Source organism: Xenopus laevis, chromosome 6L, assembly GCF_017654675.1.
Source record: "Xenopus laevis strain J_2021 chromosome 6L, Xenopus_laevis_v10.1, whole genome shotgun sequence".
NCBI lineage: Eukaryota > Metazoa > Chordata > Amphibia > Anura > Pipidae > Xenopus > Xenopus laevis.
The window spans coordinates 154,412,838-154,557,016 of record NC_054381.1 but is presented as its reverse complement, the minus strand read 5'-3'; the positions used below and the strand labels follow the sequence as shown (position 1 = coordinate 154,557,016).

General features: G+C 39.0%; 3 protein-coding genes across 7 annotated transcripts in view; 1 reads left to right on the top strand and 2 right to left on the bottom strand.

Annotated features, from left to right (window-relative positions):
* Positions 1 to 3,681, top strand: part of LOC108719420 — a 4,489-nt gene extending 808 nt beyond the window's left edge. The window contains exon 2 of the mRNA XM_018268271.2: positions 1,257 to 3,681. Coding sequence (XP_018123760.1) covers positions 1,272 to 3,491 — 2,220 coding nt within the window. The 5' untranslated portion in view covers positions 1,257 to 1,271 and the 3' untranslated portion in view covers positions 3,492 to 3,681. The remainder of the gene's footprint in view (positions 1 to 1,256) is intronic.
* Positions 3,682 to 62,065: 58,384 nt separating this feature from the next.
* phf20l1.L (PHD finger protein 20 like 1 L homeolog) lies at positions 62,066 to 107,184 on the bottom strand. 3 transcript variants are annotated; one of them, XM_018268268.2, is made up of 21 exons: positions 106,929 to 107,184; positions 106,217 to 106,324; positions 95,313 to 95,484; positions 93,899 to 93,983; positions 93,031 to 93,119; positions 92,704 to 92,935; positions 89,420 to 89,545; positions 87,938 to 88,020; positions 86,274 to 86,466; positions 84,533 to 84,700; positions 83,189 to 83,374; positions 81,423 to 81,623; positions 78,356 to 78,406; positions 77,769 to 77,870; positions 74,844 to 75,008; positions 74,380 to 74,561; positions 73,818 to 73,917; positions 71,429 to 71,624; positions 68,833 to 69,175; positions 66,641 to 66,797; positions 62,066 to 65,328 (listed from the first exon to the last, which is right to left on the bottom strand). In XM_018268268.2, exons 2-21 carry the CDS (start codon positions 106,297 to 106,299, stop codon positions 65,186 to 65,188), a joined length of 3,057 nt encoding a protein of 1,018 aa, XP_018123757.1. In that variant the 5' UTR covers positions 106,300 to 106,324; positions 106,929 to 107,184; the 3' UTR covers positions 62,066 to 65,185. The 3 variants fall into 3 exon arrangements, with proteins under 3 accessions (XP_018123757.1, XP_018123758.1, XP_018123759.1); XM_018268269.2 differs by having other exon boundaries at positions 92,728 to 92,935; positions 106,929 to 107,182; XM_018268270.2 differs by lacking the exon at positions 78,356 to 78,406.
* An 8,762-nt stretch (positions 107,185 to 115,946) lies between these two features.
* tmem71.L (transmembrane protein 71 L homeolog) lies at positions 115,947 to 143,975 on the bottom strand. Of its 3 annotated transcripts, none has more exons than XM_041566650.1 (10): positions 143,531 to 143,975; positions 137,654 to 137,716; positions 133,662 to 133,725; positions 130,691 to 130,894; positions 127,650 to 127,792; positions 127,413 to 127,553; positions 124,258 to 124,336; positions 122,821 to 122,882; positions 120,380 to 120,435; positions 115,947 to 116,247 (listed from the first exon to the last, which is right to left on the bottom strand). In XM_041566650.1, the coding sequence occupies exons 2-10, from the start codon at positions 137,697 to 137,699 to the stop codon at positions 116,239 to 116,241; spliced, it is 804 nt and encodes a 267-aa protein (XP_041422584.1). In that variant the 5' UTR covers positions 137,700 to 137,716; positions 143,531 to 143,975; the 3' UTR covers positions 115,947 to 116,238. The 3 variants fall into 3 exon arrangements, with proteins under 3 accessions (XP_041422584.1, XP_018123756.1, XP_041422583.1); XM_018268267.2 differs by having other exon boundaries at positions 127,380 to 127,553; positions 143,531 to 143,973; XM_041566649.1 differs by lacking the exon at positions 143,531 to 143,975 and adding an exon at positions 139,478 to 139,637 and having other exon boundaries at positions 127,380 to 127,553.
* Between the last annotated feature and the right edge of the window lie 204 nt (positions 143,976 to 144,179).

Below are 144,179 nucleotides of genomic sequence, written 5' to 3'. Positions count from 1 at the left end.
GTGTTCTGAATGTGTTTACTAAGGCTATTCAGTCATGTTGATGTAAATAAACAAAAGATACAGTGAACTCGCAGCTTATTTACCCACTATCCAAATTGCGTTGTATATTTTTTAATTTAAAGTAGTGCTTCACCTTTACCTTAACTTTTATTCTAATTCTAAGCAAATATTTAAAGGAAAACTATACCTCCAGAATAGTTTATATCAAATTAAGTGGCATATTAAAGAATCTTACCAAACTGGTATATATATTTAAGTAAATATTGCCCTTTTACATCTCTTGCCTTGAACCACCATTTTGTTATGGTCTGTGTGTTGCCTCAGAGATCACCTGACCAGAAAGGTGGTCGTAGACGCAAAGATCCTATCATACGAATCGATTTTTCATCCGGCGGAGATCGGTCATTTGGTCGATCGAACAGGTTTGATTTTGTCCCGACCGATCCCGGGAGAGCCCATTGCGCTCTCTTTGCAATCTGATCGTTCGGCCATAGGGCCGAACTTTCAGATTACCCCCGATATAGCCATGCCTGTTAGATTTCGCCAAACGAGCGGATCTTTTCGTCTATGGCCACCTTTACTGTAACAGGAAGAAGTGAGGAAGCAAAAAACAGAATTCTGTCTGTTAATTGGCTCATGTGACCTGACAAGTATAGTTTGTTTGGTTTGTTTGTGTGCACTGTGAATTATACGATCCCAGGGGGCGGCCCTTATTTTTTAAAATGACAGTTTTCTATTTATGATTACCCAATGGCACATACTACTAAATAAGTATATTATTATGAAAATGGTTTATTTACATGAAGCAGGGTTTTACATATGAGATGTTTAATGCAATATATTTTTATACAGCTCTACATTGTTTGTGCGGTATAATTTTCCTTTAATTGGTCTTTATTTATTTATTTTTTATAATTATTTGGCTTTTTCTGACTCTTTTCAGCTTTAAAATGGGGGCCACTGACCCCATCAAAAATAAATACTAAGTAAGGCTACATATATATGTATTCATGTGTATTTTTTTTTTTACTCCTTTTTTTTCCGGTCTCCTATTCATATTTCAGCCCCTTATTCGAATCAGTGCATGGTTGCTAGGGTAATTTTGACCAAAGCAACCAGATTGCTGAAAATACAAACTGCAGATTAAAAAAGCTAAAAAACAACCAGAATTTTTAAATGTTTGTTTTTATGAATTTACATGGCTAAATACATTTAAGAAATTAATAATAATTAAATTTTTTTATTATTTTTTCAAGCTAACAAGCATAATCATGCCAAAGTGCATACTAAATGGATGTCCTTACAGGACTGGACAAAAATTGAAATTTCCGGATATTGTACTCCATCCATTTCCCAAAAGTATGGAAATGATTCGAAATTGGCTATTACAAACAGGGCAACACGCAGAGGATGTTGAATCACTTAGCCAAAGAATATATCAAGGCTTGAAAACCTCAAATTTTCGCATGTGTTCAAAACATTTCACACAAGATTGTTACATGCAAGTAGGATCACGGAAATGCTTAAAACCTAATGCTGTGCCTACAGTTTTTGAAAGTTACAATGTTCCAGTGACCACATTTCTTACAGTTACTCCCTCTGCAACACTAATTCCTTCATCAAAAAGAAAAAGAGTAGAAGATGAACAGGCATCTACATCATCTGCTATTGTTAGAATTGTTTCACGCCTTGCTACTGTCGGAAGTCAGACAGCACACGTTAATATGGTCAATGTTTCATGCATGACATGTAGAAACAGTAGAAATTGTTCAACCCAAACTAAAAAAATTCTCAGTAAGGAAACAAGCACTCAAACAGATGATGAATACGTCGCAGAAGAAGTGGCACAAGTTAGAAAAGACCATTTGTATCCCGTATCGTTTTGCACTCCCTCAAGAAGTAAAACATTTAGAAATCTCAACAAATCTTTTACTCAATCATCTCCAGCAGTTATAGAACCGAAGTATCCAAGTTTTGATGTCCAAGAACTGTCATCTTCTGGGGAAAACACTAGTGACAGTGACACCTATCAAAATCACGAGGAAAACATATCTGCATCAACATTTAAAAAATCACCCAAAAAATTTATTATTTACGAAGAGAAACTTGATGCTTTATTAAATATCGTGCGTTGTCAACACAACATTGAGCCGCCATGTCAAGCTCCCATAGATGACATAAGAAAAATTGTGGATGGGAGCATGGTGTCTGTTAAACTGTGTTGCTTAGCTGGTCATGAATCTCTTGTATGGAACTCGCAACCAACCTTTGGAAACACTTCCATTGGAAATCTTGAAATAGCGGGTTCAGTCATTCTCTGTGGAGCAACATATCAAAAAATGTGTGATATATTCAAGCTACTAAACATTCCCTTTATTTCACACAGTATCTTTTATAAATATCAAAAGAATTACGTGTTTCCTGCCATTGATTACCAATGGAAAAAAGAAAAGGAAGACTTGAGGAAAACGTTGTTTTTGAAACCTATGGTATTGGCTGGTGATGGGCAATTTGATAGCCCGGGTCATTCAGCTAAAATCTGTACATACACCATGATGGACATCATTTCCAAAAAGATTGTTCACTTTGACATCCAACAACTTGGCTTTGGAAACACTTCATCGGGAATGGAGGCTGAAGCTTTAGAAAAAAGCCTCACTACTCTAATTGAAAAAGAAAAAGTTGAAGTAGTAATAGTAGCTACTGATGGACAACCAAAAATTAAGTCTTTGATGAAAACCAAATTCAACAAGATTGACCATCAATTCGATGTGTGGCATTTGTGCAAACGACTGCAGGAAAAACTTTTGGAGGCAAGTAAAAAGAGAAAATGCAAAGACATATTGAATTGGATTAGTGCCATTACTAATCACCTCTGGTGGAGTTCACAAACCTGCAATCAAAATGTGAAAATTTTGCTAGACAAATGGAAATCTGTCCTGTTCCATATTGCCAACAGACATAGTTTCGGTTCACTAAAATATTACAAAAATTGTCAGCACCGAAGGTTATCACCACAGGGAAAAAAGGATGCTCGTTGGATTGTTGCAAATCACCCAGCACATTCAGTTCTGGCAGAAATAATACACGATAAGAGATTTTTAGTGGATCTTCAACATGCTGAGAAATTTTGTCAGACAGTAGATTTGGAGAATTTCCGCAGCAAAGTGTTGCGCTTTAAACCAAAAAGATTGTCATTCAGAATGGACTCTATGATAGCTCAGACAATCCTTGCTGTGTTATCACACAATCGAACTGTACAAAGAAAACAGGCCTTAGTGTTTGGAGAAAAACATCGAAAAATTGTCTTTCCGAATCGGAAGAAACAGTGGGTGGCTGAAGTTGTCGATGATCATCTATTTGAAATTCTACATGACAGTGTTAAAATGTTAACTGGACAGTTACATCATGATTATACTGGACAGTTACATCATGATTGGTCTTCTACTTCAAATGAGATGCCCAATAACAGCTACTGTGAAAGAGCCTAGTAGTATTGCGACATTTGTCACGCTTTTTAAAAAAATAATTGGCAGTGAACGTTTACAATTCTTTCTGAACTAAAAAAAAATACAAGTATGGGACCAGTTATCTAAAATGCTTGGGACCTGGGGCATTCTGGATAATGGATCTTTCTGTAATTTGGATCTTCATTCCTTAAGTCTACTAAAAAATCTTGTAAATATTAGGCTTGTTTTGCTTCCAATAAGGATTAATTATATCTTAGTTGGGATCAAGCACAAGGAGTTGGGATCAAGCACAAGGTACTGTTATATTATTGCAGAGAAAAAGGAAATAATTTTTAAAAATTTGGATTATTTAGATAAAATAGAGTCTATGGCCATTCCGTAATTCAAGCATTCTGGATAACGGTTTCCAGAAAAATGGATCCCATACCTGTACTATTTAAAATGTATAGTACATTTTTAATAATGTAAAAATAAGTTTAAAATGTTCATGTGTTCATTATAAGGTGTCATTTGACTTGCTAATACAATACTGAAAAAAAATGTTAACATTTTGCTACAGATTTTTCTTTTAAATAAATATTTTGTTGATAAAAATATTAGTGTCTTTACTAAAGTGTTCACTATTCTATAAGGCCAATTTACATATATGAGTTTATATTGAATACATCTATATAGGGCTCTAATGATCTAAGAAGATACAGTGAGTTGGTGATGAGGGTAATTCATCGATATTGCTAATGAGACATATAAATAAATAAACTGACAAAAAAAACATTGTTTTATCATTTTCAACTTGTTTTATATTTATCTTAAAAAAGACATTATGAATTTAGCACATTAAAAAATTGTTAACGGCAGATTGGGGGAGATTATTTGCCCAGTGACAAAGAGCGATTCATTTTCCAAAGTTGCCTGAAGTTGCTTTGTAAGGAAACTTCAGGCTACTTCAGAAAACAAATCGCTCCGAGTACCTTCCCGCAGTGATTTAGATTCTAGCCGGTGGGAGGCAGTTCGGGGAGATTAGTAGCCACAAAGAAGAGGCGACTAGTGCCCAGCGGGCAGGACATTTTTATGATTTTTTGTTCTATATGCTGAAACAGTCACCCCTGTGTGTAAACAAACTTCCTTAAAAAGAAGAGTCTGCTGTGGATCCCGCAAGATTACACAGGGTAATGAATTATGATTAAGACCCAACTAGATACTAATAGCCAGCTAATGCACTCGGGTACACAAGAGTAATGATAATTTTTGATGATTACTTTTAATTTAGGGGCCCTTTTAGTATACCTCCTGGGCACCCCTGCAGCCGCATGGTCTGCTTCTTCTGTAGTTACTCCAATGATTACTAAACACATACCAACAGATGTAATAAAAGGCACAGCACAGCGTTTGCCCATGAATAGTTCTGTAACATTTAATTAATTTGCATATAGTAAATTACAAATATATATATATATATATATATATACAAATATATATAGTTTTTTTCTTGAACAGACGTGGTATAAGGTACATATCCATTACAGTCCTATAAGGTATATATCCATTACAGTCTTAACTTTCTAGATCTTAATATATACACCACACCAGAAGGTGGTGTAAGAAAAAAACTGACTGTAATGGATATATACCTTATACTAGCAGCCATCATAGAAAATTGGCTAAACAATATACCCAAATGTCAGTTTGGAAGGATTAAGAGAAATTGCTCAAATCTAAATGATTACCAGCTCAATTGTGAAATTATGTAAAGAAAAAGGATACAATAGATAATTATGTAAAGAAAAAGGATACAATAGATAATTACTACAGGATTCAAGAAACGAGGTAGACAAAATAGATAGGAAAGAGCTATTAGTAACTAAAGTGAAAAGAAAAGAATTACAATCTGTTCCTTTTATCACTAAATTCAGTAAAGGGGGTTATAAGTTAAATAACATATTAAAGAAACATTGGCATATACTAAAAATGGATAAGGAACTTCAGGGCTTAATAGGGGATCATCCTTCGATTATCTTTACTCGTCCTAATACATTTAGACAATCCTTAGCACCGAGCTAATAGAGAAAAATAAACCAAGTTGGTTAGGTAGTAGCAAAGGTTTTTTCAGGTGTACACAATGTATTGCTTGTAAAACAATAGAAAATTCTGACAAATATATAATTTTAAATCAAATCAAACGAATGAACAATTTAAGATTAACCAGCTAATAACATGCGAAACAGCAAATGTGATGTATTTGTTAGAATGCCTGTCTAAGAAACAATATGTTGGCAGAACAATCAGAAAACTAAAACTAAGATTAGAACATATTAGAAATATCAAAAAAGGTTTGAGAACACAGTGTCTCTGAACATTTCCTCCAATGTCATAATAGCGATCCCAGTGGATTAAAAATAATTGGAATTTTAAATAAAATAAGAAATTGGAGAGATGGTGATAATGTTCAGATCATTTCTCAAGAAGAAACTCGGATTATTACATTAAAAACATTACAACATTGTGGTTTGAATATTGATCTAGATATTAATTGTTTTATTTAGTGTTTTTTAAAAAAACCTAACAAGATCGCCAATTTATTCTACTTATGTATCCACATTAATGTATTGGTATGTATATACACTGATAATTAATCTATTTTCTACCAATATATCAAAGGAATTTTTTTCACCTCTTTTCTTCCTTTTTTTTTTCTTGTAACTTATAAAATTCATTTATATATTTTTTAAATTTTTCTATTGATGGAAAGCAAAGTACAATTTTATATTTAAAAGCATAATTAATTTATTTACATCAATCCATTTAAAATATTTATACAAATATTTCATTTATTAGTTTAAATTTTATCGAAATCTATTCATACAAGATCTAATAACATTACAAATTAATTGATTTACATGCACCTATAAGCCGAAGGTGAAATGATGAAGGGAAAAAGCAATATAGGCTCACTTCATCCTGCTGAAAAACTATTGCTTTGTGGGCTGGTGTTTGAATACATTTAACCCAAGAGTCTTTTATTGGAAACAATAATGAATTAATGATGCTAATTATAAATCTAACCAGACCGGAAATTACATTTTATTGCCTCTGATGAAGTGATTGTAATCATGAAACGCATTAGGCCGTGGATCGAGTTCTTAAATGTAAGTTTTACTATTGATTTTTATTGAATAAAAATTCCCACCATTGAGCTTTCGCTCTGTCTGTCCGACTGATTTCCCAGTCCATAACGCCAGCCTCCCCAGTACTAGCTCCGGCTGCAGAAGAGGGAGTGTGAGCAGGAGCCGGTAAGAAGCGAACGGGAAGGTGCCAGGACAGCGGAACAGGAGGAAGCCGACAGTGTTATACAAGCTAAACCCTATTGCGAGCAACTGGAATGCAGTGGGATCTGAGCAGACTTAACAACGCTCGAGTAAACTCCGGCGATCCTGTAAGTAGAGATCCATCAGGGGCCGGGTGTTAACTTTATATAGAAGTGCACATTTGTGTTTTTTTCTCACTTCTCCTATATCCTCGTCAGAGGGGAAGCACGAAGGGGGTTTCAGTGTGCCTAAAAGGACGGATTACAGCTTACCAATCTTTCTCAGCACGCACCTGTCCTCTATACTTCTTTCGCTGAGTCTTTCCCTACGGACATTCTAAGTTACAAGTGATTTATTCTGGAGGGAAGGTTTCTGCTGGTGGGACATTATTCAATGTAGGAAGCGCACACATAAATATATGGTTTATTCATTTTAATGTGGGATACAAAGCACCCAGATATTATGTGTTCAGATTTATTATTAGCTGTGCCTGTTTTAGTAAACTATTAGTAATATATAAACTATAGCTGGTACTTTATGGTTAAACAGCAATATAGAGTAGTAGTAGATACCATTACCAGTCGACCAGAGGTAATGTAAAAAAATCACAGACTTTTTAAGAAACTGGAAAAATGGGAGCCCCTTTTTTTCTATTCAAAATATAATGTAGGGCATGTGTGTAGCAGTATACAAAGCGAAACATGAATGTGAATTGGTCTCTAATGCAATTCAGCACATTTTGACACAAAGCTTGAAAGTAAGGGAAAATGTTTTATTAGTAGCCCCAAAGCTGAAAAAAGGTGACACAAACAAAACACCCATAGAAGATGGGTGTCATCAAATGCATTGTGCGTCAAAAAAAGATGTCGCGTGTCAAAACATAGATGCGCGTTTGCAGCAAAATTATTTTACGTGCAACAAAATCGTGGTGTGCGTCAAGAACGTTTCACAAATTTTTCAGAAGTGAAATGCCACAGATTCGCCCATCACTAAATGTGGCCACAGGACAATTTCTGATGACAGACTTTCCTAAAATACCATTCATAAATACCTTGCCAAAAATACACAAATCTTTGACAGAACCTCCTGGCCGACCTATCATCTTGGCAATATACAACCTGTAGCTAAGTATATAGACTACTATCTACAACCAATTGTACAAAACATGACCTCATGTTAAAGATACCAAAAACTTATTGACACTTGACAAACCTCAAAATTCCACAGGACTGTTTCCTGGTGACTATGGATGTGTCCAGTCTATACACGATCATCCCCCATGCTTTGGCGGTGGACGCATAAAAGAGGAACTAATGAGACAAGGGGTTACCAACGATAGAATTTCTGGTGGCATTGCTAGATTTGACCCAATCCTACAATTATTTTATGTTCAAAGATGGGTTTTACCTACAGATAGCCAGGACTGCAATGGGATCAAATGTCGCCCCTTCCTTCGCAAACATGTTCATGGAACAGCATGAGAAACAATGGCTTTTACCATTGGGGGGTGACAATACACACTTATATAAACGCTACATAGATGACCTATTACTTTTATGGAAGGGCACTGAGACCGAACTGCTGACTTTTAACCAGTTCCTAAAAAGACTAGATTCCCCTATAAAACTGACCATGACATATGATAAGCAGTGCATAGAAAATTTGGATGCGACTATTTACAAACAAGGACAGGGAGTGGGAACCACACTCTACAAGAAACCAACTGATAGGAACAGTCTGATACACATACATTCTCACCACCTTTCCCATATTTCCAGAGGGGTCCTGTACTCTCAATTCTTGAGAGTAATTAGGAACAATACAGAACAGGATACAGCGGAGTTATCCCAGTTGGCAGAACAGTTTGTCTCAAAGGGGTACTTTATGCGATTGAGTAATGAACAATTAGAGAGAGCCAAAAGATTCAGCCAGAACGATTTGTTACAACAACCTGAGTGGTCCATACGTCCTGAACCAGACTTAATCTTTACAACAGATTGGACTAATGGTTAGGGATGGGCGAATTTTTTCGCCTCGTTTCGGCGAAAAAATGACGCCCATAGACTTGTATGGAGACGTGCGTCAAAAAAAAAGAGACGCGCGACAAAATAATTTCGCCGCGCGACAAAATTTTTTTGACGCCCATAGACTTTAATGGGCGTCTGCGACATTTCGCCGGCGGCGAATTTTTGGCGAAGCGAAACGGGTCAAATTCGCCCATCCCTGCTAATGGTAGAGTGCGGATTCAAGAAGCGATAACCAACAGATGGGTAATCATCAATTCTGACCCCCAATTACCATTTGTAGACAAAAAGAGACCACTTATAGCATACTGAAGAGGGTGTAATCTGGGCAACCTTCTTATGATTAAAGATGTGTATGATGATCCCAAAAGAAGTACAACTTGGCTGGACAGGCCACTAAAGAAAGGTTGTTTCAAATCATGGGTTGCCTTACCTGCAGTGACTTGCAGCAGGGGAGTTTTTTTTTTTTACACGCCCGAGAACAGGCCACAAATACACAATTGACCATAGAGTGACCTGTACTACGGACCATGTAGTATATATGGCCTGGTGTCCATGCGGCCTATACTATGTAGGAAAATCCTGTACGACTTACAGGGAACACATGAACAATCATAGATGCACCATTAGGACTGCATTAACGACAGGGAAGGCTAACCAACCGGTGCCCAAACATTTGGTAAAACTTATACACACTTTACCACAATTTCAACATATGGTGATTGACCATGTACCAGATCCACGGAGAGGGGAAAACAGGGCCTTGATGTTATTAAAGAAAGAAACAGTGTGGATTTTTAAATAAGACACACTGACCCTCAGTGTTATGATCAGCATATGTGTTGGACTTGGTGTTTTTTCCCTCACTCTAACCCAGGGATCCCCAACGTTTTGAACCTGTGAGCAACATTCAGAAGTAAAAGGAGTTGGTGAGAAATGCTAGCATGAAAAATGTTCCTGGGGTGCCAAATAAGGGCAGTGATTGGCCATTTAGTGGCCTATGTGGTGGATTTTGCACCCAGGGTTGTGAACTGCTTTTTCGTGAGCCAGCATTACTGAGGACTATATTTGGTAAATATTGCTGGGGCACCCATGTTTTTTTGATAACTTTATTTTTCTTTATGCTGTGCTTGAGGCACGACTAGGTATGATGGGAACAACTGGGACAAATGTTATAGACATACCTTTGACCGGCGTACAACTTTCAGATGTGGGGGCAGCTAATATTCTGTTCACGGAGACTGCTGAAGATGTATCTCCTGTGGCCTTGTTGAATGATACCTATCATCAGTTGCTATGACAAAGAAAAATAGATTTATTTTAAACTGCACGGTATTTACCTGTCTGATTTTTATAAACGCCATCATATTCCACTTGGTTTCAGGGTAAGGAATATACCCACAATTGGATGCAATAATGTTGAATTTTGTAAAAAAAAATAAAAAAAAATTGTGTGAAATACTAAACAAGTGTTCTTTCGATCTAATGTTACTTGTGATTGATGAAGTGGGCAAAAATTTAAATGTGGTATGGACATACATAAGTTCAAACGCAATAAAGTACCAATGGTTAATGCAGATTATCAGAATAGATGTGAATATGGGTGGTTGATGGGAGGGGAACAAGGTAGACCCAGACCCAACCGGATGCGCAGACTACCATTTAGTCTCCATATTCTTCCTCTAGATAATGACAAGTTAATGAGGATGCATGCCTGGGGCCAGGGGGAAGGAATTTGCTGCATGCAAAGTGATCAGTAATGGCTGAAGTATCCTAACTAAGATGGTGGCATTTTCTTCAAATCGATGCAACTGAAGAAGTCCATTTTAAAAAAAATATACACAATTTTAAAAAATAAAGTTAGCAGCTGAGTAGGGCTATGTAAGGACTACACAATGTTTTTCATTCTCCTTGAAGATTAAGCAAAGTTGTTTCACCTACCAAAAATTAAACTGGGGGTAATGCAAAGGAATACGATTGGTAGGAGAAGACTTCGGATTAACATCTGCTCTTCAAAAACAAACGGAAACAAAAGGTGGTTTAATTTGGCTAGGTCAATTTATAGACCCCCCTAATACTGTATGTCAGGTCAATAATTTCAAGAACCAGGGGAGACCACACAAGAGATGGGGCAGTTGGAGGCACAAGAGGAATAGTCTGCTCCAGGAGAAGGTAATGGTGAATGAGTATGTATAACCTTAATCAAATTGAAAAGAAAGTTTTGTTTACATGACACAGTTATACCCACCACTAAATCGAAGCCACTCAATTTGATGGTGGATATACATTGGATGGTGGATATACATAGATTTTAACGGAACATGAAGTTGAAAGAACATTTTTAGGAATAAGAGTTTCCGGTGTTACACCAAAAAGCTAATTCAAACCCTAAAGTCAATTACGGCATTTACCCGACTCTTAATTGATGAATCAACAAAATCAGAATCTAAGACACAGGAATAACCTTTCACAGGAGGAAATGGCAACAATCCAACCAACGGATAAAGGAGGGGCTGTAGTACTTTTAAATAACTACGTCAATTAAGCAACACTATGGTGTAAGAGAAATTGAGTAAGAATTCAACACAATACTATAAACAAAAGGTTGACTGTACCTTAGAACAAGCGAAAACCAGTGGAATAATTTCTGAATCGACATTTGCATTCTAGTCAAAAAAATACCCAATATGTCCAATCCTATATACGCTACCGAGAATTCATAAAGATTTTGTCACAAGTATGGGCTCTATTGTTGCCCCAGCCTTTGCAAACCTGTTGATGGCAGCTTATGGCAGTTTATGCTAACAACACATATTTAAAGAGTTCGACAGTATGTTTTTAGGTTGTGGCGATATATTGATGACCTGTTTCTGTTATGGACTGGCACACAAGGTGAGTTCTATTATATGGTAGATAACCTCAATGCATTGCCTTCTACCATCAAGTTTACCGTTAATTGCAGTCCAACAAGTCTATCCTTTTTGGATGAAGAGAACACACTAACTAACAGAAATTGCAACCACAACAAACCATAAAAAAAAAAAAATACTCTTTTACAGTTCTGTTCATGTCATCCTCCACATTTGCCACAGTGTATACCATACTCGCAGATGATAAACTTTTATCCAGCAGGAATAGAGTGCTCCAAATGTTCCAGGATAAGGTGCTACAACACAACAGATTATGTGAACTTTTTTAGCTACATTTACTCCATGTTCCCGCAATTTAATGAACGTTATAGATAATCATCAGTCAATTCTCCAAAAGGATAAAACGCTACCTCCATGCTTTAAGGAACCACCAAGGATTGCATATAAGAGGGGTAGGAACCTGAGAGATCAACTAGTCAAAGCAATACTGATAAAACACAGGGTAACATGCATGTCTAAATTGGTCATTGATATCATTAAATGTCCTTGCGGGCTTGTCTATGTGGGAAAGTTGGTGACCACCTTTCGAGATATGATGGCAAACCATTGGTCAGCCATCCATGCAGTGTTGGCCACAGGAAAAGGTGACATGCCAGTGGCTAAACATTTTGTTGAACTGAAACACTCCCTTGCATGCTTAAGATGCATGGTCATCAATTTTGTACAAGTCCCCCCGAGGGGAAGTGATAGAGATATTACTAAAGTCAGAATTAAGGTAGATTCACTGCTTGGACACAACAAGCCCGAGGGGGCTGAATTAACTAATCTCCTATGCTCCTTTTTATAAAGGACTACTTTTTAAATATTGAGTTGGTATCTACTGGTCTTTGAGTATTTAATTGACTTCCATTCCCATAAAGAGCAGAGCTTTTTACTTATGGTCTTTCTGCTGCTTACTGCTCTGTAGTGCTGTCAAATTGAGCTCCTTATTTTACACCACTGCCCCCTCCCTCCCCTCATCCTCTATGCTGATAAACCTACTGAGGCAGTGATGCTCTGTTTGTAGTTTCTTCCTTTTATGTCTGTGCCCTGAATTCCTTCAGTGTGATAAAATTAACATGTTGGGGTCCTCCAGCTCCTGCTTCTAACAACTGCTAAAGATATTGCGAGGAGTAATCAGCAAGGCTTATTTTACAATTGATGATCACGTGACTAGATAAGAGCAGCACGTAGTGAGAGGGCAGGCTGCCTGCCCATGCCGAGTCAATCAAACTTGCAGCGCCTCTCCAGAGGAGAGTAGGGACAGCGTCATACGTAGCTTAAGGCTGGACATGGTGTTGGGCCAAAATGGATCGGGAAATTGAGGCATCCCAAATGTGATTATTCAAAAAATTAAAAAGCTGGACCTATATATAACTTGTTCTCAGGGGGGATTAACGCCTAGGCTATAGCCTAGGGGCCCATTAGTGGCAGGGGCCCATGAAAGTTTACTTAAATTTTTTTTTTTAATTTACCGTCCGTCCGGTCCAGTCTGGGGGGCCTATGCCGCTTGCTGCCTGGCCTCAGTGGCCTAGGGAGAGGACACACAGGCACTGAAGGCGGGCGCAGCAGGTGTGCGTGTGCCTGTGTGTGTCAGTTTGCGCGCAGATGCGCTGACGCTCTCCTCTGCTGCCCGGCTGAGTTGGAACTGGTGAGTGTGCACTGGCGCCAGCCGCGCCACCCAGTGACGCGCACACACACTGGTGGCAGTGACTGTTGTGTCTGTCAAACCAAATCTGAGAGTGGAAGCAACAGGATCAAATTCCTACAGCTCAGACCCTGCATGCTGGGGTAAAGTCGATGAACAATTGAGGGCATACTGGACCAAAATGGGCCCAGAGTTTTGTCAAAATAAAGATGCAGATTTTGCAGCATCAGAAAGATTTCAAAAACATCAAAAGAGGTATTTCTCTAAAACAGTTTTCAAACGAAAACTAGCAAATGGGGAATGTGTTTATAGAGATTGGCTGTTATATTTCCCTTCAACAGGTAACATTTACTGTTTTGCTTGTAAATTGTTTGGTGATAGAGAGCCATTCCTCTTTGACAACAGGTTACAGTGATTGGAAGAATGTATCTGTTCGCTTGGCTGAACATGAAGGTTCAGAGAACCACAGAAAGTCGTTACTTTCTTATGTTGCTCGATCTGCCAAGAGTGGCACTGGCAGTCAAATAGATTCAGAACTAAAAAAAAGTTTGAGAGTGAATATGAATATTGGACAAATGTTTTAAAAAGGGTGGTGGTCGTAGTTACATTTTTGGCAGAGCCAGGATTACCTTTTAGGGGACACAGTGAAATGTTTGGGCATCCTGATAACGGGAACTTTATGGGTGTCCTTGATTAATCAGCGAGTTTCATCCCTTCCTTAAGGGATAGAAAAATTTGGGAATGCTGGCAAGGGAAAGCCCTCATACCGTTCATCAACCACATGTTTAGAATTTATTGAACTGATGGGAGAACACGAAGTTGGCAATATTATCAATAAAATAAAAATTGCAAAGTACTTTTCAATTATTGTCAATTCAACCCTTCATGTGGCACATACAGACCAACTAACATTCATAGTAAGATATGTATCACTGGATGGATGCATTGAAGAACGTTTTCTTAAATTTCTTCCAGTTTTAAGTCACACAGAAGAGTCACTTTTCCATTCAGTACTTACAACGCTAGATGACATGGGAATTGATATTAGAAATTGCCGTGGTTATGACAACGCAGCCAATATGTCAGGTGCTTATAAAGGTCTGCAGGCATGTATCAAAGAGCATAATCCTTTAGTTGAATGGGTACCATGTGCTGCACATACCCTAAATTTAGTTGGGGCAAATTGTGTGAACTGTTGCTTCGAGACAGAGGAGTTTTTTTAATTTTGTTCAAACTCTTTTTAATTTTTCATCAAAGTCTTGAGCCCGTTGGCATATAATTACAGCAGGATTACAGCCAAATATCAACAACAGAATAGAGACATTAAAAACCCTTTGCGACACCAGATGGTCAGCACATGCACAAGCCACCAAAGCACTAACCATGAATTATACCAACATTCATGAATCATTGAACAACATAGCAGATGACCTTAACCAGAATCTACCAACTTGTGATGAGGCTAAGTCACTCTGTAAAAAAATAGAAAAACTGGAAAATGCATTTCCTTGTGTTATGTGGAACAACATATTGAGCTGATTTCACAAAACAAATACTGCTCTGCAGGCAGTTGACTTGGATTTATGCAATGCAACTGATTTGGTCAGGTCATTGAAGGGTTATGTGGCTGGTTTACGTGAAGAATTTTGACAACTTTGAGAAAGAAGCAAAAGAAATTTCTTCAGTTTCCCAACAGTATAAAGTAGATAATCAGATGAAGCAGCAGAGACAGAGTGCATACAGACAGGCCAAGAGAGGTTCAGAACAGGTGTTTTCTTAGCTGTAATTGATCGACTTGTTGCCGAAATGGACTGAAGGTACCAGTCCTACAGTGGTATACATCACACATTTGGATTCTTGAACAACGTTTCTTCTGATGATCTTCATATACTAACTACTAATCTTCAAAAAAAATATACAGATGATTTGGAAGATGATTTTGCCAATGAAATATGTCAAACAACAGCAGCAAGGGGCCTACTACAGTTAATAAGGCAGAAGAAATTGCTGTCTGTTTTTCCGAATGTTAATATTGCTCTTCGGCTCTTCATGACATTACCTGTAACAAATGCAAGTGGTGAACGCTCATTCTCAAAACTGTCACAAACAAGCTAAGGTCAACAATGGAACAGAGTAGGCTGAATCACCTTTCACTGACGTCAATTGAAAGTGATGTCCTACAGAAAATGAATTTCACAAGCCTGATCAAGGAGTTGGGAAAGCACGAAAAAAAAACATTCAATTGATAACTTGTTTTATATATTTTTTAAATTTACCTGTCTATCTATTCATTGTTATTGTGTGTTCAGCTCAGTTACAGTGCAGTAGACACAAACTATTAAAGTGCAAGCAATGGTTGCTTTTGATATACATTTATTCAACCAGGTCTCTACTGTACTCTTTCTTGTTTTATGATATGCCTAATGCCAAAGTGTAAGCTTACCATTTGGTTGTTTTTTTTTTTAGAAATTATTTTACTATTACTGATTACAATTTCCAAATTGCCTAGGAGTCATTGATTGCACTCCTGTTCCGCTCACACCAGCTCGCCATCAACAGGAGCAATTCCATAATCGTAAGGGCTCCCATTCCATCAATGTGCAGGTGGTGTGTGATCTCCTCATGCACATCATGAGTTCCCATTTCTAGAAAGCCATTTCAAATATTCCTTTAAAGATAATGCGCTATACATCTTGGGACTTGTAGTTTACTTCAATAACTGACTTTGGCAGGGATTATAATTAATGCCACCTGACTTTAGAGGTTTGATGTGTGTTAAGGGGAGACACAAGTTTGCACATGCATTTATCAATTAACTAATAAGGCAGGGAGGGGGCATGTCTCCCGCAAAACATGTTGATTAATTAAATGCCTTAAACACACTGGTTTGTGAATTAAAGTAAAACAACATTTGGTCTGAGTGCTGTTAGTATCACTCAGTGGACATAACTACAGCATTCTAATGGTCAACTGGAAGCAGCACTTAACAATAAAAGAGTACTACCTCCCAGAAGTCATATTCATGAATGCTGTCAAGTACTTTAGCATACAGGAAACCTTTACACCTAATTACTAAATGTGTTTCTTTTTCCAAGTTACTTTTTTATTGAATTTTAACTTTCCCACAAACAAACAAAAAAAAGAAATATATTGAAGTAACAAATTAAAATCAGTTTTCTTTGCTTAGTTCACATAGTGTATCAATGACAACTAAATATGTTTTTAATTCAACTTTCTAGGAGATGCCGAATATGGGGTTCTGCCTTGGTTGATGACCCTTGTGAGGTTTCGCAAACAGCTGCCCAACGTAGTACAATCAGCCCATCTGAAGTCGCAGAATATTATCGAGCGCCTCTTTGTGGTGTTCAAATTGTGCTTCTGATGCCTCTTAGTCACTGGGGTGCTCAGTTTTATTCCCCCAGGAAGGTTTCAGACATTGTCATTGTCAGTTGTCAGTGCCATGTTGCACAATGTGGCTGTGTAGCATGGGCTCTAAGCAGACATTAATCATGATCTGGAACCTGAGATTGAGGGGTATGTTGGGAAACGGAAGGAATAACCAACCACAGGGAAGAAGAGTGCTTGATAGGCTCATCAATGCATACTTTAGTTGTAAGTTTAACAAATCACATAGTTAATTTCTAGCATCAAGGGGTTCTGAGGCCCAAAAAGGCCACCTATTTTAAAAGACCCTTAACCCTTTTTCAAAATGTCACACATTTTAACATAACAATAAAAAGACAATATGTATTTATGACAAAAGTTTGGTTGTTTGCTGCAAACCACGTAAACATTTTCCAGATGTTTTTGGAAAGAGCGCCAATAGATGTCATAATGGTACCCCTCAGTGACGAGAATGACGCTTGGTAAAAACAATAGGACATGTTGTCAATCCCATTGCTGGGTAGCAGACAAAATAAGTCTTAAAGCAAGAGTAGGGCAAAGTTTGTGGCCAGGAGAAAATATGCAAAGAGGCCACTATGGGTTGGAATGTGACAGGGACACACAGACTGAAGCTAAAGAAGCTTTCTCTTGTCCCCCATGACAGGAACTTGTCCCCTTACAAGCCCTCTTTCCCTCTGCTGTTGATCAGCATCAGGGGGTGAAGGAGGAGCACCAGAAGGCCAGTGACCCTCAGCTGGACTGCCAACACTGCCGCCAGGTCTTGGAATCCACGATGGTCAAATTGATGTCACACCCTTACATTTGCCAACTTATATATGGACCATATTTTGTACATAGGGGCAGATTCAGTAAAGGGAGAATTGTCGCCAGCGACCGCTTCGCCATACCTTGCACAACTTCGCCAGGTACAAATGCGCTACAGGTATGCCAATTCACTACGGATCGCAAGTACACTTCCGCGAATGGTTGCTTGCACATGACACTAGTGTAATTACATATTTTTGGCTTGAAAACATGATCTTTAGAAGTTATATATTAAGCAGCTGGAGAGTTGCCTTTTTGGGATGCTGCTTAACTTGCTGGAAGACGTGTGCCTGTTCCACGGTTCTCCAAATGTCCAAGGAAGCAGGAGGACACAGATCCTGTTTTTCAAACTTCTGCTGCTGGACCTGTTGGTTGCACAGTTTACAAGATATTCTTATTTAAGTAGTAATGTACTAACAGTTTAAACAGTTTGCCCATCGTTCTCTTGAAATGTTAATGAGCTAAAACCCTGCAAAAAAGGGAAAACAATGAAATGAAAGGAACAACAAATACATAACTAAAATCTCTATATTATTTTCGCCAGAGGCAGCCTAAATCCAGCCAGGAGCCAGAAAGCCAGGCTAGACCAGAAGCCAGCCAGGAGGAACCAAGCCAAGAGCCCATTTTACTGAGGTGTGGAAAGAGCTCCAGCTACTGAAAAAAGTGTGGAGCTCTTGGAACAAAAACATAACTAAAATCTCTATATATTTTACTTAGAAAAACACACCACACACAGGGTCCGAAACAGCGCTAGCGATGGTCTGGTTCCCGAGCAAATTGGCGCTTGCACCAGTCAATGAATTGGTGATGTCAATACTTTATATAGTCCTGCCAATACTATATATAGTATCTACTATACAATTTACAGTAACCTATGACACTTAATTATAAAGGATGGCACCCAACTAATTACAGATTTAAAGAAAAAGGAAACATTGAACTACTAGTTTTTCCCCCCTACTTTTTATAAAAATGCTTTAATCATAATACAAAGCAATAAAATAATTTTTGAAAGGGTTTTTACAATAGAAAGAGTTCTGTGACATTTATTTTAGGGATCATGAATACGGAACCACACAGAGGGAGAACACAAAGCACAATGGTGGAAAGATAAATACAAAATGGAGCAGAATCAGTTTTTACCCCTTCAATTAAATTCACCAGTATTAAGAACACCCTCAAAGAAGATGAGCTAGATAACCTGCTGCATCTGGAGGGCACTCAAGAAGACCAAGAAGACGTTGGTTGGGGCGCCTCTTTTACGTGGCTGCCCATATGCAGGCTTGCCTCTGGAGTGATCCCCGGATCCGCTCCATCAGAGACCAGGATGATTACTGGGTGGCCACTTTGCTTGTTCCACAGTATAAGGGAAAGGTGGGGGAGTTCCTAGTATCCTATATATAAACTACAGATGGTACTTTTTGGTTATACAGTAATATAGAGTAGTAGTAGATACCATTACCAATTGAGCAGAGGTAATGAAAAAAAATCAAGTTTTTAAGAAACTGGCAAAATGGGAGCCTTTTTTATTTTGAAAAAACACTTGTAGCCTAGCAGATAGGAGGTTTTCTAACAATGTAGGGCATTTGTGTAGCAGTATACTGAAAGACACATGCATGTTAATTGGTCTCTCAATTGTCTCCAATTCAATGCAATGCAATGCAATGCAAAGCGAAACATGGAGTTGGAAGATTCACTTAACACAGTCAACAAAGCTTGAAAGTAAGGAAAAATGTTTTATTGGTAACCCCAAACCCCAGAAAATGTGCCAGATAAAAAACACCCATAGACTTAAAATTTAATTTCACTTAAAAGCAGTGTTGAAAAAATTATGTCGCACGTCAAAAACTTTTTGACGCACTACAAAATTGAAGTTCGTGTCAAACCAGTTTGGAAAATTTTTAGCCATTTTGTGAATTTCTCAAATTTTTCGCAAAGCAAAACGCCAAGAGATTCGACCATCACTAATGGTGAGTGCTGAAAATAGTGAACTGTATTTTAAAACCAGACACTTTTTTAAATTAAATTGTTTGGTAAAGTGTTACTGGAGTACCACTGGCATTTCAAAATAATCTGTGTTTATTTTAACTTCAATACTGATTATACAAATATAAGAAAGCTGTTTTTAGGTTTATGTTGTGCCAGTTACCTTTACTAGCTCATTATATTAAAGACTATGTAAATCCATTAATACAAGGGGAGAATATACATCTACTTTGGAAAAATTAGAAATGAGGTGGAATTGTTAATATACCATTTGCATTTTTTATATGAAGTTGTTTTTCCAAATCTGTTCCTGTAGTATTTTATTGTTTTGAAATTTGAAAATCTAATCTCAACTTTAAGGACTTGTCAAAATCCAAGCAAGTTTTTTTTAAAAAAAAAAAAAAAAAAAAAATGTTTTCCTCGGCAGGTTTGAGCTGGAGAGGCCCTTTAAAGACTAATGGTACCTGATGTTCTACTACAGCACTGGAGGCACCCACAGCATCCTCCTTAGGAGTAAGAGTGTCATTTTGTTTGGTGCCCGATTTGGACAACATATCGATTGGTGTGAATTTCAAATATTTAAAGGTGCCTCATCCATTTTCCCTTAAGTAAAGTAGGTCTATTCTAGATTCAAAATCTGATTCTTTATTCCTTGAACACTGCGGTATCGCTGTACTCTTACCCTGTTCCTACTGTCAAACATTTCGGTAACCTTGCCTGCCTGGAACCCTTGCCTTAGTCTTCTCACTTTGAGACCTGGTGGCATCAGAGTAGCGAATGGCTCCTCCTGACTTGAAAAGCGGCTGTTATAGAAAGAATCATGAGCCATGACAGGGACCTTGGCGTTTGTTCTGAGTTTTGGGATACCAAACCTGACCAAGACACTGTAAACTCGAACATTTAAGTTTTGAAAGCCTTGATTTGACCTTGACTCTCCATTGCTTCAGGAAATGGTTAAGGAGGTGCACCGAATGATGGGGAAACAATGTCTAATCAAAAATGCTTTGCAAATTTAGTTTTTAGAAAAGTGTTTGGAGACTAGAATTGCTTTTGCATATCTAGCTCCTGTGCTTGCCAAAAGAATAGCTGCTTGCCAAGAATGGGAACAGCGGGCAGCGAAGCAACAACAGCAGCATGCTCCTTTGGTCCCTGCTATTATTGTCACTTTAGGAAGGACATGCATTTTCTTGATGAGCTAAAGATGTACAGCCTAAGCTGTGCTGCTGCAATTCTCCAGTTCTATAGATCATTAGCCACGTTCTTTCTAGCAATGGTCACCTAAATCTACACCATCTTTAATATTTTTTTTTAACTTTAATGAAGGCTTTTAACTCACAGAGCATAATGTTTTCAGAAGATGTAGTACAAAATGATATTAATAAAATGCAAAATAATACCAATATTGTAGCCCATGTCTAGTCCTTGGGGGAAAAGGGAAAAGGGAAAAGTCGGGGAAGGAAGGAGTAAAAGGAAGAGGTTAAACTAGCATAGTTTCATTATATGTTTGACCAGGGTTACATACATTTAGTTCTATGTCTTTTTAAAGCTGAGGTCAAGGTTTAGACCTCTAGAATCAAGATCAAATATTTAGTCCGAGGAACAACGAGAAAAGTAGCAAAGGCAAAAACTAAGCCTAATATGAAGTAAAAACTGAAAAATGCCTGCTTCAGCTCTATGCCAGGTCTCAAGAGTTACCTGCAGTGGCATTTTACTTGCGTTACTTTTTTTTTTACAACAGCAAATAAGATTTTTTTAAGGATAGGAATAGAAAAGGTTACCCTAGGGGGAAACCTGTCTCAATATGTTCTTCAATCTAATAACACACCCCTTTGACCCTTAAAAATATAGTTCTAGAGTAATTTGGCTGCCACCAAGTACTTGCATGAGACTCTTGATGTTCTTGACATTGACAATCAGTACAAAAGAATAATACATTAAATATTAATGTAAACATGACTATTTGGAATGCCCAGAAATACGAGGCTTAATACATGAACAGATATATGTCGTGAACTGTGGAGTTGCTAGAGTACTTATTAAGAAACCACGCTTGATGCCTTTAAGGCTAAAGAAGCTTCGACCAAACGAGGAGGAAGAATTTAGAGCTGCCCAAATTTTTATTGGTGGGCTGATAATTTATGACTGCATAGTTGGCCACAGGGAGTCATTTGCATTTTTGCCCATGTTTGCTTCTCATTTTTGGTTGTAAGGCAGTGAGTGCCTAACCAATATGGTTATTTTGCTTCAGCCTTTGAAGTAGACATCTTGAAATCTAAAAAGCACAGGAGGAGGAATTTATGTGCTGCCAGCGATGGGCTTTTTGTTTTTTAGTGCTTTAAAAAAAAAATGCATTTAAGCACACACAGGCCATGAAGTTAAATCAAATGAATGACTGTCAAAACATTTTTGTACTACTTGACAATGCAGACTTGAAAAATGCATAAATGCTTTTTTTAATGAATGAATTAGATGCATATAGCATATACAAATATTAATTGATTGTGATGTTTGTATAAACACACAAATTTGTCCTAATATATATTTGGATCTGCTTACCCTTAAATGTTAACATTTCCTAGCTACTGCATGTGTCTTAGACGTGGTCAAGCATGCAGCATGGCTTAATTTAACATAAAAAAGTCATAGAAATATGTTGGGAGTAAATGTACTTAGATGTTTTAAGTGCTTCTCTAGACATTATTGAACAGGGTGCCAATAGATGTTATAATGGTGCCCATCGGTGACAAAAAAATACAGCAAATAGGACAGGACGGTTACTGGTCCACAGTAGTGCTCTAATACTTTTCTGCATGTGTTGATTCAGGGTTCTGACTAGCCAGTTGAGCATGGCTTTTTTTTTTTTTTTTTTAAATCAAAAAATATCAGAAATATGTTGGAGTAAATGTACTTAGATGTTTTAAGTGCTTCTCTAGATATTATTGAACAGGGTGCTAATGGATGGTATGATGACGCGCTTCAGTAACAAAAAATGCAGCATGTTGAAGTACTAAACAATCGAACATGTTGTTTGGTGCTCTGAGGTTACTGGTCCACAGTGATCCTTTAATACTCTTAAAACTGCATGTTTCCAGGTTCTGACTAGCCAGTTGAGTATGTATCAATGTGGTATAGAGCCATTGCATTTGTGCAAGGCACAGGGTCTCTGACACATTGCCAATTAATCTCAGCCCAATTGCTAGGTTATCTTGGCTTGTTCCTTGTGCTCAGGTATTCATTACATCTTCCGTCTCAAATCCAGTATTCTTCATGCCAGTGTGAGGTGCTTGTGAGCCCCTCTCTATGTTTGGTTCACTGAAAATTATCAAATCTAAAAATTGGTAGGAACAGGGCAATTAAGAATGGTTCAAATTTGAAACTTTAACAAATTCTTCATTTCTGCTCAAACACTTTGTGATCCTGATCATACTGTAACTTTTGCTCTTCCAGTTGTCTTTTTCTCCCAACAAATTGAATCAATCTGAGCTAAATTATTACGTCTGTTCACAAGCTTTTCACCAAACTGGAGGGGTGACCATGTGTTTTTGATGGTGCCAACCATCCAATTTTGCTTTAGAATTCAGCTCAGCTAAGAGACTCAGACCTACCTAACAGTCAAAGGGGTATTTTAGTTGAGATTTAATTTTCACATCATCATTCATTTTCACATCAGTCCAACAGTTCAAAAGCAGATCTCATTGAAATATGTTTTCTTTTAATACTGTTTCTACTTCATTCATCTGGTTTTGTGACTGATATAAATAAGATGAATTTAGAAGACACCACAGATTATCAGGAAGACACTGATTGGAGTTTTGGATATAAGAGGAACAATCCCTGGGAAACTGGTCCTAACAATAGAGTTAGAGCCAGCACCTCTGAAGCTTTTCATAAAGTATCAAGTGCTTTTTAGGAAAAGAGGCCAAAGAAGGAAGAAAAAGAAAACTGTGATAAAGAATCCAAGTGTATTTCAGACAAACTTGGTGGTAAATATAAGTAAGAGAGCCCTGAATGAGTGTGAGATGTTTGTTTAGCAAAGGTTTAGGGTTTGAACCAACTAATGATGGTGATTTAATGCTTAGAGGCAGATTTATTAAAGGTCGAGTGAGTTTTTTGGTTGGATTAGAGTTTTTGAAATTTGTTATATAGAATTCGACAGTGCAAGTTCAAATTTTTTAAACACGAAAATTTAGTTTTTTAAATTCGATCATCGGAATATTTTATTTTAATTTGACTTTTCGAATTTGAAAATCAAACAGTTCAAATGCATAATTTTTCACTTTTTATAATTCCAACATTTGATTTAGCTTATGGTTCAGTAAATGGTTAAAGGGTGCATGGAATGCTGGGAAACACTGGATTACCAATAAAAAAAAAACCCACCTGATTCTATTTTAGTTTGAAAGAGTGTTTTATTATGGAGCTCAAAACCTTATTTGCGCTAGCTACTGTTGGTGGCCAAGAAAGGCTGCAACAGGGAGAAGACCATTTCCTGGGCACTAGTAGCTTCCAGCTAGTATCTTCACACCTCATTGGCATGAGCCAGCCCACCTTCAGCAGAATACTAATTAATGCAAGTGCTGAGGACACTACTGCCGCATTTACGAAGGCTCATTTCCTTACCCTCAACCCAGGCAGACTGAATAAGATTGAAGGATTTTTTCCTAATTGGACAATTTACAAATTGCCTAGGAGTCATTGATTGCACTCATGTTTCGCTCACACCACCTCACCATCAACAGGAGCGCTACCATAATCGTAAGCTCTCCCATTCCCTCAGTGTGCAGGTGGTGTGCAATTCCCACATGCTTATCATGAGTGTGAGATATGGCTTTCCTGGCAGTGTCCACAATACCATTGTCCTGCATTAGTCAGCTCTCCATGACCTCTGCACCCAAGGCGAAATGCCTGAGTGCTGGCTTGTGGGTAAGTTACATGTTTATCTTTTCTACAAAGCCATTTCAAATATACCTTTAAATGGATATGCATGTATTTAGCCAAGATTTTTTGACTAGGTACAGTCTTGTTTTAATAAATACACTATGCATCTTGGGACTTGTAGCTCACTTCAATAAAGTGACTTTGGCATGGATTCTAATTAATAGCACCTGATTGACATAAACTAAATCTTGCCTTCATAGCTGGGATTTTCCATACCTTTTACCAGCTTAGTTGCCCTTCTCTGCACCCTCTCTAATTCAAAAATGTCCCATTTGAGCACTGGACACTAAAACTGTACGGTATATTCTAGATGGGACCTTACCAGAGCTCTATAGAGTGGAAGCATGAATCTCTGCCCCTTTTTTATGCAGACAGTATTTGTGACTAGGTTTCTAAAACAAATGTGCTATGCATCTTGGGACTTGCAGTTGAAGTGACTTTGGCAGGGATTCTAATTAATGCCACCTGATTGACTTTAGAGGTTTGATGTGTGTTAAGGGGAAACACTTACAAGTTTGCACATGCACATTAATCAATTAATAAATAAGGCAGGGAGGGGGCATGTCTCCCACAAAATATATAATAGATTAATTCAATGCCTAAGACTGGTTTGTAAATTAAAGGGCACGATGGAACATTTGGTCTGAATGCTGTTAGTATCACTCAGTGAACATAATTACAGCATTCTATTAGTCAACACAAGCACTTAACAATGAGTACTACCTTCCAAAAGTCATAGCAAGTTCTTTAGCATACAGACATTTACACCTAATTACTAAATTTGTTTTTATTTCAACTTTGTAGGAGATGCAGAATATGGGCTTCTGCCTTGGTTGATGACCCTTGTGAGGTTTGCCCATAGAGCTGCCCAATGTAGGTACAATCGTGCCCATCGGAAGACGCACAATATTATTGGGGGTGCTCTGCTTTATTCCACCAAGAAGGTTTCAGACATTGTCATTGTTGTGTTGCACAATGTGGCAGTGTAGCATGGGCTCCCAGCAGATATTGATGATCTGGAGAAGGAGGGGGAGGAGGAGGGATAACCAACCACAGGGAAGAACAGTACGTGAGAGGTTCATCGATGCACACTTTAGTTGTAAGTTTAAAAAAATGACAGTTAATTTCTAGCATCAAGGGTTTCTGAGGCCTAAAAAAAGGCCACATATTCCTAAGTCAAAATATTGTGTTTGTGAAGCTTCACAATCTTTTCACTTTTCAAAACATTCTGGGAATGTTGTCATTTAATTGCCCTTTAAAGCTATTACTCGCCAATTGTAATAATGTTTTGTAATAAATCTGAGGATATAAGTTAAACTGTAAGCAGAGAAATTGTTTGAAGGGATAATAACACATTGAACATATATTACACATATTAAATCAAAACCATTATCTCTGCTTGTGATTTCAGCTTTCTGACCTCCTATTATATTATGCTTCTCTAACACACAGAGCATACTTTATTTGGTAATGTTGGTGCTCATCCACAGAGGATACAGACATGGATATGAACATTGACTCATTGTTTGGCCAAGCCATTTCAGCTTTTACTAACTCCTACATTCAGGTATTTGCCACATACTTTGCTAATAAAAAAGATGTTGCAAAGATATTAAACTTTTATTTATAATACTCTGTAGCTTCTACGTGTGCAACGATCTTATGATACACTGAAATGGACTAACCACCTGGACAGAAATGGCAAAGAAAAATATTGCAAAGTGTTGAAGTCACAGCTGTTTGGATCAGTTTGAACCTGTGGGGAGTCTCAGTTTCAGAAAGGATTTTCTCAGTAAGGGCCAGTGTTTTGTTAACCAATTAAAAGCTTTCGTGTGGCTAATTAAAAAGTAATATTGGTTTTTATCTGTTTTTCTTATACAATCCAAAGGAATCCCTACTTCTCTTGTCGCAAATTGGAGCAGATTTAACTGCAAAAAAAAGGGGGTTTGTTACAAAGTAAATACCCTGAAAATGTATGTACTTGCTCTGCATGTTTCAAATGATATTACCCATATTTATTAAATTTTTGGAAAGTACCTTAGCAAAAAGTAGTGTGGGTTTACTGACAATGTTTTTCAAAATATCACACATTTTTATAACAACAAAAAGACAAGATGTATTTACGACAAAAGTTTGGCTGTTTGTTGCACACCACGTAAACATTTTCCAGATGTTATTTATTGGAAAGGACACCGGTGAGGGAAACAGTCTTATGCACTCATATTTTTAAGCAAGTACAGTACTACCAGTAACATTAAGGACATTAGCATATTTTAAAGATGTGTGCCCTCCCCATGCTAAAGTTTTTACTGAAATAATGGATCATCAATGCAACCAGTGGCAGAATCAGTAGGACATGCATCCTCTATAATTAAAGTCGTTGCAAACTAAAAACCGTTCACAAACAAGAGGGTAGATACAAGACACACAGATTCAATAGAAAAAATGATAACCACACAGCGGAAGAACACAAAGCACATCAAAAGGGAGCAGAATCAGTTTTTACCCCTTCAAATAAATTCACCCTCAAAGAAGACACAAAAATAATAACTGCAGAGGGAGTATGACTGTTTCTTGACAACTAAAACAAAGGTTTTGTCAAAAGGTAAAAGCAATACATTTGAAGATTTTACACATTTATTATATTGATATACTGATCATTTAAAAAAAAAAAGTTTTTTGCAGAGGGCAACTATATTGCAACAAAAAAATGTATACACCAGTAAGGTAGAATAATATATAGGTCTGAGGAATAAATTCAATTTTGTCCCATACAAAGAGACAGGTAATTATATACAGATTTATGAAAAGGTAATACAGAGACCATAGGGAACTCCAAAAAATATGGGAAAAGACTAGAAAAAGTGAAAAATTGGCAGTAGATGGTATGGACAAAAATTGTCAGGAACTTTTAGATGATTGGATACTTACAAAATTCTAACACTAAGGGGCAGATTTACTGAGGGTCGAATATCGAAATTAAAATACTTCGATATTCAACCATCGAATTGGTGTGCTATGATAATCGAATTGGTGTGCTATGATAGTCGAATAAGGCCGCTTTTGATCGAAGAAAAAAATCGTTTGATCGATTTGCTTGATGCTTAGGTTTGCAAGTAGCGAATAGTCAAACATGATCGAAGGTAGCCTTTGCCCCACTTCTATTCCAATCGATCAATTCGAATTTTTCATGCCCCACTTCCTTTATGCCATTTTTTTCAAACAGGAAGTCCTCTGGAGGCCATTTTAGGTGCATTTTCGGCCTTAATGCGTACTTGCTATTTGGATGAGCCAGGTGGAGGAGGCTGCCAAACTGCTGCTACCAAAATGAGGAGTGAGGAGGAGGAGGGAGAATGTTTCCAGCCCTGACGAGGTGCCCAGGGTGGCTACATCCCACACTACGGTGGATGTAAGTCACCACAGGAGGGGGAGAGGGGGACAGGGGCTGGAGTGTCAGAGGGAGGGGTTCCTGGGCTGAAGGAGAGGAGAGCCTGTCAGCTGGAGGGTCCCATAGAGGGGGAGAGGAGAGGTCTGGGAGTGGCAGGAGTAGGAGCTCCCCCAGCTCACGCCACGTGTCCCCTGCAACATCGGGGACACGTGGCAGGTCCCGCACCCCAGCCAGGGAAAGTAGGGCCTCCCCCAGGGCACGCCAAGTATCCCCCCCAACATCGGGGACACGTGGAAGGTCTCGCAACCCAGTCAGGGGAAGTATTGCCTCCCCCAGGGCACGCCACGTGTCCCCCGCAACATCGGGGACACGTGTAAGGTCCCGCATCCCAGCCAGGGGAAGTAGGGCCTCCCCCAGGGCACACCACGTGTCCCCCCCCCCCATCGGGGATACGTGGCAGGTCCAGCACCTCATCAAGGGCTGGAACTACAACTACCACTGCCAGTAGGAGGAGGAGGCAGGAGGAAGCCGCACCTGCTTCACAGAGGAGGCCAGAGGAGGAGGAGGATTGATGATGATGGAGATGAGGGCCCCAGTGGGCGAATGGCCCGAAGATTCACCAGTCAAGAGAATGCAGCACTGGTTGATGAAGTCATCGCGAGATGGGATGTGTTGTTTGGATGTCACTCCCAGCACATCAATGCTGCCAGACGAAAATTCGCTAGCGTAGTTGTGCTAGCGTCCAAAGAAATCTCATTAAAGGGTATATAAGGAGCAGCTGGAGAGTTTGCATTTTGGAATGCTGCTCAACTTGCTGGAAGACTTCTGCCTGTTACCAACTTTCAACTTTTTGTTGCAACATTGTTCCTGTTTAGGGATGGACGAATTTGACCCGTTTCATTTTGCCAAAAAAAAATTTTTGACGCACAATGCCATACAAGTCTACGGCCATTTTAGGAGCATAGGCGGACATTTGGCGCACTTTCATTTTGGATAGCAAAGAAGGAGGTGATTTTGGAAGCTGCCCAAAACTATAAAAAAAAATTAAAATGGCCCACAGGGGGAGAGAGGAGGAAGTTGGGAAGGAATGGGGGGGAGAAAGATAGTGGTGGGGGGTTCAGGACTTGTTTGAGGGGGGCCAAGAGGAAGGAGTGGAGGGAGCTGCCTCTGAACCAAGTCCTGAGTCCCAGGGACAGGGGTTAGATAGAGGGTCTAGCGTTAGGGAAGCCAGTGGGGGGGAAGTCTCTGGGACCTCAGCAAGGACAGGTGGAGGGTAAGGGCCACTAAGGAATTGGAGGAGGATTCCTCATTGCCCTTGCAGGAGGTCACCTGGCCTGGCAGTGGTTCCCAGGGCAGGGTGCTGTGTAGGTTAGGTAGAGGGGACCCCATTATTTAGGGGAAGGCCAGGCCAGGGGGAGAGCCCAGCAGACAGGGAAGGGAAGGCCAGGCAGGGAGGGAGTGGAGGAGAGGCCACCTAGGTCAAGGAGGAGGAGGAGGAGGCGGCGGCGTTACAGCACGATAAACGTACAAAAGAAAGTGCCTTTAGTTGTACCAGATACATGTTATTAAATTCCTGCTGAAGTCAGGATATAACAATTTTCCCTTAGGCAATCAATATATACAAAAGAGAGGACGATTATAGATAAACTGGACAATTATATATCATTGACAAAATACAGAGGATATAGTTTAATGTCAAGACAAGAAATTCTGAAAAGGTGGAGCAAATCCAGACTGAGCTAGAAGGTAGAACAAAATATGTATACTAAAGGATTATTTTAAATCATATAGAATGAGATTTAAGAGGATAGAATGCCTATTTCTAGCTTTTCCAATTGGCTGCAGGCCTTTCTTGCAAGAACGATGTGCAAAAAGAAGTCAGATATTAGCCCCCCAAATGCTTGGACATAGCCTTGGATTCATAAAGGAGCTATGGTAGAATGATGTGGTTCCTATATGATGAAAGATTCCATCACAAAATTTCAGTATAGAGGTATGTGCTAAGGACAAAAATAAGTAAACCAATGATAATCTATGCTGGCCCCAAGGTAGCACTCCTCCACAAAAACTTTTATATATATATTTAATTGTCAATTGGAGGGTAGGAGTCAAAGGAGGGTCTAATTGTAATGTTAGTTCTTGTTTCTCACTGATAACACACTTAAAAAATGGTGCCCAAAACATATTGTGTAAATAAACACACATTGCAGAGATATATGCTTGGGCTCTTCTATATTCTATGAATTTTCTAGATGTACTAAACTTCTGGAACGGAAAAGCTTGAAGGTTTGGTTGTGTGATATGGGCAAGCCCAAAAACTATTTGTTGGGCTTGTTAGTTGAGTAGTATACAAGTTGGTAGTTGCCAAGAGACAAGGGAGAGTTCAGGTCCCATTCATGAAATACCTATCCATAATTTAAAATTTGGGATTAGTCCTTAAAAACTAACAAATAGCTTCATATTACTCCAGCACTGTTTTTTCCACCAGGCTATAAACAACGGCATAGATAGGGAGCTTTGAACTTTGCCTCATGAGTTGTTTGGCAAGACCCTTGCTTTGCTCAAAGAACATTGCAGAGGAGCAAGAAAGAACTTTATCAGCAATTAGTGAATAAACCAGTGATTTTATTCTCAGAAGAGCACCTAATTTAAGACAAAAGTAAGATTATAGCTGCATACCCTCCCCCCAAAAAAATGTACATACGGAGCAACCGTAAAAGTCTTTTATGGATCAGGAATTCAAAATAGAAACATACATTAAGTGTACTACTGAAAATGTAATATATGTTATAGAATCCCTGTGCTGGCTACAATATGTGGGAAAGACAGATTGGTGCATTTGTAAAACACCTAAATATAGGGTTTAGAAACACAGTGTATTAAATATTAACACTTCAAAACCAGGCATAACAAAAGTCAGAAGAGTTTGAAGTTCTATGGCATATAGATTAACACTTTAAAGGAACAGTTCAGGGTAAAATTACATCAGGTAGAAGAAGTAAAAACTGTGCTGAATAAATACTTTTTTCAATATAGTTATTAAGCCAAATATGTATGATTAAAATGACAAAATGAATGGTGTTTGGTTATATGAAGGAACCCGGAGCTTCCTACTTTGAATGGCTCAATCTCGCTCTCAAGTCGGCGACTTGAGAGAAGTCTACATGGGACACAAAGCATCATTGTCGGTTTACCTTATAGCCAGCTGTGCGCGCTCCCATACAGAAACCATTTTAGGACATCATCAGAACAAATCACTCTCCGGTATGTGCTCTTCTAAGACAGTGGAATGCAGCCGTGCCTATTATTTTACTCACACATCCAAAAAGTTTATGGCTGAGGAAGAAGAGATGTGAACAATGTATGGAGGGGTAAAAAAGGAGGACCAGGAAAGGAGACACGAGGGATGAGATCTGAACAGCCCGGGCTGAGGTGTTAAATACAGCTTTTTTGGATGTGTGACTAAATTAATAGGTACGGCTGCATTCCGCTGCCTTAGGAGAGGGCATACTGGAGAGTGAAGGCTGAGCACAGAGAGCTGCTGAGGAGGGAGACCGAAAACTGAGACATGAGGGGGGGAGATCGGAACTTGATATGTCACCTGCAGCTTTTTCTGACGTGTGAGTGAAATAACAGACGAGTCTGCATTCCGCTTCCTTAGGAGAGCACACACAGGAAAGTGAGGTCTCCTGAAGATGCCCTAAAATGGTTCCTGTAAAGGCAGGACAGAGCTTTAACACAGTTAATATCATCGGCTTGCAGTAACTTTGGCCTTTCGGTTGTATAGTCACATAACAATAGCACTTCTACTCTGACAAATAGAATATAAAGATGCAGTAGCATTTCAACAATCTAAGTAAATTATTACAAAACCCTACGCAAAAAGCGCGAACCTGTGCTCGCTCCCTGGATTTCACATGAACGAGCTCCACACTCTCCTCTGATTGGTCAACCTTTCCTGAGCAATACATGCTCATTTTTAAAGCTGTTTTACATGGAAATCAGGTTAGTCAAACAATATAGTAAAGATTATGGATTTTTAAGGTTTTTTTTCCATTTTTTCCATCTTTCCCCTCAGTGGGTTACAAATATGAATTATGAGTGTATGCTAGAATCCCATGTGGTACTCAGAACTATTCCTTTAAATTGAAAGTTGGTGGATATACAGTATAAATTGAAGACAGGAGTAATATCTTTAGTAGTATTTCATAACCATTCTTATTAAACAAAACATGTTCTTGATACGTTCTTTTTAATATTTCCTTATGTAGGTGGTATATGAGTAGGTATATAGGAAAGATAGTGAAAGAAGAGCCATGAACTGAATAAATGAAAAAGGGCTCTTTGAGGACATTTTGAGTTAGCAAGTGGGACAATAACATTACACAATTTTGAATGAGATACTATTGCTCAGGAGGAAGCCTGTTATAGTCAAAACTATTCACTGGTGGTGAACAGACACGGGGACTCCAAGTGCAATATCTAATGTCCTTGGGGTTATAGATTGCACACATTATGATCATACCGACCTAGACAGATGAGGAACAATTTAGAAATAGAAAAAATACACATTCCTTAAATATTCAGGTGGTCTGTGACTCACAAATAAGAATCCAGGAGCATTTGAGAACTCAGCCTCCCCCTGCTGTTTAGCCTTTTGCAGAAGTAACTGCAAGCTTTTGTTTACTCTCACACCTCATACATCTCCAACTGAACAAGGGAAGGTTGGGGTGATAATGTCATTGCTCTCTGGGGAACCCCAAACTTGGGCATTTCCCCTGATGGATCAGCAAAGTCAGGCATTGTTGAGTGTGGATGAATTCTTCCAAGCCATGGCAGTTTTTTACGATGAGCCGCATAGAACGTCTATGGCGGAGGCCACTCTGTGTTCCTTAAGACAGTGCTTGCACTCCGAGGACTATACCATCGAATTTTGACAATGGGCGGACCGACACCGACTGGACCATCAGCTCTCAAGCATCAATACCGCCTGGGGTTGTCAAGTGGCCTGAAAGATGAATTGGCTTGTATTGGTATCCCGGACAGTCAGGAGAATTTCATTTTCCTCACAATTCAGTTGGACCAGAGGCTTAGAGAAAGAAGGGCAGAAAAGGCTGAACAGAATTCACCCTCTTGGATGCTACCTCCTCTGGTTCTTATGCCTCTTGAGCCTCATCATCAGTTCCTGAAACAATGCAAATTGGGGCCTTGAAATCCTCCGACTCCAGAATAACGCCAAAGACGCTGCAGACTCAACTTCTGCCTGCACTGTGGCCAAGATGGTCATCTTCTGCGGGATTGCCCATCTACCCCCTCGAGTAAAGACTTTCAGAAAAGGAAATCTGGCCCTTATTGTTCCCCAACTCCTTTGTTTACAATCTCTTTTTCTCTAGTGGGAAGACAAGGTAGTGGACCTGTAAGCAATCCTTGACTCTGGGGCAAGCGGCTGTATTCTGCACAGTGAGTGAGGTAGCCAAGATGTTCCTTATTACCCTCCAACCTAAGAAGAATCCAATATCCTTACGGGTAGCTGATGGTTCACTAATTACCTCTGGTCCAGTGGTCCCAGAAACTTCCCTCCTTCCCTCCCTTAATAAAAAGCATGTTGAAATTGTAAACTTTGACATGGTTTCTTCACCCTTATGTATCATCCTAGGATTATCATGGTTACAGAAACATAATCCGTCAATCAACTGGTCCATTGGCAAAGTAACCTTCCTCTCTCCTTTTTGTTGTTCTAAATGCAACCCGGCTAGTCACACGTCTTTAATAAAATTATGTTCTATTTTTCCTCTTCTGAAGAACTTGATCTTCCTAAAACATATTGGGAATTTGCATATTTCTGACAAAAAAAAGAGTTTATATCTTATAGTCTTATTTACCCTTTATCTGAACTCCTAGAACTACGTGATTACTTGGATGAAAACTTGGCTAAGGACTTCCCCTGCTGGGGCAGGTATATTCTTTGTAGAGAAAAAGGATCATTCGTTAAGTCTGTGCATAGACTCTATCGGGAGTTAAATAAAATAACAGTAAAAAATTGTTATCCTCTTATCCTTATTCTGGAGTTATTTCAACAACTAAGGGAAGAAAAATATTTTCTAAACTTGATCTTGAGGGCGCTTATAATCTAGTTAGAATACGTGGAGACGAGTTTCTCCACAGTCTCTGTAATGCACCTGCTAAGTTTCAACACTGTCAACTGTCATCCGGGACTTTCTAGACATATTTGTTATTACATATCTAGATGACATACTTATTTTTTCAAATTCTCTTTAACAGACTACATATAAAAAAAAAGTCCTTGCTCGCCTCCGTACACATCAACTTTATGCTAAAATTGAGTAGTCTGTCTTCAAACAAGTTTCTGTTGAATTTTTATGGTTCTTCATCTCTCAAATGGACTCAAGAAAGATCTCTACAATCCTCGACTGGCCAATTCTCACCTCTAAGAAAGCGGTTCAGCTTTTCATAGGGTTTTCACATTTTTAGCGAAAATTCATTAAAATATTTTCTCAAAACTACAAATACCGCTCAGGTGGAAATCCGCTTCCCCCACAACCCCTAAAGACTGGCTTCTTAAGGTTGACAAATTAGCTAGATTTGAGAAACTTTCTTTATTTACTGCCCAGAAAAAAAACTAATTTTAGAGACGGATGGCTGAGATGATTCCTCTTCAGAGACACAGAAGACTATGAGCGGATATTAGGTTCATAAAATAATAAGTATACGTGTAGATGGCATGAGGTGGAGAACTGAGCTCTACACAGATTTATCTGATATAGCTGTTTTAATGTAAAATAAGATTGTTAGTTTGCAATACACCCCACCCTCCTTTTCTTTTTTCTGTACCGCCACTTATTTTCTATGTTGTTTGGAAATTTTCAATAAAAACTATAATACAAAAAAAAAATTAGCACTGGAGAAATGGAGATATCTTCTGGAAGTATCTAAATATCCAATTCTCATTCTTACAGACCATCAAAACTTAGAATACTTATGTTCAGCAAAAAGAATAAGGTCAAGACAGGCTAGATGGGCATTTACATTTTCGGTGCATGTAAATGGTTTCTCCCTTGTGTGAATTCTCTGATGCTTTTTAAGGAATGCCTTTAGCCTGAAACTTTTCTCACATTCTGTGCAGAAGAATGGTTTCTCCCCAGTGTGAATTCTCTGGTGCTCTTTAAGAAATGCCTTTACTCTGAATCGTTTCTCACATTCTGTGCAGGTGAAGGGTTTCTCCCGTGTGAATTCTCTGGTGCCTTTTAAGAGTTGATTTTTCAGAGAAACGTCTTCCACATTCGGTGCAGGTAAAGGGTTTCTCCCCAGTGTGAATACTCTGATGCTTTTTAAGAACTGCCTTTAGCATGAAACTTTTTTCACATTCTGTGCAGGCGAAGGGTTTCTCCCCAGTGTGAATTCTCTGGTGCCTTTTAAGGTTTGATGTTTCAGAGAAACGTCTTCCACATTCGGTGCAGGTGAATGGTTTCACCCCAGTGTGAATACTCTGGTGCTTTTGAAGGGATGCCTTTAGCCTGAAACTTTTTTCACATTCTGTGCAGGCGAATGGTTTCTCCCCAGTGTGAATTCTCTGGTGCCTTTGAAGGGTTATTTTTTCAGAGAAACTTTTACCACATTCGTTGCAGGTGAAGGGTTTCCCCCCAGTGTGAATTCTCTGGTTGTCTTTAAGGACTGCCTTTTAGCTAAAAATTTTCTCCCGTTCTGTACAAGTGAAAAGTTTTACCCCAGTGTGAACTCTCTGGTGCCTTCTAAGGGTTGACTATTTAGAGAAACTTCTTCCACATTCGGTGCAGATAAATGGTTTATCCCCAGTATGGACATTCTGGTGAATAATAAGTGTGATTTTTTTTTTTTTTTTTGGAAGAATACTTTTCCACATTCAGAGCATTCATATTTTCTCACTGAGGAAAGATCCTTCTGGATGCTCATTACACTAATTCTTTTTCTACAGTAAAAATCAGTGAACCATTGGCTTCTGTGGCGTTTGTACCTCTTCTTTTTTTTAAGTCAGTCTTGTTCCAGGCCTGCTGCTGCCTAAAGTAACTGCTCCTCTTTCCCTCAGTTTAAGTCCCAGTACAACTGCCTTAAATTCTTTGTTTTAAACCACTGAAGGAAGTTGTTCCTAACACTGGGTATAGGAGAACCCCATCCTTAAAAACACACACTATGGTAAATTTAACCAAGACCAATGCACCTGTCTGTATGAACATACAAATTCCTTGAGGATAGTGCCCAAGCCAGAATCTATCTCAGTGGTGCAACGCGGCAGTTCTTCTCACTGAGCCCCATGCTGCCCTAGATGACAAATTTATAATACATCAGGGTAAGAATAATTTTTAACAAGCGAAAGCTTAGAATTAGACAGCACAAGTGAATTTGTAACTGCTTACTGGCTGCCTAAATTTTTTATCCCAGTTGCTACACATCATTAACCTTAGTAGATAATGCTGAAAAACAGATACAACCTTTGACCAAAGAGTAAGCTGCCTAATTGATCCCACCCAAGAACTCAACAAATTCTATCTCCAAATTGCCATCTTCTAGTAGAGAAACCTTTTCACACCTTAAGAGGGAAACTTTACACTACACCACATTACACTAAAATGGCCATAGAGGGTTAGGAGAAATGTCAAACTGGAGTGGAATATGGTCCTGAGTGTTCATTACATTTAATAACTGAAAAGAAACATGTACCAAACTTTAAAAAGATATACTGACTTTCAAGGAAACTCGTTCAGACATAAATTAATACCAGATCTTAAGAAATTAAAAGTTTAAGGAAATGAGTTGTCAGCTGAATCCAAATAAAATAGATTATGACCATGAGTTTATAATTGGTCAAAGTTTAATAAAATATCTAGATAAGTATGATAAAAGAAGGGATTTATATTCCCAGTCTATATAAGATCCATGTAAACGAATATAAGTTAATTTTCAATAACTTATTTTGAAAACAATTCACAGTGGTAAAGAAACAGACTCCTGTGGCTGCTGTAGCTCCTCAGGACAAGAGAGAGAGATACAAGGGCCTTTAAAGTATTTCCTGATATGGCAAGTAGTTTTTTTGTTTGTTTTTTTAAACACCATTCGACAAATATTTCCAAATTCCAAATGGAGGAAGACATTTTTATAGCAGGAATGAGGATATCAACCACAACCACCTTACATCCTGAGAAAAGGAGATATTGAATTTTTCTAGAAGAACTCTGATGGACATGGAACAACAGATTTTTTTTTTTTTTTTTTTAAAAAGTGTAATTTTGCCCAACCAGACATTTCAATGTATTTATTATGTATAATTAGTTTTGTACAAAATGAACGTGGAACCAGTGTTTTTGTACAGTCAAGATTTTCCAATTTTGCAAAGATTACTGCAATGTTAGAATTATACCTACAGAGAGAATAGGCACTGAGTTATACAAAGTGGGAGACAATTTCTCTGATTCTGAAACTCAAGAATTTAGGGAATGTGATTTCTACTCTTTACCTTAGAGACCAAGTTATCAACGTATTCCAAAGTCTAAATATACACATGGTAAAAATCTAACTGCATCCCAAAAGCAAAAATACTCTAAAACGTGATAACATAGTTACTGTAAAAGCGCAGTCACAAAGGAGGGCAAACAGTTATACTCACTAATCAAGATTACCTGAATGAGGCACTGCAACAATACTTCCAACCACCTCTATACAAAAGTTCTAATAAGAATTAAATCATGACAATGTAGTTCAATAACATATTTTACATAAAAAAATAGCTGTGGATAAAATCAGTTAACACCAATTTTTCACTGCCTACCTAAAATTCATAAAACTAGAGAACCTCTAGGTAGAACAATCATAGCAGGACTTGGATCTTCAGGTTAACATTTATACAATTTGTTGACCTTTGCCTCCAACCAACTGTCCTGAAATTACTGAGCTATTATGAAATACAAGCCCTAAAATAAAAACCTGAATTAAACTTACAATTGGGGTTCTAAAGATGTAGTCTTGCTATATTTATGTATTCCATTATTACACAAGTCTTTCCACTATCAATACTTTACTACATTAGTTAATTAATTTCTTAAAATCAATTGAGTACTTGCTGACTTTTTTGCATTATATTCAGTGTTGTGGAAAAGCAATGGGTACAAAATTTGCACCATCCCTTAACTTTTTTTTAAGTTTGTGGTGGCACGAAATGTATATCTTTAATATAGAAAACATATTTATTCAATATTATGGTTATATAGAGGATTGATATATATTGACAGATAAAACTGGCCAGGGACCTCAATGCAATTCATTGAATTTGTCTCACCATATTTATGTATTCCAAGTCTTTCCACTATCAAACACCAAATGCATGAAATAAAGCACTTATACAATCAAATAAGTTTACTCAAATAAATTGAGTACTTGTTGACTTTCATTCATATTCAACAATATTATATTGTGTTGCAGAACAACTATGGGTCCAAAAAGTGCACCATTGTCGTAACTAACTCAAGTTCAATAGACTGTTAAAAAGAGGATATGAGTAATTTAATCTAGGGCTTTGCACAAAGTGAGGTCAGCTTTTAACAAGTTGAATGATAAATCACATGGAGATTCTAACACCTCCCCATAGGGAGGCAAAAACGTATTGAAAAAATAATGATCTTAGACTCTGGTGTGTCTTGTTTTCACATGTAGCCCTCAACTAAAAGCCAATATCAACATTACCAGAAATTATTAATATACTAGAAACAATCCTATAATAAAAAATATCCTAGATAATAATCACCCGCTTTGTATCCAAACATACAAAAAGAAGAAATTTAGTGCACCATGTTCAATTGAGAATATTCTTGTTAAAAAAAAAAAGTGGCTCAAGCTGTTGTGTAACCATTCCCTATGTTCAATATAATTTTATGTTCATCATTGTATTCACCAGTGTTTGCAGAGTGTTTTTTTTTTTTGAGTCCCATCACCACATCTTTCCATCTGTTAACAGAGCCACTTTCTTAACCAACAGCGTTTAACCACTTATATAATTAAACATTATTTTGGGATTAGCAATGATTCCTAGTCTTCAAATTTGTAGTATTTATACATATTAAAAGGTGTGAGTACAGTTTCCTTAGTTCTAAGCTAAACTATACATTGGGATTAATTAAAAACAGTAACGTTTTAATACAATTTAAAACAATGTTTCTGTTTAAGCTAAGTTTCTGCACTAAAATGACACCCATAGATTCCAATGGGCAAAAAATGGGTCTCCCATAAACCAATGCATTTCGACAAATTTTCGGCAAAGTAAAAGGGGTCAGATTCACCGATCAATACACCTAATATAACACTGAATGTGTTGAAGTAATGATCTTTGGGTTTAATATTTGCTGTTTTGCAACCCTCTTTATAGATCTACTGTATGCATGTTTTCCATATGTTCACTTCATCCAGGTTTGTAATATACATTTGTAATTTACTAATTTCTGGTTCCGCAATAATGCATAAAAACTGTTGCACAGCCCAAACAGCTAAAACCGAACGTGAAAAACATGAACCACTACACAAAACCATTTTTCAGTCAACCCTAACAGGAATTGTCAATTCTCCCTTAGAATTCATTAAGACTTTTTATTTAGGGGTCAGCAGTACAGTTCAGTAAAATGTATACTGTGTTTATACACAACCCACTGCAAGACTCCAAACTGTCACAGGGGTAGGTAACACTTGTGTCTCTGCAAGTGTCTGTTCCGGTAAGTACTCAACCACCATGCTGGGATTTTTGCTTTATTTCTGTGGATTTGAAGTGTTCTTTGATATATTTTTTAATAAGAGATTGGAGATTATATTCATGTATTTATATATATTTAAATATATATATAATATATAGTAATAGAATGCTGATGCACACCAGGATTTTTCTTTGAAAATGTACTTTCTTTATTTAATCGACGTTTATATAGAGACTCACCCATCTGTGACCCATCACCAGACCACACCCATTTTCCAATTACATGTATCAACCCATGTGTACCCTCGTTATTCAGTTAACGTATTATATTCCTTTTGTGGGCGTGACCTGTGAATTAAACATACATTGTTACATTGTTTTAATTCACAGGTCACGCCCACAAAAGGAATATAATACGTTAACTGAATAACGAGGGTACACATGGGTTGATACATGTAATTGGAAAATGGGGTGTGGGGTCTGGTGATGGGTCACAGATGGGTGAGTCTCTATATAATGTGTTCACTTGTACTGAAATGTGTCTTGATAAAGGTCCCAGACGTGGACGAAACGTCGATTAAATAAAGAAAGTAAATTTTCAAAGAAAATCCCTGGTTGTGCATCAGCATCTATTACTATATAAGCCGTTCTGTCTTGCACCCAGGTGAAAGCTTTTTTGAAGTGTGTGCTCAAGCCTTCATATATATATATATATATATATATATATATATATATATATATATATCAAAAACAGGGGGGGTTGTGGGAGCACTCTAAAGGCTTAAAGTATATATAAGTATAATAAATGCTATTGCATATGTACCCAAAACAGGGGTTATTTTGTTACAAAGTTATGATCATTAAATTGATAAGCCACCATACCACGTCAAGGTAAACCCGAATGGCGGTCCCTAACTTGTTTTATATTTTATGTGCATTTTAGCATTACCTGTAATCAATGTCCGTTGAACGCTGTTTTTTCACTAAGGGCTAAATCCTCCCCAGCCAGCAATCAGGCTTTTAAAGGAGAGATATTCCCAAAACAAACGCCCAATTTTAAAGCATAGGATCACCACTTAGTTTAAAGGGGGGGTATGGGGTGCTACAACCACTGAAGCTATGCCACAGCTCCTGGCTAAATATACAATATCAAAACAGGCGGGTTGTGGGAGCACTCTAAAGGCTTTAAAGTATATATAAGTATAATAAATGCTATTGCATATGTACCCAAAACAGGGGTTATTTTGTTACAAAGTTATGATCATAAAATTGATAAGCCACCATACCACGTCAAGGTAAACCCGAATGGCGGTCACCTAACTTGTTTTATATTTTATGTGCATTTTAGCATTACCTGTAATCAATGTCCGTTGAACGCTGTTTTTTTCACTAAGGGCTAAATCCTCCCCAGCCAGCAATCAGGCTTTTAAAGGCAGAGATATTCCCAAAACAAACGCCCAATTTTAAAAGCATAGGATCACCACTAGTTTAAAGGGGGGGTATGGGGTGCTACAACCACTGAAGCTATGCCACAGCTCCTGGCTAAGTATACAATATCAAAACAGGGGGGTTGTGGGAGCACTCTAAAGGCTTTAAAGTATATATAAGTATAATAAATGCTATTGCATATGTACCCAAAACAGGGGTTATTTTGTTACAAAGTATATATATATATTCAATATTACACTTACACTATACATTTTTTTTCCTCAATATATGGTTCACACACTAACAAGATGTATAGGATCTACTGAAGAGAACCAGAGATTTTTATCTAGATTTGTGTTGCTTCATCCACCTAACCGTTACAAAGACTGGGCAAGAGAATTTTAAAAAAAAATGGATTATTTTTAACTTTATAAGACTTCAACATCATTGTCAAGTATTGCAATCACACAGTAAAAGGCATCCAATTTACCCATGAAAGAATACCATTGAATTGCCATTTTTAGATGTGATGTTCAAAGTTCAGGAAGGCAGGATTGAGACAGATTTTTTCGAAAACCAATCACTCGCAACACGTTATTGCATGCTGAAAGTGGTCACCCCGCATCTTGTTTAAAAGGAATCCCAGTGGGCCTATTTATACGTTTAAGGCGAGTGTGCTCATCCTGGGATACGTTTCAAGAACAGGCTAAGACACTGGGATCATTTCATAGAAAGGGGCTATAAATTGGAGGATGTCAAACAGGCTTACGATAAAGTAGACCGTAAGAGTTTGCAATGTGGGCACAAATGTAAAGCTAAACATACAAGTGCTCAACCTACTATACGGTTTTGTACGACCTACAGCCGAGATGCAAATTCCATTAAAAATAGTGTGTGTAAACACTGGGGGGTACTTCTTCAGGACCAAGCTTAGCCAAAATTTTGGATAAAACACCCTCATTTGTTTTTAGAAGGGGTAAAAACATAGCGGCCCATATTTCAAAAAGTCTTTTCACATCAAATGTTAGAGAGACTGAACACCCGTGGCTTAAATTCAAAGGCATGTACAAATGTGGCAGAACGAGATGCAAAACCTGCTTTAATATTAAACCATCTAAAATGTTCCAAAGTTCAGTTACAGGAAGGTCTTATGTGAATAATCAATATCTTAATTGCACCTCCAAAGGGATTATCTATTTGACAACATGTGAATGTAAGGCCCAGTATGTTGGTCAGACTATCCGTATGGCTAGTACACGCTTTTTGGAACACATGTCCGCTGTGGAGAGGAAGGATTTCAAGTCAGCAGTGGCAAAGCACATTGTGGAAAAGCATTAAGGTAATGCAGCTGTTAATTTTCAAGTTATAGATAAACCAAGAAGAGATATCAGAGTGGGCAATTATGAACAAAAACTCTGTAGGTTGGAGGTTTTCTAGATATATCAATTAAAAACTATTGAAAATGTTGGGGTCTTAAATAGAGAATATGAGCTTTCAAGTTTCTATGATTAATGTGTTCCATTTTTACATATGAAATTATTTATGATAGTATGAAATTGAATTCAATACATTTTGGGCTTATGATGTGGGATATTTTAATATGATGGATTTGAATTATTGTACTTTCTATTTGATATGCTTAATTAATTTTTCATATATTCATTGCCCATCTATGAGTTTCCTCATAATGATTATTTATTCTTTGTAAGTACCCGATGTTTTTTATGCCTTAAAAAAAACTATATAGAATGGAGCCTGAGTATACTTTTAGTTATTTTAATTGAATGCTTTTAGGGTTAAATGGTTTTAACAGGTGCAGGAGGTTTTTCACTATTTGAGGGGTGGAGTTGAGATGCTGGAGCCTATGCTTTTGAGGAAGTGGAATGAGGCCACGAAACGCGGCAAGCATGGGGGTTTTTGATTCACTGGTTGCGTGTAATTCAAATATTTTATGAAATTCACTTTCAATAAACTTCAAATTTTAAGACCCGTTATTGCCTGGTGCTCTGTGGAAAAGCACACTACTTGATACATAATTTCAGCTTGGTTTCCGGAGACGATTCTATGTGTCAGCACAGGGAGTCCAGTCGTGCACTGGCGTGGAGTAGGTGAGTGATCTCCTTTTTGTGCTTTTCGTAACTTTAAAAGACAGCCAGCCTTTTAATACTTTGAACATATATCAAACAGTTTCACATTATTTGAGACTGTGTTTGAAATAGTACAGAAAAAGTTGTACTCATGTTTTCATATAGGGACTTCTCATAGCATGTGGAAATTGCACCACTCACTTAAAATATGTAGGAAAACGGAAAGCTGTTCATTTAACTAACTGCTAAGAGTTAACATGTTTCTCCCATGTTTACCCGTGTGAATTAACTACTACACTCCAAAAACATACAGGCAGGTTAATTTGATTCTTCTAAAACAGGTTAGAGCATGCAAATCTGATGTAACAAAACGCTATCTCAATTGAGCGTGCAACTTGATGTTTTTCCAAACTAAATTTTCCCTCATGTGCTTTTTGTCCTGACTTAACATTTCAAAAATTTCAAGGTGAAATATAGCCAAGCCTATTTGAAATTACTTCTTCTAACGAAAACCCCAATTCTCTTATTATTAAAGATTCTAAAACAAAAGAGGCCTTTTTCAATAAAGTTGGTTTCTATACCTTTTCCATCACAAGGATTTCCAGCAGAGAAACTGCATGAGGTTTTTCCTTATACACTAAGGGGGCCATTTATCAAAGGTCGCATTTTAGTTATGTGAGCTTTTTAAAATTTTGAATGAATTCAACTCAAATTTTTTCTAGTTTAGAAAAAAACTTAAATGAAAAAATTTGAATCAGCAAGTCCAGGATTAACAACCCAAAAATTCTTACGTTTTCTGTGTGTCTGGAGATACAAAACCCATAAGGCGATGCCATAAATAACAGATAAAGATTACATTCTGAGATGGCAGTGGATGTGATTTACTTAGACTTTGCTAAAGCATTTGATACAGTGCCACACAAAAGGTTACTGGTTAAATTAAGGAATGTTGGCCTGGAACATAGTATTTGTACCTGGATAGAGAACTGGCTAAAAGATAGACTACAAAGAGTGGTGGTAAATGGAAACATTTCTAATTGGACCAGTGTTGTTAGTGGAGTACCGCAGGGCTCTGTACTAGGTCCCTTGCTTTTCAACTTGTTTATTAATCACCTGGAGGCGGGCCATTGAAAGTTACTGTTTCTATTTTTGCAGAATGAGACTAAATTGTGCAGAACTATAGGTTCCATGCAGGATGCTGCCACTTTGCAGAGTGATTTGACTAAACTGGAAAACTGGGCAGCAAACTGGAAAATGAGGTTCAATGTTATAATGCAGGTTATGCACTTTGGCAAAAATAATATAAATGCAAATTATACAATAAATGGCAGTGTGTTGGGAGTTTCCTTAAATGAGAAGGATCTTGGGGTCTTTGTAGATAACACGTTGTCTAATTCTAGGCAGTGTCATTCTGTGGCTACTAAAGCAAATAAAGTTCTGTCTTGCATAAAAAGGGCATTAACTCAAAGGATGAAAACATAATTATGCCTCTTTATAGGTCCCTGGTGAGGCCTCATCTGGAGTATGGGGGGCAGTTTTGGACTCCAGTCCTTAAGAGGGATATAAATGAGCTGGAGAGAGTGCAGAGACTAAGTGCAACTAAATTGGTTAGAGGGACGGAAGACTTAAATTATGAGGGTAGACTGTCAAGGTTGGGGTTGTTTTCTCTGGAAAAAAGGGCGCTTGTGAGGGGACATGATTAGATCCTTACAAGCGCTAACATTAGAGCGAACTAGTGTTAGGACAATGCAGAGGGTATTTTCCTTCTTTACCTTTATAAAGTGGTGATCACCCTTCTACCAGAGGCCTTTCAACCGACATATATCATAGATAAATAAAAAACAACTGAACAGCAGACGTCAGGCGTTCGTTCACCAGTCAGGAACCAAGTGAGTGTTTGTCGCACACTTGGCCAACTGTGCCGACCTGACTGGGGAGGCTCCTGGTTGTGGAGGTCGTTGGGGGGCGTGCGTGGCGTGGGCGCGCGGGGCGCGGGCGGGGGCGGGTGATGTTGTAACCCGTTAATTGAGTATAAGAATGGGCTTGGCATGATTTTTTGGGAACAGACATATATATGCAAACGCAAATGACCTCTGTAAGATGAGTAATGCTTCTATTTAGTTATTGTAGTATTGGGGTATATAGAATTTAAGTGTAAAAGGTAGGGAGTGGGCATGTTGGTATGGATTGCTGGAGTTCTTCTTTGGAGGAGTTCGAACTTGAAATGGACTTTGTCTTTTTTCCACCCAAATATCTTACTAATTTGGATCCTCATTGTGGGGTAACAGTAACATTACTTGTTATTGCTGTTTTGGAGGATGTTTGTGTCCTTGTAGCTGCCCTTGCGTTATCCATTATACTCTAATTACTCGGTCAGAGACCGCGCATTATCTCATCGCAGTGTTAAGATGTTTCAGTTCGTTGCGGATAGAGGCATACTCGAAAATAAGTATTAATCATGTCCTACTCCTTTAATGATATACTTCCTCGAGTAAAGAATCCTGGGACCTGTTTTTGCCTTTCGTTCTCATAATATTTGACTCTCTCTTTACCAGCAGTCCTGCGATAATGTTAGGTTTTGAGATGGGTTGATATATTGTCGGAATACGGCACTACTTCTCCTCATGCAGGGTCTGGAAGTGGATTCTCTAGGTGGAGTAATGTTAAATTTTGAAAGATCTCACATACAATCCACCTTCACTTGTTCATTTTGCCTCTTTTCTTAGAAAACACAGGACTCCAAATGGATAGTTATTTTTTTTTTAAGCCCCCCCAAGACAAGAAATTAAAATTTTTGACCTCGCTGATAATAAATTTCACACTGCTACAATAAAAAATCAACTCGACCTTCAATGACCTATTGCCGCAATCGTTAGTGATCAAATTCACCAGTTACCAATCCATCGTATGAACCGGTGCTGGTGCCTAATAAAGGCAGTTTTTCTCATGCTCCTTACTATTGCCTTAGTTTATCTAACTGTGGTAGACAACAAATAGGGATGCAAGAAATTCTCACTATTTCACGCGATGTGGTCGACCCACAAGACCGGAATCCTTTGCGAAAGATTCTCCAAATCCCACCCTAATTTGCATATGCTAATTGACGGGTGGGAGGGGAAAACATTTTTTACTTCCGTTTTGTCCCTTTTGACAAAAAGTCACTCAGGATTCTCGCTCCGACGATAAAGAATGTTGGTCTCCGAGTTTCTGGGGTCACGCCAAGCGATTCCCGGTCTTCCAGAACCAAAGACGCTCAAAAACGTCCAGAATTGAGATGCTGAAAAATGGTCCTTGGAAGCCGACATCCTCATAGAACGAAAATCCTGGATTCGGTGGTCTCACTCCCTAAACAAAACCTCATTGGATACACAGTACTTACTGCAGTGTCTTTAGTGAGAAACTGCCTCCCAAGTTGCCACCCACCTTCCCAGAACACACAGGCGATACTTTGCGTCTTTTCTCTCTTGTTAGTTAGGGAAATGTATTTGGCATACCCACTTGTATCTAGGCGACAAGACGCGTTGTTTCCTCAATTCTGTTCGTTTTCTATCTGTTCCCACACCAGTTGTCTAGTGTAAACTTTAGGTAAATGTCCCCTTAGTTGAGGCCCAACTGTAGGACTTATTTATTGTGTTACTTAGACATATTGTTTCCTCGTGCTGTACTGAACCTCTTCGCCTTCATCTCCCATGAATCCATAGCTCCGCAAATACAACCTGACCAATGGGCGGCAGTTTTGCACAGCGCCTCACCAACCAAGGTCCCCTGCTGAGGAGTGAACGTCACCACCCAGCACGTTCCTCACACCAGTTATAGCAACACGGTTACATACATGCACAAAAACAAGCTGCCGTACGCTCCCCTATTTGTCAGTACTGGGAGAAATTTTTTTCCTCGCATCAACCGCTCATATTAAACGATAGCGCTCTGTACGGATTCCTACGAAGCTAGGTTTCTACTGCCTTTATCCACTCCGTTTTGTCCGCATTCCTATCAGCTGAGTTGCTCGCATTTATTTTTCCCCAACACTGAACTGTCTAATCTACGCCTCCAATCCCGCCGCCCAAGCAATCCCTGATTAGAAAATGGCGCATCGCTTCGCGGAGTCACCTTTTTAAAAACTATCTCACGTGACAGAAACTGGGCGGGAAGTTGACGTGAGACGAAAGCGCATTGGAAGAAACGCGAGCTGGATATCCATGGTTCGTGGAGAAGAAGAGCGGAGTAGGGCGGGTTTACTTTCAGTGTTTGTTCGTTTTGGTTATGGTAATGTGCCCAAAAGGGCGGGGCTGTCCAGGCGCGCGAGTTACTATCTTATCTCCGCGCCGTCAGGCCTCGACGCCTGAAATACAGTGACGGGACTTTGAGTTTGTGTTCTTTGGGGAGATCAATAGCAATAGGTTCTTTTTTAGCGCTGGAGATATTTTGTGTATGAATAGCGGCTGCCCCTCAGACCTAAAATTTTATGTCACGGGGGAATACGGATTAAATGACTACACGGCGCCACAGTGTGAGGCTCAGTACTCTCAGTTGATACAGTCGCTCAGTATACGAGTCTTCAGTGAGGACAGTGTACCAAAGGAATCTTCCAACACGTCGTCACCAAAGGCCAGTATTTCAAAGACAGAGGAAGGAGTGGACAGAGGGTTTTGTAATTGAGAGGAGACTCTTGAGAGGCGTTGAAGCCAGAGTCCTTCTAACGAGAGCAGATTAATTGTGAGGTCAATTTAAATACCGGACACTAAATGTCTCCAAGTGGACAAAGGAAAGGATCCTCAGATCCAGTAACCATCCTAGATCCGATCACAGATGGGGTGACCGAGGTCGGAAGAGAGGAGATGATGAACGAGGGAAGGTGGACTCGAGAAGAGGTGATTTTAGACATGTTGGATGAGAGATGAAGGCATGCAAAGTGATGCGGACAAGATGAATTCCACGGGAGACAACACCAAAAAAGAGGCAGGACAACCGATGAAACTTGAGGAAGTGACAGGAATGAAACTCTGCAGAGGAGGAAGTGTTCCACATAGATTACCTTCAGTGTTATGTGGATGGAGTGACGTGCTGCCCCAGTAGTTTACTGAAATGTACAACCTGTAGCTGAGGGGCCAGTCAGCTGCTAAATTTACAAATATTAATTACAAATGTTACAAAACTACAGGGCCTAAAATTTTTTAAAAGATCCTGTGAAATCCCTCCCTTCTCTTATCCGCTCCATTGCCAATCCCCCCCCCCTCTACTCACAGCAGGGTCGCCAGGTCTAATTTTCAAAACCAGCCAAAATCAGGAAAAAAAAAAACAGCCGAAAACTAGCCAAGAGGCTCTCATAGGCAGTGTCGGACTGGCCCACAGGGATACCAGGGAAACTCCCGGTGGGCCCAGGTGTCAGGGGGCCCTTTTGCTGCTAAACATTTGGCCAATTTCATGGTCATTTCCTATTTTTTTGAGAACAAAGAGGCTAAATAGATGGAATACGAGATTATAGTCTGTAAAGAAAAGAGACTAGGAGAATAGAGGTTGAGTGAGGAAGAATAATAATAGTACTGAGAGTGGGCCCCTGGTCTAAGGTTCTTAGGTGGGCCCCTGTTCTAAGGTTTTGTAACGGTTGGCACCCTAAATCTAGAACCAATGCCAAATACCCTCGTCTCGGCTCGTGCTTCTGCCTGTAGCAGCCGCCTTTGGCTTCGGGAGGAGCCCTCAGCTACTCAGATGCCGCCAGGTCTTAAATTGAGAGGTGCAAGCGAGGGGTTCTAGACAAGCAGAGGGGCACAACTGTAAGGCAAGAGTCTTTGGGCTGGAGGTCACATTACAAGGCGTGAGACAAAATTGTAATCAGATCAGCCCGGGGCAGTCAGAGAACAAACGTAGTCAGGCAGGCAAGGGTCAAACCAGGAAGTCAATCAGAGGAATAAGGCAGAATCGGCGTCGGATATCAGGCAAGGGGTCAGGATACAGAAAGTAGAATCGTCAAGAACAGGCAGGGGTCACAACAGGTAGTCAATAACAGGTTTCAGAATCAGAATAGCAAAAGCTAAGCACCGGGAACAAATCCTATCTGCCACTTTAAATATGTTTGAATTTCACGCCACTGCGCGCCAGCGTCATCACGCCAGTGTGAGTGCGCCTACAAACCCGGAAGAAGCGCGCCTTAGGAAAACTTGTGCTGAGGAAGATTGATGACGCGGCGGGCGTCCCCGCCAAGGAGCCAGCGGGCGTCCCCGCCGACCCCCCTTGAACCACTGGACCACCAGGGAGGTGAGACCTCACAGGTTTTTAGGTGGGCCCCTGGTGTCCCAGTCCGACTGCGCATAGGCGGAGGGTGATTTTTTTGTTTGGGGAGGCTAAAAGTGGCCGTACATGGGTTGATTTATGTGCTGTGCAATTGATTGCCCCACACTCTGTATGGTTAATCAAATCATAATTTTGCTATAAATCATGATGATTATTTATACAACAATGCTACATTTATCTACCAGCAGAGTGATAAAAAGGAAAAGGCATCTCGGCAAGACGTCTTTGGTTTAAGACTACGTCTCCGCCACACCCCCCCTGCCTGGAGTTCCGAGTGGGGAAAGATGGCAACCTGCCCTGATTTCCAAAGTAGCAAAACTGGTCATATTTCTTCTAGCTTGATGCAGATCAATCACATCATAGACATGCCGTCACCCAGTCTGCCTTGTGATGTCCCTGGCCCACCCCCCTGCCCAGACCGTGATGCATCCACAGATGGTGACCCTACTTCCACGTGACTCCTTTTAGAAAAAAAAAACTAGACTACGAATTCAACACTTATTCACCTATGTCCTAGGCTTGGATGTGTGCAGTGGAGTAAGTACCGTACTTATGGCCAATCACATTGAGGAAAGAGAGAGGAAGAAAAAAGGGTAGTAAAACAGAGAAGAAAAGATTGAAGGGAAGAGTATAAGGGAAATGTGACGAAGAGCCAGAAATGCCACCCCTACTGAATTCCTTCATAGTCATTGCAGTCACATCTGTGTAGCTGGAAACATAACTAAGCTCACCTGGCACCACTACATTAAATGGTGTGTGGGAGAGACCCCAAATTATCCGTACATTTGATTAAACTCTAGGCTACCACAAGGCCACCACACTGCCTATATTTTATGCATGATAAGCAATTCTAATGTGTAAGCTGAACCCCAAAATTACAAATTGTACATTGTTCCAAATGAGTAAATATGTCTTTCTATTCCAAAGTACCAACTCAATGTCAGAATGGCTGGTTGTGCTGTGAGGAGCCGATGTGCTGTGTAACCACTTGCTAAAATGACAGAGACTTGACTCAGACTGCATGTTTAACAAAGATTTAATAAAGAAAAACTGAAAACACTGACCTCTGTAGAATGCAATAAAAAACTGGTAGAAAAAAACAATGGCTAGGGTCAGGTAAATGTTCTGGGCAGGCAGCAAGCATAACATTAGTCAGTGAACAGGCATAAGGTCGGGGCAGGCAGCGTAAATCCAAATAACAGACCCAGGGCCAAATTGGAGACAAAGGCAGAGTAGGAACAGACTTACACAAAAAACAGGAGAGGAACTCAACTCAAGACAAAAAAATTCATTAATTCAATCCAGGACCAGTGCTTAAGACAGGAACTTGGACAAAGTAAACAGGCCAATGATCCAGCACCAGAGTAAGGGAGAGGCAGGTTTAAATATCCTATTGCCTGCAGCAAAATAATTGACATAATCCACCAAACCCCACCAACGCTGCCTATAGTGACTCAAACAGGAGAAGCAGCCAATCTGGTTCCCTGATTGCAAACCATGGAGTTTCAGGCACTGCAAAAGGTAGCATGTTTCATAAAATGTCAAAAAGTCCTCCCAAAACGTGCACAATTTACCCTTGGTTCGTAAGACAAAACTTCCATTCCAAAATGGAAATAATATATACATTTTGGCTTTTGTAAAACAAGCACTCTACCTGTATATTTGGGGGGTGATCATAAGTAACAGTAACTTTACCCCAAAGAAATATATATATATTTTTTTTTTTTTTTTTTTAAAGGTGCACTTTTTACATTTTTCAGATGGGTAAATAAAGCCTTCTACACCAAACTACGAAATTCAAAGCTTTGCTAAAATTATTATTAATGTTATTAATATTTATGCAATTTCTAAATATCACCACAAAGCTTGCAATTTAATGTATGTGACCTGTAAAAACCAGAACATATACTTTGCGTGTGAAAGTGTTATTTTTATTTATGCTAGGCTGACTTTCTCTTTATTTATTAATTTTTTTTTCAAATAAACTTTTCTCCCATATCAGTTATTAATCATATAAGATAAAAATAAGTTATACTGTACTATGTCCTATATCTATATAGGTGAAATGAGAAAATGTATTTCATAAAGTCTTGCAATGTTTAACAAACATAATCTGTGATAAACTACTCCACAAGTGATAAAAACAACCATCTATGTATCATTGATTCACTGACTCTTACATCAGTGAGGCAGATCCATTCTCCAACAACTGCCATTTATTAGGATCGCTATATATGAAATTAAAGATTTTGTTAAAATACGGACATGGAATCCGTTATTTTGTTTAAATTATTTCCAAAGATGAATATCTGTGATTTTTGCTGCTACTTCTAAACCTAGTAGCTTCTTGAAATATGTCATTTATTGCAGATACAACAATCTTAACCCAAAATAAAAGAGAGCTTTTCTTGTAGCAGCTGAAATGAAAAAGTGTTACTTTCCTATTCTTGATGTTTTGCAAAAATATTGAATCATCTATTACTATCTATTATTATTTGAATTCTAACCACGATTCAAGGTTCCTGCAGCAAAAATTGTGACTTTGAGTTTGAGTTCCCTAATCGTGATTTTCAAGCTTTATTAAGTATGGAAAACTTGAATTAGAAAATTGGGCATCTAAAAGCTGGCAAGTACAAAAGGAGTTGTAATTTAAAATTTTCAAGATATTTATCCATTCGGGTTCTTGAGATTATTTGAAATTTGGCAGACTCATTAAAAATTAAGTATGCACCGTGTTCAAGTAGTTTTTTTATGTTTTTACACAATCAAGTTTTTAACATTGGCAAGTTTTTTACTTTTTTTAATGTTTTTTTCCTGAAAACTTGAAAACACGTAATTTTTGTAAATATGCCTAGTTGGCTTTTTTCTTAATTCATTCAATATGTATTTTTCTATTTAATATAGTGCTCAACAAACAAAACCCAACTGTGGAAAAAAAGCTGTGCATGTTTTTTTTTTCTACCAACCACAAAAATTGGTCCTGTGAATCAATCTATAAAATAAATTGATAAAGTGATCAAAATATAGACATATTTATTAAATCTGAAAAATACACAGACCGTCTTAATTAATTTTAGAAATTAATGATTCCTTTTTTTAGTCCATAAACCTAACATTTTTGGAGGGACTAGTTGTTCACAAAAAGAAAATTAATTAAATTCTTAAACCTTTGTTGTGATTCTGATGAGGATGTAACAACTGATTTTTTTTTGCCATCATTATCCATTACGTTTAACAATTTTATGTTGTCCTGTAATCACTGTACAAAAGTTTGTGAAATGAATAAATCCAATTGAGCAGACGTTAATTTTTTAAACCAACCTTTAGGGGCAGATTTACTAAGGGTCGAATATCGAGGGTTAATTAACCCTCGATATTCGACTAGGAACTAAAATCGTTCGACTTCGAATATCGAAGTCGAACGATTTAGCGCTAATCGAACGATCGAAGGATTATTCGTTCGATCGAACGATTAAATCCTTCGAATCGAACGATTCGAAGGATTTTAATACAACGATCGAAGGAATATCCTTCGATCAAAAAAACGCTGGCAAGCCTATGGGGACCTTCCCCATAGGTTAACATTGACTTCGGTAGCTTTTAGCTGCCGAAGTAGGGGGTCGAAGTTTTTCTTAAAGAGACAGTACTTCGATTATCGAATGGTCGAATAGTCGAACGATTTTTAGTTCGATTCGTTCGATTCGTAGTCGAAGTAGTAGTCGAAGGTCGAAGTAGCCCATTCGATGGTCGAAGTAGCCAAAAAAACACTTGGAAATTCGAAGTTTTTTTAATTCGAATCCTTCACTCGAGCTTTGTAAATGTGCCCCTTAGAGTTGGTACTGGTTTGCTAATAAAATATATTTTTAATAAACAAACCATGGGGTAAATGAGGAAAAAAATCAAATAAACAAACTCAAATGGGACAGGCTGAATTATTACACTGTCCCAGTTGTGGCTAAATTTAGGCACGTGGTATGGGAATATAGTTACATTGTATTTGTCAAGTCATGTAAATCCCTGGTTAATAATTACTCAACCCGAATGAAACAAATATATGAGGCTAGAGAATGCCCAGTTTAGTTCCATGTTGTATATGAAAAGGATCTGGAGTTTCACCACTAGCTGCCAATACTTGTGATTTAGCGATGCTGTTTAAAGGTTTTACCAAACACTGAAAGGGACCTTTAATTCCAAATCCAAACAGTAATATAAATGGTCCCAATTGAAGTTGTTGAATGATTGTTCTTTATCAACATCAGTTAGGGAGAATGTAATATGTTTCCTACAAAACAGATATTCTTGACACCCAATCTGTAGTTAGCAAAGTCATTTTGTTATTTTGATAATATATGGGAACGGATATTTATTAAACTTACTGCCACATTTTTGTTAAAATAATGATATCCTGGTTAATAAAAAGTGGGTCTGTAACAAGGAAGGCACAGATAGATCATTACCCACTTTTATTTCTCAAATGTAATAACTAAAATTTTAGTTCAGATAGAACTTGGGGGTGGGGGACCATCTAGACTACCTATTTATATAATTTTGTTTTTAGTAATTTGTAATACTCGACTCTCTTTCATTAGAATCCTGATGCCAAAATAAATACTAAGTTTTTAAAAACAATTTATTTCCTAGGATTATTTGACATTTTGCCATCCTTATCCTGGAGAAGTTTTTTCTGATGTTTTGTGAGGTTTGCTAAAAAAAATAATTATCTTTATGGCTTAAATTATTAAATGAACCTGTTGTATGTGATAAAAGAAAACCAAATCTTCATGAGACAAGTCTTCGGGTTTTGAATCTTTCTGCTCTTTGTTTAGAATTCTAAAAAAAAATAGCTTTGTAAGACATAATTTCTCCTCCTAATTACCACCTACCAAGTATCCCAAATTAATGGAAGGTCTAGTTTATGGGGGTTTATTTGCTAAAATCTGATTTTATCTAATCATTTTAATAAAGAAAACTCGACCAATCGTCCAGTCAGGATTTTACTTTATTTATCATTAAAATAAAGCGGAAAAAAACGGATATCGGAAAAACTTGATAATTGTACGTTTTTTTTCGGGTTATTGCAGATTATAGGGCTAAACCCTGCGAGGACCAAAATATCTTCAAATTGGGATAGGGACATCTGCCATTGACATATACATGAGATTGACAGGTTTGAGATGCCGGGTTTTTGGATTAGGGCTTTTTGTAGCATCAAGGTATAATTAATCTCGAAAAATTTGGTTTTTGTTTTTCAACGAAAAATTTTAGTTTTTTCCCCCAGAGTTTTAGTAAATAACCCTTTCTGCTGTGTAGTCTCCAACATTATTTTGTTCCATCTACTATTTAAAATCTTAATGAAGTCTGGCCTGCTAAAGTAGTAGGAAAAAAATTACTTTTTCATTAGGCTTAAAATTAAAGTATGATCAAAAATTCTCCAGAAACTACACAAGTAAAATAAATTCTAGACCCTGATTAAGCAGGATAATGTGTAAAGACACCCTCAGATGCCTGTAACTTGAATTGTATTAATGAAACCATGTAAACATTCAAAAGCCTAAATGTAGGCTTTTGAGATAAATTACCATATGCGAGTTTCATTAAAACCGTCTCTAATTATTAACGTGTTGTGAAATTTTTTTTATGGGAGGGGGAATTCTCCATAACAAATCTTTATTTATAATTTTTCTTGGGAGCATACATTAAGCAAAAGTGACAGTTTTGGTCATTTATATACTTTGGCTTCAGCCCTAATTTTGATAATCTCTTTCAGAAATTGATATTTTAGTACTTAGATATTTATGCACTAATAGAGCTGCCGAAATGTTTTCTTTATTATTGGTGAAAAAACGAATCCTCCAACCCAACTATTGAGAAGTATTGTATTTTCTCTTTTTAATGAACGTGTTTCCTGTATATAGCTATATCTGTTTTAAGTGTTGTACAGGTTTTTTTTTCTATGTAACTTTTTATTTTGGTTGTGCCAGGGGTTGTACCAGCCTAGAAAGAAAAATTGTAAACATCCCTAACTATATTGGGAAGTAAAGGCTCAATATCTGAGTTGATCCCATTGTAGATCCCATTGTTCCCAGACTATTTGATAATGCAGAAGAAACCTTATATGAAAGAGGTCATCTAAACCTCAATATATATTGATGTCTTCTACTGGGTTGACCAGTGTAATCATTTTGCATGGAACTAGAAAGTTTTTTTATTGTGTCAGTGTACCCAAGTTTATTTTCTGGTTTTGTGTTGACTGATCTTGTAACACCATTATTTTTAAAAGATTCAATAAAAAGAAGAGCGGCCTTGGAATTACTAAGGGGCCGATTCACAAACTTCGAATTTTTGTGCTCCTCGACTATCGAATTGGCGTAAATTCGCCTGAGTAGAATGATTTGAATAGATCGAGCGCAAAAACGCTGCGACTATTCGCCATTCGATAGTCGAAGTACTGGATTGAGCGCAAAAACGCAGCGACTATTCGCCCATTCGATAGTCGAAGTACTGTCTCTTTTAAAAATACTTCGACTACCTACTTCGCCAACTAAAACCTACCGAATTGCTTTAAAAGCAAATGGGAAAGTCCCATAGGCTTGTTTTCCAAGTTTTTGATCGAATAAAAAGGCATTCGATCGAATGAAAATCCTTCGAGCGAATATTCGATCGAGTGCCTATTCGCCTGGCGAATATTCGCCAATTCGACTATTCGCCAGCGCGTAAATTCGCCCGAATTGCCTATTCGATTCTATTCCCCAGTCGAATTTCGAGGGATTTAATCCCTCGAAATTCGACCCTTGATGAATTTGCCCCTAAGAATGATGATTTTTTTAATTTAGCTGGATAATAAGGAAGAAGCTTTAGATTTAACCTTGGAGAATTAATATTTTTGTACTGTCTAGATCTAACAAGCTACAGCATTTATAAGCTTGAAACTATTTATATGCTTCTAAATAGCCCAGAAATGTCTTGGATATTTTACAAATCTTTAATTTTACCTATACGAGTTTTTATTTACTTTAATACTATTGAATCCATTTCTTAATCTAGTTTCTTAGGATACTTTATATGACTCAATAAAAGGTAAATCTTCTTTGCCTTGAAATTTGAGATTATTCCGGTTCGACCTATCATCTAAATCATACATTTTCAACTGTAAATCTTGTGTTTATTTTTATAGAATTTTTATTGTAGACATTGCGGAAACAAAATCATCATGAAACGCAGGCTGAATTAACACCAAAAGTTATCAATTTTGATTATGTATCTTAATATTCTCTGCTGTATTTAATTATTTCAGTCTGCAGTTTCACAGTCTCTTCAAAATTCAATGGATTGAAAAGTAAAGCAACTTCTGTGTATTATGTAAATGTTTTTACCTTTAGGTGCTATTGTTGAGATTTCTTTCTAAATGCTACAGGCAGTAATATTCAAAACCTCTGATTGATATTTTTAAAGGGCCTTTTGTTTTGTTGCTTCTGTCATGGGTCTTATGGTTGGATTTTCCTCTTGGGGATTGATGAGCCTTAACATTATCCATTGGCATTATCACTTGAGCTTGTTGGTATCATTAAGGGGGTTATTTACTAAATATCATGTCCGCAGAGGTGTTATTTTCCTACTGCAGTGGTTTTCTACCTTCCATAGAAATGGGAAAAGGGAGAAATGCTTCCACTTCCTGTTTACCGTTTCTGGAGAAATTTTGGAAATATTGTATTGTGAAGGAGACCTTCCCATCCTTTGTTTAGTATTCATTGAGTAGTGGATGTCAAAATCAGAGAGCTGTTACTTTCTTGAAGCCGTTCTGCAGAGTAAGGCAAAAACAAGTGTTGGTCTACTGTGCAATTGGTTGTACAACAGGAGTGGACCTAAAAATTATTTTAGCTTTCCCATCTCCTTCAGCTATTTCCTATACTTTAACCAGTTCCTCCAATACACATAACGAAAGAATGATTAAGGGGCCGATTCACTAAGGGTCGAATATCGAGGGTTAATTAACCGTCGATATTCGACTAGGAATTAAAATCCTTCGACTTCGAATATCGAAGTCGAAGGATTTAGCGCAGATAGTTCGATCGAGGGATCGAAGGATAATTCCTTCGATCGAACGATTCGAAGGATTTTAATCTAACGATCGAAGGAATATCCTTCGATCAAAAAAAGTTAGCCAAGCCTATGGGGACCTTCCCCATAGGCTAAAATTGACTTCGGTAGCTTTTAGATGGCGAACTAGGGGGTCAAAGTTTTTTTTAAAGAGACAGTACGAATAGTCGAACGATTTTTACTATGAATCCTTCGATTCGAAGTCGTAGTCGAAGGTCGAAGTGGCCCAAAAAAAACTTAATTCTAAGTTTTTTTCACTAACCTTCACTCGAAGTTAGTGAATCGGCCCCAAAAAGTCAAAGGTGGTACTCTTGTAATTTTGGCACTTATATAAAAGGTAGACCATACACACTTGTTGATAGTAGTGATGTATAAAAAGAATAATTCACAGGTTTTTGTAGAACTTGCCAGTTGTGAGAAGAGGTCCAGGTGCACTGCCCTCAACCCTCAGCTTAGGGAGCGGACCACCATATCAAGAAAAGGATCAGGCACTTGCAAAGACCAATCTTACAGGCAGACTTGTGAAATCATGAAGTAGTTTATTCCAGTACACAAGGATACAGCCTTACGCGGTTCATATCACTCAGAGACTTAATCATAGGCCTATGATTAAGTATCTAAGTAATATACTTATATAAAAGGATTTATGTTTAACAGCAGGGACAAATATACTGGTGGATCTCATAACCTGTGATATCAGGTTCCTTCAGCTTGGGCTTCACACTTGTATCTCTTTCCTGCCCAACACTTGTGCATAAAGAAGAGGGTTCTTTTGATATTTCTGACGATGTTCACGGTCAGGTGCACTCACGCATGTCATCAATGTATTACAGAGAGCAGAAGATGGGGATGCCATTGGGCAGAGCTAGGAATACATATGCAAAAGCCCCAGGGCTGGACTAGTCATGAAGCCAGATCCAAGATGTTGTAACAGGCCTGGGTATCCTGGGGCACTAGAGCCTAAGAGCTCATCTGATTGGCCACTTATAAGTCATTATTGCAGCATATGTATTAGGAACACTTTATAAATATCAGTACTACAATATAGATGTTTTTAAAAGGTCAGGTTTTATTACATAGCACTTACTTAGGGATTATGTTACCTTGGTTCTAAGGGTTTAAATGCCAAGGAATTCCCACACCAGTCAGTTGAACTGAAGAAGCTGCTCGGATGAGTAGGGAAACATCTTCAATGATTACTCAGCAAGTCCAGTTGCTCTAGATTTACTTCTACTAGACATACCATGACCTGGATGAATGAAAACCTTCAAAGCAAAGGTTATGTTAGTTCATTTTTTTATGCTCTCTTCACTCATAGTCTGTTGCCTTCGGGGAGGGATTTCCCCATAGTATTTCTACTTTTTCTCTTTTTGGTGTTGATATTTCTGTCCAAAAGTTCTCTTCTTGGAAGCAGCTGGGATTTCAGGATTAATGAAGTTCTTAGACCAATCGAACCAATTGAAGTCTGGGAAGTCTACTGGAGATGATATATACATTGTTGTCTGTGGTGTATATCAGAATATACAGACTGCACTGGGTCCTGTGTTGTCATGTAATCTAATGTGGATTTTATAGTTTTGTATTGTTTAATACAAACTTTCTCCAACTCTCCAGAACCAGCGGCTGCAGCAAAATAATCCTCCAAATAGAATCCCAGTTTATCTGTTTAAATCTGGCTCCATGATCTTTGTCCCTGCAGCTGGAGTTGGAAACAGTAAAGGGGATGTAAAGGCAAAAATAAAATCCAATACAAATCTCTACACAGTCGCCGGCTGCTCTACAGGGAAACAAACAAAGCTGCTTGAGTTCTGCATGGCTGGGAAGTAAGGCGGGGGCTCCCCCTGCTGTTCATAAGTATGATTTTTCCCTGCAGAGCAGTTAGGGACCGTCTGAGAATTCCTATCCACAGCAGTAAATGAAGGGAGAATTTCACTGCATACAGTCAGGTTTCTTATAAAAACGGTACACATTTTTTAATTAAAGTATATTGGAGATAGGTTTCTTTTTCATTAAAGAAAGTAAAAATCGGATTTTATTTTTTTGCCTTTACATGCCCTTTAAGTAGTATGCACTGATGACAATTTATTATAGGGACTTCCAATGTATCTATTTGTAGAATTGGAAACAGACCCGGGACTCAGCAGTGCTTACAGCTAATAGTAAACTTTTCAGCAGGATTCGGATTCAGCTGAATCCTTTTGCCCGGCCAGACCAAATCCAAATTCTAATTTGCATATGCAAATTAGGGGCAGGGAGGGAAATCACGTCACAAAACAAGGAAGTAAAAAATGTTTTCCTCTTCCCATCCCTAATTTGCATTTGCAAATTAGGATTTGGTTCAGTATTCAGACAAATCTTTCACGAAGGATTCGAGGGTTCGGCCGAATCCAAAATAGTGGATTCAATTCATCCCTAATTCTAACACATGACATATCTTACACACATTCTTATACTTTGTTAATTCTACTTTATGCTGCATCAGACATATACAGTAGAACCCCCCATTTTACGTTTTTCAGGGGTCCAGAATAAAATGGTGTCAAATCCATGAAAATGTATTCTGCATAATATATAGGTGGGACCACAAAACAACAATGTAAAATGAGGGGAAACTTAAAATCAGGGGATGTAAAATTGAGGTTTCACTGTATGTGCCAGTACCTGGGAAATGCCTGGGGTCTGGCCATGATGCTGAGTGGATGAGTCTAAATGTTCAAGTTTCAGTGCGCTAAAAAAAGAAACTATTTACATGCCTTATTCACCGACCCCTAAAGGACAAAAATATACTTGTATATAATATACTTGTTCAGGCGTGTAATGTGGATGGCAGGCTCCTTCGGTGCAACTCCCTTGCAGTGTAGGATATGTATCTGTATTGAGGGCGCATTATAGTGCGGTATCGTCAGACTCTATATCATGCGATTATACAGACCGTATCTGGATCGCGATCTTATAGAGAGCCCTTTAAGGGCAGTCACAGAGGGGGATTCACCTGATTCCTGGGTGTGAGTGAGCGGCAGCCCTCAGGACCGCTGCACTATTCGGAGACAAATTGAGACTATTGTGGAAATCAGCGTCCCTAACGAGTAGGGATGCACCGAATCCAGGATTCGGTTCGGGATTCGGCCTTTTTAAGCAGGATTCGGATGAATCCTTCTGCCTGGCTGAACCAAATCCAAAATTGCATAGGCAAATTAGGGCGGGGAGTGGAATCACGTGTCTTTTTGTCACAAAACAAGGATGTAAAATATGTTTTCCCCTTCCCACCCCTAATTTGCATATGCAAATTCAGATTCGGTCAAATCTCTCGCAAAGGATTCGGGAGTTCGGCCGAATCCAAAATAGTGGATTCGGTGCATCCCTACTGACGAGGACCGGAGATTCCACCGGAAGTTTTACTACAGCCAGAAAGTGCAGAGATATGAACCGCCGACGGCGAGTCCCCCTCTGTGACTGCCCTTACAGGGCTTCCTATAAGATCGCGATCCAGATACAGTCTGGTAAGTATAACCACTCGTGGGACTCAGGGAAAAGAGTGACGATACCTCACTATATGCGCCTTCAATCTACACCGCAAGGGAGACACGCCGAAGGAGCCTGCCATCCACATTCCCCGCCTGAACAATGTGAGTAGTTTCTGATTTGATTACAGCTGCACTTTAAAAGGTTAATACACCATAAAGTATATTTTTATCCCTTAGGGATGGGTGAACAGGACACGTAAAAAAAGTTTCTTTTGTAGTGCAATGAAAAGTGAACATTTCTACTTATACCGCAAGGACAAGTGGGTCGGTGCTGCTTTACAGAACTACTACAATTTAACCTAATCTTTTTAAATGGATTGAGAGCGGAGTTTTCCTCTTAATTGAGTGTATAAGTCTGTCTCCATCTCTTTGGGATTCTTAAGGACCGGACAGTGAATGGAGATATTTTTGCTTCAGTTTTTGCTACAGCCGGCCAATGGTAACCTGCCCCGACCCACACCCAAAGTGACAGCCCTTTTTGCGGCCCAAACCTGCCAACCCAAAGTGGGTAAATCCATGTGTTTCGAGTTGGCCCTCACAAATGTGCCATAATGAGTACCTTTCCATACAAATAAAGGACACACTTGACAAAGGGCTCCGCCTGAAACATGTTATGTAACTCTACCTCCCAATAAAGAGTATTGCAGTGAACTTGCTGCCTTGGGTTTGTTCCACAACCAACTACATTATTGATACCTTTCCATACAGCCAGTCTTGGTCTGGGGGGTCCGGGACCCACTAGGGCTGCCACCTCAGGGGTCTGCACCCCCCCAATCCCCTGCCCCAACTGCCCCTTTGCCTCCCCAGAACACCCGCCCAATGCCACCGAGCCCCAAGTGCTCCCTTATTGGCAAACGGAGCCTTGGGAGGAGGCTGGGGGCAGGGCCCATAGTTTGAGCCAGTGAGTTGATCTGGGTTGACAAGGACCCTACCAGATTTTTTCCCGGTGTCCTGCTGGCCCAGTCCCACCCTGCATACAGCTAGTTCACTTACACACGGCACAGACATGAATCAATACTCATTTCCACTGGGATTTAGAGAAGCTTTTTTTTTTTATTTATTTTTTCCTTTGTACATTTTGTCAGATACAATATTTATAAACGGCACACTCTTCCCTTTAACCTTTGGTTTGTGAGGATTTCAGTACAGACTTAACAAAAGGGGGGGGACCTCTAAACAACTGCAATAAAACACATTATCTTCTGTATTTCCGTATAGCTATTTTAGTGGTTGCGTGGCGCCCAGACGTGACCGGTCGGCCTCATCTCCTCATGCCCGCTGAGGATGGGCGCACACCAGAAAGAACAACAAAATAAGCCAGTGTTGAATTACTCTGGGCCAAAATAATAAAATATATACAGATCTATTCAGAACACTGCAAAAAAAATGGGTTACAATGCATATAAAGTATCTCTAGATCAACCAGCTCCCGGCACCGACAGCACCACCGTAACGGGGCGGTCCTGTTCCCTGTAGTAGTCATTTTGGCACATTTATTTAAAAATAGTGCATGCCGGCATAAAATAGGCTAAAAATGAGCGACTGCTAAAATGATTATTAAAACAGCATTGTGTCCATCGGTAAAATAGAGACGATCTCATGTAGAACTCAACATATCACAATGGGATCTGCACCTCCAGAAATGGATGTCTGTCTCCCTTTTTATTACCAATGAGCAGTCAGGAAAAAATATCCATTGCTGGAGACTCATCCCCATCATGATATGATAATAGTTCAAGTGTTAAGTTCAACACCAAAGAAGAACCTGGGACTATGGCCTGAAACACCAACTGTAGGACCTGGTCACCCTAGGCGTCTCATGCCACTTACTTTAGAGGAGCTTTGGACTAGAGCCTAAAACACAGGTTCTCCAACTGTAGAACATGTCCACCCTAGAGGTTCTTATACCATTTACACCAAAGAGGAACCTGCGACTGTAGACTGAAACATAGAATCTCCAACTGTAGGACCTGGCCACCATAACGGTCTCATGCCATTTACATTAGACAATCCTGGGATTAGAGCCTGAAACACAGGTTCTCAAACTGTAGGACCGGACCACCCTAGGGGTTGCTGCCATTTACACAAAAGAGGAACCTGGGACTGTGAACTGAAACATAGGTTCTCCAACTGTAGGACCTGGCCACCCTAGGGGTCTCATGCCATTTACTTTAGAGGATCCTGGGACTAGAGCCTGAAACACAGGTTCTCAAACTGTAGGACCGGACCACCCTAGGGGTTGCTACCATTTACACAAAAGAGGAACCTGGGACTGTGGCCTGAAACATAGGTTTTGAATCTGTAGGACCTGACCACCCTAGATGTCCTTGTACTTTTTAAACCAACGAGGAACCTAGGACTATGACCTGTCGCATAAGTTCTGAAACTATAGTTGATGGTCACTTGAGGTTCTTATATCATTTAAACCAAAGAGGAATCTGAGACTATGAAATGTGACATAGATTCTCAAACTGTAGCACATAGCCACCCTAGGGGTTCTTATACCATTTACACCAAAGAGGAACCTGGGACTATAGCCTTAAACCTAGTTTTTCAAACTGTAGAACCGGACCACCCTAGGGATCGATACCATTTACACCAAAGAGGAACCTTGGTCTATGGCCTGAAACATACGTTTTAAATATGTAGGACCTCGCCACCCTAGGGGGGTCTTCATACAATTTACATCATAGAGGATCCTGGGACTAGAGCCTGAAACATAGGATCTCAAACTTTAGTACATGGCCACTCTACAGGCCATTATACCATTTAAACCAAAGAGGAACCTGGGACTATGACCTGGTTCAGGATCTGTAGGACCTGGCCACTCTAGGGTCTCATACCATTTGCATCATAGAGTTTTCTAGAGCCTCAAACTGTAGTACAAGGCCACCATTTACACCACACAGAAACCTAAAAAATGCACCAGGCCAGGGTACTTTGTCTCCGAGCACCGCACAATCATCAAAAAAGTATCTCTTGTGGTTGTCCAGGCCAGTTTGCATGTGCAGCAAAGTGGACATTTTATTCTATTGCGCATTTGAACAGTCCCGGAGAGCCGCAATGGATCCCTAAGAAATCCTTGAAGGTGGTGGGACGTCATTTAAAGAAAAAGTATCCTAGGTATTTCAAGGCAAAGGAAGCAAATCTGGTTCAGTACTGGGGATATGGATTTGGTGCATCCCTACTGGAAATTAATCTGGATTGGCAAAGATGGAAACCACCAACTGCCTGATTGATTGATGCAGCATACTGGATGTTATTTCACCCCCAGGGGTCTAACTACAGAGGAAGCAGACCCCAACGCCCCAGGAGGTATAGGGGGGCCCCACGAGACCCTATTTATGAGCAATTTTAATATATATTAATAAAACAGCACAACCTCTAAATATTTTGGGGGCCCTAAAATCATTTTGCTGTGGGGCCCAGTAACATCTAGTTGAGCCACCACCCCTTTTATTCATCTCATCCTGAGCTCAAGCCTCTATACTAATCTATAAAGTGCTAAAATCCAGGTCCAGAATCTCCGTTTGTAGGTATTGCAGCGGTTACATAATATCTGAACTGATCTCTATCTCAGCCTTGATAATAACTAAAGATGGAGCCAACTTTAGCAATGCAATGAGCCCACGTAGTGCCCCATGTCATAGCAAGATGTTCCAGCTGCATATCAGATACACCTACCCTGCAGCCCTCCAGCTGCTCTTCTGCTGTCAGAGGATGCTGGCAGTTGCATAAGGACGGCTAGGGGGACCACAGATGGAGCCTTAGTGAATTCTATGGCTTGGATATTCAGTGCTGCTTTAATGAGAATCAGCATGTTGGATTGAAATCTGAAGTTTGCGTGAAGAAGAGACCAAAATTAAAAAAAAAAAAAAAAATACACCGGGGAGGCAATGATTATCCGCCAGCTAGTGAAAACGCAAGTGTCATCTTCCGAGGCACCTCCATCTCCGGCTCTCAACTAACTGGTTATCCCTCTCGCCTGGTTTAAAAGGATGTATTAATAATCCTTGCAAAGGATCAATACTAATAATATATATTTATATATATATTTGTTTCATAAAACTCGTACAAATTTTTTTTTTCTTTTTTGTATCCTAAATAGCAAAATAGTCCGGCACAGACCGCCTCCCGCTGCCGTTTTCTATCATCATACGGAGCAGACGGCGGCAATTTGCTGCACTTTGCCCATGTCCATAAGAAGCTGCTTCATGCGTCTCTTTAACTGCGGCAATCTCCCCAGCGGATCCGGCGGCTCCAGCTCACCCGTGAAATCCAACCAGCTCTCTAGAACTTGGAATGAGAAACAGATTATGCTTCTGTCTCGTACCCACGTCTCCTTTTAGAGTGTAAGCTCTAGTGAGCAGAAAACCCCCTTTATTTCCTACACCAGCCAGTATTTGTATGACTAATATATACACCCTCCTATTGTACAGTGCTGCGGAATATGTTAGCACTTTAGACACAAGCATGTTCTGCCTATTGACCCCCCTGTCGCTGAGGGAACCCTAGAGTTACTGCCTGGTCCAGAGTTTGGGGTAACTCCAGGGTTTCCCTGCATCAGGCAGTAGCACTTAAAAAAAGAATTCAACCCGTAGTTTAAAAAGCCCTCCCCCCCCACCCTGGGTAGACTACGCTCCCTGCTCCAGCCAGCCTACCTGCCCCCCAGGCAAATGCCCCTAATTTTTTTACTCACCCCTCGGTGCAGATACTGGCCTTGGAGTTCACGGCAGCCATCTTCTTCTTCTCCGGTAATCTTCGTGTCTTGACGGTATTTTCGGCGCATGCGCAGTTGGAGTAAATTTCCGGTCCGAACAACTGCGCATGTGCCGAAAGTCACGAAGATTTCTGAAAATTTTTCGGAAATTTTCTTGACTTTCGATGCATGGGCAGTGGTTCTGGACCGGAAATTTACTCCAACTAGGCATGCGCTGAAACTTCCAAAGAAAGAAGATGGCTGCAGTGAACTCTGAAGCCAGAATCTGCACGGAGGGGTGAGTAAAAAATTAGGGGCATTTGCCAGGGGGAGGTGGGCTGGGGGGAGGAGGGAGGGTGTCTACCCAGGGTGGGGGGGGGAGGATTTTTTAAACTACAGGTTGAATTTTCCTTTAAAGAGGTAGTTCACCTTTTAGTAGGTTATATAATGGCCAATTTTAAGCAACTTCAATTGGTCTTTATTATTAGTTTTTGAATTATTTGCCTTCTTCTTCTGACTCATCACAGCTTTTAAATGGGGGTCACTGACCCCATGTAAAAAACAAATGCTCTGTAAGGCTAATTTATTTTAATTGTTATTGCTACTTTTTATTACGTGTCTTTCTATTCAGGCCTCTCCTATTCATATTCCTGTCTCTTATTCAAATCAATGCATGGTTGCTAGGGGAATTTGGACCCTAGCAACCAGACTGTGGAAACTGCAAACTGGAGAGCGGCTGAATAAAAAGCTAAATAACTCTAAAACCACAAATAATAGAAAATGAAAACAAATTGCAAATTGTCTCAGAATATCCCTCTCTACTTTACAGGTGAACAATTCCTTTAATTCGGTGCATCACAAACACACCCACACACTACTGAGGGTTTATTTGCAGTATAGGAGCCTTACCATCCACCTCCTTCTCTATGAGGTCCATTCTGCTGCTGACTTCATTCTGCACATTCTCTATGTGAGCCAAGAGGTTCAGCTGCCACTGTACATGTGAGTCCACTTGCTCCTCCGCTCCTCTCCTCTCATGAGACACTTTATTCTCTTCCACCACATTCTGCACAAGGAAGAAACATCACAACATGAAAAGGACTGGCAGCCGGATACATATACAGGTATGGGAGCCGTTATCCAGAACCCTCAGGACATGGGATATTCCGGAAAACGAATCTTTCTGTATTTTGGATCTTCATACCTTAAGTCTACTAGAAAATCATGTAAACATTAAATAAACCCAATAGGCTGGTTTTGCCTCCAATAGGGATTAATTATATCTTAGTTGGGATCAAGTACAAGCTACTGTTTTATTATTACACAGAAAAAGGAAATAATTTTTAAAAATTTGGATTATTTGGATAAAATGGAGTCAATAGCATTCCGGAATTCCGAGCTTTTAGGATAACGGGTTTCTGGAAACTGGATACCATACCTGTATATCCCTGACTATATTTTACAGTTATGGGAAACCCGTTATCCAGAAAGCTCAGAATTATGGGATGCCCATCTTCTATAAACTCCATTTTCATCACATACCCTGTAATTGAAATGTATTTTTCTCTGTCTCTGACCCCAACTAGGTTATAATTAATCCTTATTGGAACCAAAACAATCCTATATATTTATATAAGTGTGTGTGTGTATATATATATATATATATATATATATATATATATATATATATATATATATATATATATATATATATATATATATATTCATTCTTTTTTTTTTTTTTTTTCCCTGAGGAAGATCACTATGATGTGATCAAAACGTTGGATTTTCTTTTGTTTTTCTATTAAAATCAGTTACTCTTAACTGAGCCTGTTGAGAGCAGTATTTTTTGGTATTATATACATATATAATACACAAAAGCCATGAATATCCTGTAAATTATATCCTTATAAACGACGAGTTCTGATGTCATCAGTTATAAACGGTGAGTTCTGATGTCATTTCTGTCACATGACTCACTAAAATGTGTGTATTATAATAAATAAAGTACCCCCAGTTGTAAAATATGAGGATATTAGAAGTTACCTCGGAGTTCCATGACCTGTATAAAAACACTCGGCCTTCGGCCTCGTACTTTTATATGGTCATGAAACTCCTCGGTAACTTATAATATCCTTATATTTTACAAGAGGGGGTACTTTATTCACTATATATTGAATAAAGTACCCCCTCTTGTAAAATATAAGGATATTATAAGATGCAGAGGAGTTTCATGACCATATAAAAACATGGGGCTGAAGGTCGAGTGTTTTTATACAGGTCATGGAACTCCGAGGTAACTTCTAATATCCTCATATTTTGCAACTGGGGGTACTTTATTATAATACACAAGTTTCAGTGAGTCATGTGACAGAAATGACATCACTACTCACCGTTTATAAGGATTTAATTTACAAGATATTCATGGCTTTTGTGTATTTTATATATATATATATATATATATATATATATATATATATATATATATATATATATATATATATATATATATATATATATATATATAGTGAATAAAGTACCCCCTCTTGTAAAATATAAGGATATTATAAGTTACCGAGGAGTTTCATGACCATATAAAAACACGAGGCCGAAGGCCGAGTGCTTTTATACAGGTCATGGAACTCCGAGGTGACTTCTAATATCCTCATATTTTGCAACTGGGGGTACTTTATTTATTATAATACACAAGTTTCAGTGAGTCATGTGACAGAAATGACATCAGAGCTCACCGTTTATAACTGATGACATCAGAACTCACCGTTTATAAGGATATAATTGACAAGATATTCATGGCTTTTGTGTATTATATATATATATATATATATATATACACACACACACACACACACACTCTCTCTTGGCTATCCTTACACCTCAAACTAATCTAAACTAAAACTTTTTATAAAATGATAGCTTAATTACACTTCTAACACATGTACTGTTTTTTACAATGTTGCCTAGCAACTGTTTGGCAGCCATCTTGGAAGGGGGATATAATTAAGGAATTTCCTAATGATCGGCTTTCAGACACGGGGTAAAAATACCAGTATGTGCAGTTGTGAATTTACGATGCCCATCACCTGTTCACTCTTCCTCTCTGTCTTTAAAGAACCTTGTAAACATGTTTTCGTGTCGCCCAGAGTTTCCCTTTTTTCCGTGGCTCCGGCCTCATCGTTGCATCCGGCGGCCTCACTGGTTGAATTGCAGTCGTGGTCGCCGATCGGAAGCTTCTGATAGCTGTGCTCGCTCGTTATATACGTGTCGTCAGATTTACAAAGCTTACTGGGGAAGCCTATATGGTTTTGCCCACATGCCGTTCTGTCCGATTGGTTCGTGCAAAACGTTCTTTTCTCGTTTAGGTCTCCCTGTTCCTTCTGCTTCCCGGGACACGCCCACAATCGGAGGTCCGGGTGCTCCTTGTTCCTTATAAACAGAGAAACTATTTAGTAGCAATCCAGAGAAAGCAGATTTGCATCTCATGAGGAACAGAGGGTGCCCATAGCAATACCAAGAGAAATACTCGAGTACCATTGTTATAACAGTAATGATTCTAAGCTTTAAACTTGTCCCCAGCAGCTCCCCATCTTGGATCTCGTTGGGTCGTCTTGTGTATGTTGTTGGCACTGCACATGCAGCTGCTGAGATGCTAAGCTTGGGGGTATCAGAAATCAACAAACAAAAAATGAGGTTCAACTGTGATAGAAGCGGATACTACAGGGCTGCTTATTCAATTCTGCTGCAGGAAGCACCGGTTTCTGAGCTGCCATGTAATGTGAATTTGAATTCATTCCTAATCAGTCGAATCCTTCGTGAGAGATTTGGCCAAACCAAATCATAATTCGCATATGCAAATTAGGGGAGGGAAAGGAAAAAGTTGGGGGGAAAATAGTTTACTTCCTTGTTTTGTGGTGGTCACATGATTTCCCTTTCCACCCTAATTTGCATATGCAAATTCAGATGCGCTTTGGCCAGGCACGACGACTCCTGCTGAAAAAGGCCGACTCCTGGACTCTGCGCATCCCTAAAATATACTGTTTATTGTGCCATTTCTATTCTATGTGTACTGTATATTGTGAGCTCAGTAAGTGACAGCAGCACAGAGCATGTGCAGTGAATCAGCAGAAAAGAAGATGGGGAGCTACTGGGGCATCTTTGGAGACACAGATCTTTACTGCTAAAGGCGTTGAAGCTTTGTGCTCAGGGATATATTTTGGGAACATCTGCACAGCATCACATTCAGGGGTTACATGCAGAACCCAAAGCTGCTGCTGCTGGGTCAGTATCCATTATACATAAAACATTGCTAAGAGAAGGAGAACAGTTGGGCTGTGCTACTCACATACCAGTACAAAAGAAACTCAGTTATGTCCTCATACTTTCTTACTCAGCCAAATTAAATAGAGAGGACCTTAAAGGGATACCGTCATGGGGAAAAAAAGTTTTTTTCAAAACACATCAGTTAATAGTGCTGCTCCAGCAGAATTCTGCACTGAAATCCATTTCTCAAAAGAGCAAACAGATTTTTTTATGACATGGGGCTAGACATACTGTCAATTTCCCAGCTGTAGCACTATTAACTGATCTGTTTTGAAAAATACATGTTTTCCGATGACAGGATCCCGGATTCTGACGTGATTTTTATGGTTTATTTAAATAGCAAATATTACACTTTGCTATTTAAGATGTTATTCTTGAACCAACAAGTATATTTTTTATTTAGCTGTAATATTGGTGGGGAGGATCTCAGTGCATTGTGCCTCATCCTGAGCTTTGAGAAGGAGACAGCACTTCAGGATGGAACTGCTTTGAGACCGTTATTGTTTCTCCTCTTCCCATTGTATTATACCACGACATGGGTAGTGATCCCTACCCTCAGACATGAGAATAGCACCCAAGCCGAAAAAGGCAGGGTTTTCCTTCTTTAGTGCTATTCTCATGTCTGCCACTAGAAAATCAAAGCCTCGCAAAGAAATCCTTCAGCAGAGGTGTCAGGGAGCTGTGGCCCTACATGGAGGGATCCGCTCGGTGATGTCGCCAAACGAGCGGATGTCTCCCCGATATCGGGCTGATCCTATCGTGGGGGCCCAATGATCGGATCATAATAAAGGGTAAGAGGCAGTCGGATCGCGAGACTGTATTAACGAACAGATGCGGCCGCAATCCGATGGGATTTTTAGTCCTGTCTGATCGACATCTGCCTGACTTTCGGCCGGATATCGAGCTGGGAAGCCCGTCAGAGGACCAATAAGCTGCCGACTCGATCTGTCAGCAGCTTTTATCGGCCCGTATATGGCCATCTTAAGCTGCACATTGTTCTGTTGATGGGCTGCTGGGGTGCAGTAAAGAGTGACTGAAGTTCATCATAGCACAATTCACATGGTTGGGGGCACCTGGGAAACTGACAAAATGTCTAGCCCCATGTCAGATTTCAAAATTAAATATAAAAAAAAAAAATCTATTTTCCCCTTACAAAAAAGGGATTTCAGTGCAGAATTCCGCTGGAGCAGCACTATTAACTGGTGCGTTTTGAAAAAAAAAAAAAAAAAACATGTTTTCCCGCGACAGTATCCCCCTTTAAAATCTTACTTTGACATACTTTTGGAATATTTTCCCTTTACACGGCGACAAAAAAACAAGCAGAATACAATGGCAAGTGGAAGCGCTCCGGGCTCTTACTTCAGTACGCCAAACTTGAGCTGCAGCCCGTACATGATCTCCGTTACGTTGAAGATGTCGGCCAGTAAGTGGTGAGTGGAGACGATCTTTTTGGCATTCAGGTAGGAATAGTTTTCGTTTACAAAAGACAAGCCGCACAGGTGGCCTTTATTGAACCAGTCTCTATCGTATCGGTATTTCGCGCTCCACCTCTGACCTGTGAAACAGGAAGTTACATTAAAGCAATGAACCGCCATTTCTTTCATGTGACAAACAGTGGGGGTCACTTAGTTTTGCCCAGGGAGCAAGTGTTAGAGCCCTATAATAATTCCCAATAAAGGCTCTTTCCTTAAGGTGGAACACAGGTCCAAGAGCCTATTTAAGCGCTTGTTTTTTGTGCAATACTTTTATCATTTTCAGTAAAATAAATCAAATTATACTACGGGCGCTGCCCTTACTTTGCTGACAGAGGAACAAACCAAAGCAGGATGATGCCGACACAATACTTGCAAATAGAAAGCCTTTTGGGTACCCATGGATTTGTCCGTTTCAGTAGAAAGATTAAAAAAAAAAAAAAACACTCCGTGTTCCCCAGTGTACAATATGGAGTCACAAGTTATTAGCGTGTTCACGTTATAATGTAAAGCTGTTAAAGGGGTGGTTCACCTTTAAGTTAACTTTTAGTATGTTATGGAATAGCTAATTTTAAGCAATTTTTCAACTGGTCTTCATTATTTATTTTTTATAGTTTTTTAATTATTTGCCTTGTTCTTCAGACTCTTTCCAGCTTTCTAATAGGGGGTCGCTGACCCCATCTAAAAAAACAAATGCTCTGTAAGGCTACAAATGTATTGTTATTACTACTTTTTATTACTCATCTTTCTATTCTGACCCTCTCCTATTCATATTCCAGTCTGTTATTCAAATCAGTGCATGGTTGCTAGGGGAATTTGGATCCTAGCAACCAGATTGCTGAAATTGCAAACCGGAAAGCTGTTGAATAAAAATCTAAATAACTCAAAAACCACAAATAATGAAAAATAAAAACCAATTGCAAATTGTCTCAGAATATCCCTCTCTACATCATACTAACAGTTAACTCAAAGGTGCACAACCCCTTTTATAAAGCTTAAAATGACTCAGTTTCATTATATATAAGTAATAGTTTCCATCACATTTAGGGTACAGTCACAAATACAGAATAGTTGAAACAAAATGCTATGGACAATAGTGTTGCTGAATCTCAGAATATTCTGGATAGCAGATTTCCAGCTAATAGATCCCCCCAGTTTATTATTATGATTGACTTGTAGCACTGTATAATGAATCAGTGGAGAGTACAAACATAAAGAAACAGACCAATTACAATTGAGTTGACATTATCGCACATTTGCAAAACACTTTCCTGACATGTACATTTATCGAAGCAGAAACATCTGCCAATCGACAAGAAATGTGTTCAGCCGAGTGTTTCTATTGTATTTTATCTACAGGGAGAGTTTAACAGAAGCATTGAGCTTTAACACCTCTCGGAGGGGCTCATTTATCAACACTGGGCAAATTTGCCTACGGGCAGTAACCTATAGCAACTAGGGATGGTCGAATTTTTTCGCCTTGTTTTGCCGCGGAAATGACACCCATTGTCTTGTATGGTGGCGTGCGACAAAAACATTTTTGCCGCCCATAGACTTTAATGGGCGTTGGCAAAGAATTTTTGGGGAAGCGAAACGGGTCAAATTCGCCCATCCCTAATAGCAACCTATCAGTGTTTAGCTTTCTAAAGCCAGCTGCAAGTAAAACATTGAATGCAGCAATTTGATTGGTTGCCATGGGTAACTGCCCATGGGCAAAATTGCCAGTGTTGATAAATGAGCCCCAGTATCTTTAATCCCCAATGCAAAAAGGATTTTGAACTGGAATGATTCACAATTCAAAGTAAAAAAAAAAAAAATAGCAGCTCCAAAATCCTGAAGACCCCAGTTTGTGTTTGATCGAAAAAAGAGCTGGCACTTTTCTGGTCATGCTGGGCTTGGTTCAGCTCTGTGGGCTCAGAGCATGTGTGAAAGGGTTAAAAAGGAGGGATGCACCAAATCCACTATATTGGATTTGGCCGAAGCCCCGCATCCTTTGCAAAAGATTCAGCCCAATACCGAATAGAATTTGCATATGCAGATTAGGGGTGGGAAGGGGAAAACATTTTTTACTTCCTTGTTTTGTGACAAAAAGTCACGTGATTTCCCTCCCGCCCCTAATTTGCATATGCAAATTAGGATTCAGTTCAGCCGGGCAGAAGGATTAGGCCGAATCCGAATCCTGCTGAAAAAGGCCAAATCCTGGCCAAATCCCAAACTGAATTCTGGATTCGTTGTATCCCTATTAAAAAGAGAGGTGGTGACCAATGAGCTCTTACCTGGGGGGTCAGTGCAGATGTAGCACACGTATTGCTCAGGAATACTCTCCTCCAACAGCCCCATACAGGCACTATGCTGCCAGCACAGACATTCTTCACACTACAGCAAATAAAAGATGGAGTCAACATAAAAACAACCATCGGGGGAGAGGTAACAGTATGTTAATCTGGGGGACGGAATGAATATACAGACATGTGATCCATTATCCAGAAAGCTCTAAATTCACTTCAATAAATAATTGAAATTTTTTCTAATGATTTCCTTTTTCTGTGTAATAATAAAACAGTCGCTTGTACTTGATCCCAACTAAGATATAATTAATCCTTATTGGAGACGAAACCAGCCTATTGGGTTTATTTAATGTTTATATGATTTTCTAGTAGACTTAAGGTATGAAGATCCGACTTATCCGGAAAACCCCAGGTCTGGAGCATTCTGGATAACAGGTCCCATACCTGTATATATTAATTTATTTATAACGTTGTTTTTCAGGTTTCATGAAACTCTTTTGTGCGTTGTTATTAGAGGGAGACCCATTGTTCAGAGTGGCATCTTCTTTACCTGAATCATGAAACCATTCTCCTCGTCCATCTCACAGACGCACCGCACAATCTCATTCACAGCCTCTTCTTCATCCTGCGACTCTTCAAAAATGGCCGAATCAAACTCTTGGTTGTACTCATCCCCGCTGAGAATCAGGCTTTCCGTAGAAGAATTATCCAGAAACTCCATATCAGAGAGATCTAGTTTAGGGGGGTAAAATAGAATAGACCAAAGGACTAAGCTTTACATACATTCCCTTGGATTTATCATTATAGGCATAATGATGTCTTCTACAGAACCTTTTAATAAGATAACAATATAAACAGCCAGGCAGTGCCTGTCTGGCAGTTTATATTATCTGCATTGCTGGTTCTGACTCTTGAAACAACGATGCAGAAGTCAGGTGAGAGAACTGACCTGCTACACTGGTTCAACAAATGATTGAAATATCTTCAGAAAGCAAGACAGAGAATGGCACTTACTTTCTCCAGTGAGATCCACAGACAAGATTGCTCGTGGGAACGGAAATGAATTATTCTTCACAGTTAATGTGTTGCAGACAGATAACGTGCCGGGGGATGAGAGGGTCACTGGGGGGGAAGATCTGTCCAAGTATTCCATAGAAGCCTCCTCAAGGTCTGAATATTCTTTTACGTGACAAAGAAATGCACATTACATACTGTACATATATATATTTCAGGCCTTGCTAGGACCTTCTCAAGGAGAGAACAATAGTGTTTGTATAAACTTTAAATGCCTCAACAATCCAATACAACAAGGTGCCCTGTGACTACACCGTGCTATTATGTGTCAAACCAATCAAAATACTTTGTGCGGTTATTTATTAAAGTCCGAAATCTCGAAAAATTTCGAGATTTAATATACCCCAAACCTTCAAAAAGCCCGAATCTGAAAAGCCGCCATCTGAGACCTGTCAAGGTCCTGTATAAGTCGAAAAAATGTTAGCGATTCTAGAAGTAAGCCTGAAAAATTCGAGCAATTCGGGAAGAAAGCCTGAAAAATTCGAGCGATTCTGGAAGAAAGCCTGAAAAATTCGAGCAATTCGGGAAGAAAGCCTGAAAAATTCGAGCAAGTCGGGAATAAAGCCTGAAAAATTAGAGCAATTCGGGAAGGAAGCCTAAAAAATTCGAGCAATTCGGGAATAAAGCCTGAAAGATTCGAGCAATTCGGGAAGGAAGCCTGAAAAATTAGAGCAATTCGGGAAGAAAGCCTGAAAAATTAGAGCAAGTCGGGAATAAAGCCTGAAAAATTCGAGCAATTCGGGACGAAAGCCTAAAAAATTCGAGCAATTCGGGAATAAAGCATGAAAGATTCGAGCAATTCGGGAAGGAAGCCTGAAAAATTAGAGCAATTCGGGAAGAAAGCCTGAAAAATTCCAGCAATTCGGGAAGACAGCCTTAAAAATTCCAGCAATTCGGGAAGAAAGCCTGAAAAATTCCAGCAATTCTGGACGAAAGCCTGAAAAATTCCAGCAATTCGGGAAGAAAGCCTTAAAAATTCCAGCAATTCGGGACGAAAGCCTGAAAAATTCAAGCGATTCGGCAAGATAGCCAGAAAAACTCAAGCGATTCTGGAAGTAAGCCTGAAAAATTGGAGCAATTCAGGAAGAAAGCCTGAAAAATTAGAGCAATTCACGAAGAAAGCCTGAAAAATTCCAGCAATTCGGGAAGAAAGCCTGAAAAATTCCAGCAATTCTGGACGAAAGCCTGAAAAATTCCAGCAATTCTGGACGAAAGCCTGAAAAATTCCAGCAATTCGGGAAGAAAGCCTGAAAAATTCCAGCAATTCCGGACGAAAGCCTGAAAAATTCAAGCGATTCGGCAAGATAGCCAGAAAAACTGGAGCAATTCAGGAAGAAAGCCTGAAAAATTAGAGCAATTCACGAAGAAAGCCTGAAAAATTCCAGCAATTCGGGAAGAAAGCCTGAAAAATTAAAGGGATTCGGGAAGAAAGCCAAAAAAAATGGTGGTTCATGAAGAAAGCTTGAAAAATTTGAGTGATTAGCGAAGCAAGTCTGAAAAATGAGCGATTCAGGTTTTCGCTCAATTTTATCGAGTTTTTCCGCCATCCGATTAATTCAGGTTATTTTATTAATAAATAAGGTCAAATCCAGCATAGGAGGTCTGGAAGAAAGCCTGAAAAATTCGAGCAATTCGGGAAGAAAGCCTGAAAAATTCGAGCAAGTCGGGAATAAAGCCTGAAAAATTAGAGCAATTCGGGAAGGAAGCATGAAAAATTCCAGCAATTCGGGACGAAAGCCTGAAAGATTCGAGCAATTCGGGAATAAAGCCTGAAAGATTCGAGCCATTCGGGAAGGAAGCCTGAAAAATTAGAGCAATTCGGGAAGAAAGCCTGAAAAATTCCAGCAATTCGGGAAGAAAGCCTGAAAGATTCGAGCCATTCGGGAAGGAAGCCTGAAAAATTAGAGCAATTCGGGAAGAAAGCCTGAAAAATTCCAGCAATTCGGGAAGAAAGCCTGAAAAATTCCAGCAATTCTGGACGAAAGCCTAAAAAATTCCAGCAATTCAGGAAGAAAGCCTTAAAAATTCCAGCAATTCGGGACGAAAGCCTGAAAAATTCAAGCGATTCGGCAAGATAGCCAGAAAAACTCAAGCGATTCTGGAAGTAAGCCTGAAAAATTGGAGCAATTCAGGAAGAAAGCCTGAAAAATTAGAGCAATTCGGGAAGAAAGCCTGAAAAATTCCAGCAATTCGGGAAGAAAGCCTGAAAAATTAAAGGGATTCGGGAAGAAAGCCAAAAAAAAATGGTGGTTCATGAAGAAAGCTTGAAAAATTTGAGTGATTAGCGAAGCAAGTCTGAAAAATGAGCGATTCAGGTTTTCGCTCCATTTTATCGAGTTTTTCCGCCATCCGATTAATTCAGGTTATTTTATTAATAAATAAGGTCAAATCCAGCATAGGAGTTTGGTTGTGTTTTTTTTTTCTTTTACTAAAATATGAGATAAATTTGGATTTTAGTAAATAACCCCGTGTGTGTTCATCTAAAAAAGATTGAAATCCATTGAAAAAAGTGCAGTATATGAAATCAGCAGTAGGTGTCGCTACAAGTTATTATAAAAGAATGTGCATATAAAAGGTGTAATAATAATAAATGTGTGAACATATTCAAAATAAACCAGCGCAGCAACCTTTAATAAATAAATAAAATGCAATGCAAGCAACGCATCAAGTTGAACAGTGAAAGCAATCATCTGATTGGTTGTCATGGGTCATGACCCTCTAATTGGAGATGGTGGGTGAGAATGTTAAAGCAGCCGTTATAAATGAACTGATGTAGAAAGGGTTTCATACCCCGTATGCATTTCTTTCTAACTGCCAGCTTGATCTATGACTGCCGCATTCAAATACATTTCCTCTAATAATTACCGTGCTGCTTGGATTTCTTTTTTTTCTTTTTCTTCTTTTTCTGTTTGGATTTCGAGTGCTCCTTCTCTTTTTTCTCCTTCCGATCTTTGTCTTTCTTTTTCCCTGTAGAAGCAATCATACAGTATAGCGCAACACTAATAGAATTCTATTCACCCGGCAGTTTAATAGTCGACATGCTTTGCGTGCCAAGGGTCGTACCAACTGCCAGTCTGCTAGGACTGCCCCATCTGCGGGACACTAAAGGGGTGGTAAGTTTTAGTATCTCATAGAATGGCTAATGGCTTTCATTATTTCCTTTTTATAGTTTTTAAGTTATTTTGCCTTCTTCTGACTCTTTCCAGCTTTCAAATGGGGGTCACCGACCCCATCTAAAAAAACAAAAGCTCTGCAAGGCTACAAATGTATTGTTATTGCTACTTTTTATTACTCATCTTTCTATTCAGGCCTCCCCTTTCATATTCCAGTCTCTTATTCAAATCAACGCATGGTTGCTAGGGGAATTTGGACCCTAGCAACCAGATTGCTGAAATTACCAACTGCAGAGCTGCTTTAGCACCTACACAGAATCAAACAAAACATGGACATACCGACTGATGGAGGTTTCTCCTCAATTTTGACTTTCTTTTCTTTTACGACCCCTGTTAATAGAAAAGACAATAAGGAATTTGCAGTGACTGTTCAACTTCCTCATCACTAGTTTCTCTCAAGCCACAAGTCTGTATCCTTTACACCAAAATTGGGGAATATCCATGTATATATAATGACTGCAGCCCCACTGGGCCACCCAGCAGTTACAGGATCTGCTCCCTCTATACACACGTGATACTCACACACTAGAACTGCTCTCAGAGAAAGGAAGAAGTGTGTGTATATATATATATATATATATATATATATATATATATATATATATATATATATATATATATATATATATATATAGATAGATAGATATATATAGATATATATAGAGATATAGAGATATAGATATATATATAAATCAGACTGGCAGCTTCTCATGGAATCTGTGATTTATAACTGGGCAGCATGGTGCAGTGGTTAGTAATGTTTCCTTGCAGAGTTGGGGTCCTCAGTTCGATTCCAGCCAGAGAACAATCTGCATGGAGTTTGTACGTTCACCCCATGGGTTTCCTCCCATACTCATAATACATACAGGCAGCTTCATTGGATCCCATACCTCCCAACTGCGGGAAGGTCCCAATTTTGACAGCTCAGCCCACAGTCCCAGTTTCTTATTGGAATATCTCTTTGATTAAAGGGGAACTATAGGAAAAAATCGAAGAAAGAACAGGGCTGCCCGGCACTCAAACGGATCCATAGGACTGGAAAAGTTTTAAGTCAAAAAATATATCTTTATTTTACAAAGTTAAAAACGTATACTTTCATCTCCATCCGCCTTACGAGTTTCGTACCCACCAGGGCACTTAATCATGGGCTATACAGCAGTGTCCTGCATTTAAAATGGAAATATAGGAAAAATGAAACATTAATATAAGCTTCTCATACGGAAATAAGAAACTTTCTAAATACAATCAATTTAAAATTGTGTATTGTTTCTGAAATAATCAAGTTTATCTTCACTATTCCTCTCTCAGCATCTGTTTCTCTTCATTCTGTCTTCATGCAGCAGTTGGGTGTCAGATATTCATTGACAGTTAGATCCAATATATCTTATAGGGGGGGCTTCCTTTCCTAGCAGATGAATTAGAGCTCACTCAAATAACTGATTCCAGTACAAACAAAATAACAGTCTTTTGCACAAATCCTGCATGTAGAGAGACCTGATGTCTGGTGAGTTTAATAGAGTGAGTTCTAATACATCTTCTAGGCAAAAGGAACCCCCCTATAAGATATATTGGGTCTAACTGTCAATGAATATCTGACACCCAACTGCTGCATGAAGAGAGAATGAAGAGAAACAGATGCTGAGAGAGGAATAGTGAAGATAAACTTGATTATTTCAGAAACAATGCAGAATATTTAATTGATTATATTTTTTTAAAAAAGTATTATTTCAGTATGATGATGCTTATATAAAATTTTCATTTTCGCGATAGTTCCCCTTTAAATAAGCGGCTTTTTGGCAGAGAGCCCAAAACTAAAACCCCCAGAAATGTGTCCAGACTTTCCATAACCTGCTAAATGTTGTAAAACGCCCATGGTATTAAGGGGGTGTGGCCACAAAACAGGCGTGGTCAAGACATTTTGCCACGCTATGCTCTGCAGAACTTTTTGTCCCTTTTCCAATTGTCAAATGTTGGGAGGTATTGGATCCTAATAAAACAGACCCCACTGTGTGCGTAAATGATATAGGGACCTTAGATTGTAAGCTCCACTGGGGATGAGACTTATTTAAGGGGATACTGTCATGGAAAAACATGTTTTTTCCAAAACGCATCAGTTAATAGTGCTGCTCCAGCAGAATTCTGCACTGAAATCCATTTCTCAAAAGAGCTAACCGATTTCTTTATATTCAATTTTGAAATCTGACATGGGGCTAGACATATTCTCAGTTTCCCAGCTGCCCCAGTCATGTGACTTGTGCCTGCACTTAAGGATGGAAATACTTTCTGGCAGGCTGCTGTTTCTCCTACTTAATGTAACTGAATGTGTCTCAGTGGGACATGGGTTTTTACTATTGAGTGTTGTTCTTAGATCTACCAGGCAGCTGTTATCTTGTGTTAGGGAGCTGCTATCTTGTTACCTTCCCATTGTTCTGTAGCTTTACAGAGCGTTTCTTTTAAGATGGGGTCAGTGACCCTTATTTTAAAGATAGAAATAATCAGAAAAAGAAGGCAAATAACTAAAAAACTATAGAAAATAAATAATGAAGACCAATTGAAAAGTTGCTCTTACATAAAAAAAGTTAATTTTAAGGTGATCCACCCCTTTAAGTACCTAGCAAAGATGTCAGTGACATTAGGCTGTAACTTTGAACTCACTAAACTGATACTAGACTGTACCACCAAAAGGAAATCTTCTTAAAAGCCTTCATTGAGTTCTGACCCGGGCAGAAGATTTCTTTTTGGTGGTTCAGTCTATTATCAGTTTGCTGAATATGCAGATGAACATGGTGTGACCTGCACCCGTCATCAATTGTATTACAGGTATGGGACCTGTTATCCAGAAAGTTTGGGACCTAGGGTTTTCTGGATAACGGATATTTCCATAAATTGGATCTTCATACCTTAAGTCTATTAGAAAATCATATAAACCCAATTGGTTGGTTGTGCTTCCAATATGGATTAATTATAGACAGCATTTTTATCCAAATAATCTAAATTTTTCAAAACAATTTCCTTTTTCTCTGTAATAATAAAACAGTAACTTGTACTTGATCCCAACTAAGATATAATTAATCCTTATTGGAGGCAAAACCAGCCTATTGGGTTTATTTAATGTTTACATGATTTTCTAGTAGACTTAAGGTATGAAGATCCAAATTACAGAAAGATCCCGTATCCAGAAAACCCCAGGTCCCAAGCATTCTGGATAACAGGTCCCATATCTGTATTGATTTTGGGAGAGAGAGTGTTCCAGTGTGGAAAGAGAAGCAGCTATATGAGAAGCTGACAGTCTACATGTTCCTCGTGGGATGCGACGTAGGGGAAAACAATATGGAGGGCAGTTTACCAACTTCTGAACGCTTGTCCTTCTCATTCACTTTCTTTATGACTTTTTCCTGTACATTATTAGAGACTTTGTCTGATGCCCCGGCAGACGGGGGGTTTTCTGTTCCTTCTGACACACAAGATTTCTTCTTTTTAGTCCCCTTCGCAGGTTTAACACTGTTTGGCACGGCCGATTTTAAGGCATGAACTTGAGGGGATGAAGCTGAAAAAGACAAACGGATTGCAGAATGTTTCAGATATAAGAGCCTCTTCTGGGTATAGCATTGAGTGCTCTGGGAGGTAGAGGTATGGGATCCATTATCTGAAAACCCCTTATCCAGAAAGCTCTGAATTACAGAAAGGCCATCTCCCATAAACTCCACTTAATCTAAATACTTAAAGGGATCCTGTCATGGGAAAAAACATTTTTTTTCAAAATGAATCAGTTAATTGTGCTGTTCCAGCAGAATTCTGCACTGAAATCCATTTCTCAAAAGAGCAAACAGATTTTTTTTATATTCAATTTTGAAATCTGACATGGGGCTAGACATATTGTCAATTTCCCAGCTGCCCCAAGTCATGTGACTTGTACTCTGATAAACTTCAATCACTCTTTACTGCTGTACTGCAAGTTGGAGTGATATCACCCCCTCCCTTTCCCCCCCCCCAGCAGCCAAACAACAGAACAATGGGAAGGTAACCAGATAGCAGCTCCCTAACACAAGATAACAGCTGCCTGGTAGATCTAAGAACAGCACTCAATAGTAAAATCCAGGTCCCACTGAGACACATTCAGTTACATTGAGAAGGAAAAACAGCAGCCTGCCAGAAAGCATTTCTCTCCTAAAGTGCAGGCACAAGTCACATGACCAGGGGCAGCTGGGAAATTGACAAAATGTCTAGCCCCATGTCAGATTTCAAAATTGAATATAAAAAAATCTGTTTGCTCTTTTGAGAAATGGATTTCAGTGCAGAATTCTGCTGGAGCAGCACTATTAACTGATTTATTTTGAAAAAAATTTTTTTTTCCCATGACAGTATCCCTTTAAAAATAATTCCCTTTTTCTGTGTAATAATAAAACAGTATCTTGTACTTGATCCCAACTAAGATATAATTAATCCATTATTGGAAGCAAAACCAGCCTATTGGGTTTATTTAATGTTTACATGATTTTCTGGTAGACTTAAGGTATGGAGATCCAAATTACGGAAAGATCTGTTATCCAGAAAACCCCAGGTCCCGAGCATTCTGGATAACAGGTCCCCTACCTGTGCAAAGCATTAGGGATGCACCAAATGTACTATTTCAGATTCGGCAAAACCCCCGAATCCTTTGCGAAAGATTAGGCCAAATACCAAACTGAATTCCATAGGGGTGGGAAGGGGAAAACATTTTTACCTTCCTTGATTTCCCTCCCCGCCCGGTTCGGCCGAGCAGAAGGATTTGGCCGAATCCTGCCCGAATTGGATCCTGGCGCATCCCTACTAAGAATACATCTGGAGAACAAGGGGTAGCCCTGCTATTCACGAGTGAAGTTACTAGGCTGTCTCCCAGTTTCCCCACAAGGTTTCTCTAAAAAGGGTGGTTCACCTTTAACTGAACTTTTAGTAAGTTATAGAATGACTTAATTCTAAGCAACTTTTTCATTATTTATTTATTTTATAGGCTTTTTAATGATTTGCTGGAAATGCCAACTGGAGAGCTGCTGAAAAAAAATCTCCTATGCAACATATTAAATGAAGTTTCCCTTTAAACAAGCTATACAAGTAGAGAGAGAGGCATTTTACCGGATGAGGCCGAGGCTGAACTGTCTGCTACTGCTTTGGAAGAACTGGATTTCCGTTGTATATTTTCCTTTTCTTTACTGGGGCAGTTCACGCGGATGGAGGATTCAGGAGGTACAGGCGCTGCCGTGGGCTCCGTGCTGTGACTTAGATCCAGAGGCTCCGGCTTCTCTGGGGCATCGGCGGGGACTGAACAAAACAAGATGATGCTTTAGTACATATACAGCATATCAGTCACTACAATGGGGCAACAGCCTGGGCTCCTTGGTGAAAAAAAGGACATGTTCTCCTTTAAATTAAGTTTTAGTTATAGAATGTCCTATTCTTAGCAGCTTTTCAATTGGTCTTTTATAATAGATTTTTTTTTTTAATTATCTGTCTTCCCCTTCTGCTTCTTTCAAAAACGACTGCTCTGTGAGGCTACGGTGTCGTTGATATTTCTGCTTTTAATGCTTATCTTTCTATTCAGGCCTTCTCTTAAGCATCCAAGGGCAGGGTTGCTAAGGCAATTTGGTCCCTAGCAACCGAACAGATGCCGAATTCTAAAGTGGAGGGCAGCTGAACAAAAAGCAAAATCATTCACAAGCCACCAAAAAAATAATGACTGGCAAGCTCTCCAGCTATAGCATTCTATAAGTTAATTGATAGGGAGAACTGCTCGTCCTGATGAAGGGAGGGTGAACCCCCCGAAACGTTGATGCACGGGTGGTGAAAAATAAAAGGGGTAAGCTCCCCACCTGCAAGAAATATGGTGTTTGTGTGACTCTCTTCCAATGCTTTTTGTAAGCTCTCCAGCTACAGCATACTATAAGTTAATTGAAAGGGAGAACTGCCCCTTTAAAAGTTAAAATAACTTTTAGCATAATGTAGAGAGTGATATTCTGAGACAATTTGCTCTTGGGTTTCATTTTTTATTATTTGTGGCTTTTGAGTTATTTAGCTTTTTATTCAGCAGCTCTCCAGTTTGTAATGTCAGTTATCTGGTTGCTAGGATCCAAATTCCCCTAGCAACCATGCACTGATTTGAATAAAAGACTGGAATATGAATAGGAGAGGCCTGAATAGAAAGAGGAGTAATAAAAAGTAGCAATAACAATACATTTGTAGCCTTACAGACTATTTGTTTTTTTAGATGGGGTCAGTGACCCCCATTTGAAAGCTGGAAAAAGTCAGAAGAAGGAAAATGATTTAAAAACGATAAATAAAAAATGAAGACCAATTGAAAAGTTGAGCCATTGAATAACATAATAAAAGTTATAAAAGAACCAGCTCTTTAACTAGAATATTCTCAGAAGTATCTATTTAGGTACTATCCACCCAGCCAGGGGTTAATTAGAGAACAATTACCAGTCGCTACTGAAAGTCTTTGCTGGGTGTGAGGGCCGCTCTGCAGTCCTTTCCGATTGCTGAATGGAGGGCTGGGGAAATCTCCAGACGATGGAAGGGCTGATCTCTGAGGCCTCCTTCGATTCTTGCGCCCTGAAGCCTTGCCCAGAGCTGCAGGCTGTGACGTCCCTAATTAATAAGAGAGACTTCTATTCATTATCAACATAACGAGTGTCTGCTGTAAAGCTGCCCATTAGGAAAGATCATTCTAAGCAACTTCCCCATCACGTCCATTACAACATCTCATTGGTGTCTCGCAGTAAACTGATCTTCCTTTTTGTATCAAGGGAAACATTGTTCCTCGGCTTCTGCTACATTGTCCCAAATGTCAGGCACAGAACAGCATTCACACAGCAGTTATAGGCACAGATAGCTGGGAAAACTCAAATTAAAGGGGCGGTTCACCTTTAAAGGGATACTGGCATGGGAAAAAATGTTGTTTTTTTTTTCAAAACACATCAGTTAATAGTGCTGCTCCAGCAGAATTCTGCACTGAAATCCATTTTTCAAAAGAGCAAATAGATTTTTTTATATTTAATTTTGAAATCTGACATGGGGCTAGACATATTGTCAGTTTCCCAGCTGCCCCCAGTCATGTGACTTGTGCTCTGATAAACTTCAGTCACTCTTTACTGCAAGTTGGAGTGATATCACCCCCTCCCTTCCGCCCCCAGCAGCCTAACAACAGAACAATGGGAAGGTAACCAGATAACAGCTCCCTAACACAAGATAACAGCTGCCTGGTAGATCTAAGAACAACACTCAATAGTAAAATCCAGGTCCCACTGAGACACATTCAGTTACATTGAGTAGGAGAAACAACAGCCTGCCAGAAAGCAGTTCCATCCTAAAGTGCCGGCTCTTTCTGAAAGCACATGACCCGGCAAAATGACTCGAGTCATTTGGCAGATTAGTAAATACAGGTATGGGATCAGTTCTCCAGAAACCCATTATCCAGAAAGCTCTGAATTATGGAAAGGGTATTTGATGAAAATGGAGTTTATGGAAGATACGCATCCCATAATTCAGAGCTTTCTGGATAATGGGTTTCCGTATAATGGATCCCATACCAGTAAATATACAGCCAGGGTGGAATGGATATACAGGTATGGGATCTGAAATCCCGTTATCCAGAAAGCGCAGAATTACGGAATATCTGTCTCCCATAGACTCCATTTTATCTACATAATCCAAATTTTTAAAAATGATTTCCCTTTTCTCTGTAATAATAAAACAGTCGCTTGTACTTGATCCCAACTAAGATATAATTAATCCTTATTGGAAGCAAAACCAGCCTATTGGGTTTATTTCATGTTTATATGATTTTCTAGTAGACTTGAGGTATGAAGATCCAAATTATGGAAAGATCCATTATCTATAAAAAATAGGTCTTGAACATTCTAGATAACAGGTCCCATAGCTGTTCTTGCCCAGCATTATCTATGCAATTTCTACTAATATATGGGCATAGGCAAATATGTATCCTAATTCCTCCTTGTCCATTTTAACAGAAACCTATAAATAGGAAACAAAGCAATAGGATTACATAAATTGTGCATAACTATAACACTACTCCTGAATGCCATTCCCAGGGGAATCAGGCTTTAACCCCCAACCCATGAATTGCACTGAATCCAAGCTCACTGCACGCATCTCTGAAAAGAAGAAAAAGAGAATTTGGGGAGAATGGTCGGGTCCTCGCCTTGCGTTAAGTCTGGAGCAATAGGGGACATGGGAATCTGTTTACACCCCGAGGCATCTCCGGGATCCCGTTTGTTTTTCCTGCTGCGAGACTTCCCTGCAGATAAAGCTGTCGGGAGCAGAGCGGGCTTCAGTGTGCCGCAAGGGTGGCTAATGGCACCTTCATTTTGTTTCTGTGGTTTGGGAGAAATCTCCTGAATAAGAGAAAATAAGACAAGTTATATTTGCATTACATACACATTGGCACTCACATTTGATTACATATATAACCCCTGCTGTTTTACAATTTATGTCATGTTTTATTACATATTCTTTGATATCTGATCTACCTTCTACAGTGATTGTTTTATTTATGCAGGGGCATGCCTTGCAAATTGCACATTTGTAGCCTTTTATCCTATTAGAAAGCCAAGTGGATTTTGGTGCATTACTGTAATGCCGGGATTCCCAAACGTTTGAACCTGTGAGCAACATTCAGAAGTAAAAGGAGTTGGGGAGCAACACAAGCATGAAAAATGTTCTTGGGGTGCCAAATAAGGGCTGTGATTGGCAATTTTGTAGCCCCTATGTGGATTGTCAACCTACATTGACGCTCTGTTTGGCAGTACACCTGGTTTTTATACAACTAAAACTTGCCTCCAAGCCTGGAATTCAAAAATAAGCCCCTGCTTTGAGGCCACTGGGAGCAACATCCAAGGGGTTGGGGAGCAACATTTTACTCACGAGCTACTGGTTGGAGATCACTGCAGTAATGGCTCCGAGTTAGTCTATCCTTCAGATTTCTATTGCGCCTGAAGGTGACTGTTGGTCTTTCACCTTTTTGAGGTCGTCATCCTGTTCCAAAATGTGCCAATGTTTATTGTGAATTTGTTTGATTTCCTCATGTTCTGCACTACAGTCACCTATTACCAGGGCCGCCATCAGGGGGGGGACAGGGGGGACAAGCGTACCGGGCCCGGGCATGAAGGGGGGCCCGACAGCGCTGCATTTTTTGAAGATCCGGGCCCCCTTACGAGCGCCCGAGCCGTACGTCCCCCCTCTGCATTGCCGAATGCGGAAGTGCCGAAAAGCCGAAGCCGATGCGCCGAAAAGACCCGAAGTCACGAAAACGGCCGAAGCCGAAGTCCTGAAGCGGAGCAAAGACCCGAAGTCACGAAAGGAGGCGAAGTTGAAGTACTGAAGCCATGAGTTCAATTCTACTGAACACCAGTTTGTGGTTTTTTTAATCCCCTGGCCACCAATGTATTATTTTAATATTCTATAGGCCCCTGCCACCAATCTTTTTGTAAAACATTTTTTTTTGGGGCCCCAATTTTTATATATATATATATATATATATATATATATATATATATATATATATATATATATATATATATATATATATATATATATATATATATATATATATAAATATAATAGAAGTTCCACTACAGGAATAGAACTATTAGCACCCTGATTGCAATTCATGGTGGACATTTGATCTGGTCTGCCTGAAAAGAACAAATGATAAATGTGGGACAACATAGAGGCTGGCTTAGAAAAAGAAAAATCAGCATATGGATTTCACAGCTCAAAGCACTGATCCAGAAACAGGCAATGATTATAGCGGCTTGAGAATAGTTTCAGTAACTTAAAGGCCCTGTAGTGGGTCCCAATTCATACCTCCTCCGGCCTTGATGTCTTTTCTGAGACGCGATCCTTCTTCTCTGCTTCGTCCAAACCAACGGCTTTAGATGCCAATAATCCTTCAGTGAGAAGAAAGGAACAAGAATGCTAAGAATGACACTCTCTTCTGTATTATAATATAATGGTAAAAGCTCAGTCTGCATGAGAGCGCCACCTGGTGGACTGAGCTCAATATTAGACAGTGGAAGACACGGGGTACACAGGGACATCCCACACGATCAACAATATTATTCTGTCATGATTTTTATGATGTAATTTTTATTTCTAAATTACATTGTTTACACTGCAAATAATTCACTCTATAATATAAAATTTCATTCCTAAACCAGCAAGGGTTATTTTTTGTTGTTGTAATATTAGTGTGTATGCAGCCATTTTGCCTGGTCATGTGCTTTTAGAAAGAGCCAGCACTTTAGGATGGAACTGCTTTCTGGCAGGCTGTTATTTCTCCTACTCAATGTAACTGAATGTGTCTCAGTGGGACCTGGATTTTACTATTGAGTGTTGTTCTTAGATCTACCAGGCAGCTGTTATTTTGTGTTAGGGAGCTGCTATCTGGTTACCTTCCCATTGTTCTGTTGTTTGGCTGCTGGTGGGGGGGGGGGTGATATCACTCTAACTTGCAGTACAGCAGTAAAGAGTGACTGAACTTTATCAGAGCACAAGTCACATGATTGGGGCAGCTGGGAAACTGACAATATGTTTAGTAGTGATCTGCGGGTCGGGGTTTTCCATACCCACACCCGCCTCCCCCCACCGACTTCCTTTTTTAGACACGCACCAACCCGCCAATGACATCACAAAAGGGGTGGGGCAGGCGCGTCCATAAAACAAGAAGACAGCAGCACAAGGTGACGGTGCGTTGAGTGCAGGAGAAGAGCTCAACCCGCCCGCCACCCGTGAAGAGGAGTGCGAGGTCGGTCCCAACCCGTCCGACCCGCGGGTATCGGGCTGGCCCGCACATCACTAATGTCAGATTTCAAAATTGAATTTAAAAAAACCCTGTTTGCTCTTTTGAGAAACGGATTTCAGTCCAGAATTCTACTGGAGCAGCACTATTAGCTGATGCGTTTTGAAAAAAAGAAGATTGCAAAATTCAAGTTCTGCATCAGTGGTTTTATCCAATGGCCCTGTAACTCAACTCCCCACGCATACAGTAAATCAGGAAATGCCTCGCCACAGCCAGTTAGCCACCTCTTTAGATGGGACTGTCTGGGTTGGACATGTCCAATCCAATTTTGCAACTGTCGTGTTGGGATTCTGGGTGGGACACAGGTTCCATGTATCCTCAGTCTATAAAGTTTTTGCCCCACTTCCAAGCCCAATATCATCTGATTAAGCCAACGTTGTAGAAGTTACAGAAAAGTAGAAGAACACTCTACTAAGAAGCAGTATGGCAACACTTTTTCTGCCCAGGGTTTGACTGAACCTCCCAGATATTGTAACGTAAGCAAGTACCTGTAATTTTGTTCAGACGAGCTCTCTTTGCTTGAAACGAACTTGTCTGACTCAGTTTTCTTTTCAGCAAAAGCTCATTCTCTTGTGGCTCAATACTCATCCTTGAAGTCTCTGGCAAAGCAACATCTAATTGCAGGGGGAAAAAAAACAAAACAAAATTTTAATTTTGGAGCCCTAGTGGACTTATTAGTATGCATGTATAGTTTTAAACACTTTAGGGGCCCATTTACTTAGCTCGAGTGAAGGAATGAATAAAAAAAACTTCGAATTGCGAATGGTTTTTTTGGCTACTTCGACCATTGTCTTCGAATCGAACTAAAAATCGTTCGACTATTCGACCATTCGATAGTCGAGGTACTGTCTCTTTAAGAAAAAACTTCGACCCCCTAGTTTGCCACCTAAAACCGAAGTCAATGTTAGCCTATAGGCTTCCTAAGCATTTTTTGGTCGAAGAAAAATCGTTCGATCAATGGATTAAAATCCTTCGAATCCAACGATTTGAAGGATTTAATCGTTCGCTCGATTGAACGAAAAATCGATAGAATAGCGCTAAATCCTTCGACTTCGATATTCGAAGAATTTAACTTCGACAGTCGTAGATCGAGGGTTAATTAACCTTATTCGACCTTAAGTAAATTTGCCCCATATATATATATATATATTATATATATATATATATATATATATATAATATATATATATATATATATATATATATATATATATATATATATATATATATATATATATATATACTCCTAGCCTGGTGCAAGTAGTCCGAGAAATATGCCACTGCCGAAGTAGCACAAAATATAGACAAAAAAAAACATTATAATGAAATAATTCAAATTTTTTAAAATGATTTCCTTTTTCTGTGTAATAATAAAACAGTAACTTGTACTTGATCCCAACTAAGATATAATTAATCCTTATTGGAGGCAAAACCAGCCTATTGGGTTTATTTAATGTTTACATGATTTTCTAGTAGATTTAAGGTATGAAGATCCAAATTATGGAAAGATCCCTTATGTGGAAAACCCCAGGTGCCGAGCATTCTGGATAACAGGTCCCATACCTGTATTATAAATAGGGATGCATTCAGCCTTTTATAGCAGGATTCGGATTCAGCTGTATCCTTCTGCCCGGCCGAGCCGAATTCAAATTTGCATGTGCAAATTAGGGGCGGGGAAGGAAATCACGTGACTTTTTGTCACAAAACAAGGAAGTAAAAAAAGTTTACCCCTTCCCACCCCGAATTTGCATATGCAAATTAGGATTCGGTTTGTTATTTGGGCAAATCTTTCGCAAAGGATTTTGCGGTTCGTGTGAATCCAAAATAGTGGATTCAGTGGAATCCTTCACAAAAGATTTGTCTGAATACCGAACCAAATTTGCATATGCAAATTAGGGGAGGGAAGGGGAAAACGTTTTTAATTTCTTGTTTTGTAACAAAAAAATCACGCAATTTCCCGCCCCTAATTTGCATAGAAATTAGGATTCGGTTCAGAAGGATTCAGTCGATTCCGACTCCTGCTGAAAAAGGCCAAATCTTGGCCGAATCCCGAACCGAATCCTGGATTCAGTGCATCCCTAATTTGAACAGCATAACTTGCTTTATAGGTAAACTTCTTCAATCAAATTAAAAAAAAAATATGTTCTTTTTTTACAAGAGCTCATACAGTTGGCCTTACGTCGAATAAAGACTTTCTTTAATTTCAATAAAAAAAAAAAACATTCATCCATCCCTCAGTTAGGAGCAGATTTAATACAATGTGATGTTAGAGCTCGACACAGTAAAATACCACTGCACTCTATTCATTCCTATAAGATTTTTAAGGGATTCTGTCATGCTTTTAAGGGTCAGATTCGGGGAGATTAGTGGCCCGACGACAAATCTCCTCTTCAAATTTCCCCAAACGTGATTTATATTCTAGCCGGCGGGAGGCTGTTCGGGGAGATTAGTTGTCCCAAAGAAGAGGAGATTTGTCGTCGGGCGACTAATCTCCCCAAATCTGAGCGTGTGCCCCGACCTTTATGGTTTACTTTTTAATTCTAAATTACACTGTTTACATTGCAAATAATTCATGCTACTATTTAAAATGTTTTCTTGAACCAACAAATGTATTTTTTTAGCTGTAATATTGGTGGGGAGGATCTCAGTGCATTGTGTCTGATCCTGAGCTTTGAGAAGGAGCCAGCACTTCAGGATGGAACTGCTTTGAGACAGTTATTGTTTCTCCTCTTCCCATTGCATTGACACAGGTTGTGTTTGCATTGCTAAAAGTAGACATGAGAATAGCACCCAAAAAGCAGGGTTTTTAGCAATGCAAACAAATCCTGAGGTGTCAGGGAGCTGCCCATTGTTCTGTTGAAAGGCTGCTGATGATGGGCTGCTCAGGGTGGAAGGAAGGGGGGTGATATCACTCCAACTTGCAGTGTAGCAGTAAAGAGTGACTGAAGTTTATAAACGCACAAGTCACATGGCTTGAGGGCTCTTGGGAACCTGACAATATGTCTAGCCACATGCCAACTTTCAAAGTGAAATATAAAAACATCTATCTGCTCTTTTAAAAAATGGATTTTAGTGCAAAATTCTACTGGAGCAGCACTATAAACTGGTGAGTCTTGAAAAAAAAAAAAACCATCCCTTTGAGAGGAATAACTCCCAGAAACACGCCGCAGCATTCCGAATCCTGTGAAAGTGGTTTATTATGCCAATAAACTAGGCAACGTTTCAGGCCATTGCCCTTTCAGGCTCAGGATTCAGAGTGCTGCAGTGTGTTTCTTGGGAGTTATACATGGGTCTCTGGCAGGGGGACCAGCAGCTTGCACCCGACACTACAACAAGCTGTGAGTTATAGTTGAGCATCGCCTGCATTTGGTTGCCTTTGAGAGGTATATTTATAACAGTGAACTCGAAATTTTACCCACTGATAAATACACCTCTAGACATCCCATAGGAATGAATTGAGAGTGACGGAATTTTACTCTTATGTCACACTTTCGTAAATCTGCCCCTTTTTCCATATGAAACGTGATGGATTGTGGAACTTCAAGTCCCTCTGCTGATGTTCGCTGTACAGATTCTCTGGGAAGTTCAGGGATTTCAAATCCCACAATCCATTACTTGAACATGGAATACGGTGAGTGAAGAGTTGAATGACTTGTATATATATACAGTATATATTCGGTAGTTCAGATACTGTTTATGGACCTTTTTAACAAAAGCCCAACTGAATGAGTTTATGTGGAAAAAGAGGGGTGTTTTTTCCCACATTTGAGACCTGTAGAGGAAGTAAGGGGAGTACCCAGGTTCCTGCTCGATGTGGGCTCCTCCTCCTCTTTCTGGAAGATGCCAAACGTTTTGCTCAGAACTGCCTCTTCCTTCTTGGAGAGCCCTTTGCTCCACTTCTTCTCCTCTTTGTCTTTATTGCTGTTGATGCTGGTCCTGGGCTTGTTCCCGGATTTATTCTTTGCTGCCACCACTGCAGCTGCTTTGACAAGTGCGATCCAATCCTTAAATAAAAGCAAGAAGGGCAACTGTCAAGTCTTGTTATTCATTACTAAGCTCTAACAAATAAATGGCTGAAAGATGGGGTCTTAACCATTACCTGTCCTTTTGCATCTTCTGGCATGGATTTAATGTGCATTTTCTTCAGACATCTAATGACCCCATCATAAAACTGCACGGTGTAAGTTCCTATAGAAGAAAACACATATTTCCATGCTTAGGTTGTGATACAACTCCTTGTAAAAAATCTCAGGATACCACACAATAGCTGCTGCAATTCTCTACACAATCCTTAGTCAGTTTAAAGGAACAGTAACACCAAAGTTATAAGTAATTCATTTATAATGTACTGTTGCCCTGCACTGGTAAATAAATGTTGTTGGTTTCAGAAAAGACTACTATAGTTTATTTAAATAAGCTGCGGTGTAGCCATGGGGGCAGCCATTCAAGCACAGGATACACAGTAGATAACATATAAGTACTACTATAGTTTATATAAACAAGCTGCTGTGTAGCCATGGGGGCAGCCATTCAAGCACAGGATACACAGTAGATAACAGATAAGTACTACTATAGTTTATATAAACAAGCTGCTGTGTAGCCATTCAAGCACAGGATACACAGTAGATAACAGATAAGTACTACTATAGTTTATATAAACAAGCTGCTGTGTAGCCATGGGGGTAGCCATTCAAGCACAGGCTACACAGTAGATAACAGATAAGTACTACTATAGTTTATATAAACAAGCTGCTGTGTAGCCATGGGGGCAGCCATTCAAATGAAAAAAGGGGCAGGTTCACACGGCAGATAACAGATAAGCTCTGTAGAGAAATTATAGCGATATATAGATTTTAACAATGATATTACCTCCCATAGGCTTTCTACTATGTTATAGTCCCATAACTTCAAGCCAGAATGGGGTGTGGTTTACAAAAATAAATATATGAACTAGCAGATACACATACCTTCCTTGTTTATAGTTTCAATCTTGGCTGGGTAATATCTGCAGTCAGTCCATCGCGCCAACACCTCTTCCCCTTCTTTAAAATCCTGTGCAAAGATCATCAGCAAATAATCTGGTTTGGTTTCTTTACATTTTTAAATGCATTTAAAGGAGAATTCAACCCTAAAGTTAAAAAAAAAAACCCTACCCCCCTAAACTAAATAGCCCCCCCCTCTTCCCACCAACGTTACCCCGGGCAAATGCCCCTAACATTTTACTTTCCCCTCGACGCAGATTCAGACATCGGAGTTCACGGGAGCCATCTTCTTATCTTCAGAAAGCTTCGGGAAGTGAACGGCGTGGTGGCACATGCGCAGTTGGAGCAATTTTCTGTTTTGCGACAACTGCACATGTGCCAAAACTCACGTGAATTGCCGAAGCATCGCCCCATTCCGAAGATTACCGAAGCGGCTGAAGATGGCTGCCGTGAACTCCAATGCCTGAATCTGCACCGAGGGGTAGGTAAAGAGTTAGGAGCATTTCCCCGGGGTAACACTTGGGCTGGGGGGAGGTCTTTGTAGGGTTGGGGGATAGTTTTTTAACTTTAGGGTTTAGGTCTCCTTTAAAGAGATGAGATGGTCAATGTTAAGTATATTTTAGCTATTATTTATTGAGAGGTATTTATAAAGGACATACAACACATTCTGCAATACTAGTGATACTAGTCTGGGTTTACTTAAAGGTGAACCACCCCTTTAAAGGAAAACTATACCCCCCAAACAATGTAGGTCTCTATAAAAAGATATTGCATAAAACAGCTCATATGTAAATCCTGCTTCATGTAAATAAATCATTTTCATAATAATATACTTTTTTAGTAGTATGTGCCATTGGGTAATCATAGATAGAAAATTGCCATTTTAAAAAATAAGGGCTACCCCCTGGGATCATATGATTCACGGAGCACACAAACAAACCATAAATGTTAGATCACATGAGCCAATTAACAGACAGAGTTGTGTCTTTTGTTTCCACACTTCTTCCTGTTACAGTTAGAGCTGCAGTATTTCTGGTCAGGTGATCTCTTCCTGTTACAGTTAGAGCTGCAGTATTTCTGGTCAGGTGATCTCTTCCTGTTACAGTTAGAGCTGCAGTATTTCTGGTCAGGTGATCTCCGAGGCAGCACACAGACCATCACTAAATGGTGGCTCAAGGCAAGATATGTAAAACGGCAATATTTACTTAAATATATATTCCACTTTGATTAGATTCTTTAATATGCCACTTAATTTGATATAAACTCTATAAATCTGTTGCTTAAGTATTCATTTTGGTGGTATAATTTTCCTTTAAACTCCATCTGAATTGTAGAAGAATAAATAATAAACAACATTTATATGAAGTTCAGTAACAGAAAAACAGAAAAATGCCCTTACAAAATTTTCTTCGTCATCTCTGAGCCCCTCCTTCCTCAATGACGGCCTCTCGAGGGGGCGGAGTCGGCTGCTGTCCCAGTGGATCCACTCGTCGTATCGACTGCTCCAACGCTCAAAATGGATCAGCAGCTTTTCCTCTTCGTAGTCGATTTTCTCTATCTTTGAGGGGTACCTGCATAGAGCACAGACCAGAAGGTGAAATACCACAAAACATGGCTGCCTTTAAAGAGCAGTGACATCCACACATGAGTGTTTTAAAGTAATTAAAATCAGAGGGCTAATTTATCAACATTCAAATATGGGTTTTTTCCACAATACGATTTTTTTTGCGGTAAAACTCACAAACTCGAATTAGAACTTCAAAGCTAAAAAAAACTTGTAACTGTAAATCTTCAGCATCTAAAAACTGGTGAGCTGGAGAAAACATGTCCATACATACGGAGCTCTAGGGCCCAGCGATCGGATCATAACAGGCGGTCGAATCGAGGACTGCATCAACAAATCAAGGCAGTCCTCGATCCAACGGTTTTTTAAGCCCAGCCCATCGACATATGGCCGACATTTAAGAATCAATGGGAGCCCATGCTCGATTTGACCTCATTTATTATTAAAATAACCCAAATTAATCGGATCGCGGAAAAAGTCAATAAAATCGAGCGAAAACTCGAATCATACAAATTTTTCGAGGTTTTTTCCAGGCTCTCTAGATTTTTTTGAGTTTTTGCCCAAAATAAAACTGATTTCCAGTAAACCTAGCGTAGACCATTAACACTTCAAATTGAGATAGATGCCTTTCCCATTGACTTATACAGGCCCTTGACAGGTCTGAGATGGTGGATTTTGGCTTTTAGCAGCATCGGGGTATAATAAATCACGAAAATTTTGTTTGTTTTTTTTTTCATGAAAAATTTGAGTTTTTGCCTCAAAAAGCCCACCAGATAAATTAGAGGTTTAGTAAATAACCTCCTTAAGGTACGAAGATCCAAATTACGGAAACGCCCAGGTCCCGAGCATTCTGGATAACAGGTCCCAAACCTGTACAAGCTTTTAGATAGGGCTTCACTATATAAATAAAACAATAAATATATTTGTACTGAATTGTTGGATATAGCGCTATCCCCAAAAACCCTATAGTGAAAAAGAAAATGTAATGGAAACTTCATAAAAAATGTGCTTTCATTTAATAAAGCCCTGTTAATATGATACATAATGATGCTGTAACCACAAAAACATCTCAACACCTACACAGTCATTATAATATGTTCCACTGGTAGGGCTGTCGCTTCCTGAGCTCAAATAGTGTAAAGTTTGACAAAAACGTCTAATATTATATAACCCCACTATAATATATCAGAATCCTAATATACTATAACCTAGTAACACAAAGACAAGTGTGAGAAATGCAAGTGTTAGGCCACCTAAGCCTGGTATAGAATATTATGCAAATGATCAACAGCATTCAACACAATAAAAGCTACAATTGACAAATCATAAAGCCTCAATTTTATCCTTAAAGGGATACTGTCATGGGAAAAAACATTTTTTTTCAAAATGAATCAGTTAATAGTGCTGCTCCAGCAGAATTCTGCACTGAAATCCATTTCTCAAAAGAGCAAACAGATTTGTTTATATTCAGTTTTGAAATCTGACATGGGGCTAGACATATTGTCAATTTTCCAGCTGCCCCAAGTCATGTGACTTGTGCTCTGATAAACTTCAATCACTCTTTACTGCTGTACTGCAAGTTGGAGTGATATCACCCACCTCCCTTTCCCCCCCAGCAGCCAAACAAAAGAACAATGGGAAGGTAACCAGATAACAGCTCCCTAACACAAGATAACAGCTGCCTGGTAGATCTAAGAACAACACTCAATAGTAAAAAACCCATGTCCCACTGAGACACATTCAGTTACATTGAGAAGGAAAAACAGCAGCCTGCCAAAAAGCATTTCTTTCCTAAAGTGCAGACACAAGTCACATGACCAGGGGCAGTTGGGAAACTGACAATATGTCTAGCCCCATGTCAGATTTCAAAATTGAATTAAAAAAAATCTGTTTGCTCTTTTGAGGAATGGATTTCAGTGCAGAATTCTGCTGGAGTAGCACTATTAACTGATGTATTTTGAAAAAAAACATGTTTTCTGATGACAGGATCCCTTTAAGAACAGAGAAAAACCACTGTATATTAACTAGAAAGCACCGAAATCCCACATGTAAATCCCCATGTAAATATGGGTGTGAGACAAGACATAGTTAGGGAGAACTGGAGCATAAATAATCCTTTTACCAAATCTGAGCAAACAAAATGGCACAAAACGGATGAACAGATTAAGTGAGAGGAGTAAATGTTAGTTTGTATTGCCAGCAAAGAACTCAACAAATCACCAGTTTGTATCTTCTAATAGACAAAGGCAAAAGGTAAAAGTTATGTAAACCCAAAAATAAAATGTTGCCTAATGAAAGGAATTGTAACTCCTTTCATTAGGCAATATTGCTTTTTACTTTAAAGGGCATTTACTGTATGACAGCCAAACGCATATTAACAATCTGACCAGTACAAGCTAAACACGTTCTCAAACTACATATACAGGTATGGGACCTGTTATCCAGAATGCTCGGGACCTGGGGTTTTCCGGATAACGGATCTTTCTGTAATTTGGGTCTTCATGCCTTAAGTCTACTAGAAATTCATTTAAACCTTAAATAAAACCCAATAGGCTGGTTTTGCCTCCAATAAGGATTAATTATATCTTAGTTGGGATCAAGTACAAGCTACTGTTTTATTATTACAGAAAAAAAGGAAATCATTTTTAAAAATTTGGATTATTTGGATAAAATGGAGTCTATGGGAGATGGCCATTCTGTAATTCGGAGCTTTTTGGATATCGGGTTTCCAGATAAGGGATCCTATACCTTTTGACAAAAACTGCAGGTTTTAAAAAATACCTTACTTTGTCAAATGGGTTCTTTTACTGAGGGAGGCCATACTGAGACTATAACATGCAAATTTCAGGAGCATGCTCAGATTGTAGCATTATCTTGACTATTCTACCCAGAATGCCTTGTTTTAGTAAACTCCTCCACTAGAAGTATCACGAGATTTCCCTATCTTGTCCCTAGGGTTGCCAAAAAAAAAAAAAAATACCAGCCTTTCTATATATTTATCTTTTTTACCTATTAATAACATTGGGATCAACCATCGCTTTTACTGGCCAGGCTGGTAAAATACTGGCAAGATGGCAACCCTACTTGTCCCCTGCTGGTGATGTTATTATGCAAATGAAGGGCACACAGTAACTTCCAGCAGGGGGCAGCACTACTGTACAGCAGCTAACACACAGGTTTGGCTGATTTGAAAATAGCTTAGAAGGGTTGCTAAGCAACCAAGGAATTTCAGCTGAGCATGTGCGAGAATTCAGAGCTGCAATTGGCTGGGAAGATATAGGTAGGAGGAGCCAGTGAAATCCAAGATGGCTGCCTCAGCTAGAACTGCAGGGGAGATAGGGGAGATCTTGCAGAAGGAATAGTGAGCTGATGATTTACATTATACAAACAATTCTAATGGTTTCAGAAATACGATTTCTTGAACTTTCACATCGTGTATTTACTTAGTAAATGATTGGTGCCCTTTAATTATTGGTAAATGTTGGCAATTGAAAGCTGAATTTCTTCAGACTATTCATACAACGTAGCAGAAATCAGTCATGCAGGCTTCTTACAAGGCCTGTTAATCAACCGCGTTCTGCTACATTGTTTCAAAAGTCAGAACTATCGAGACAGAGAACAGAAAAGACAGACGTACAGTAGAACCCCATTTACGGTTTTCAGGGGACCAGAAAAAATATATCATGCATGTGTTATGCATAATATATAGGTGGGACCAAACAACAATGTAAATTGAGGGGAAACTTAAAATCAGGGAATGTAAAATTGAGGTTCCACTGTATACAGTTTCCAGTACAAACCAGTGAAATACTGTCACCAGTGTATAATGGAAAACGTGCTGAAAATGGCTTAACATTATAATTTGGTTCATTAGGCAAAATGATATTTCTGTTTACATCATGCCCCAAGAAATGGAAACACTACAGGCACAGACGCGGAGGCTCATTGATCAAAGTCCGAATTTATCTCAATATTTTCTGCGACCAAATACGCACGGGTTTTTCTCCATATTTATTAATACACTTTCCTTAAAATTTTGTTTGCAGGGGAAAAAAAATAAAAAATTGTGAAAAAACTAATCGTATGAATTTTTTGGATTTTCCACCTGAAAACTCGAAATTTACAGATTATTGCACGAAACCCAATGTAGATGAAGTTATTTACAGGACTTCTACCACTGACTTATATGCAACCTCTGCATGCCGGATTTTTGGACTTTTTGGACTCAATCCTGAAAAAATGTGTTTTTTTTCCCACTAGAAATTCAGATTTTATACTAAAAAAACCCAAAAAACACAATTTTTTCATGTTTTTGGCATTCAGAGTTTAGTAAATAACCACCTACAAGTTGTAGTGAACTCAGCACCAGTCTAACAGCAAGAACAAACAGGCATGCCTTATTCCCAGCAGTTTGGCTTCTCAGTAGTTTGATCTTGATTCAGGCCCAGATTTGTTGAAAGGCCACAAGGACCGGGCCTAGGGCAGCACCATTTTAGGGGCGACATGCTGCCCAGCAGCATTTTGGACTTTTTCCTCTGGAGTTCATTAATCTCTGGTATTCTCCAGTGCCCCAGGACTAAGGATTAAGCATATATGATCGGAGGTATCTATCGAGAGGAACGCATGCATGCAAGTAAGGTGCACCCGCTCATGTATACAGGGGTGGGGGTGGTCTGTATATGGAGACTGGCATGGGGACGCAAGTAATTTAAATCCAGGTCGCTCTTTATTCATATTTAAAGGGGAACTATCGCTAAAATGAAAATGTAATATTAGCTTCATCATACTGAAATAAGAAACTTTCTAAATACAATCAATTACAAATTCTGTACTGTTTCTGAAATAATCAAGTTTATGTTCACTATTACTCTCTCAGCATCTGTTTCACTTCATTCAGCAGTTGGGTGTCAGATAATCATTGACAGTTAGATCCAATATATCTTATAGACTCCTTTTGCCTAGAAGATGTATTAGAGCTCACGCTATTAAAATCACCAGACATTATGTCTCTCTACATGCAGGTTTTGTGCAAGAGGCAGTTATCTTGTTAGATTTTGTTTGTACTGGAATCAGTTATTTGAGTGAGATCTAATACATCTGGTATAACTTTTGAAAAATAATCCCAAAGGATGCTTATAGATAAAAAGTAGGGATGCACCGAATCCAGGATTCGGTTCGGGATTCGGTTCGGGATTCGGCCTTTTTCAGCCCAGCCGAACCGAATCCGAATTTGCATCTGCAAATTAGGGGCGGGAGGGAAATTGCATGACTTTTTGTCAGAAAACAAGGAAGTAAAAAATGTTTTCCCATTCCCACCCCTAATTTGCATATGCAAATTAGGGTTTGTATTCGGTTCGGTATTCGGCCGAATCTTTCACGAAGGATTCGGGGGTTCGGCCGAATCCAAAAAAGTGGATTCGGTGCATCCCTAATAAAAAGTATATGTCTGGTAGGAAAGAAAGCCCCAAATCAGTTATTTGAGCTCTAATTCATCTGCTAGGAAAGGACCCCCCCCCATAAGATATATTGGATCTGTCAATGAATATCTGACACCCAACTGCTGCATGAAGAGAGAATGAAGAGAAACAGATGCTGAGAGAGGAATAGTGAATATACGATTATTTCAGAAACAGTACAGACTTTTTAATTAATTTTATTTAGAAAGTTAAATATGTCAGTATGCTGAAGCTAATATTATATTTTCATTTTCACGGTAGTTCCCCTTTAAAGAGCTCTCAGAATAACCCGCAATTCGGCCCAGACAAAGGCATCCACGGAGTCGCTACTCTATTAGTTAAACGCCTTTTATTAAACAACACTTCGTGACATTGGCAGTGGGTGAGTAGTAGAACTAACGCGTTTCGTGAATACAGAACCGGCACTTCCTCAGAGTTAAATGCGGATCACGTGCTATTGACTTAAAATACACTCACTAATGTGCATCAATTAAGAACATGTGTGTGCAAAAAGCGTTGTAACTGCCATATATATGTGACATACAATAAAAATTCCCGCGAGAGCAGCGACAGGCAAAAAACCTGTGTCTGGGGTGCAAAAAAAGTCTCTTTACGCACTTCTTTTTTTCACTTTGCAAATAAGCTCTTTTGTCTTTGAAATCCAAGTACAACAGAATTTAAACGGTATGCTCACCTCTGTATTCACTTTTAGTATGTTATAGATGGACCTACTCTAAGCCACTTATCAAATGGTCTTTATAATTTGTTTTTTAATTGTATTTGAGTCTTAAACACGCCTCTTATTCTGATTTCCAGCATGAAGTGAAAAGGTTGTCTGCTTGTTTTTTTTTTGTTCAACCAAAAACAAGTAAACTGTTTGGGTTCAGTTTTAGCCTTACTTGTATTAACTATTATTAACTGTATATTACTACGTGGCTGATTTGGTAATTGAGAAGGTATGGGGATATTAACCTTCATGTTACCAAACATGATTTGGGGACATGATTACACTTTACAAGTACATTAGAGGACATTATAGACAAATGGCAGGGGACCTTTTTACCCATAAAGTGGATCACCGTACCAGAGGCCACCCCTTTAGACTAGAAGAAAAGAACTTTCATTTGAAGCAACGTAGAGGGTTCTTCACAGTCAGGACAGTGAGGTTGGGGAATGCACTGCCGGGTGATGTTGTGATGCTGATTCAGTTAATGACTATAAGAATGGCTTGGATGATTTTTTGGACAGACATAATATTAAAGGCTATTGTGATACTAAACTCTATAGTTAATATAGGTATGGGTATATAGAATTTTAATTAAAAGTAGGGAGGGGTGTGTGTATGGATGCTGGGTTTTCATTTGGAGGGGTTGAACTTGATGGACTTTGTCTTTTTTCAACCCAATTTAACTATGTAACTAACTATGTAACTATGTTATTTCATTTCAGGTGTTCTCAGATAGTTCACTAGAATATTTTCAATTTTTGAAGTTTAAATTTTAACGTTCCCCTTTCTAGTGTTTGAGTCTGGCATCTCAATAATCCAGGCACTCTGATCTGTTACTATTTGTTACATTAGTTGATACATTTCTCAGCTGCATCTGTGGAATATTAGCAACTATTGTATCAAGTCTAACAGCTGCCTGTAATGAAACCCAGGTATTCCGCTCAGCAGGGACAAAGATAAGAAATGTATCAACTAAATGTATCGGTTTACAGAGTCTGTGACTTACAGAGAATGTGAAAATGTAACTTTAGGGTAAGGGCACACGGGGAAACTCGGGGAGATTTAGTCGCCGGCGACTAATTGCCTCTACTTCTGGGCAACAATCTTCCCAAACTGCTTTCCCTTGCCTTCCCGCCGGCAATAATGAAAAATCACCAGCGGGATGGCACTCACGGCTCATCGTTTTCCGAAGTCGCCCCGAAGTTGCCTTACGAGGAAACTTCGGGTGACTTCGGAAAATGAGGGCAATTTTTCATTGTAGCTGACGGGAAGGCAGATCCGGGGGATAGAGTCCTGCGCGGGTCCATTTTTTGGGACCCCAACCCGACCCGTAACCTGCAGTCCGCAACCCGGACCCGCAACCCCCATTCTTACCCGCTTGGACCCGCTACCCGACCCTACCCGCAAGCACCTTATCCGCAACCCTGACCCACGACCCGCTGACCATCAAGAATCAGGAAGTGCTGTCACTGTAAACCGGAAGTGACATCATCGGAAGTAGACGTGATCAGGGAAAAAAGGAGTAAAACAGGAAGTGCTGTCATTGTAAACCGGAAGTGACGTCATCGGAAGTAGACGTGACCAGAAGAAAGGAGTGAATATCGATATTGAGAAGACCCGCAACCCGCAAACCCGCGGGTATACCCGCACCTGGAACTTATAAACGCAACCCGCAGGGTACCGCAGGTTTTTGCGGTTAACCCGCGGGTACCCGACCCACTGCAGGACTCTACCGGGGGATATTCGTCCAGAAGAAAAGGCGATTGGTCGCTGGGTGACTAAATCTCCTTGTGTGCCCTTACCCTTAAACTTCAATAGAAGGAAAATAGTCACAAATTAAAAAAAATAAGTAGATAGGTGTACTATCCAACAACAAGTGAAATGAAAATAACGTTAAGAAGGTGACCAACCACTTTAAGCTCTACCAACCACACAATGTAGTTCATAAATGAAATAAAATTCATAAAGCCCAAGTGCTGCAAAACAAATATGTAAATGATTTTAGGCAGATGAGCCCTTAACCGTCTCATCATGACTTTCACTGGCCCATTAATATTGATGTCTACCTACTAAACTTAATTTTCAGGTCATCTACCCCTTATGGCCTATTTTACCTGTTTATACCTAGCACCACAAAGGGGTGGTTCACCTTTCAGTTAACTTTCAGTATGTTATAGAATGGCCAATTTTTTAATTGGGCTTCATTATTTATTTATTTTTATGGTTTTTAAATGATTTGCCTTTTTCTTCTGATTATTTCCAGCTTTCAAATGGGGGTCATTGACCCCATCTAAAAGCAAATGCTCTGTAAAGCTCCATATTTATTGTTATTGCTACTTTTTATTACTTATATTTCTTTTCAGGCCTCTCCTATTCATATTCTAGTCTATTATTCAAATCTAAGCATGGTTGCTAGGGGAATTTGGACAACCAGACTGCAGAAATAGCAATCTGGAGAGCTGCTGAATAACAAGATAAATATCTCAAAAACCACAAATAATAGAAAAGGAAATCCAATTGCAAATTGTCTCAAAATGTTACAATATATATCATACTAAAAGTAAGTTTAAAGGTGAACAACCCCTTTTTTGTACCCTAAACCTATGAGGACCTGCTTCCTAATTGTGCATTGTCCTAATTAATAAAGTTATTTGATACTTTTGTGTTCTTTCCAAGCCCATACATATATTGCCAGTACCCAGGGATCCTGCCTTTTAGGCTAGTGCCAAACAAGTTGGAACTCAACCTGCAGAGAAATGCAGGCCGAGAATCCACTCCGAGACTAGACTGTTCTGGAGAGCATGGCTTTTCACTAGCATTTTTTGATCATTTGCATTTGGCCTCAGTATATATTTTTGTCTATGACTTCGCACCAATAAAGTCCACACAACTTATATCTGTTATCTGCTATGTAACAATATAGGCCAATACTCAATTGTGCTATTATAGTGCTATTATATTATATACTATTTATAACTATTGTGAAAATTATAATGTAATATATGATTCATCTTATTAAAATAAGAAACTTTCTAAATACAATCATTTAAATATTCTACGTTGTTTATGAAATAATCAAGTTTATATTCACTATCCCTCTCTCAGCATCTGTTTCTCTTCATTCTGTCTTCATTCAGGAGTTGGGTGTCAGGTGAATGATCCAATATATCTTATAGGGGGGTTACTTTCCTACCAGACATATACTTTTTATCTATAAGCATGCTTTGGGATTATTTTTCAAAAGTTATACCAGATGTATTAGAGCTCACTCAAATAACGGATTCCAGTACAAACAAAATCTAGCAAAGTAACTGCCTTTTGCACAAATCCTGCATGTAGAGAGACATGAGGTCTGGTGAGTTTAATAGAGTGAGCTCTAATACATCTTCAAGGCAAAAGGAGCCTCCCTATAAGATATATTGGATCTAACTGTCAATGAATATCTGACACCCAACTGCTGCATGAAGAGAGAATGAAGAGAAACAGATGCTGAGAGAGGAATAGTGAAGATAAACTTGATTATTTCAGAACTGGTGATTATATTTAGAAATCTTCTGATTTCAGTATACTGAAGCTTATATCACATTTTTTGTTTTCACAATAGTTCCCCTTTAAACTCATACAAAAAAAAACACTTTGCATTTTTTGTCTTGCTGGTCCTTTATTTTACATTCCTAGTTTTGGTACAAATTGAATTCCAAAGATTTAATAGGAGAGACATCTGTTAATGCTGCTCTGAGATAAATTAAACACCCCACCACATGTAGAAATTGGTGTATTGGTGATGTATAAAGACCATTACGTTGGTACAGGGCACAGCCTACTACTGAACGGGACCAAATACTTCACATGGCATTATGTGCTTAAAGGAGAACTAAACCCTAAGAAATGAATAGGGCTAAAAATCCTATACTTTATATACTGAACTTATTGCACAAGGCTAAAGTGTCAGCTTGTCAATAGCAGCAATGATCCAGGACTTCAAACTTGTCACAGGGGGTCACCATCTTGGAAAGTGTCTGTGACACTCACATGCTCAGTGGGCTCTGATTGGCTGTTGAGAAGCTAAGCTTAGGGCTCGTCACTAATTATCCAGCAGAAAATGAGCTTCCCTGGCTGTAATATAAGCTGATGCTACAGGTTTGCTGATTATTAAATTCTGATGCTAATTGCACTGGTTTCTGTGCTGCCATGTAGTAATTATGTGTATTAATTACTAATCAGCCTTATATTGTGACATTACTATTCTATGTGTACTGTATATTGTGAGTGGCTCCCTAAGCTCAGTAAGTGACAGCAGCACAGAGCATGTGCAGTGAATCAGCAGAAAAGAAGATGGGGAGCTACTGGGGCATCTTTGGAGACACAGATCTTTACTGCTAAAGGGCTGTGGTTGCCTTGGGCTGGTACAGAAGCACAAAACATAATGTACAACATTTCTATCTACTTCTTTAGTTAGGCTTTAGTTCTCCTTTAAGCACGTAAATCCAAAGGTGAGTGCCGACATATTCTGTTCCTACTAAAGACAAAACAAGGAAGCAATGACACGTCCATACCATTTCAGTAAATAGTCTTGCGCTTCTAAACGTGCACCAATTTCGAATGCGATTCCAGGGCGGCTCGGAGGCGTCTCACTCATCCTGGCTCCTCCCGACGTCACGGACCTTGGAACAAATCACAGAAGCCCCCGTGTAAGTTCATAAACCCAAACATTCGAAGACTTCACAAGTCAACCCAAATAATAAAGTTTCACTGTTTTTAAAGTTATTTGTAAAAACAATTGCTACCGAGTATAAGTCTTAATTGCCCGGCACAGACGGGTCTGTTAGTCAGTCGCCTGGTCTTACATTGTATCAACAGTCAGAACCACCAGTGCAGAGAATATAAAGGGACACACACGGATTTCAATAGCGATACAAATAGAAATAACTTAAAGACCAAAGACAATGTGTAATGAATGTGTATTGAAGAGTCGCTAAGAATAATGTTTTCTTCTATAAAGGAAAATGTATTTGTTGGGTTGTCATTTCCTTAAACTTGAATTAAAGTGACAATCTGATCCTGATCTGTTACTGCCCATCTATCCCGGCTGTATTAGTCTCTATCATCACTTGTCCGGCCTTTCTCCCCGTCCAACCCCATGTCTCCCCTACCTGTCCTTCCCTTCCCCCTACCTGTGCTGCCATGTCTCCCCATCAGTTTGTGCCCAGCTGTCTCTCCTCACTGCCCCTATCATTCCCCTCCCTGTCCTTCCCTGACTCTCTTTACCGCCCAATAGTCCAGCTTTCCGCGGGACAGTCCGGATTTTCTTCCCGGATCGCTGTTCAAACGTCCCGCAGCTCCGTTGATGTCCAGCTCCTTGGATCCTGCCGGACAGCTAATCCAGACGTCAGAAATCTCGCGTCGCGAGAGTGTGACGTCACGACACAACAGCCGTAAGCGCGCTGACGCATCACGTAGACGCTTTTTGGCGGAAGTGACGGCGTGTGGAGGTTTTAGTCAGGCAAAAGCTGCTGGTAACCAGTTGGTGCTGGTCCTGCCAGGCTGCCGTGTCCGCTTCCAATTTATAATTTCTCTGCTCTGACGTTTGTCAGGAACAAGTAGAACAAAAAATACTTTGTTGTGTCGGTTCATTCATTGTTTTCTCTGCGCTTCTCTATCGGGAAACCAAAATAAACAACTTTCCTGAGGCAATGTCCCAATAGCTGCGACTCTGCTCCCAATATTCCGTCATTTATCTGCTCTGCTGCTACTAGTGCCGGGGACACACACAGGCGCTGAATTTCCTGCTAGTTACCTGAGATACACACACCCCTTGGTTACACCTGAGATACTCACCATGGTTACACCTGAGATACACACACCTTGGTTACACCTGAGTTACACACACACCTTGGTTACACCTGAGATACACACACACCTTGGTTACATCTGAGATACACACACACCTTGGTTACACCTGAGATACACACCATGGTTACACCTGAGATACACACACACCTTGGTTACATCTGAGATACACACCATGGTTACACCTGAGATACACTCACACCTTGGTTACACCTGAGATACTCACCATGGTTACCTGAGATACACTCACACCTTGGTTACCTGAGATCCACCTTGGTTACACCTGAGATACGCACCATGGTTACCTGAGATCATACACACTTTGGTTACACCTGAGATACACACATTGGTTACTTGAGATACACACCATGGTTATCTGAGATACACACCTTGGTTACACCTGAGATACTCACCTTGGTTACCTGAGATACACACCTTGGTTACCTGAGATACACACCTTGGTTACAACTGAGATAAACACCATGGTAACCTGAGATACACACCATGGTTATCTGAGATTATACACACTTTGGTTACACCTGAGATACTCACCTTGGTTACCTGAGATACACCTTGGTTATCTGAGATACACACCTTGGTTACCTGAGATACACACCTTGGTTACAACTGAGATACACACCATGGTAACCTGAGATACACACCATGGTTATCTGAGATCATACACACTTTGGTTACACCTGAGATACTCACCTTAGTTACCTGAGATACACACCTTGGTTACAACTGAGATAAACGAATTTTTGGGTTGAAAAATAATTTTCCGTTTTTGTATTTAAAACAAAAATTGAATGGAAATAACTCTAATCTGAAAATACTTCATCTAAAACCTGTCAAGATCTTGTAGGAGTCAATGGCAGTGGTTCCTTTAACCATTTGAAGATGTTAAAAGCCTTAATGACATTCAAGTTTTTTCAGAGGGTTTTGCCCGAAAACTCGATCAATTTGATCGATTCAAGTTTTTTCCTGTCAAAAACTCAATCAATTTGAGTTTTCGGATTCAAGTTTTTTTTAAATTGGAACCATTTGAATTGTGAGTTAATTCAAAGTATAAAAAAACTCTAAAATTCAACCTTAGATAAATTACACCCTAGGGGGCAAATTTACTTATGGTCGAATATCGTTAATTAGGGTTAATTAACCCTCGATATTCGACTGCCAAATTGAAATCCTTCGACTTCGAATATCGAAGTCGAAGTATTTACCGCAAATAGTTCGATCGAAGGAAAAATCGTTCGATCGAACGATTAAACCCTTCGAATCGAACGATTCGAAGGATTTAATCGTTCGATCGAACGATTTTTCTTCGCCCTAAAAATTGTTCCAAAGCCTATGGGGACCTTCCCCATAGGCTAACATTGACTTCAGTAGGTTTAGGTTTTTTTTTTAAAGAGACAGTACTTCGACTATCGAATAGTCGAACGATTTTTAGTTCGATTCGAAGTCGTAGTCGAAGGTCGAAATAGCCAATTCAATGGTCAAAGTAGCCAAAAAAAACATTTGAAATTCGATATTTTTTTTATTCTATTCCTTCACTCGAACTAAGTAAATGGGCCCCTAAGTGTAAAAAAACATGAAAACTTCAATGGGAGCTGCACGGATCCTATTGGACTACTTTAAATCATTTAGAGCAATTCTTTTAGTGCATCGTTCAGCTTAATTTTCTTCTACTTTTGGGATACATATTTTTTAATAACATTCGTCAGTTTGTGAGTTTAGTCGTGCAACAGAAAACCTCTAAAACCACTGAAATTCGACCTTTGATAAATAATACAGCAGCATTAAGGTATCTCATTCATTTATAATGAATATATTTACTAACAAAAACCAAGAGATATCCATCACACAAAGTTTTTTTTTAAATTTTATTACCCTGCACACGTTTTGATGCGTCAAAACGTCACATAGTGACGCGTCTGGGTGCCACCATCTTGCCTGATGTGTCGGAGCGGGCATTCCTTACACTCACATGAATTTGAAATTGATAAATGTGCCTCCCTAAGTTTCATTTTTCACCTTCTTAGGTCTTTGTGAAGCAGTTCTAGAAGGAGGGGTCGCTGACTCTGTAACTGATCTAAATTGCTACTTTAAGGGGGTTATATATTAAAGGTCAAGTTGATTTTTGCCCAAACAATTTGAGTTTTCGAGAGTATTTTTCAGTCAAAACTCGAATTTTTGGGTTAAAATTTTTTTTTTTTAAACCTGTCAAGATCTTGTAGGAGTCCTTTAACTATTTGAAGATGTTAAAAGCCTTAATGACGTTCAAGTTTTTTCGGAGGGGTTTGCCCGAAAACTCGATTCAAGTTTTTTTCTGCCAAAAACTTAATCAATTCAAGTTTTTTTTCAAATTGTAACCATTTGAATAGAGTCTTATACTTTTTTGATACGTATTTTTTAATAAATGTCATGACTTCGTCAGTTTGTGAGTTTAGTCGTGATTTCGAAAACCTCTAAAGCCACTGAAATCCAACCTTATAAATAATACAGCAGCATAAAGGTATCTCATTCATTTGAAATGAATATATTTACTAACAGAAACCAAGAGATATCCATCACACAAAGTTTTTTTTTTATTTTATCAATTTATTTTAATTACAGAAATATTGCAAAAGAAGATCCCATTCCTTCCATAAAAAAAAGAAATATATATTATTTTAAACAATTTCAATTATTTTAGCCACTTGATCTACAAGCACATGGAATATAAGAATAATATATATATAAATACTGCAAGTACCATTTATCAAGTGCCGAAAGAAACTTCTACAGTGACAGTTCCATTGTGGCCCCAACATTAATCTGATAGAAGTAGGAGTGACCTGATTGGAAGCATCTGGCACAAGTACAGCCATCTCCTAGTGATGGTTGAATTTATTCGCCAGCCGCGAATTTGCGGGGAATTTATGCATTTCGCCAACAGCAAATAAATTCGCAAATTTGCCACGAAATTTTTTTTTGATGCCGGCGACAGTTCCAACACCGGTGACAATTAAACATATGCCCATTGACTTTAATGTGTGTCAATTGTCGCCGGCAAAGCGAAATGCGACAAATTCGCCCATCACACCCTCATTGTATTTAAATAAATGGCTCAGTTTTAGCACCAGATGCATCAAATACACCTTCTCAATCTGTAAGTAATTTCATAACCATTTTCCTATAATAATAATACTAATATTCCAGTGATTATTTGTATAAGATAAAAAAACCTATCAATAAATCTGAGAATTCTCATTTCCAAACAGTGGTTCCAGAACTCAACAACAGGTTTCCAGTTCCGAACTGCAGGAAATTCGTCAGTAGGATAATGAGAGACGGGTGCAGTCGGTCATCCATGGCTGACCTTTGAATCAAAAATACAAGGAGACTGGTGGTCTGCCTGCAGTTTAATCACAATTAGGGGCAGATTTATTAAAAATTTAATTTGAATTCAAATTTTCTTTGGTGTCAAAATTCACACAATTGAATTTTAATCCCCAAATTGGAATGTAAATTTAAGGGGGTTATTTATCACGCTCCAAATATCCGATCCTCCAATAATTCTTAGTTTTCGGAGGAAAAAAATATGAATTTTTTGAGATTTATTAAAGTCCGATGGTCTAAAAAAAACCCAAATCCAAAACCCCGGCATCTAAAAGCTCTCGAGGTCCTGTATAAGTCAATAGGGAAGGGTCCAGTGTTTGCGCTAATGTCCGTACTGATATCGGATGAGTTTGTGGTTTCTGCGCCAAAAACTCTGAAAACTCAGAAAAAAACGCTAATGTGCAAAACTCCAAACAATTCGGAGTTCTCAGGGAAAGCTCCGAACTTTGCCCGACCCTATTTTTTTCTGGCTTTTTTCTTTATAAGTAAGGTCCATTAGGGCAATCAGAGTTGCTCGGATTTCTAACTTAGAAATACTGAGATAAATTCCGACCTTGATAAATTACCCCCTAAATGTCAGATTTATCAACTATGTAAACAGTTCTAATTTGAATATTCGCCACCTAAAACCAAGTTCATTTACAAGTCAGTGGCAGGAGTCCATTGAACCATTTGAATATGTTAATTGCCTTCCTGACATTCGATTTTATTTCGGAATGAAAACTCGATTTGAATTTGATCTGAATTTTCAAGTTGGAACTATTCAATCAAATATTAGACATTCAAATTTTTTCTTAAATAACCTCCCATTCAAGTTGTGAGCATAATTGAATTTATTAGAGTAAAAAAAAAATTCACATAAATTCGAAATTCTGCCTTTGATAAATCTGCCCATTATTGTCAGAAATAAATTGTTGCCTGTTGTCACATTGGTGCTAAATTATCCCTGAAGGTTTAAAGATTATCTCCACAATTATCGCCAAATTTATGGTAAAACTCCACAGGAGATTTTGATCAGATTTTGAGGGTCAGAACAGCACACAAGGTTTGAGTTCTGTTTTTCACGAAAAACTCGAATTATTCTAGTTTTCCGTGGGAAAAAAAAATTGAATCGCTCAAATCATTCAAGTTTTTGGGCAAAACCCTCAGAAAACTATTAACATCTTCAAATGATTCAAGGGGCATCTGCCACTGACTTCTACATGACCTCGAAAGGTTTTAGATGGCGTATTTTCAGATTCAAGCTATTTCCAGGGTATGGGTATAATAAATCTTGAAAAATTCAAGTTTTTTTTTTAACCCGAAAATGTGAGTTTTGACCAAAAAAAATCAACTCATAGGAAAGTTATTAACAAAACTCTAAATGAAAAATCACGAAAAAAATTTTTTTTCTTAAATCTGACTTTTAAAAAATCACTAATTCTTTCGGACTTTATTAAACCCTGAGGATGGAAAAGTCCAAATCTGGAAAACACAACTCGAATGGAAAAAACTAGATTCTGCGAATTCGAGTTGCAAAACCCGAAAACTCAAATTAATCGAGTTTTCCGTGGGAAAAAACTCGAATTTTCATGGAAAACACAACTTGAACCTTAATAAATAGCCCCCTTAATAAACACTGGAGCAGGAAATTGCATCCAAACATCTCCCTGCACCCACTGATGCTGGGAAACCCTGGAGTTACCTCTGCAATAGACATGATGGTAATGCCAGAGTCTCCACAATCGGAGCTACAGACTTATGCCAAGTGAATCGCACCCCAATTCCCTTTCTAGATGCCATATACATTGGGGCACTGGAAGTGACTCAATTGCTGTAAATCCAACTGCAATGAAGTTTCTGGATTCCATGATAACCCAAGAATTCCATTGCTAAATAAGTGCTAATAATAAAGGGGTATACGTGGTATAGAACCTTAGTCCCTGGGGCAAAGAGCTTTCACTCTAATAGAGTAAAAATGATGGAAAGTGCAGCAAAGGGGCAGTAGCTCCCCTTGTTCAACACGAGTTCAATTAAAAATCTATAGTTTGTGTTAATTCTTAAGCTAAACAGAGAAACTAACGCCACTCCTTGTTTCTGCTTCTTACAAGGTAGATCATTGGATTACCAGTAAACAGATAAACCCTGTACATAATGGACATCTGATTGCCAAAACTTTACAAATATGTCATTACAAAAGACTGAGGGGAGGGGGATGGTTACACAGAACCCAATATCTCTAGTTAAATGAACTTACTTAATTACAGGGGAATTAAAGGAGAAGGAAAGTCTTCTTCCACTTGGGGGTGCCAAATGTTAAAGGGATTCTGTCATCGGAAAACATGTTTTTTTCAAAATGCACCACTTAATAGTGCTACTCCAGCAGAATTCTGCACTGAAATCCTTTTCTCAAAAGAGCAAACAGATTTTTTTATATTCAATTTTGAAATCTGACATGGGGCTAGACATATTGTCAATTTCCCAGCTGCCCCTGGTCATGTGACTTGTGCCTGCACTTTAGGAGAGAACTGCTTTCTGGCAGGCTGCTGTTTTTCCTTCTCAATGTAACTGAATGTGTCGCAGTGGAACATGGATTTTACTATTGAGTGTTGTTCTTCGATCTACCAGGCAGCTGTTATCTTGTGTTAGGGAGCTGCTATCTGGTTACCTTCCCACTGTTCTTTTGTTTGGCTGCTGGGGGGGGGAAGGGGTGATATCACTCCAACTTGCAGTACAGCAGTAAAGAGTGACTGAAGTTTATCAGAGCACAAGTCACATGACTGAGGGCAGCTGGGAAACTGACAAAATGTCTAGCCCCATGTCAGATTTCAAAATTGAATATAAAAAAATCTGTTTGTTCTTTTGAGAAATGGATTTCAGTGCAGAATTCTGCTGGAGTAGCACTATTAACTGATGTGTTTTGAAAAAAACATGCTTTCCAATGACAGGATCCCTTTAAGGTGGCCATAGACGCAAAGATCCGTTCGTTCGGCGACATCGCCAAACAAGCCGATCTTTCCCCGATATGCCACTAACGGCATGGCTATATCGGGGGTAATCTGAACGTTCGGCCCTATGGCCGAACAATCGGATTACGATGAGAGCGCAATGGGCTCCAGCGGGATGGTCGGGACAAAATAAAACCTGTCCAAACGACCAATCTCCGCCGGACGAAAAATGTCGGGACTCTCCACACACGGTCCGAAAATCGTACTAATTCTTGAATCGTACGATAGGATCTTAGCGTCTATGGCCACCTTTAGTCACCCCCAAGTGATTGTATTGATTTACCTGAAACCCCTGGTGCTCCTATCAGCAGAAAACTGCCCGGGGTTATACCAGTGAGCACCACGGAGCGATCCTCTTCTTGTTTCTTCTTTCTTCTCACTGCTGCACATACACATTAGAGTGAATAGCCAAACTTTAACTAAAAAGTTGCCTATTTCATTCAACTGCGCATACGTCTACCCCGGGAAATTTGAATAAAGAAGAAGCAGGAAGAGGATCGCTCCGTGGTGCTCGCAGGTATATCCCCGGCTGGTGCAGTTTTCTGCTGATAGGAGCACCGGCCCGGGGTTTCAGGTAAGTCAGGTAATGTTTTTTTCCGTAGACTCAAGGGGGCAAATTCACTAACCTCAGAAAATTTGCTAGCGACGGCTTCGCTCACTTCGCCACACTTCGCCAGGCGAAAATTAGACAGGACAACGCTAATTCGCTAAAATGCAAAGTTGCATTCAGGGCGCCGAACGACGGCAAAGTTTCGTTAGTGTTAATTCGGCAAGCAGATCGAAGTTGCGTTAGCGTTGGCTAATTTGCATACGGCTGGAAGTTAAAGTTGAGTGGACGTATATGTTGCAGCAAATACATTACATTACACAAGCCCAGGGAACCTTAATAAAATAAAATAAAGTTGTTATATTGCCCTACACATAAGCCCACAGTATAGTTTGTTTGCAATGTTAGGAAATATAGGGGGGAAGCCGGTTACCCTAAAAAAAATGTACAATCATTTGCAGCCTATCACCCTGAAAAACTGAAAAGTCACCAGCGTATTTTGGGACTTAGAAAAAAGTCCTATCTACTCTATTGCACTTCGCCTGGTCTGAGGTGGTATTTTTATTTTTTTATATTTTATACTTTATCCCCTTGGACACTACAATGTTATATTATAAGAGTGCACCAATATACTTTATGCACCTTCACCAGGCAGCCAGCGATCCAGAAAGTCATGTCCCATTGCGATAAACGTGCCCACCTGGCCCATGTCTCAAATCTTTTTAAATACAGGTATGGGACCCGTTATCCAGAATGCTCGGTTTTACAGATAACGGATCTTTCCATAATTTAGATCTTCATACCTTAAGTCTACTAGAAAATCATGTAAACATTAAATAAACCCAATAGGCTGGTTTTGCTTCCAATAAGGATTAATTATATTTTAGTTGGGATCAAGTACAGGTATGGGATCCGTTATCCAGAAACCCGTTATCCAGAAAGTTCCGAATTACGGAAAGGCCGTCTCCCATAGACTCCATTGTAATCAAATAATCCAAAATTTTAATAATGATTTCCTTTTTCTCTATAGTAATAAAACAATATATTTTACTTGATCCCAACTAAGATATAATTCATCCTTATTGGAAGCAAAACCAGCCTTTTTCGGTTAATTTAATGTTTATATGATTTTCTAGTAGACTTAAGGTGTAAAGATCCAAATTATGGAAAGACCCGTTATCCGGAAAGACCCAGGTCCTGAGCATTCTGGATAATAGGTCCCATACCTGTACAAGTTACTGTTTTATTATTACACAGAAAAAGGAAATATTTTTTTAAAAATTTGGATTATTTGAATAAACTTGAGTCTACGGGAGACGACCTTTCCATATTTCAGAGCTTTCGGGATACAGGGTTTCTGTTTAACGGATCCCATACCTGTATTACCAATAGGGATGCACCGAATCCAGGATTCGGCCTTTTTCAGCTGGATTTGGATTCGAATCCAAATCCTAATTTGCATATGCAAATTAGGGGCGGGATGGAAATCACGTGACTTTTTGTCACAAAACAAGGAAGTAAAAATGTTTTCTCCTTCCCACCCCTAATTTGCATATGCAAATTCGGATTCGGATTCGGTATTCGGCCAGAATGCAGTGCGGTGCACATCCCACTTGTATAAACGTCCCATACTATAGTTAGTATAATCCGCTAACCTAATACACTTTACTTCCATTGATTGTCACTGTGCATTAACTAAACGATATGTTAAGGGTTTAGCACATAAAATGCAGGTAGAAAAGAGACATTAAGGCTTATGTTGGCTTCTCAGTTGATCGATCCCAGCTGGAGTGGAACATTGCGAGGCTGAGTTTCAGGTGACCTAGAAATGGATCAAAACAGAGGAAACCCAACAATTAGGCAATAAGTGCAACTTGGGTACTTTGGGTGCTACGTTGCTCAATACGGTGCGGCTAATGAAAATCTGTCCATGACCCTAAGCCTACTTCCAAATTTAAAGGGGAACTAATATAATTTAATATAAGCTTCATCATACTGAAACTTTCTAAATACAATCAATTACAAATTCTGCATTGTTTCTCAAATAATCAAGTTTATATTCACTATTCCTCGCTCAGCATCTGTTTCTCTTCATTCTCTCTTCATTCAGCAGTTGGGTGTCAGATATTCATTGACAGTTAGATCCAATATATCTTATAGGGAGGCTCCTTTCCTAGCAGATGTATTAGAGCTCACTCAAATAACTGATTCCAGTACAAACAAAATGTAACAAAATAACTGCCTTTTGCACAAATCCTGCATGTAGAGAGACATGATGTCTGGTGATTTTAATAGAGTGAGCTCTAATACATCTTCTAGGAAAGGAAGCCCCCCCATAAGATATATTGGATCTAAGGGGCAAATTTACTCAAGGTCGAATATCGAGGGTTAATTAACCCTCGATATTCGACTGTCGAAGTAAAACCCTTCGACTTCAAATATCGAAGTCGAAGGATTTAGCGATATTCGTTCGTTCAATTTTAATCCATCAATTGAACGATTTTTCTTCGACCAAAAAAAGCTAGCAAAGCCTATAGGGACCTTCCCCATAGGCTAACATTGACTTCCGTAGCTTTTAGGTGGCGAACTAGGGGGGTCGAAGTTTTTTCTTAAAGAGACAGTACTTTGACTATCGAATGGTCGAACAGTCGAACCATTTTTAGTTCAAATCGTTCGATTAGAAGTCGAAGTCGAAGGTCAAACTAGCCCATTCGATGGTCGAAGTAGCCAAAAAAACATTCGAAATTCGAAGGTTTTTTTATTCATTCCTTCACTCGAGCTAAGTAAATGGGCCCCTAACTGTCAATGAGTATCTGACACCCAACTGCTGCATGAAGAGAGAATGAAGAGAAACAGATGCTGAGAGAGGAATAGTGAACATAAACTTGATTATTTTAAAAAACGGTACAGAATATTTAATTGATTGTATTTAGAAAGTTTCTTATTTAGTATGCTGAAGCTTATATTAAGGGGCAAATTTGAAAACAATTAGAAAATTCGAAATTTATCATGCACTGTCTCTTTAAAAATTCGACTTCAAGCATTCACCATCTAAAACCTGCCGAATTGCTGTTTTAGCCTATGGGGGACCTCCTAGAACCTATTTGGAGTCAATTGGTGGACTTTGAAAAATCAAAGGTTTTTTTGGGTAAAACTTTGAATCATACGATTCGAATGCCATATTACTTTGATTTTTATGATTCTAATTCGATCCAAAACTGACCTTTTCGGCCAAAAACAAAAACTTTGATTTCATTTCGGTTGGTCTTTTTGAATTCAAATTTCGACCCTTGATAAATCTGCCCCTAAATGTTTGCGATAGTTCCCCTTTAAAGAGATTGAATAGCAAGAAGATGTAACTTGCATAATCCTGTATAAATATTTCTATAAATAGGAAATATACTGTCTTTGGTTGATCAAAAATCCCAAATTGGTGCAGTTTATAGTGCCATTGCCCTAAGAGGCATATTTATTAAGGTGTGAAAATTTTTTTTTTATTTACTCTTGACTTGTTGTTGATTTGCCATTTATCATTATTTTCTTTGTATTTTATAATAGTTCAAGAGTATTGTGGTAAAGTTCAAATTAGTTGGAAAACAAATTCTCTTAAAGAGGCAGTATTGTTCTCCATGATTAAAAAGAATAGAGTTTGTGCTAAACAGACTTTTATACTTAAATCATGAAAACCCTATGTTTTTGTTATTTCTTGGGCTAAACAGAGCAAACTGAGGCTACTCCAGCTTTGGTACTTGTGAGGTAGATAATTAGATAAGCAGTATACAGCCCCCCCCTCCGTCAGCCTTTATTGTGACTGTTTTGTTAGCAGGAGTCCACTATGCAGGGACGGTGTATCTGTCCACTAATATAATTCTCTACCTCTCAAGTACCAAACACGGAGACACTTCAATCTCCTTGTTGATCGTGTTTAGCTAAAAAAAGATAAAAGATTTTTCATGATAAAAACCAATAGGCAAAAAGAATGTTTAGCATAGGCCCTATTATTGTACAAGAGGATATACAGCCAGTTTAAAATAAGACATTAAATAGCAGATTTATCAAGGGTCGAAGTGAATTCGAGGGAATTTTCGAAGTAAAAAAATTCGAAATTCAAAGTAATTTTTTGGATACTTCGACCATCGAATAGGATACTACGACTTCTAATTTACTTCGATTCGAAGTAAAAATAGTTTGAATATTCGACCATTCGATAATCTAAGTACTGTCTCTTTAAAAAAACTTTGACTTCAATACTTCGCCAAAATAAACCTGTCGAAGTGCTATGTTAGCCTATGGGGACCTTCTACAACATTTTTCTAAGTCTCTACACATCGAATAAAAATCCTTAGATCGTATGCTTAAATCGTTCGATTTTTATTCGATGGCAGGATTTTTGTACTTCGAAATTCGACCCTTGATAAATTTGCCCCCTAAGTTTGATGAAAAAACGTTGTATTCGATATTCGAATTCGAAATTTTTTAATTCGATGGTCGAATTTCGAAGTTTTTTGTAGTTCGAAATTCGACCCTTGATAAATCTGCCCCTAAGTTATTTACCTTGGGCAAAACCTGGTCAAAAACACAGCCGAATAAAAAGACACACAAGGGGCCACATATAAAGGCTATTTTTCTGAGTTTTATTTAATTTGAAAAAACCTGGCAAACTCTAATGTGCGCTTATAAATTTGAAAACTGTATTGTGTAAAAAAAAAACTGAACAAAAACAGCTCGAATGCAGCAAAATCACATTCTACCCTTCCTTTTCAATAGTAATAATAATTTGAAATTACTCTCGAAAACCCAAATAGAAATACCGTATATACCCGAGTATAAGCCGAGTTTTTCAGCATCCAAAATGTGCTGAAAAAGTCTACCTCGGCTTATACTCGGGTCAGCGGCACCCGACCCGAATAGCTGAGATTGCAGTCACTTTTAATCATTCCTATACCAACAGTTCACTTGGGGAGAGACTGCAATATCCCACAATGCCCTCTGTTGGTTATATGAAAGAATAACAGTGCGCCCTCTGTTGGTTATATGAAAGATTAACAGTGACTGCAATATCACACAGCACCCTCTGTTGGTTATATGAAAGATTAACAGTGACTGCAATATCACACAGCGCCCTCTGTTGGTTATATGAAAGAATAACAGTGACTGCAATATCACACAGCGCCCTCTGTTGGTTATATGAAAGAATAACAGGGACTGCAATATCACAAAGCGCCATCTGTTGGTTATATGGAAGAATAACAGTGACTGCAATATCACACAGTGCCCTCTGTTGGTTATATGAAAGATTAACAGTGACTGCAATATCACACAGCGCCCTCTGTTGGTTATATGAAAGAATAACAGTGACTGCAATATCACACAGCGCCCTCTGTTGGTTATACGAAAGATTAAAAGTGATGGCAATATCAAACAGCACCCTCTGCACATGGTAGTGGGACAATGCACACAGTAATCCGTTTGGCAATTCTCTGTCACCATCAGCTTTGCAAAGAAGTCCGGTTGATCGCTGGGGGGGTCGCTTTGGCAGAATGTGCGCTGCTGGGAGACAGGCTGTAGTTGTGTCTAGGCTTATACTAGAGTCAATACGTTTTCCCAGTTTTCATAGGTAAAATTAGGTACCTCGGCTTATACTTGGGTCGACTTATACTCGAGTATATACGGTAGCTAGAATTTATCTCATACAGCTAACTGACTTCTACATGAACTAGCCAGCTTTTATATTGTTTATATTCGAGTATTTTGTGCTTAATAAATCTGAAAAATTTTCATTCCAGAAACTCCAATTCACAATTGTTGCCACAAAAAAAAAAAAATCAAAACCGAATTTCGGTAAAATAAAAAAATCCCATTTGAATGTTGATAAATCTGCCCCTTAGTTAAATAATTTCGCACCTTGATAAACAGTAATAGAGACATGTTACTTGATTTGCTGATAGCCTTACCTTCTTGTTAAAGGTTCGAGCCCCGAGAAAGGATTGTGGCGGTTGCAAGAGAAGAGCTTTGGGACAAGACAAGAAGTTTTGTGAGAGAGTTGAAGGGTTAAATGTAAATTAAATGTATTATGAAATGCACAGAACAAAATACAAAATGGGTGGTAGCCATACAAAATTGCAGTTAAAGGGGTTGTTCACCTTTGCGTTAACTTTACGGGCAGATTTATCAAGGGTCGAATTTCGAAGTACAAAAAACTTCGAAATTCGACCATCGAATTAAAAAACTTCGAATTCGAATATCGAAGTTTTTTCAACAGATTTGGCAATCCTGCGGTCGAATAAAAATCGTTCGTTCGAACGATTAAATCGTTCGCATCGAACAATTCAAAGATTTTTAGCAATCGATCAAAGGATTTCTTTTTGACCAAAAAAAACTTAGAAAAGTGCTCTGGAAGGTCCCCATAGGCTAACATTGCAGTTCGGTAGCTTTAATTTGGCGAAGGCAGTACTGTACTTTGATTATTGAATAGTCAAACAAATTTTACTTTGAATGGTTCGAAACGAAGTCGAATGGTGGAATATAGCCTATTCGATGGTCGAAGTACCCAAATATTTACTTCGAAATTCGAACTTTTTGAAATTCGAACCATTCACTTGAGCTTAGTAAATTGGCCCCTTAGTATGATGCAGAGAGTGATATTCTGAGACAATTTGTAATTTGTTTTCATTTTTTATTATTTGTGGTTTTTGAGTTATTTAGCTTTTTATTCAGCAGCTCTTCACTTTGCAATTTCAGCCGTCTGGTTGCTAGGATCCAAATTCCCCTAGCAACCATGCATTGATTTGAATAAGAAACTGGAATGTGAATAGGAGAGGCCTGAATAGAAAGATGAGCAATAAAAAGTAGCAATAATAATACATTTGTAGCCTCACAGAGCATTTGTTTTTAGATGGGGTCAGTGACCCCCATTTGAAAGCTGGAAAACTATAAAAAAAATATTTAATCAAGACCAATTGTAAAGTTGCTTAGAATTAGCCATTCTATAACACACTAAGGGGCAAATTCACTAACCTCCGAAAATTCACCAGAGACGGCTTCGCTCACATCGCAACACTTCGCCAGGCGTAGATTCGCCGGGACAACGCTAATTCACTAAAATCCAAAGTTGCGTCCAGGGCGCCGAATGCTGGCGAATTTGTGCTAGCGTTGGCTAATTTGTATATGGCAGCAAGTTAAAGTTGAATGGACGTATATGTTGCAGCAAATATATTACACTACACAAAATAATAATAATAGTGATAATATAAGCTTCAGCATAAAATAAAGTTGTTATATTGCCCTACACATGAGCCCAGTGTATAGTTTATGTGCCATATGTTAGGAAATGTAGGGGGGAAGCCGGTTACCCCAAAAAAAATGTACGATCTTTTGCAGCCTATCACCCTGAAAAAGGAAAAGTCGCCAGCGTTTTTTGGGACTTAGAAAAATTTTCAACTATTTTTTGAGGAAGTCCTATCTACTCTATTGCACTTCGCCTGGTCTGAGGTGGTGAAGGCAAGTCTGGCGCAAGAGGGATAAGAACTACATAAACACTTATTATTATCGACTGAAGCCCTCTGGTGGCTGGAGGTAAACACACCACAGTAACGTTCAGTAAAATCCGCATATTAGTGAATTTGCGTAGTTACATCCATTCGCCAGAGCGCAAATTGGTCTGGCGTTAGGGAGCGAAGTACCGCAAGAGTCTATCTCCTTCACTAGCGAAGTTACACCGGCGACTGTTAGTAAATTTGCAAAGTTCCGAAATTATGTCAAGCTAGCGAATTCGCCCTTCATCCTTTAGTAAATTTGCCCCTATGGGTGTTATTTTCTACAACCCCAATTTATCTCATAATTAAAATAAAAAAGCTCAACCAAACTCCCATGCCTGATTTTGCCTTATTTATTAATAAAATAACTAGAATAAATCGGATCGGGGAAAAACCCAATAAAATCCAGCGAAAACTTGAACCGTACAATTTTTATTACTTATTTTCCCGGAATTGCTGGGGTTTTTGCCTGAATTTATCGGATTATCTGGCTAAAACCAGCGCAAACCACAATATCTTCTACCGTTGACTTCACCACAGGACCTCGACAGGTCTTAGATGGTGGATTTTTGGATTCGGCTTTTTGCAGCATCGGGGAATAATAAATCTCGAAAAAAAAAAAAAATAATTTAGTGACAACTAGTTTTTGGTCCAAAAAGCGCCACCAGATAAATTAGACTTTTAGTTAATAACCCCCTAATAATGAGGTGAACCATCCCTTTGAGAATCCTTCTAATCATTTTCATAGCTTTTCAAGGACAATTTTCGGACTTTTTTTCGGAAAAAGTTACGTTTGTGTTCATTTTAATGACGGTGTATTAAAAAGGTTTAATATGAAAGGGAATTCACAGGAAACTTACAGAATAATCGGATCAGCAGAAATGCGGTCAGCAGGGCAGAGATCACTTCGTAGAGGCCAAACCTATAAATATAATACAAATAACAATGATTATAATCACTAATGTACCCACAGGCGAGGTCTGGAAAGTATCACCCTGCTGAATACTCCAATAATGACAACATGGCGCCCAGACAGCCAAAGAATATGACGATGGAATACATGACTTTAAAGGAGAACTAAACCATAACAATGAATAAAAATGCCATATTTATATAGTGAACTTATTGCACGAGGCTAAAGTTTCAGCTTGTCAATAGCAGCAATGATCCAGGACTTCAAACTTGTCACAGGGGGTCACCATCTTGGAAAGTGTCTGTGACACTCACATGCTCAGTGGGCTCTGATTGGCTGTTGAGAAGCTAAGCTTAGGGCTCGTCACTAATTATCCAGCAGAAAATGAGCTTCCCTGGCTGTAATATAAGCTGATGCTACAGGTTTGCTGATTATTAAATTCTGATGCTAATTGCACTGGTTTCTGTGCTGCCATGTAGTAATTATCTGTATTAATTACTAATCAGCCTTATATTGTGACATTTCTATTCTATGTGTACTGTATATTGTGAGTGGGTCCCTAAGCTCAGTAAGCGACAGCAGCACAGAGCATGTGCAGTGAATCAGCAGAAAAGAAGATGGGGAGCTACTGGGGCATCTTTGGAGACACAGATCTTTACTGCTAAAGGGCTGTGGTTGCCTTGGGCTGGTACAGAAGCCCAAAACATAATGTACAACATTTCTAGCTACTTCTTTAGTTAGGCTTTAGTTCTCCTTTAAGGAATAACAAGTTTATATTGGCCCCTGCATAGAATCTCACCGATATTGAGAGTCGATGACCCTTTCCAACCCCACCTCTCTTTTATCGTTCTCCTTTGGCTCCCCATTCATCTTAACTCCTTCAAACGCCGTTATGACAGAGAGGATCTCGTTTTATATTGGTTCAATCACTTGCTTTAATGGATGACGCATTGCAGCTCTCCAAATTTTACTACAGGTATGGGACCTGTTATCCAGAATGCTCGGGACCTGGGCTTTTCCGGATAACGGATCTTTCTGTAATTTGGATCTTCAAGTCTACTAGAAAATCATGTAACCCTTAAATAAACCCAATAGGCTGGTTTTGCTTCCAATAAGGATTAATTATATCTTAGTTGGGATCAAGTACAAGCTACTGTTTTATTATTACAGAGAAAAAGGAAATCATTTTAAAAAAAATTCAGATTATTTGGATAAAATGGAGTCTATGGGAGACGGCCTGTCCGTAATTTGGAGCTTTCTGGATAACGGATCCCATACTTGTACCTGAGGCAAGGTATTCTTTTCTTGACATGACAGGCCTGACAAATAAATATAATATTTTAAGATCAAACATCAGATGAATAACCTGTAGTATTATCATTACCTGGCCCACAGAATAAGGATGATGATGATTATAGAGAAAAAGAGAACTTGATTCATCCACCTTTTTCCCTCACTCCAGCCTGGAATAATAAAAGGGCATTTATTTAAAGGACTGACTTAGGTTTCTGGCCACTAAGCAGCTCCTTTATAAAATCACTTCAGCAGAGTATATAAAATTGGATCTCATATTTAGGGGCATATTTATCAAGGGTCGAATTTTGAAAATGAAAAAAACATCGAGATTCGAATTCAAAAAGACCAACTGAGATTAAGTTGTATTTTTTTGGTCGAAAAGGTCGATTTTCAATTGAATAGGTCCGTATTTGGCTGAATTCAAATCGTGCGAATCAAAGGAATAGCGCATTCGATCAAATTCGATTCAAAGGTTTACCCCCAAAAAAACGTCAATTTTTCAAAGTCCACCAACTGACTCCAAATAGGTTCTAGGAGGTCCCCCATAGGCTAAAACAGCAATTCGCAGGTTTTAGATGGCGAATGCTCAAGCTGAATTTTTAAAGAGACAGTACATGATAAATTTCGATATTCGAATTTTCTAATTTTATTCAAATCTAATTTGGACTATTTCGTAGTCGAAGTACACAAATAGCTCGAAATTAAATTATTTTTTTTTTCATTCAAAAATTCACCTCGACCTTTGATAAATGTGCCCCTTAGAGAATAATTATGAGTATCCAATTGTAGAATCCTATGTCGTAATGTTTAACAGACTTTCACTGGGAGATAAAGCTTTTACATATAAATTGGGTAATTTTCAACATTAGTTCAATGACTAAAGCTTGTGCTGAACATACATTTGCCCTCTCTTTTCATTAAAACATCTCTAGGATTTGGTTACAGTATATCTTGCACTAAACAGAAACTTTTTGTCCAGCTCATTGGTTGTACCGAGTCACTGTTTGAGGAGGAGCAGGTAACAAAAAAAAGAAAAGAAAAATTACCAGCCCACAGATAAGGAACAACTTATATTAAGGGGCATATTTATCAAGGGTCGAATTTCGAATTTGAAAAAGTTCGAAATTCGAATTCAAAAAGACCAACCGAAATTAATTCTGTATTCGGCCAAATTTGAATTGTACGAATCGAAATTTTTCCATTTTTTCCAAAAAAAAAACTTCTATTTTTCAAAGTCCACCAACTGACTGGTTCTAGGAGGTCCCCCATAGGCTAAAATAGCAATTCGGCAGGTTTTAGATGGTGAATGGTCGACGTTTTAAAGAAATAGTACTTGAATTTGGACTATTCCCTAGTCGAAGTACACAAAAAATAGTTTGGAATTCGATTTTTTTTTTTATTCGAAAATTTACCTCGACCTTTGATAAATCTGCCCCTTTAAATGTTGCAGGATGGGGGGGTGTTGTTCATACAGAGATCATTAGCTCCATTTAAATAAAGCGGGAGAAAGCTGATGGAGTTAAAGAGAAAACTCATCCAAAATACCAATAAATTTGGAATTTTTTTTATTAACATAATAGGCAAATAGAAACCTGTTTGTTTTTTTTTTAAATTAAAATAGGCAAAATAAATCTGACCTGTACCTGCTTTCTAATCCACATGTAGTTCCACCCAACCCACTCCCGCAGTAATCACCACACCAACCGGAAGAGATGTTATCCATCAATCATTTTTACATTGTAAAAAGATTTTCATTTGTTTCATCCTTTTATTGGCCCATTGTAGCCCCCCCCCCCCACTGCAGCTAAAAGTACCCAATGGCCACCAGCACAGTGGGAACATCAAATATATTCCGGCCGAGTTCCGACTGCTTTCAGGACTCTAAGCGGTGGTGTAACTAGATGTTACAGGGCCCCACAGCAAATTAATTATAGGGCCTCCAACATATATATAGTGAATAAAGTACCCCCTCATGTAAATTATAAGGATATTATAAGTCACTGAGGAGTTCCATGACCATATAAAAACACCGAAGGTCATGGGTGACTTATAATATCCTCATATTTTCCAACAAGGGGTACTTTATTTATTATAATACACAAGTTTTAGTGAGTCATGTGACCGAAATGACATCACTACTCACCGTTTATAACTGATGACATCACTAGTCACCGTTTATAAGGATATAATTTACAAGATATTCAAGGCTTTTGTGAATTATATATATATATATATATATATATATATATATATATATATATATATATATATATATATATATATATACCATTGTTCATGAATTAGGGCCTCATGGGGCCCCTCTACCTCCTGGGCCCCCCTGCAGCAGCAGAATCTGCTCCTTCTGTAGTTACGCCACTGAGTCAAAGGGGCAAATTCACTAAACTCAGAAAATTCGCCAGCGACGGCTTCGCTCACAGCGAAACACTACGCCAGGCGTAGATTCGCCAGGACAACGCTAATTCACTAATATCCAAAGTTGCCTCCAGGGCGCTGAACGCTGTCGAAGTTGCGCTAGTGTTGCCTAATTTGCATATGGCGGGAAGTTAAAGTTAAATGGACGTATATGTTGCAGCAAATACATTACATTATACAAGTCCAGGGAACATTAATAAAATAAAATAAAGTTGTTATATTGCCCTACACATGAGCCCAGTGTATAGTTAATGTGCCATATGTTAGGAAATGTAGGGGGGAAGCCGGTTACTTTTAAAAAAAATTTACACTATTTTTCAGCCTATCACCCTGAAAAAGTAAAAGACGCCAGCGTTTTTTAGGACTTAGAAAAATTGTCAACTATATTTTTACGAAGTCCTATCTACTCTATTGCACTTCGCCTGGTCTAAGGTGGCGTAGGCAAGTCTGGCGCAAGAGGTAACGTTCAGTAAAATCCACATCTTAGTGAATTTGCGTAGTTACGTCCATTCGTCGGAGCATAAATTCGCCAGATGTTAGGGAGCGAAGTACCGCTAGAGTCGATCTCCTTCGCTAGAGAAGTTACGCCAGCGACTGTTAGCAAATTGGCGAAGTATCGAAATGATGTCACGCTGCTGAATTTTCGCCCGATTTAGTCACTTCGCCCTTTAGTAAATTTGCCCCAAAAGCAGAATACCTGTTATTGCTCTCTTGTTGAGCAAAGGTGTATACATTTCTGCATAAATCATTTTAATGAGCCTAGATCTAAATTCATACCTGATTTAGCTGCATGGCCCTCATGGAACGTACCATTGGCTGGGGTGGGACATTCATGACCTGATGGCTGTAAGAGCATCAATCCGGCTTGTTTACCAGGGGAATATTGAGATGGCTCAGAACACAGCGTTGTTGGAGTCCAGTTCTTCTCATTATATATGAAGGCACATCGATCTGTTAGATTAACATCAGTACTGGTTTAAAAACTGATCCACAGCAACAAAAATCAAGCATCAAGGCATAGTTTCTAAATATTCCTCATCCCTTTACCTGAACTTTGGGTGGATTTGTCTTCAGAGAGGTCAATGTCTACATCCCAGAGCTCCCCCAGAAGAAAGGACCCCACTTGATTAATATCATCCATTGAATTGAGGCTCCTTTGAGACATATGTCTGCGTTTTCTTCTAAATATTCTGAAAAACAGAAGTCCCCAAATCAGCCTCTTCAGGTATTTACTGGTCAGTATATCTAGATAAGCAACTGTCTGGGACTGGGTCTGGAAATGTGGCCGGCAAAAAAAGGACAGGACTTATGGAAAAGTTGCTGGTAGGCTCATACAGTTACAGGTATGGGACCTGTCAGGACCCGGGGTTTTCCGGATAACAGATCTTTCCGTCATTTGGATCTTCATACCTTAAGGGGCAAATTTATTAAGGGGCAGATTTATCAAGAGTCGAACTGAATTTGAGGGAATTTTCTAAGTAATAAAATTCGAATGTTTTGGATACTTTGACCATCGAATAGGCTTCTACGACTTAAGGTGGCCATACACGGGCCGATAAAAGCTGCCGACAGACCGTGTCGGCAGCTTATTGGCCCGTGTATGGGGGCCCCCGACGGGCTTCCCCGATCGAGATCTGGCCGAAAGTCGGCCAGATCTCGATCGGATGGGATTAAAAATCCCGTCGGATCGCGGCCGCATCTGTTAGTTGATGCGGTCCCGCGATCCGACCGCCCGTTTGGCGAACGCTAGGATCCGATCGTTGGGCCCTAGGGCCCACGATCGGATCAGCCCGATATTGCCCACCTCAAGGTGGGCATATCGGAGGGAGATCCGCTCGTTTGGCGACATCGCCAAACGAGCGGATCTATCCGTGTATGGCCACCTTTAGACTTTGAATACGATTCAAAGTAAAATCGTATCATATTCGACCATTCGATAATCAAAGTACTGTCTCTTTAAAAAAAACTTCAACTTCAATACTTGGCCAAATTAAACCTGCCGAAGTGCTATGTTAGCCTATGGGGACCTTCTACAACCATCTTCTAAGTCTTTACACATCGAAGTAAAATCGTTCGATCGTACACTAACATAGTTCGAATCGTTTGATTCAAACGATTTAATCGTTTGATCTAATGATTTTACTTCAATCGCAGCGGTGAAAAATACTTCAACTTCAGTATTTCAATTCGATGGTCGAATTTCGAAGTATTTTACACTTCGAAATTCGACCCTTGATAAATCTGCCCCCAAGGGTTTGAATCAAAAAAAGGGGGTTTTTTTGGTCAAATTCGACAAGAGAGTTTTTAAAATTTGATTTGAGTTTTTGGGTTGATCCTGAGTTCATGGGAGTTTATGGGAGTTTTAAAAAACATTCGAAATTCGACCCTTGATAAATGTGCCTCTAAGTCTACTAGAAAATCATGTAAACATTTAAGAGCAGAATTATTACAGTGATACTGACACTAAAAAAACTACTTTTTAAAATAAGAATTTACATGAAAGTTACCTATAGGTCACGTTGATCATGAGAGATCTGTTTTTGGTAATTGGTAATTAAAGTTCCTAAACCTGACGGTTTTGTCAACCTGACTGTCAGTTAAGGAATAGTGCGGGACTTTGCCTGGCAGGAAGTTGCCAGGACTGGACTGTCACATGTTCCCCAGGGTAGTGGGTCATGCTATGTAAATGCATAATTGTACTATGACTATTTACTTTGCCTTTAATCTGCACTTTCTGTATTATAAAGTTGATATTGTTATACAGCAAAGTGTGTGTTGAATGTTCCCATTAGGTGGAGGCGCTGCCAAGAGAAGAACTTCCCAGTACCCTTTCAACTTGCAAAGGGGACTCGGGACCTGAATTGGTAAGAAGGTACAACCTTGGCACCAGGGGGGTTGCCAAGAGGGTGTTACACATGTAAAGCCAATATTATGGTAGGATCAAAAAAGGATTAATTTCTGGTGTCAGTATCTCTTTAAGGGTTGAAGTGTAAAATGAAATTCAAATTTTTTGTGGTCAAAACTCTCAAAAATTGGAATTGTGAATTATCCAAATTTTGAGTTTTAATTCAAATTTCAAGATTTATCATACTCTGACCCTTTAAGAACTAAAAACGACTATTCGTCTGCATAAACCTGCCGAATTGCTGTATAAGTCAATGGGAGAGCTCCACGGGATCATTTTGGTGATGTTTGTAGACTTCCTGACATTGAGTTTTTTTCGGAGAAAAAAAACCGCGAATCGAGTTTTTATAATTAGAATCGAGTTTTTGGGTTGTTTAAATTTATTACAGTTTAACAACTTAGATTTTATTAATAAATTTCGACTAGTTGAATTTTAAATTTATGGGCGTTTAGGGGAGTTTAAAGGAAAAGGAAAGCTACCAAAGCAGTTTTTTTGCCAATGGATTAACCACAATAGTGCAAGCTATAACACTATATTTATTCTGCAGAATGCTTTACCATACCTGAGTAAACAGCTCTAGAAGCTCTCTGTTTGTTTAGGATAGAAGCTGCCATATTAGCTTAGTGTAATGTCCCGCTCACTCATAGCTCTGGGCTCAGAGGGAGGGGAGGAGGGAGGGGGAGAGGAGCAAACTGAGCATGCTCAAGCCCTAGCCCTGGAGGTTTAAGCTGAAAACAGGAAGTCTGATACAGAAGCCCATGAGTACACAATAGAAGGAAAGAAATGCTGGGTTTGTTTTGACAGAGGACTTAGAGCAACATTACTTTGAGGGTTTACTGGTGTATTTATATAGTCCTTTCTGATTAAGCTTACTTAGTTTTAACCTTTCCTCCTCCTTTAAAAAAACTAAGATGAATTTGAAATTCGACCCTTGATAAATGTGCCTCCCCATAAACCCAATAGGCCGGTTTTGCTCCCAATAAGGATTAATTATATCTAAGTTGGGATCAAGTACAAGCTACTGTTTTATTATTACAGAGAAAAAGGAAATCATTTTTAAAAATTTAGATTATTTGATTATAATGGAGTCTATGGGAGGCGGTCTTCCCGTAATTCGGATAACGGGTTTCCGGATAATGGATCCCATACCTGTATTTCATAGGACGCAAAGCCGTAGTATTACCTTGCAATGTTCTCCTTATATGACACAATGGACTTGGTGGGTTCTAAGGAGATGTTCCCCTCATCATCATAAGCAAAGCTGTCTTCATCCAGCACATAATAACCATTGGTGAGTAGACGAGGACTGTGCCGACACGGAGAGAAAAAACCACTTGAGAATGAACCGTCGAGGCTGGTGCTCGTATTCCCCAAATCAAAGGAGTCCCTGAACAGAGAGAAGACATGCTTAGAAGTGGTAGACCTGCTATGGATATATAATAGGATTCTGGATAGCTCAGATTATATTCTCTCTTTGTACCCATTATACTTGGGAATCACACATGGGAATAATATACAAAAATGCTGCAGTGCAAAAATGTATGTACTTTTGGGTTAAAGGGATCCTGTCATCGGAAAACATGTTTTTTTCATAACGCATCAGTTAATAGTGCTACTCCAGCAGAATTCTGCACTGAAATCCACTGAATGTGTCTCAGTGGGACATGGGATTTTACTATTGAGTGTTGTTCTTAGATCTGCCAGGCAGCTGTTATCTTGTGTTAGGGAGCTGCTATCTGGTTACCTTCCCATTGTTCTTTTGTTTCGCTGCTGGGGGGGGGAAGGGAGGGGGGTGATATCACTCCAACTTGCAGTACAGCAGTAAAGAGTGATTGAAGTTTATCAGAGCACAAGTCACATGACTTGGGGCAGCTGGGAAATTGACAATATGTCTAGCCCCATGTCAGATTTCAAAATTGAATATAAAAAAATCTGTTTGCTCTTTTGAGAAATGGATTTCAGTGCAGAATTCTGCTGGAGCAGCACTATTAACTGATTCATTTTGAATTTTTCTTTTCATGACAGTATCCCTTTAAGGTAATAAAAGGTTTGCTGAGGTCTAGCAATCAATCGGATCTTTATATTTGAACACATGAATATTAAAACACATACGGGGGAATGTAATAAAAGTCTGTAACGGAAAAACTATTCTCAATGGGAAAAGTTCTGCCTTTGCGCGAACAAATTTTGCTTTGCGCGAATTTAATATAGCTTTTGTGAACCCGGAAACTGTTTAACCACCACTTCCGACAGTGGAAGACGTTTGCGAATTTTATAGTTTGCGCCAATGCGCAATAAAACTTGTTACTGAAAAAGTCGTTATGTTTGCTCCAAAAGATTACGACACCTTCAAGCACTTCTTAAGAGTGCGCAATTAAGATTGGCAATCCAATACCAGTTTAAGAAACAATATTAAATTGCGAGATGTGTTTTTTTTTATACTTATTGGTACGAATTGTTTTGCTCTTTGCGACTTTTATTACATTCCCTCGATAATTTTTAATATTTGTATTTAAACACATAAGGGGGTTATTTACTAAAATCCCAATTTTTCTCATTATCTCGATAAAAAAAAGCCCAACCAAACTCCCATCCACGATTTTACCTTATTTATCATTAAAAAAAAACTTGGTAAAACTGGTTCGGAAAAAAACTCAAAAACTCAGGGGCAGATTTATCAAGGGTCGAATTTCGAACTTAAAAATACTTCAAATTGGACCATCGAAATGAAATACTTCGAATATCGAAGTCGAAGTTTTTTTCATCTAATTTAGGTATCCAGCGGTCGAAGAACGATTCGAAGGATTTCAGCGATCGATTGAACGATTTTACTTCGACTTCCAAAAACGTAGAAAAATGCTCTAGAAGCTCCCCACAGGCTAACATAGCACTTCGGCAGGTTTAATTTGGCAAAGTACTGAAGTCAAAGTTTTTTTAAAGAGACAGTACTTCGATGATCGACTGGTCGAATATTCGAGCGATTTTACTTTGAATCAAATTCGAAGTCGTAGTATCCTATTCGATGGTCGAAGTATCCAAAAAATTACTTCTGCCCCTTAGAGTTTTTGCTGAAAAAAAAATCCCAATTTTTTGGGGGTTTTATGCCGGAAAAGCTCAAATTTTTCCTGATATCGCTCGAAACCCACAATTTTTTCAGATTTTTGAACAAAAGTCAGCGCAGAGCATGATATCTACAAATTTGTCATGGGACCTTTGCCATTAGCTTCTACACGACCAGGTTGGAGATGAAGTATTTTCGGATTCAGACTTTTAGCAGCCTCGGGGTATAATAAATCTCAAAAAAAAAAAAAAATCAAGTTTTTTTTTTCCCTCTAAAAATTCGGGATTTTTAGTGAAAAGGCTAGAATGTTTCAAGTTTTTTTCATTCAGACTTTAATAAATAATCCCCTAAATACACTGTATATGGTTTACTCTAGTTGACTAAACAGGTATACGATCAGTTATCCAGGATACTCGGGACCTTGGCTTTTCTGGTTAACACATCTTTCTGTTATTTGGATCACGCTAGAAAATCATAAAAACATAAAATAAACCCAATAGGCTGATTTTTCTTCCAATAAGGATTAATTATATCTTAGTTGGGATCAAGTACAAGTTACTGTTTTATTATTACACAGAAAAAGGAAATCATTTTTAAAAATGTATATTATTATTTGGATAAAATGGAGTCTATGGGAGATGATATTTCCATAATTCTGAGCTTTCTGGATAACTGGTTTCCAGATAACAGATTCCATATCATGTATATGAAGTAGTTTAATTATAGGCCAGCCATGTTCAAGGACAAGGAACTGTTTTATCATTACAGAGAAAAGGAAATTATTTTAAAAAATTTGGATTATTTGGATGAAATGGAGTCTATGGGAGACGGCCTTTCCTAATTTGGAGATTTCTGGATAAGGGGCTTCCGGATAATGAATCCCTGCACCTATAAAATGTGCAGCTTTTATTACAGTAGCTCTTGCCTAATCTCCATGATGATTCTTATTTATTACTCAAGGCACTGTCACACACCAGAAAGGAATTAAAGGCCACATACACAGCGGCGTAACAATATTATTGTAAATAGAAGGCACATTCATTATTTATTCATATCCAGTCAGCTTTTATAATACACATTGAATAAAAATTACCTTGCAGAACAGTTTCCAAAGAGTTTAGTCGGTAGCAGTGTGCACTCGTTGAAAAAAGAATGTTCTGGAAAAGAACAAACACGTATTAGTCCCATATCCCATAAATATATATACACAACAAAACAAAAAAAACATTTATTCAGAGTCCAACGTTCTGGTCACAACCAATGACCTTTCTCAAGGGAAAACAAACAAGAAAAAAAAATTCTGTTTGTTTTCCCTTTGGTTGTGACCAAAACTTTAGGGCTCTAAATAAATATTTTTTGCTTTATTGTTAAGACCTGTCGAGTGTTATATTTATTTGCTGTTACACTGACCTGTTATTAGCACACTGAGAATGTTGCTCCAACCCCAATAGCCAGTTATCACTAATAGCGGGGGCATGTAATCAGGACCGCCATCAGAAATCACAGGGCCCCATACTACTATATTTCTTGGGCCCCCTGGGCTGCACTCACCGCAAGCCCCACCTACAGGTCCGCCCTCCACCACACAGTAAAAAAAAAAAAAAAAAATATTGGTGGCTAGGGTTCCCACATGTTAATAAAAAATAAAAAGATATTGGTGGTCAGGGCCCCCCATAAAAAAACATTTGTGGCCAGGGCCCCCCCATTAAAAAATATTGGTGGCTTCAGAAAAAAAAATGGTGGCCAAAATTGTTGGCCAGGCCCCCCCCCCCACATTATGAGAAAATTGGTGGCCAGGGTCCCTTAAGCGTCCATGCCTTCCCGAAGTCAGCAGCTCTCAGAAAGATGGGGGGCCTGGCTAATCAAGTAAGTGTGGCGTGGGCAGGGCCCCCTTACCCTCGGGGCCCCCTACAACTCTCCCCCCCGATGGCTGTCCTGCATGTAATATTGGTCACTAACGGAAAAATAGTTTTCAATGTTGCCTTTGTGAACCCTTTGCCCCTCAATCGACAGTAGGATAGCGTATTTTATTGTTTGCATTAGTTTGTGTGTGCAGTGTATGTAATAAAACTTCTTAATGGAAAGGTTGTTATGTTTGCTCCAAAAGTTTAGAGTAGGGATGCACCAAATCGACCAAGATTCGGCCTTTTTCAGCAGGATCCAAATCCAAATGCCTGGCAGAATCGAATCCGAATCCAAAAAATCACGTGAATTTTCATCATGTCAACAAGGAAATCAAACAATTTTTACAGCGTGTAGTTCTCTTTTTTTCCCTTGTTTCCCTAATTTACATATGCAAATTTGGGTTCGGATTTGCTTCGGCATTCGGCTGAATCTTTCACAAAGGATGTGAAATTCAGCCAAATCCTGAACTAGTGGATTCAGTAAAGCCCTAGTTTACCCCACCTTCAATCAAGATTGAAGGTGGGGTAAGATTTGCACCGAATCCAGGATTCAGTTCGGGATTCGGCCTTTTTCAGCAGGATTCAGTTTTGGACGAATCCTTGCGCCTGGGGTTAGAGTCCTGCGTGGAACCAATTTGTTAAACCCGACCTGCAATCCGGACCCGCAACCCGCATACTTACCCGCTTGGACCCGCTACCCAACCCGACCTGCAAATACCTTATCCGCAACCCGATCCGCGACCCGCTGACCATTAAGAAACATAAATTGCTGTCTTTGTAAACCGGAAGTGACAACATTAGAAGTTGGCATGATCATAAAAAAGGAGTAAAACTCGCTATTGAGGAGACCCGCGACCCGCAAACCCGGAGAACCGTCAACCCGCGTCTATACCCGCTTCTGAAACTTCTATCTGCAACCCGCAGGGTTCCGCAGATCCTTAAAATCATGTGACTTTTCTTCCCAAAGTAAGTGAAAAAAATGTTTTGTTGTGAGCTTCAGGCGCGGCTCTCTTTTTCCCTCCCCCACTCTCATTTGCCATGCAAATTAGGGTTCGGATTCGGTTCAGTATTCTGCCAAATCTTTCATGAAGGATTCGGTGCATCTCTATCTTGTAGTAGAACTCAACAGTAATGAGATACAGATCTGCTAAAGGGCTCTTCGGCCTAAAACAAGCTCTTATATCTTGGCGTTCCGTACCAGGGCTGAGTTCAGTATATAAAATATACAGCATTTCTAGCCATATTCTTTTTCTTGCTTTTGCTTTTTGAAGGTCATTGACCCTCTTTTATCCTTGAAAATCTTTTTTATCTGGCATTTTAATATGTGCTATTAATTTGTTGCAATTTATTGTCTAATATTGTTCAATGTTCCCCTCCCCCCAAGGTTTTCAATTCCAGCTCATTTTCTCAGGCCTTCATCTTCTCATACTTCTCTCTACTGATAAGCAGAACCCTGAGCTATTTCTATTCATAGTTCCTGATACAACAAGTGGTCCCTGCAAGTTCCTCTGGAAAGCATAGAATTTAAGCTTTGCTTATGAAAATCGGGGCCATGTCTTCTTTGCTTCCTTCCATGCAATGACAGAAGAAGAAAAAAAAATGGGAAATATAATTATTGACCATCTTAGAATCATTATTGATCCAGGAGACTGAGTTATAGGTGAAGAGAAGGTATAGTTCCTGACAGACTGTTATGTAATAATCACTTACCTGAGACCCTATGCTGGTATCCCCCTTAACTGAAACAGCTCCAGCCCGGGGTGATACTGTAGGAGAACAACTCCACCATCTTCTCCTTTTTGGATCTTCTCTGTGGTCTGGACAGTAGAGTAAAAAGCCAAACTTAGATCCAAAAAAGGTGGCTTTTCACTCTACTGTGCATCATGCTCAGGGTCGCAGTGATGATGGAAGAAGTGGAAGAAGATCACAACATTGTGCTCCTACAGTGGTACCGGGGTTAGTGCAATTATTAGAAACAGGAGCACCGGCCTGGGGTCTCAGGTAAGCCATTATAATCTTCTCCAGTCTCAAACGATAACTCCAAGCTCCATTCAACACTCTAGGGGTTGTTCACCTCTGAGTTAACTGTTAGTATGATGTAGAGAGGGATATTCTGAGACAATTTGCAATTGATTTTCATTTTTTATTAATTGTGGTTTTTGAGTTATTTAGCTTTTTATTCAGCAGCTCTCCAGTTTGCAATTTCAACAATGAGGTAACCATGCATTGATTTATATAAGAGACTGGAATATGAATAGGAGAGGCCTGAATAGAAAGATGAGTAATAAAAAGTAACAATAAATGTGTAGCCTCACAGAGCATTTTTATTTAGATGTGGCTGAAAAGTTGCTTAGGATGGGCTTTTCTATAACATATTAAGGGGGTTCTTTATCAAAATCTGGTAATAAAACTACTCCGACCAAATCTGCACTGGTTTGGAGTTTTTATTTTCCCCTTAAAATTCGGATTTTATAGTAAAAAGAACCCACATTTTTCAAGTTTTTGGCATTCAGACTTTAATAAATAACCCCCTAAGGGTAGAGGCACACGATGCTATTTGGGGGAGATTAGTCGCCTCTTCTTCGGGCGACTAATCTCCCTGCAATGCCTTCCCGCTGGCTAGAATCTAAATCGCCGGCAGGATGGCACCGATCGCTTCATTTTCCAAAGTCGCCCAAAGTTTCCTTGTGAGACAACTTCGGAAATGAAGTACTCCGAGTGCCATCCCACCGGCGATTTACATTCTAAGATTAGTCGCCCGAAGAAGAGGCGATTTGTCTCCGGGCGATTAATCTCCCAGAATCTCCACGTATGTCTCTGTCCTAAAAGTTAGCATAAAGGTGAAATGCCCCTTTAATTGCAAAACGTTTCTAAGCCTGAGACATGAACCCCCCAAAAACAAACACCATTGAGGTACATGAAAGCAGAATCACATCACTGAACATATTCCCACATAGTTAATTCCAGTTACATACAGTTCAGGAGTCGGGTGCCCCAAGGTAACTACCTGCACTGACATGAAATATTTGCCCAGAAACGCTGTCAGGTTGAATATTAGCTGAGAAAGAATGTGTGTGTAATGTAAATATTGTCCCCATCACGTCATTTAGACATCAGTCATCAACTCTAGGCTTCATTACAAACAGCAAATACAGAACATCAAACACGGCAACTACTGTACCTCTATCTGCCACGGGGGTTGATGTCACATTAGGGACTGGATTCATTTTTAGAAAATCTTCAGCTGCAAAATAAATTTTAAAAAAATAAAGAAAAGTAATAAAAACAAAAAAAACTAAAAAAAAATATACACTGTATATATATAATAACATTTTTCAAAATTTTTCAACCATTCTGGTTTTTAAATTTCTTTATAAAAATGTAATAAAGGCAGAAATCTTCTCTGTTAGACTTTAGGGCATTTACCCAATAACATTTCACTTCCCATAAGAGACGAGTAATGGACTGAAAATCTGTAACCAAAACATGGCGTTGGCAGCATCTGCTGGGAAGAGTTTCTTGCTTTATCAGATGAACATAATACAATTAATTAGGGGTGGTTCACCTTTAAGTTAACTTTTAGTATGTTATACAATGGCTAATTCTAATCACCTTTTCAATTGGCCTTCATTTTTTCTTTTTTTTTTTAATTTTTGAATTAATTACCTTTTTCTTCTGACTCTTTCCAGCTTTCAAATGGGGGTCACTGACCCCATCTAAAAACAAATGCTCAGTAAGGCTGCACAATTATTGTTATTGCTACTTTTTATTACTCCTCTTTCTATTCAGGCCTCTCGTATTCACATTCCAGTCTTTTATTCAAACCAATGCATGGTTGCTAGGGGAATTTGGACTCTAGCAACCAGATTGCTGAAACTGCAAACTGGAGAGCTGCTGAATAAAAAGTGAAATAACTCAAAAATCACAAATAATAAAAACTTAAAACCAATTGCAAATTTCCTCTACTCTCTACACCGTACTAAGGTCATATTCATGGTCTGAATCCAAAAAAACTTGAAAAATTTTCTAACAATAAAATCTGAATTTTTAGTGTAAAAAAAACTTTACATTTTTTAAAATGTATTATACCCCAAGGCTTCAAAAAGTCAGAATCTGAAAATCTGGCATCTCAGACCAGATCTGTATATGAGACAATGGGAGAGGTCCCTATCCTATTTGGAAGTTTCTGTGCTCTGCGCTGGATTTAGTTTCAAAATCCGACTATTTCTGACTTTTCGGCCAAAATTCGAGCGATTCGGGAAAAATATCCGAAAAAATCATACAATACGGATTTTCTCTTGATTCATCCCCAAAATGATTAAATCGTGCTTTTTTAATAATAAATAAGGTCGAATGGTAGATTCTACTTTGGTCAGACTTTTTAAATTAAAATAATCAGAAAAAAAACGGATTTGGATAAAAAAAAGACCCCTCAAGTTATCTCAAAGGTGAACAACCTCTTTGAGTTAACTTTTAGTATGTTTTTAAGATGGCAAATTCTAAACAACATTTCATTTGGTCTTTATTTTATCTTTTTTATTTTAATAGTTTTTGAATTATTCGCCTTCTTCTTCTGACACATCCAGCTTTCAAATGGGGACGGGGTCACTGACCCCATCTAAAAAACAAATGCTGTGTAAGGCTTCCAATGTATTGTTATTGCTACTTTTTGCACTCATCTTTGTATTCAGGCCTCTCCTATTCATATTCCAGTCTCTTTTTCAAATCAATGCATGGTTGCTAGGGGAATTTGGACCCTAGCAACCCGATCATGGGAAACGCGAACTAGAGAGTAAAAAGCTAAATAACTGAAAAAATCACAAATAATAAAAACTGAAAACCAATTTTAAATTGTTTTAGCATATCACTCTCTACATCATACTAATAATTAATTTAAAGGTGAACAACTCCTTTTAAAAATGATGCAAGGGTTTTCATTGAATAATAATACATTTTATGTCAATTGTGCAAATTTGCAATGTGTATTTTCTTTAATAGTCCGTACCTTCAATCCAGGGCTGATAAAATTCCAATGTAGCTGAATCATGTACTGTATGTAAGAGGCAGAGGGAAGCCCAGGGCACAGTCCAGGCATTGGGAGCAGCACATTAAATAGGACTAATAGCTTCCAGACTGCTGAGAGCCAGAGCAACAAGCTGAGCACTTAAGATAATGATGTCTGTGACATTCCTGACATATCACAGGCTAAGGGCTGTTCTTGTGTGACACAGGAGCAGCAGCACAGGGCAATACTAGTGAATGGAATGAGCAGCACCCAGCCACCCTTATTTGCTCAGTCTCATGTGCACCCGGCAAACATTTAAAGCATGCAAAAATACATGTAACTCTGAGCTCCAATAATAACAGTTTGGCCCTCTCCTAGGCAACATAAAAACATATATTTGTTCTATTAAAAACACATACAGAGGGTTACATATATCAATCCATCTGGCAGTCAGTCTATCTGTCATATCTATCAGCTTTTGTCTATCTGCCAGTCACATTTCTGGCCTTATATTGCAAGATCTTTTTTGTTATCAGTCCTATTTTTGTATGGCATCTGCATACCTCCCAACTGTCCCTTTTTCGGAGGGACAGTCCCTCTTCTGACAGCTCAACCCGCAGTCCCTCATTTGTACTGGAAAGTCCCTCTTTTCTCTGCACTGAACAGCCAGAAAAAGAAACAAAGTTTCTCACTTAATTGGCTTTTAGCAGAGAGCCCAGAACAGCTAACAGGTGCAAATAAGATACTTTGTAACAATTTTGAGACACAAAAACACAGTTTAGATAAGGAGAAATATTTTCAAACTTTCATAACCTGCCAAATTTTGTAAAACGAACATGGTAATTAGGGGGTGTGGCCACATAAAAGGGTGTGGTCAAAAAATTGCTGTGCTACGCGTTGAAAAAATTTTTTTGTCCCTCTTTTTACTTCCAAAATGTTGGGAGGTATGTATTTGTTATCAGTCCTATTTTTGTATGGCATCTGTACAGTATGTTTAATGTATGCATTTATTTATGCTACAGTGCTGCAAAATATGTTAGCGATACATAATGAAAATAAATCATATTAATAATGAAGGGGTGGTTCACCATTAAGTTAACTTACAGGGGCAGATTTATCAAGAGTCGAATTTCGAAGTAAAATATACTTTGAATTCGGATATCGAATTCGAACTTTTTTCATTGAATTTAGGTATTCTGCGGTTGAAGTAAACCGATTGATCGAACGATTAAATCCTTCGAATCGAACTATTTAATCGTACGATTTTACTTTGACCTTAAAAAACTTAGAAAAATGCTTTAGAAGGTCCCCATAGGCTAACATAGCACTTGGGCAGGTTTAATTTGGCGAAGTATTGAAGTCGAAGTTTTTTTAAAGAGACAGTACTTCGATTATTGAATGGTCAAATATTCAAACTATTTTACTTTGAATCGAATTCGAAGTCGAAGTCATAGTATCCTATTCGATGGTCAAAGTATCCAAAAAATTACTTTGAATTTCGAATTTTTTTACTTAGAAAATTCCTTCAAATTCACTTCGACCCTTGATAAATCTGCCTCTTAGTATGTTACAGAATGGCTATTTCTAAGCAACTTTTCAATTGGCCTTCATTATTTCTTTTTTATAGTTTTTTAATTATTTCACTTCTTCTTCTGATTGTTTCCAGCTTTCAATCAGGGATCACTGACCCCATTTAAAAAATAAATGCTCTGTAAGGCTACACATGTATTGTTATTGCTACTTTTTATTACTCCTCTTTCTATTCGGGCCTCTCCTATTCATATTCCAGTCTCTTATTCATATCAATGCATGGTCGCTAGGGGAACTTGGACCATAGCAACCAGATTACTGAAATTGGAGAGCTGCTGAATAAAAAGCTAAAAAAGTAAAAAACCACAAATAATAAAAACAAATTGTAGTACATCATACTAAAAGTTCACTTAAAGGTGAACAACCCCTTTAATAATAAACATATAGGCAAAGGACATGTTATCCAGAATGCTCGGGACCTGTGGTTTTACAAATAAGGGATCTTTCCATAATTTTGATCTTCATACCTTGAATCTACTAAATCATATAAACATTAAATAAGCTCAATAGGCTGGTTTTGCTTCCAAAAAGGATTAATTATATTAGTTGGGATCAAGAACAAGCGACTGTTTTATTATTACACAGAAAAAGGAAATCATTTAAAAAAATTTGGATTATTTGGATAAAATGAAGTCTATGGGAGACGGTCTTCCCGTAATTCAGAGCTTTCTGGCTAACAGGTTTCTGGATAACGCAGCCCACAAAAACTGGTATTTTAAAATACTGAAATACTGAAATGCATACTGAAAGCAGCTAGAACAGACTCATGCTCTGGTTATATCATTATCAAATGTTTTTACCCTCTTTACTGCCATTAATCATTGCTATATAAATAAAAACTACAAATCCTGTAATGCCTTGGGAGGTCTTCACATGGCATCATGGGCCAAGGTGGCACTTAGCATATGTGACACTGAGAGAAACTGAGCCCTTGTCCTCCAGGTGGTGTGAACATCAACTCCCAGCCTGTGCCTGACATTACAAATGCGTATATTAGACATAAATGTATGTATTTGTATATGTACTGGCCTGTTTCTTTGCACCCTAGTGCCAGTGTCCCACTAAACAGTGATAGTGATGGTTTATGATGAATAGCCTTTGGCTGGTGACAAATTATACCATTTCTGCTCCAGGATAGGGTTAAAGGGGTTGTTCACCTTTGAGTTAACTTTAAGCATACCTCCCAACTGTCATGTTTTTGACAGCTCAGCCCACAGCTGGCAAGTCAATACCCCAGTACAACTGTGTGCAAAGTGACAATTGTGGGTTTATTTTGCACTTGCAGACTTCCTTCATATAATATGCTATTAAAATCTGCTACAGGCAAGTTACACACTGCGGATCAGTGGCATAAATCGTCGGTGTCGGGCCACCTAGGAAAATTGTTGGAGGGGACCAGCGCCAGTGGAGTAACCAGGGTTGAAGCCTTCTGGGCCCACCACGGCTGCAAAATGAAGGGCCCTCCTGGCAGCCCCCTTGGGCCCCCTCCCAATCTCCAAACTCTCACCCCAGTAAAACTTCTAATCTAATTCGATCAAATGAGATACCTTCGATTCGTGCAATTCAAATTTGGCCGAATAAGGACCTATGCGATCAAAAACGGACCTATTTGACCAAAAGAAACCATCGACTTAATTTCGTTTGGTCTTTTTGAATTCGAATTTCGAAGTTTATTCAATTCGAAACTCGACCCTTGATAAATATGCCCCTGGGTGTTTGTTGCCTACAGAAAATATTCTCTACCACAGGCGAAAAGACACTCAAAAAACACCGTCCCCTCTAAATCCACTGACATTGGGGCATGCAAAAACATTGATCGTGGGTAATTACCCTAAAAAATGCAGAACAGGGTATTTTACATGCTGAGATGAACCAAGCACCCGGGTGTCAGCTTTCCTAACGGCAAAACTGTATTTAAAGGCCACACCCACCTCGAGAGTAACGTTTTGTGAGAATTTGTAATTGAGTGCAAAATATACTTCTTCCAGCTGCACAATCCTATCCATGGATATTTGCTGGGCTAGGCAGTAGCTGGCAGTTTTTAATGGCAGTTTAATAAAGACATCCCCATTCAATATCACTGTGAGAGCAATGGAACCCCCCTCCCTGCATGTTATTCACAATGGACCCCCAGAACAATACGCAATGAGTCCAAGAGCATTCAGATTACTTTATTTTAGAAACAGCAGCCAATTGGCAAATAGCTGTGAACAATCGACTGCCCTAATAAAAACTGAAAGGCAACGTCTGATTGGTTGCTGTGGGTAACTGTGCAATATTCATAATTGAGCCCTGTGCTGTCAAAAACAATGGAATTAACGCTCCATTACCCCTTAGAGGATCGCTTGAAATAGAAGGCTATTGCAGTTGTTTTGAAGCCCCATGAGCCCTAAATGTACATGTGTGCAGTATTAAATCAGCATCATTGTATATCTGTATATTTACTGTATATATATGACTTACCTGCTGTATGGGAACCCAATTAGACCTCTTTTAGCCAGACAGACAAGCAGTGGTTTCCTTCACATAGCTGGGGATGCTGAGGATTAGCTGTCACAGCTACAGTCTTTTTTCTTTTGCCCACAGGGGATGCTGGGAGTTGCAGTTTGCGGAACTGTTAGTGCCCTGAATGGCACAGTCATATGCCCGTGTGTTGATTTCTGCTCTTCTTATCCAGCGCTGTCCCCAAGCTAATGCAGAGAGGGGATAGGGGGGTCCTCCTGCAGAATGGGGTCTTAGTTTACAATTGAGTGGGCACAGCCCTTCGACTCGTCTCTCCCCTCTCTAGGAACACAAGTCACTTCTCAAGCCTCTTGTTTCCTTTCAAACTGAGTGTGAGCAGCCAGTGACGGAATGAGCTCAGCTTCCTGTTACACACCAGAGGCATTCGCAGGGGCTCACAATGTACATTTAACTAGTGCGAAACCCTCACTCACAATCCCAGTCTATTGGTTCTGCCTTGTAACGACTCACATATATATACAGATACACCTTTCTGAACAAATTTGTGGCTGCCTTAGTCCTTCAAGGGGATCTCCACCCCAAAATCCTAGAAGACAATGTAGTTTGCTTACATATTTTCAGTGTTTTTAAAGTTATATGTAATCGCTAT

Bases quoted from the DNA above. Each gene is read 5' to 3' on its own strand.
- phf20l1.L (XM_018268268.2), bottom strand. From the start codon at position 106,299: ATGAGTGAGACGCCTCCGAGCCGCCCTGGAATCGCATTCGAAATTGGT. The intron at 95,485-106,216 runs GTATGGACGTGT...TGCTCTATGCAG, and splicing joins CAAGACTATTTACTGAAATG to GTACCCCTCAAAGATAGAGA. The intron at 69,176-71,428 runs GTAAGAGCCCGG...TCTGTTTATAAG, and splicing joins CTCAAGTTTGGCGTACTGAA to GAACAAGGAGCACCCGGACC.
- tmem71.L (XM_018268267.2), bottom strand. From the start codon at position 137,699: ATGAATCCAGTCCCTAATGTGACATCAACCCCCGTGGCAGATAGAG. The intron at 127,793-130,690 runs GTAATACTACGG...TCTGTTTTTCAG, and splicing joins TATAAGGAGAACATTGCAAG to AATATTTAGAAGAAAACGCA. The intron at 122,883-124,257 runs GTAATGATAATA...TTATATTTATAG, and splicing joins ATCCTTATTCTGTGGGCCAG to GTTTGGCCTCTACGAAGTGA.